Source organism: Dunckerocampus dactyliophorus, chromosome 16 (assembly GCF_027744805.1).
Source record: "Dunckerocampus dactyliophorus isolate RoL2022-P2 chromosome 16, RoL_Ddac_1.1, whole genome shotgun sequence".
In the NCBI taxonomy this organism is placed as follows: Eukaryota; Metazoa; Chordata; class Actinopteri; order Syngnathiformes; family Syngnathidae; genus Dunckerocampus; species Dunckerocampus dactyliophorus.
The window spans coordinates 5,008,182-5,149,273 of NC_072834.1; the positions used below are offsets into that span (position 1 = coordinate 5,008,182).

At 40.5% G+C, this 141,092-nt stretch overlaps 11 protein-coding genes, 1 long non-coding RNA gene and 1 other non-coding gene across 24 annotated transcripts in view; 8 read left to right on the plus strand and 5 right to left on the minus strand.

The window, feature by feature from the left end:
* The window catches only part of LOC129169564 (protein sprouty homolog 3), a 14,769-nt gene extending 7,990 nt beyond the window's left edge, over positions 1-6,779 (minus strand). Inside the window, exon 1 of the mRNA XM_054756095.1 lies at positions 6,251-6,779. The gene's annotated coding sequence lies outside the window, so the exon portion shown is untranslated. The remainder of the gene's footprint in view (positions 1-6,250) is intronic.
* A 2,732-nt stretch (positions 6,780-9,511) lies between these two features.
* On the minus strand, positions 9,512-10,524 carry LOC129169531 (homeodomain-interacting protein kinase 2-like). 2 transcript variants are annotated; one of them, XM_054756041.1, is made up of 5 exons: positions 10,478-10,524; positions 10,370-10,414; positions 10,218-10,308; positions 9,885-10,145; positions 9,512-9,808 (listed from the first exon to the last, which is right to left on the minus strand). In XM_054756041.1, the coding sequence occupies exons 3-5, from the start codon at positions 10,292-10,294 to the stop codon at positions 9,604-9,606; spliced, it is 543 nt and encodes a 180-aa protein (XP_054612016.1). In that variant the 5' UTR covers positions 10,295-10,308; positions 10,370-10,414; positions 10,478-10,524; the 3' UTR covers positions 9,512-9,603. The 2 variants fall into 2 exon arrangements, with proteins under 2 accessions (XP_054612016.1, XP_054612015.1); XM_054756040.1 differs by lacking the exons at positions 10,370-10,414; positions 10,478-10,524 and having other exon boundaries at positions 10,218-10,356.
* A 7,288-nt stretch (positions 10,525-17,812) lies between these two features.
* Positions 17,813-35,637, minus strand: pof1b (POF1B actin binding protein). 3 transcript variants are annotated; one of them, XM_054754566.1, is made up of 13 exons: positions 35,121-35,637; positions 31,686-31,781; positions 23,806-24,044; positions 23,700-23,727; positions 23,549-23,623; positions 23,329-23,421; positions 22,962-23,075; positions 20,891-21,043; positions 20,698-20,814; positions 20,478-20,615; positions 20,330-20,400; positions 20,137-20,251; positions 17,813-19,804 (listed from the first exon to the last, which is right to left on the minus strand). In XM_054754566.1, exons 1-13 carry the CDS (start codon positions 35,445-35,447, stop codon positions 19,799-19,801), a joined length of 1,572 nt encoding a protein of 523 aa, XP_054610541.1. In that variant the 5' UTR covers positions 35,448-35,637; the 3' UTR covers positions 17,813-19,798. The 3 variants fall into 3 exon arrangements, with proteins under 3 accessions (XP_054610541.1, XP_054610540.1, XP_054610543.1); XM_054754565.1 differs by having other exon boundaries at positions 20,698-20,817; positions 35,121-35,635; XM_054754568.1 differs by lacking the exon at positions 31,686-31,781 and having other exon boundaries at positions 20,698-20,817; positions 35,121-35,634.
* Positions 35,638-36,140: 503 nt separating this feature from the next.
* On the plus strand, positions 36,141-43,943 carry LOC129168852 (putative monooxygenase p33MONOX). 2 transcript variants are annotated; one of them, XM_054754574.1, is made up of 9 exons: positions 36,141-36,293; positions 36,712-36,894; positions 36,989-37,050; positions 37,258-37,433; positions 38,889-39,003; positions 40,059-40,186; positions 40,260-40,363; positions 40,444-40,625; positions 41,961-43,943. In XM_054754574.1, the coding sequence occupies exons 3-9, from the start codon at positions 37,026-37,028 to the stop codon at positions 42,173-42,175; spliced, it is 945 nt and encodes a 314-aa protein (XP_054610549.1). In that variant the 5' UTR covers positions 36,141-36,293; positions 36,712-36,894; positions 36,989-37,025; the 3' UTR covers positions 42,176-43,943. The 2 variants fall into 2 exon arrangements, with proteins under 2 accessions (XP_054610549.1, XP_054610550.1); XM_054754575.1 differs by having other exon boundaries at positions 41,964-42,179.
* Positions 43,944-44,116: 173 nt separating this feature from the next.
* LOC129168849 (rho GTPase-activating protein 24-like) lies at positions 44,117-49,928 on the minus strand. The gene is made up of 9 exons (XM_054754564.1): positions 48,338-49,928; positions 47,279-47,392; positions 46,860-47,067; positions 46,647-46,779; positions 46,495-46,568; positions 46,275-46,396; positions 45,937-46,171; positions 44,925-45,803; positions 44,117-44,544 (listed from the first exon to the last, which is right to left on the minus strand). Exons 1-9 carry the CDS (start codon positions 48,387-48,389, stop codon positions 44,280-44,282), a joined length of 2,082 nt encoding a protein of 693 aa, XP_054610539.1. The 5' UTR covers positions 48,390-49,928; the 3' UTR covers positions 44,117-44,279.
* A 3,853-nt stretch (positions 49,929-53,781) lies between these two features.
* LOC129168851 (dual specificity protein kinase CLK4-like) lies at positions 53,782-62,452 on the plus strand. Of its 5 annotated transcripts, none has more exons than XM_054754572.1 (13): positions 53,782-53,921; positions 57,637-57,726; positions 57,804-57,886; positions 58,237-58,363; positions 58,448-58,514; positions 58,694-58,807; positions 58,876-59,042; positions 59,125-59,219; positions 59,292-59,421; positions 59,493-59,575; positions 59,701-59,780; positions 60,710-60,800; positions 60,873-62,452. In XM_054754572.1, exons 2-13 carry the CDS (start codon positions 57,693-57,695, stop codon positions 61,026-61,028), a joined length of 1,227 nt encoding a protein of 408 aa, XP_054610547.1. In that variant the 5' UTR covers positions 53,782-53,921; positions 57,637-57,692; the 3' UTR covers positions 61,029-62,452. The 5 variants fall into 5 exon arrangements, with proteins under 5 accessions (XP_054610547.1, XP_054610544.1, XP_054610545.1 ...); XM_054754569.1 differs by having other exon boundaries at positions 53,788-53,921; positions 57,808-57,886; XM_054754570.1 differs by having other exon boundaries at positions 53,788-53,921; positions 57,808-57,886; positions 60,876-62,452.
* LOC129169364 (glucose-dependent insulinotropic receptor) lies at positions 62,202-64,301 on the minus strand. Its single transcript, XM_054755731.1, has 2 exons — positions 63,818-64,301; positions 62,202-63,181 (listed from the first exon to the last, which is right to left on the minus strand). The coding sequence occupies exons 1-2, from the start codon at positions 64,299-64,301 to the stop codon at positions 62,598-62,600; spliced, it is 1,068 nt and encodes a 355-aa protein (XP_054611706.1). The 3' UTR covers positions 62,202-62,597.
* Positions 64,302-66,868: 2,567 nt separating this feature from the next.
* Positions 66,869-68,484, plus strand: LOC129169465 (uncharacterized). The gene is made up of 3 exons (XR_008566434.1): positions 66,869-67,044; positions 67,119-67,238; positions 68,273-68,484. It is a non-coding gene; the product is annotated as an uncharacterized LOC129169465 (long non-coding RNA).
* An 809-nt stretch (positions 68,485-69,293) lies between these two features.
* Positions 69,294-75,756, plus strand: slc25a14 (solute carrier family 25 member 14). 2 transcript variants are annotated; one of them, XM_054756096.1, is made up of 8 exons: positions 69,294-69,561; positions 70,598-70,736; positions 70,816-70,910; positions 71,618-71,703; positions 71,790-71,885; positions 71,969-72,093; positions 72,167-72,380; positions 73,019-75,755. In XM_054756096.1, the coding sequence occupies exons 1-8, from the start codon at positions 69,378-69,380 to the stop codon at positions 73,058-73,060; spliced, it is 981 nt and encodes a 326-aa protein (XP_054612071.1). In that variant the 5' UTR covers positions 69,294-69,377; the 3' UTR covers positions 73,061-75,755. The 2 variants fall into 2 exon arrangements, with proteins under 2 accessions (XP_054612071.1, XP_054612072.1); XM_054756097.1 differs by lacking the exon at positions 69,294-69,561 and adding an exon at positions 69,642-70,464 and having other exon boundaries at positions 73,019-75,756.
* A 1,063-nt stretch (positions 75,757-76,819) lies between these two features.
* Positions 76,820-80,163, plus strand: btg4 (B-cell translocation gene 4). The gene is made up of 4 exons (XM_054755436.1): positions 76,820-77,267; positions 78,051-78,188; positions 79,571-79,856; positions 79,942-80,163. Exons 1-4 carry the CDS (start codon positions 77,095-77,097, stop codon positions 80,161-80,163), a joined length of 819 nt encoding a protein of 272 aa, XP_054611411.1. The 5' UTR covers positions 76,820-77,094.
* Positions 80,164-81,559: 1,396 nt separating this feature from the next.
* On the plus strand, positions 81,560-85,285 carry LOC129169087 (heterogeneous nuclear ribonucleoprotein A/B-like). Its single transcript, XM_054755101.1, has 9 exons — positions 81,560-81,701; positions 82,544-82,725; positions 83,357-83,525; positions 83,594-83,752; positions 83,829-83,960; positions 84,034-84,151; positions 84,238-84,384; positions 84,750-84,834; positions 84,915-85,285. The coding sequence occupies exons 2-8, from the start codon at positions 82,568-82,570 to the stop codon at positions 84,815-84,817; spliced, it is 951 nt and encodes a 316-aa protein (XP_054611076.1). The 5' UTR covers positions 81,560-81,701; positions 82,544-82,567; the 3' UTR covers positions 84,818-84,834; positions 84,915-85,285.
* An 844-nt stretch (positions 85,286-86,129) lies between these two features.
* LOC129169572 (cornifelin homolog B-like) lies at positions 86,130-98,118 on the plus strand. Of its 3 annotated transcripts, none has more exons than XM_054756110.1 (4): positions 86,130-86,731; positions 94,947-95,060; positions 95,160-95,320; positions 97,467-98,118. In XM_054756110.1, exons 1-4 carry the CDS (start codon positions 86,710-86,712, stop codon positions 97,596-97,598), a joined length of 429 nt encoding a protein of 142 aa, XP_054612085.1. In that variant the 5' UTR covers positions 86,130-86,709; the 3' UTR covers positions 97,599-98,118. The 3 variants fall into 3 exon arrangements, with proteins under 3 accessions (XP_054612085.1, XP_054612087.1, XP_054612086.1); XM_054756112.1 differs by lacking the exon at positions 86,130-86,731 and adding an exon at positions 90,275-90,746; XM_054756111.1 differs by lacking the exon at positions 86,130-86,731 and adding an exon at positions 93,371-93,467.
* Positions 87,091-87,163, plus strand: trnav-cac (transfer RNA valine (anticodon CAC)). Its single transcript has one exon. It is a non-coding gene; the product is annotated as a tRNA-Val (tRNA).
* Positions 98,119-141,092: the final 42,974 nt, after the last annotated feature.

The window sequence follows — 141,092 nt, forward strand, 5'->3', positions numbered from 1 at the left end:
CCTTACTAACCACACCTTTTAACCAGAAACTTTTCAATTCACTGCATATTCCATACAATGCTTGTTACGTTTGATTGTACTACAAGCAGCTGCGACTATTCTAGAAAGTTTCAGTTTTAGTTTCAGTTTCTTTCTCATTTAATGACTAACGGTGCATTTGTTTGGGCAAATATGATGATGACAAAAATAGCTCATAAGAGTTTCATTTTTTGGGCAGTATAATGCCATAGCTATTGATGTAAGATCTTAAGTGATTTTTGTTACGATTAGTGATGTCTGACAACAAGACCATGCCGGCTCCGCTACGAGCTGACGAGTTAGCTAACGTCAGTGCTATCTGCGGCACACAACCGCTCGTGGTTTCAACATATCAAGCCCAGTTTTGACTGCGAGGAATAACAGGACGTGACAAAGTATTTCCACGTATTGATGCTGCCAGATGCCTCGATGACGGCAAGTACGGGAGCCCATAGGCAGCAGTTTTATATATACAGTATGTACATCGGTTTTCATCAAGCGATCATCAAGCGATATTAAATTTTTATGCCAATATCGGGCCAATTATATTGGTGGGACGATATTATCGGACATCCCTAGTTATTATCAAGAAAAGCATGGAAATGGCTTCATATCACCTCTTAAATTAAACTCTTATGAGCTATTTTTGTTGTCAACATTACATTTGTCCAAACAAATGCACATTTATTTGTGCCGGGCATTAAAATGAACAAGAAACTGAAGAAAAAAGGTGGTCTAACAATTATTTCCAAGATTATATAATAAGAGCAATTACCAGCGTGCAGACCAAGGCCGAACTGTCGTTTACGTCCTTTAGGAGGCGCTTATATCAGCTCTCTTAAGCAAAGCAGAATTTTTGCAATGATACACAACGAATAACAAATTCCTAGATTTTGCGTTCAGGATCTACATTGAAAAGGTAACGTCTGAACAACTTGTTTCTTGTTTGTCGCAGTCTTGGAGCAGTGTTGTTTTGGGAAGTGATGCTCCGTGTGCCTGCTGGGAAGTTAGTAATCCTCTGGCAACAGCAAATGGTGTGTGTGTGTGTGTGTGTGTGTGTGTGTGTGTGTGTTTGTGTGTATACGCGCCAGGCTAGACCCTCCCTTCTCGTATTACAAGACAAGCCAACAGGTCACATAAGCGTTAATGTGCGCAAGGGAGGGATTCGGCCCGTCCTGACTCCCCAAACTGTCGTTCCCATGGATACAACTCCCATCAGCAGAGACGAGGGTAACGGCTTTATCAGGACTTCCTGTCAGAAAGTTACGTGAGAAAATAACCCTCCAGTGTATAGAAGTGAGTTGGATTTGAAGGGAAGAAAGGAGAAACAGCTTAACAGAGCGCCAGTGTTGGCAATGTGGTAACCTGAGGAAGGACCTTTGTGCTGGGGGAGTATCAGTGTGATGGGACGGGTGGACACACACACACACACACACACACACACACACACACGCACACAGTCCTATTGAGCTTCTCTTCTCTACAGAAACGCTTTTAACAATTTTCACTAGGTATACCTGCACAAATCCAATACATGAGCTGTAGCAAAAATAAATTTCAACATTTCGTAAACTTGCTCACTCAAGGTCGAAATCAGCTCCATCTCTGCCACCCCCCTCCCACCCACCCACCCACCCCTCTTGACTTCCGCTGAGTCTGGACGGTCGATCAGGTTTTTAATGGACGGAGCATCTCTCCTCCTCTCGATGACATCATGCAAGCATCCAAGCTATTTTAAAAGCCGCTGCAGTGACCCCCACAAGTCGGAGTTGCCCTTTCTGTTTTACGCACTTCCTCTCGTGTTGACCCCCAGCCCGTCCCAAAAGACCTCCAGTCATCATGAATAAACAGTACTTTAGAAAGTCCCCTAAAATTCACTGCAGATTCCATTGAATGCTGGCTATGTGTACGTGGACTACGATCAGTTGAGCTTCTTGTAAAGAAGACAGAGCTGTATTTATATACTGTAGTGCATATTAGTTATGTTTGTTGACGGCTAATGATAGGGATTTGGCAAAGTTTAGCAACTTGGCTATCGTTGAACGATAGCTGTCATAACCACACAATGACTCCAAATAGTCGGTCCCTTTTCTGAGACTGTGAATGCGCATGCGCTACGGACATGTGTGCGTTTATGAGACAGCGGTGACTGAAAGCCATGAATGCCGATGATTTTATTCGGGTCGATCGGCAGTTTAACTTGGAATTGTGACAAATTGTTCAATCTGTGCTTTTAAACCACTGTTGGTAATGCATGGTAGCCGTTGGTGGTGGTTTAAAAAAAGTGTAGCTTGGAGCCGAAGAGGGACAGCAGCTGTCATTCCTGCGGGTGGCGCCAATGTCAGCAGTCTATTGTGGATCTGAATTTTTGCAATAATAGACAATCAATAACAAATTTGTGTATAGATTGTGTGTTACAAAGGTAATAGTTTCTATGCCCTGACAAAGTTCAGTGAAAAGTTGATAAGATAAATAACCTTGCACTTTGAGGTAACCAAGGTGGTCACATGACCACCCCGCATTAATTAGAATACGGGTGGTCCTCAGGTTACAGACCTGTTCCGTTCCTAGACTGTGATTTTTTTTTTTTTTTTTACTATAAGTCAGAACTTATACCTAAATTGACTCCTAAGTTACTCACACTGTACACAGAACACATTAAGGACCTATAAATACATTAACAAGATTCAATACAATAATGAAATAAAACAGTAATAAAAAGAAAACAAGTCCTCACGTTTATCCCCATGGTTATCTCGCAGGTCTTTATACCTTCTTAAAATGCTGTCTCAGGCTAGTCTGGAAGGATAACCTTCTCGTCTCCTCCCAGCTCTCCTTGTAACAGCGCACGGAAACCACGACCCTCTAGCATTCAGTAGTCTTTATCCTTAATGATGACCGCGACCGTTTGTTGGTACCAAAAAGTGGCCAATATCGGTGGGCCTGTCTTCCCTCGCTCAGCTTTTTATGATGTTCATTTTCACTTCCGTGATGACGGCTTTCCTTTTCTTTGGTGCACTGCCACTTTGGAGACATAATGAAGTGTAGAAATTGGAATAACAGGCTGGTAGTAGCTGGGCTGGCACACACTGTATTCATCCACCCAGCACGCGGCCCACACTGTGTTCTTGTGCTGCGCACCGCACGTATTCTTCCACCGGAGTGTGCTGTACCTATTTCTCCAGAGAGCCTCGTGTTTACAGACCAAAATGAGATGTGGAATTTTCATTTTTGGGACCGCGTTCATAACCACGAAGCATCATAACACAGAAACCGAGGACCACCAGCAGACTCGAGTAGCCACAATTATGAATTCAACTGAACATTGGTTACATTTAAAGAGAATACTTTGAGTTGATGTGATACTAAGAAGACACTATTTTCCATTAAAAACATTGATTAGGCTGCAGAGTGCAATGCCAAACGCTTGTGTCCTTCCTGTAGGTTCCGCTCATGTCAGATGTCTTATGCAAAACCAAAGTTTTGCACGATGCAGAAGAAATAACAAATGATTTGGTTTTCTATGTACGATCTGCATTAAAAGGGTGATGTTTCTGTTTTGGCCTGTTCAACACTTCTTCACAAAGTTTAGTGGAAATGAGTTATTTGTCATGTTGATAGGCCACATTACCTTGCACTTTTTGATAACAAGGCTGGTCACATGACATACTCATAGAATGATTACATGATGTATGCATCTATCAGGCGCTAAGACCCAGAGGCTTTCCTCCCTCTGTGTCCTCCGGGGAGTGCAGCAGCAGGATTGGATGACAATAAACTTGATGAGATACCGGATGTGCTGAATCTGACCCTGACGGAAAGACTGAAATAGACACTGCAGACCAGGGATGGTAGGGGGAGGGGTCACAGGAAGGGGAGGGTCAGCGAATGACTGAGGGATCACGACACTATTAATGATTTTTAAATAGAAATATGCAGCATAGACACTTGAGGGAAAGTTGGAGAAGAAGTTGTTGCAGAACCCTGTCACACCGGAAGTGACAATGGACGGAAATATGGAATCCACTCTTATGGGAAGACACGCATTTGGGAGTGTCTGTGGGAATGTTGTCCCTTTTCGAGGTCGCTGCTATCGCTCCTCTAATCCATCCCAAAGGTTTCTTCATCACAAAACCCATCCAAGCATGCCCTTATGTTCCTTGCTCTGTGCACTGGGAACAGAAAAGGGCCTTTCCCACACTGTTCCCACAAGGACAGAAGCGTGGAATTGTACATTTCGCCGTGAGCCTTGCCTCCATAGAGAATAAAATACGGTTGGGGTCCTCTCCTACTCCCCGAAAACTGATTTTCTTGAGCACATTTTGTGCGACCCCAGTCCATGTTTGTGCGCTCACTGTCGGGGCTAAAAATCAACTGTATTTGACATCCCTGAAGTTAGATTAGCAGGTGGGGAAAGTAGGATTTTCCTTATTTTTCTCAAGCTTCCTCCTATTAACTCTCACACTTGGAAAACCCTTGGTTTAAAACAGATGAAAATGCAACTGATTGATTCATTGATTTCAGAGGTGCGTCCAGATACTTTTGTACAACAATCCGACTTACTAAGTTGTTTTCTACTGCAAATCTTATATTTCCGTAGCGCTGTGGTCGCACAGTGCATTAGCCAGAGCATTAGTGGCGTAAAAAAAACACTTCCCTCTCCATTCATCCCCACCCTCCATCATCCATTCATCCATTTCATCATCCCTCCTCCTCCCCCTCTTCCGCCCCACAGCTACTGTCTCTCAGCCCGTAGCCGCCCATGGCTGGTTAAACCCTGCCACTCCCCCTCTCATGCCCATCACTCCATCCCATCATCATCATCATCATCATCATGCACTCATCCATCGGCCCACCCATCGGGTATCGACGTTCTACATCCGACCTTGAGGACAATCAATTGCAACCCCTGCGTGTCCCCATCACGTTTACACACACACACACACCCATTTACTGTAGATACGTCCCTTACGGGGACCCCATGCTGTTAAAGGTGCCCAAGTGTCAACAAACATTTGTTCATATCAACTGGGTGTATATTTACATCAAAGAAATATTGAAGGAACAACATAAAAAACACACACGCTGACAAAATGCATTACTTTGTATGGTATGTGTGATTTTAAAAATGTGTCTAGTTCAAGCCAAAACAACAGAAAACTAAATTATAGAACGCTCCTTCCTTATCAGGACCCGAGCGAAGGTGGTGCAATGACCTCCTTGGAATTCCTTCGTTTGTTATTATTGTTCATTGTATCCTGACAGATGAATCGCCTTTAGACGGCTTTAACGTACTGGAAAAGTGTGTGTATCCCGGTGAAAATGTACACGTTTTAGGGGTGCAAACCCCCCCACCCCAAGACCCACTCAGTAGCGTCCCCTGGAAAGGTATAAAACATTAGCATCCGCCTCCGGTGAGTCAGACTGACAGTGAAATCTGGCGGGTAAAAATCAATAAAAAAAAATAAAAAAAACTATGCACAGGTTGTCGGCCATTTTGGTTTTCTGATGAGGATTTGGGTCATTTCCAGGGATTGTACATAAACAAACTCCTCCTTGGGTTGATGCCCGATCGCCACCAAAACTGAACAATATGTAGACCAATGGGCTAAAAAACATTTTGAAACATTTTGAGTTTTGAGTCATAGGGTTTCTTTGACTAAAGTGTACATATTTTAGGGGTTCCGGGCACAAACACCCAAAAAACAGCTCCGTAGCACCCCCTGAAAAGTTATAAAATATTAGCTACTGCCACCATTGTACCCAATTGACACAAAATCTGGCAAGTATGAAAATGAGTAAAGTACATATATTGTAAAATGTACAGGTGGTCGGCCATTTTGGAGGATTTTTCAGGCCATTTTCAGGCAATTTTCAGGGGTTGTACTGGAAGAAACTCCACCTACGGAATTCACCCGATCGCCTCCAAAACTGAATGGATGGATGATGATAAATTGCTAAATTTATACTCGTTTAACTGTTGTAAAAGTCCTGTTAGTACCACTTTACAATAAGGGAACCAAGTGTTTATAAGTAGATAATGAAGAATTCTTAAATCTTATAAGGCTTATAGCGACGTGTTACATCTTTATAAAGCATTAACAACGTGGATAATTATATAATAGCTCAAGCGATACCATCATAAACATTGGATTTAAACAAGTCAAAACAACAGAAGCCAAATAATGTTTGCAAGGATGCACATCATTCTTTAGAGTAGTTTAAAGCTTACCTCTGATGGGTGGCAGATCCATGTTGCACTCGTGACTCCTGTCTGTGAATGTCCCTCAAACTAATAGATCTTTTGTAATGTGCTTTTAACGCCTAATTTACTTTACAGGATGCAGTAAGTTCAACAAGTCCTAGTCATAGTTTGTGATGGCTTATTAGGATTGGTGTCAGTCTGTGCATAGAAAGGCTACATAGATGCTCTCTATCAGCAGGATGGGGCCCCTTCCTCCTCCTCCTCCTTCCTCCTCTTCTCAGATCCTGGTGCGTTCTCCTAGGGTCATCTTCCCGCACCTCCCCCCAAAAATCACACAGATTTTGCACATCTCCTCATGCTCCGAGGATGCTGGAAAGCAGGCTGTCAGCGTGACCTCGCTTGTGGAGATGAAAAAAGACATAAGTTGCATTGTGCACCATCAAAACGGGGAACGAGTTAAAAGTGCATCTTGTGTCAGAAGCCCTTTGAAAGTTAGAGACTGTATGCACAAAATGTTATAAAAACATCTCCTTTCCTGTCCTATTGTAACTTCCACTTCTCTTCTCCAGAGATGAATGACTCTGAGGGTTGCATGCTCTCTCTCGCTCGCTCGCTCTCTCTCTCTCTCTCTCTCTCTGTGTGACACTCCTCCTCCTCTTCCTTGCCTCCCTCTCTCCACCCCCACCGGCTCCCCTCACTGAATTTCAGCCAGCTCATGATCAAGATGGAATAAAAGCTTGCAGTGTCATTTGAAAACAAGTTAACAACACTTTTAGAGACCTGCAAGTGCGCTAAAGTTGCACAGTGAGTCATCCACACCAGTAGGGGCCGCCAATCTGACTTCCCCATCCAGGAAGTCTTGACGATCTATCGCAATTCCGGGGTTTATGAGTCTGTTCTTGCACAAATGTCGCTGTGGAGAAATTGCTATTAGTGTCAGTGACGTGCGGTGAAGTTCATGGCCGGTCCGGTGAAGCACTGACTCCTTTGGATTTTTTAAACGTTAATACAGGTTGCTCATTAAGAGGATAAAAAGAAAAAGAAGGCAATAATTCACTCTGGTTAAAAACATGTTCTCGAGTTTTTTGTAGATACTTCCTAGTCCCATTTATTTGTGTTTTTTAATTAAATGAAAAACATTTGTGTTCTTACCTTTTTATCTGCATATGAAGTAGATGCGCCCTATCCTTCTCCAGGAAAAGCTCTGATACTTTATTGTGATTCACAAGAGTACAAAATGTCTCAGTTGAAACTTGCTGGACATATCCCTAAATGATGTGTTTTTGTGGCAAGTGTACATTGCAAGCATGTTTGTAAAGACATTTTAAAGTCCTCTCATGTTGCCCATGAATGTGGTAAACTGGTAAAGCTGTAAATCCAAATCATCCTTTTTGTTTTTAAAATTCATTTCAACGCTTTCCAGTGTCCGCCCAGTAGCTTGTTGTCCTGTCACACCCACACACCCCCTCTAATTGCCACTGATATGTGGGCACACAGATGAGTCGAGACACTGATCCATTAAGTGACCAGGCCGGCTTGATTGGCTCCGGATGAAGCCCTTGAAATAGCAGGATTGGCTGTCAGCCAAGCGGCCATTTCCTGTGTCTGAGAGGAGCTCCAGCCACCGGGGCTCGAATGCATTTCCTGGATTGTGAATAAAAGTTTTATTAATGAGCGGGGAGTGCATCAGCGGGCCATGCCCACTTTCGCTCGCTCGCTCAGACCCGCCCTGTTCACTCAAGACGGGGAGGGTTGGCGGGTGTGAAAACAGATGACAAAGAGACTGTGAGGATATGAGGGTTAGCTCGGGGAAATTCTTTAGGAACAAAGACATTTTAAAAATGGCTGCATCAAAGCCACAACAGAAGAACTGGCATTTGTCAACATGGTGTGTGTGCTTTCACACAGCGACACAGTTTCCCACAGTCGGATAATTAGATGACATCAGTGCCAGCATCTGGTGGGCCGTAGAAAATCACAGTCCGGTCCCGGCATTGCAAAATTCCCTAATATACTTGCATGTCCTGCCTCTGTTACGGCTCTGATACAACCTCAGAAGGTGGAAAATTGCCCAGTCCACCTCGCGCCACCCCGATTCCATGTCATACCTACCTTAAAGGGACTGTACTGTATGCAACTTGTAAGAGAATTAACAGAATTGTTGCAATAATATGCGCTTTCCTGGGTTTTAGTGTAAAAAACTCTATTTTAATGTCTCTGATGTACCAGATTTTCAGGATCTGTGTGAAAGGGGCCAGGGGTTGGGAAACTACAGCCCGTGGGCTACATCCGGCCTGCCAAGCACTTGAATCCAGGCCGCCTGACATTTGTGTTTGATGTTCTTATCTTAGCCATTTGAGAAGATCAAACTTTGTTTTTCGTGCCGAACGGTTTCCCAAGTCTATCAGTGCGTGTGTGAATGTATAAACGAGAGGTATTAACTTAAATTTCTTTGTAGAAAGGCGCTTTTATTAAAGTAAGTATTCATTTGTATTCACTTCCAGTGGAGCTTTGCCACATCCAATATGGCGGCGACGTTGATGTAAGGCTCAGCGCTCGATGCTGCTGGGGAAAAAACGATACTGATGTTGGCCGATATCACATTTTTATGTCAGTATCGGGCCGATAATTATCGGTGGACGATATTATCGGACAACCCTACTTTTTGCATATAAGCCGGCAACATGAATTGCAACGCTACTGTGGTGAGCTTGAGTCACACAAGAAATAGACAATCTGAGGCGACCTTGTGACGATCCAGACAACCACCACCTCACCCACGGTGCCAAACAAAAAAAAAACACATACTGTAAGTCAGCACATGTGAAACACACCGTAACCTACCCACTGTGCCATGTGGGTATAAAATAAACATCTGTTTACAACACGTAGGCCAAACTTAAACCAATCTTTGTGTGTCACAAATCCTGCTGGGTCATTATGGTAATCATAAGGACTATGTGCCAGCATCTCCAGCAAAGTGGGTGGTGATATGCACATTTAGCAGGCATCGGCAACATATGTGACGTAGAGGGACAGAGAAGCTAGCGTTCTACAACCATGTGTTGGACATTTTTATGTTTGTTTTTTTGTTTTTTAACAGTTTCCTCTCATGCTTCACTGCGGGAGATGCATTTTTCCTGTGTTTTAGCTTGATTGCAAAACATGTGTAGGAGGATCTGGGAACCAAAAAAGGAGGGATGTTCACAGTCTTGATGTTCAATGTTTTATAGTTCATAGTTTGTACATGACACATCCTTTATTCATGTACATCCTGGGTGTCTTATTCAGTAAAAACCTGTAAAATTCAATTTAGTTTTTATATTTGATGGTCCACTCATGGTTTTTACTACTGTCTCTTGTTCTCCGCTCCTCAACCCTCATCTGTTGTTGGGATTCAGTTCTGTCCCTCTTCCTGAGGCTTCTTTTTGTCCTCCGTTAGCGATACCCTTGGCTCCTTTTTTACATGTTGGTCTCCTTGCGTTCTTGGAGAGCTTGGACAGAGTGAGGCTGCTCCTACCAGGAGCTTGGGCGGGTTGACTGCAGTCCACCAGAGGCTTCACGTAGAGGTGGTCGGACATGCAACTTTTTGAGGGAAACGGGCATTAGAAGTGACAACCTGGAGTCCTTTCTTGTGTAAAGATGCTGGAATTGAGCCTACCTGTGTTGAGCTTCAGTCTTTAGCTTTTTGTGGAAATTATTCGGTCGTTCAACCACTCCAGCCTTGGTTTTCTTCTTCTGTCTTGACTGGACTCTGTTCTTGATCCTACATGGACCAATTTTTTTGTTAGTCTTCTCTGAGGGAAGGCAGTGCAGGACAGAGTGGGTCATCTTTGAGGTCTTCTGCTGCAAAGCTCCAGACGTCCTGCCGTGAAGTGCTTTGCTCTCACAGACCGCCATTATCCCGCAGCAAAACCTGACGCTGACGACCACAAACATCCAATGATGAGCAAGGTGAAAATACGACACCCTGATGATCAGATTGACAGCTTACTGAGGGCTGACAGCAAAATGAGGCCATAGGTGGCTCATGCTGATGAAGTGATGATCCAGCACCTGACGAGGCGTCATCCGCTGGGATGCATCTAGGTGGAACATTCCCTTCAGCATGTCCACAAACATCTGCATGTCAGCTGAATACACAACCTGTTCCGAAGGGTGCTTGGTGAGACACCACTGGAACTGCTGGAGCTAAAATCACACAAGTCAGAACCTCATGGTGGTTTTCGGAGATGTTTTTGAGTGAAAACATACTTGAAGGAGGTGGTCAAGAGAGCTTAACTTAAGCTTCCTGACTGTCTTGACCACTATTCCAGTCTCTTGCTGGTACTTTTCCATCGTCTGAAGAGAGACAGCATTGAGGTTAGTCTTGATTAGCTAAGGACATTTAACTATAGAATGCATCAGAAATTGTGTATGAATGCTGAAAAAATCAATTTAGGACATAACTCTGCTGCGACCAATCTCTTAACACCATGCAGATATGCCCCATAGAGGCTGTAACGAGCATAGAAGTGACACAGTGAAGGCATAACAAAATCTGGAACTGCTAAGATAAAGCCTATCAACCTGAAACATATTTTTCTTTTATTGTGTTGAGCAACTTTGCAAGAAACTAACAATTTTAGGACTTTGACAGCATAAATGGTGGCGTGTACCTTAATGCTCCAGAGACTGGTTTCATTTTCCCTGTGGAAAAATTGTCCAGTGTTTTTGCCAGAGGCCAGAAGGCTATCTGGAAATGGACCTTGAGTCTCCGTGATGTATCGTATCTGAAGATACAACAACAAAGACTGTATGGAAACCTGTGACTTTAAACCCAAACAATGAATTACTTGATGAAAGAACTGCTGTATTCCGACAAAGTGCATAAAATGTTTTACAGAGTTTGACAAGTGTGCAGGTCCCAATGCCCAATTTAGTTCTCCTATCCAATTCTTTTGACTTTGGACACACCAGCCCAGAAACGCAACATTAAGTTAACATAGGAAGGTAACTGTGGTATTGCTCCAATTTTATAATTTAAGTGGACCTAACTTTCACTGTACTTTACGAGTGTATGTCATTGCTCGGTGCATTTTCAATCATCTCTGGCAATGATAGCTGTTATTTAGGCTTATACTGCAGTCACACTGGCAAATTCCGGTTTAAGATCTGGTTGCTATACGTATCCTGTGCGTTCCATTAAAAAACGAAATTGGAATACATGAACCATGTAGTGTAAACACGAACACACGTTAACCACAGTGACGGATCCCAATTTGAAACCAGTTCAGGATGAACTGTGTCACGTACCATTTCGTAGTTGTTCTTGCCAGGGAATATCAGCGTACCAGTGTACAAGAAAGCAGTCACGCATCCCACAGACCACATATCTATCGCCTCGTTGTACGGCGCCCCCACCAAGATCTCTGGAGACCTGAGAGAGGATCAAGAAGTCAAGGCCACGGAAATCATCTCGCAGCACGACTCCACTTAATCACCGGTACGGACGACTCTGAATGTAAGAGCCCTGTCTGGCGTCTGAGATTTCGTGGGTCAAGCCAAAGTCAATGACTTTGACCCGATAGGGCTGCCGCTGATGGTTGATGAACATGATGTTCTCCAACTTGAGGTCGCCGTGAATCATACATACAGCCTGCAAGTGTTCGAGAGCCCTAGCGAGCTAAGAAAGTGTGAGTTAAACTGGTGTCTGTCTGATGTCCATTTGATGTCATTACTGCTGACCTGCATGGTGAACCTACCTGGTGGACGATGGGTCGGATCTCTTTCACTTGGAGGGGTTTGAAATGCCGCTCCTTCATGAAGTCGAAAAGACTTTTGTCCAGGTATTCGAATTCAAGACAAATATAGCCCATGTCGCAGAATGTGCTGTTCCACTGAACAAGGTGGCGTTTGGAGTTTTCCAACACTTGAATTTTCTGTAGTGCCTCAATCTGCAAATATTTGGAATTGCATTAGTTTGCCTTCATCTCGTCCGTGAGCACACTTGGGTGACATGTTCTACCTCAAACTTTGCCTGCACGGCAAAGTTGCCTTGATTCCTGATCATTTTCAGGGCTACCGTCTTGTTGTTGTCCAGCTTGCGGCATTTGGCCACTTTGCCAAAGGTGCCCTCACCCAGCACAGACAGCACCTTGTAGCAGCTGGACGGCGAGTTAAGCTTGGCTCCTGGGTATAGACAGTCGCCAGCCACACTGGGGGTGTCCATCTTTGTTGGTACGACTCTCTGCCTGCAAACATGGATCACCTCGTTGTGTTAACCATTTCAACGAAAACGTGAATGAAGATCCTGAAGAGTGAAGTGGCATGGTTCTACAGCCAGATAACCTAAGCACAGGTATACCACAAAAATGTATTAAAGTGTAATACCTCTGATGACTCTACTATGCTTTTTGACATCATAGCACCCTGCTTTATATTGTATTTATACTGTGTTGTTGTAAAAGCACATACATTGTGTAAGCGATGTCTGACATCACAGTGACACTTTAAAATTTGTATGTAAATAATCTGTAGCCTGGTCAAATGTTGTAATATAAGCAAGAGATGCAATAAAAATATGTAGCTAATAATAACTCAATATAGTCATATGAAATATCGACACCTCCGAAACCAGATCTTTATGCTCTCCTTGATTCTCAAATCGAAATGGCGATACTTTTGGTACTTTATACATTTGAGGCAATGTATTACATGAACAGGATCACAGTTGAAGGTAACTCATTTTTTGAGATCTTGTCTAAAATATGCATGGTTGGTGGGAACTACTTTTTCTTCCGCCTCGATAGGCGCGTAATGTGTACTGCACTGTGATGTGTAATGCACACTGCTCAGTCAGTCAGTCTCAGTCTGTTGAAACGATGGCCGATCGTAAACGGGGCCACGTGTGAATTATTTCATTTCTTGATCAGTTATTTTAATGGTTTTAATATTTTTTACTCTTTCTTTTTTAGTGTTTAAATTAGGGCAGCAACTAACGATTATTTCAATAACGATTAATCGGCCGATTATTTTTTTTTTATTAATCGATTAATCGGATTTTCAAAAAACACATTTTTAATTTACGCCTGTTTATTCAGAAATGGAATATTTGAACTGACAGAGCAAATAAGTGCACAAACACCAGGATGCCGCTTGAATATTCTGTAAAAATAATCTTAAATAATAAAAAAATAATAAAACATGCAAATGCTTCAGTAAAACAACAAATGTACACAAAAATGCAATCATGATCATTTTTTTAGTCGATTAATCTGAAGCTTGTTGTTTCAATAAATGGAGTAATCGGTTAGGCCATAGATGAACCAAATTAATATGAAGCAAACACCTACAGTTAGTGGTTGGGTCCGCAACGTATCAGAAAAGAGGCAAAAATGCCGTTCGCTGTTTTCCAAAGTCAAATCTGATATGTGTGAATATCTTGTTTTGGCTAAAACACAAAGATAATACGTCTGTTTTATGGATGACTGAGGAAATAAAAAAAATGTCACATTTGAAAGGCCGGAATCAGAGGATATTTACATATTTAAGTCAAAAAACGATCAATCGATTACCAAAATAGTTGTCGATTAACCATCGATTAATCGATTAATTGTTGCAGCTTTTGTATAAATCGAAATTTTCACATATTTAAATGGTTGTGTCCTCTGTTTTTGCTGTTGTTGTATATTAGCTTGGCTATGTTGTAAATAGCCAATAGAGTTTGAAATAAGTAAATAAGTTACTCTGATGTATTGTATTCTTTATACTATGAGCTGTGCTATGATTTGAAATACACTACTTTTTTAAATTTACCAGACGCATGAGGTGCATTTGCAGGAAGTATCGGTGTCAGTATCGCCGATACTAGCCTGAAATTTACTGAATTTTAGGATTGGAAAAGAAAACAGCGGTATCGCACATCACTGCTATATGTATAATGGCTGTTAAGAATTCACATCCATTTTTTATTTTGAAGGGCCACTACAGGAGTAGTTACCAATGACAATTTAATTTAGTAATAATGCGAATAAATCTTCAAATCTTTAAAAAAAAAAAAAAATCGTGCGCAGTTTATGTATTTAATGTAATACTTAGAAGTTGTAAAATTGCTATGGAGCAAGTCGTTTTCAGTGAGGGCCACATCAGTCATGGCTGCCCGCACGGGGCCGGTTGTCACTATAACTACAAATAAGGCATCTTGACTCCTTTCAAATGGGCCAAACTAATCTAATGACGTATGAATTAGACCCTCGACAATGTGAGTTCATCTTTTCCCCACACACGTGATTCTACTTCATGTACTCACACTCCAGAGGGAGCTCCAGTGGGCCGCCTACCCGAGGCGTGGGGCCTGGTTGCTGGGGTAAAAGAGGTCGATAGGGCCTGGCAGGCTGCTATGGAGGTGGAGGCAGGGTCAATATGGTTGAATGGGGCTTTCATTTTGATGTGTAGCGTATTCAAATAAAATCAATAGGAAAACCTTGAATGTAATGAGATTTTATACAAGAGTTGTTACATTATTTAGCTCCCACTGCAAACAACAACCATATAATTAAATGAATACCTTACTGATAGTGTCAATCACACTGCCAAAATACCCCTTTTCTGCCAATATCAGTACAGTACCACCCGATCCATGCCAACGAAGCATATTGATCTGATTAGTGATGGCAGTGGAGAGGAGGCCTCATAATGCGGAGGCATTGATTATGGCTAATAACAACTTTGATGTCTCTCTCTTCCTGCCTCTGAAAAACCCCCGGGCCTCAGAGGAGATTGGGTTTACATAGAAGGGCCGGTGAGTATGCAACCAAAATATTACAACACGGCTGTAAATGAGTTATCATTCGGTATTCAACTTAAAAAAATGGATGAAAGTGAGGCAAAATGGAGTGGTGTCTTAACAGGAGTTCAGAACATCCACACGAGGACTTTCCCCATAGTTAATCGTGGGAATGTAGTCGAATGCCCATCCCTAGTAGTGACCGTACACTGTATCTCACGACTACAATTAAGCTTTATTGTGCAAATTTAACAAACATTAAAAGAACATTTTGTTCAAACCGAGTGTCAATTTGTTTAGATGTTTGTTAGCTAGGTGGCTAATTCCATCTTCATGCAGCAAGAACGTACCTGTGTCTCCACATCGAAAAACATAAATCCCTCGCCACTTCCGTGGATTTTCATAAAAATATTAATACATCATCGCTGGTTTGTGGTTGAATACGGCCTATTATTAGCAAATGTTCAAAATGAGGTATTTTCAAGCATAAAAATGTCTAAATGAACTAAAATACAAATATGAGGCATTCAATACAAATAGAGTCATCCCTCACCACTTTGCACTTTTTTGCGGTGTCGCTCCCTCACAGTTTTTCCAAAATATGGAAATAAATCAATTATGTTCTTTCATGGCTGAATATGGCCTATTATTAGTTTAAGAAAATGCATATTTCCACGGATGGTTCTGATTTTTTTGGCCTGAAGTTGTATGACATCCCCATCAGCAGTGGACTACTGTATATCAACAGTGACTTGACTATCAACAGTGACTTAACTCCAACACTCGTGGGACCAAATGGGGGGGGTAAGTCACTGCTGATATGTCCATTGCTGATGGGGATGTCATACAACGTCATGTGAAAAAATCCAAACTATCCCTTTCAGCAAATGTTGCATATTTTTGGCCTAAATTAGGCATTTTCAAGCATAAACATGTCTATATGAACTGAAATACAAATAAGGCATTCAAAGATGTTGCTATGAAGCATTCTACACTGGTCACTAGGTGTCTGTAATGTTACTGTAATGTTCGGTGAGGCTTGGGTCCTGTCTCTGCATCCTGAGGTCATCGCCACAAAACACCATGCCGCGCCGTGACAGAATCCTACTTTGTAGAAATTCACTTATACAGGTCGGGTCTGGAACCAATTAACTGCGATAAACGAGAGATTACTGTGTAAGGCATTCGTAAGATGCCGTGAAGACGTTATGATGATATGTAGTATCCTACACCGGTCACTAGATGTCAGTAATGTTACATTGATTAGCCACTGCAGGAAGAACAGTACAGAACAGGAACAACAACAATGGACTCTCCCAATGCTAACATGTGTGAGTCTATGTTATGTCTATTATATTGGGTGTAAAGCTGACTATAGGGGCTCTAATGGGTACTAGAAATAGGACATATTTTCTTGCTAACTATAACTGTCGGCTGCTTGTTAATACCTTGCAAAGTTGCAAATACAATCATCATCAGAAGCGTCTCATCAGAGGCTGAATTTTGATTTTTAATTGTTCGCAACGCCCCCCGCCCCCTCCACAGTCACGCCTCATCATTAATTCACAAGGCCTACATACTGTAGAATGCCCCGCATCATCGATTCAGTCAAGAAATGTGTAAGTGAGACGAGGGCAGAGGACGAAGGCAGATGAAGTATTACACACGACTGCGATTGACTTTCACTTTTCAACCAGCTAATCCTTCATGTGTGTCTCTTTTATATTCTGTACGGGACTTTCTGCAAGCAACTTTTGTCTTCAGGAGAAGGGAAAACCAGTGGACAGGCAGCCAACAAGCCCTACAGAGCTGCCATGACCTCATTATTCTGCGCTCCACTCAATGACCCCCGCAGCAAAGGAGTGCAGAGTCGGTGGCGCCCTCTGCTGTTCGCTTTGGCTGCAGCAACCTTGTAAAGGATGCTTTCGGACAGGAGTCCTCAATTATATTTGTCTAAGGGCCACATTTTTTTTCGGCATACACTGTGAAGGCCAGATGGTATTGTTTTTTGTCTCATATTACCTATAGTGCGGCAAACCACGAAAACCCAGAGTATCTCTCGGGTCCAAATTTTAAAATTCAGAAACCCCTCACCTGTCAATAATGGGGAGGTGGGGGATTGAGTTGTGACGTTTCGTCTGAAAATGCCTCCACGGGTTCTATCCTTCGAAACAGTGCATTTACTTCATTACAAAGTAAACACAACGTAAACAGACCATATTTTGTAGCCCAGTCTCTGTCAAGTCAGATTTTCAGTGTCTACTTTGCTTCTGCAGCTGCTTCATTGTGACGCGTATGCCTCGCTGTTGCCCCCTGCAGAGGGGAGGAAGTACTGCAAGAATACGCGTTTTAGTGAGACAGTAGTTACATTGCATGGCAGGCCACATGTGCTATTGGGGGCCTAAGCCAGGGGTGTCCAAAGTGCAGCCCGGGGGCCATTTTTTTTATTGGCCCACAGCACATTGTGGAGATATAATATAACAAGAAAACTAAACTTATACTAAACATTTTACAAGAATAATATTAATCAAAATATTAAAAGAAAAAAGTTGTAATCTAACAAGAAGTCATAATATTATGAGAATAATAGGTTGGATATGAGAATAAAGTCATAGAAGAAAAAACTTAAAAGATTATTTAAAAATAATGTTGACATATTTGGAAAATGTTTAAAAAAAATATGAAATATGAAATATGTCCAACTTCCTAGCATATCTACGTGTGGCCCTCTCTGGAAACAGTTGCTGGCCTAGGCTTTGGGGCACAGAGTTGACATATCATTTTAATGGAGAATATGCAAAGAAAATACAACAGTTGCACACTGAAAGTTATTGATTTTATTCCCAAACTTATCACAGCAGAAACACAGAAGACGGACACACAGTAGCCAAGCTGAAGCTGCCCCAAACCGTTTACAAACACGGGAAAATAAAAGCACAGGTATAGCATCTATTCATAAATTAGCTAGAACCAGTTAAATTAGCTTAGCATACTGGGAAGTAAGCGGCCAGGGACAAGCCAATGACTCAAGCTACTAATTGGACACCTGTTCCCACCAAGCACTACAGTACAGTACGGTATGCAATTTTGTGCATTTTTGTTGATCTGTAACACCTTTTGGCGGCCTTCCATTGGGTGACTAATCATAGGACATGGTACCAAAAAGTGGAACTCGACACACTGCAGTCTGATATTTGAGATGTCCTATATCATCGGCCGATATTGGCATGAACATGAGATATCAGATCATATAGATATCAGCGTGCGAGTGAGACCTCATCAAACAAGTTTCGTCTTTGGAGTGTAAATATGCATTTTGCGGTGACTGTAAAGCGCTAACTATGCAAGGGGTGAGCAAGGCGTCTACCTATAATACTTCTAATATCACTCCCCAGGAAGAAGTCACACAGCTAGCGTACCTGCAGCAAAATAAGAAGAAGCGACCAGCGGTACTGCAACCCCCCCAGCTATAACCAATTCATTTCACTGATTGTATTAGTTCAGAGAGTCAGCTGGGATAGGCTCCAGCATACCCGCCACCCTAGTGAGGATAAGCGGCATAGAAAACGGATGGATGTTAGCCCGGAGTTTCATACTTTGCACTTGACTTTGCTCTTATACGGATGTTTGTGCCACATGGAAATAAGCATCTTTGCAAAGTGCATGGTTGTTGACAGTAGGAGAACATGTTGTAATAGTTGACTATTGGCCATGTTTTTATTTTAGGACTATTTTGTTGGGACAAAATGTTTCAACATTGCATATTGTAGCATTTATCTTATTTTGCACTAACAGTGTTTATTTGTGAAATGCATCCAGTGGCATCACAGCACAGTAAGCATAATGCGTTCGTTCATTACACGACATGTGACATCACGTTCGTTTGCGGGAAGAGCTGCTGCCAATATCGGTAATGAAGTGCTTGACAATATCGGTTTATCGGATATCGGTAAGAAAGCAAGCTAGTTAATAACATTTTACGCAACAAATGTCTTCTTGTTGTAACCAAACGTCCTTTGTTTATCTTGACAAACCTGACCTGAGCAAACTGAACTGCAAGGCTTGGTGGAAAAGTGATTACCGTACATTAGGTGACCATATTTGGGGAACTGTACCGCCTAAAGATGTGCTAGCTCTTACCAACTTGAATTTAGCAGTCAATTCTTCTAAATCTTTATGTTGAATGATGTTCTTCTAGGATTTTGTAAGGCGGTTTCCATGCTACGTGGCCATTTTGGTTGTGAGAGTCCTTACGCTTATGCTTCAACACAACTTGCAACACTAAAAACATCAAACATCATTCTGTGCTTTTAAAAAAAAAATGCTCTTAAAAGCATAAAACCCAGGCCCCACCTGACTCAAGCACCCAATTGGCGTCCATCTGTTAACATCTACAACACCTCTCCCCCACAGTCTATTAAAAAAATACAGTCCTCAAAATAGATTATGTTCTACATTGCGAAGCAAAACTCCCCAGACATTTGTCGGGACGCTTCTCTAAACTTTAAACTGAGCACGCCCATATCACAAATATATATTTAAATATTTACATGCAGGACAACAACGATTCCACCTTGCGTGTGCCCGTGACGGCTCTGTGGAAAATCTAAAAGCATTTTTGCTGATAATGGGTCATGCGGTATTTCTGGAATTAGTATTTTGTGCGTAAAAGTCATGAAAATGTGAGAATCTCATGTTTTTAGATGTTTAGAGCATCGCATCAGGGCAGCCTCGGGACGATAAGAGGAAAGCATGGGTCATCGGGGAGACAGGACGGGTGGTGTCTCGATGTTCTTCTTTTTGTTCCCTCATTCCTGTTGGAGAGAAGCAGACATGTCTTTTATTAAAGTGTGATTTGGGAGATATATGCTGTTAGTTTACGAGCAATGTAATTAAGTGCAGCAAGCATTTTCGAAACACCTTAGCCTTGTGACCTTCATTCTCCTTCTTAAACCACTCTTACCACTGCAATAAACCGTGTAATAACCTCAAGGAACGTTCCCAGCGTTGACTGGACCAATAATCATTTCCTGCAGTAGCACCTCTTGACCACCAAGAGGCGCCACATCCTCTGATAATAGTGTCTCTCAGCTCCACTACTGTGAATAATCAGTAGCATGTGGCTACTACTGCAGGCTCTTCATACCCGTCTGAGAACCTCTCCGCTACTCTCGATGACGATGGTCTTGTCTTCGTTTAGAGACGATGTAGTCTGGTAGTCGTCGCCCAGCAGGCCAAGGATGGGGTACTGGTTCCTGTACCTGCATTAATAAAAGACCACGTCTTAGGTGGGGCTTGCTGATGATGAACTCGCCAGTCGTGCGGTCTTGCAGGCGTACCTCTTAGTGATGATGGTCTTTGTGACGTTCTTGGAGCTGTCGGTCCTGTCCAGCATCAGCCTCCTGATCTCCTGTGGGCGAAACGGGACTGAAAATCAGCCGAGTTGCGTCATCAGAACAAACTGAACGAGCGTGTTGCGTCGCAGACCTCCTCCTGTCTGCTAATGGTGGTCTGTCTCTGCTCCAGCAGGGCGAGCAGCTCCGAGATCTTCAACTGGAGGCTCTTCTCTGACGCCGACGAGGACCTCTCTGTGGTGATCTCTGTCTGCAGCCTTGTAATCTGAGTCTGGCGGAAGGATGGCGGAAATGGTTAGCGACTTAAACGAGAAAGCCGTAGCGGTGTACGACCACAATGTATCCCGACGCACCCGCAGCCGCTCAATCTCTTTGTCCTTTTCCTGTCTCATCGTTCCGAGCTGATCGCTAAACTGACGCGACAATTCTTCAGTCCTGATGTGGAGGCTGGTGCTGTTGGCTTGGCCCGCCTGCTGCGGAAAGGCAAACATTTTTGTGGATATTTTGGTGCACTTCATGTTGGTGGTTTAAACGGGGCAAGGTTACCTTCTGTCGCAGCATCTCGTTTTCCTTCTCCAAAGCCCTGATGCGCACCTCCAATTCTTTGATTGTGAACTCGCGACCAGAGTCGGTGTTTCGGGCGCTCATCAGCTGGCTCTCCAGGGAACGCTGGGTTGCAGTGGTTTGTTTCAGGGACAGCTGGACGCAGGAAGAAGATGAGAGTTTCTACTGACGCTAACACCAGCTGATTCTAGGGACACATGCGGTCGTACCTCGTCGTTCGAATATCGCTCACTCATTCAAAAATGTTTTACCAGGTTATGTTTTTGCTGGCATTTATCTGTTTGTTTGTTTGTTTGTTTGTGTTCAAAGTAACTTGAAAAGTGCTGAATGGATTTGGATAGAATTTTCACGAACTGTCGGAAATGGGATATGGAAGGACTGATTACATTTTGGGCGTGATCCGGATCACCGTATGGATCCAGGAATTTTTTTAAAAGATTCTTTAGCATTGCGACATCGGACCATTTTCGGCATTTGTGCATAAAACTCAACAACAAATGGTCAGAGTACATGGAAAAACAATACAGGACAGGTTTCCAACAAGGTTCTACAAAACATCAAAGCTCGATCCAGGTAATGAAATAATTCCAGATACTATGATCCAGAATATGAAAAAAAATAGGGGACCCTTTGGAATTTTTATCATAGGAAGACAACAAATGAAGCTATAAACATGCAACAAACAGCATCATGTGTAGCCAAGACACTGTGGAATCTGGAGTGTGGAGTTGTTGTATCTTCAAAAGCTGTGGAGCTACATCCAGAAGAAAACAGCCATGACAGAAAAAGTGATTTTTATGAATAACTACTGAACTAATATTGATATCCTTATGAACACAATGGCTAATAGGATGTTTTCATGGTCAAGGAATCGAAATATGGAGATAAAATCAATGTAGGACTAATATTTATGGTGTAAATCACAAAATGGGGGGGAACTATGGCGCTTGGCGGAGGTCTGTGCTCTCCGAGTGCGTTTCTCGTTAATAAATGATCGCTGTTTCGTGGCCCATCATTAGTCAAATATTGACTATAAGTGATATGTAGTATCATGGCCACTAGGCGTCAGTAATGACACACGTTGATGAGACATGACTTTACATCACGTAACTGTCACACTGCATGTAGTCAGCCATGGAATGTCCGACATGATAAGAGTGAAAATAGGTTCTCTTTTGGCTTTCTGGTTTTTCTTTCTTCCCCACTTCGTTTGAAACCGTTTCTGCAGTTGAGAATGAATGAATTTGAGGCTAAACACTTGCTATGCAGCCGTACCCGTCTCATGTGTCCCTGCAGTGATCCCGTAGCCTGCGCTTTAGCAATGTGGTGTAAACAAAGAATAATAGGAGTGTAAAGGTGACTATAGGGGTTTTATTTCATGTCTGCATGGCGCTAATAATTGTTGAAAAAAAAAACATTTAAGAAGCCATAAACAGATTTTCCCATGCTAAATGAACAAAAATACAAATAAGTCATTCAAAAGACATGATATCAAGTAATACAGTATCTGCCACTTGTGTGTGCCTTTACAAAGCAGGGCCTGAAAAGTGATGTGTGTGATGTCAGCTGGCTGAATTGACTGTTAGCTGAGTGCTAGCAGCAGGTTAGCAGTGTGAAGCGTGGCCGACAGCAGCTCCTGTGTGAATGCTGAGTAGGACTCTGCTTAACCATAAACAGTGGCAGTAGAGTAGTATACTACACTGATCTCCAGATGTCTGTAACAAGGCTAATTCTCTATCATTATATCTACTATATTGGGTAATACAAGCGTAAAGGTGACTATAGGGGTGTTATTTCATGTCTACAGGGCTCTAATAATGTTGAAAACCGTATTTAGAAGGTCATAAAAAGGTTTTCTGTGCTCCAACTATGAAAATGTTCCGTTTATTAATATTGAATCCTACTTCGCAGAAATTCACTTATCGCGGTCGGGTCTGGAACCAGTTAGCCACGACAAACGCGGGACGACAGTATACGTACCTAACGTAGCTATCGCCGTCCTGCCTACATACCCCAAAATGGAAACACAAGCCAAATCAACTAGACATTGTACCTGAAGCTGACGGTTGTTTTCACGGACATCCTCGAGGAGGCTGTCGTACTGCCGAGCCTGATCCGCTTTGAAGGCCAGGTCTCTCTCCAGGGACTCCTTCTCGTTCTCCAGACGCTATAACATGAACACGGCAGCTGAAGATGTGTCTATCTACACGTGTCCCATTGTATCAGTCACTGGAATGCACCCCATGATAAAACTACTTCAGCAAATATGTTATTATAATCCGGCCTGAAGCATAAACCTGGTGATATCTGTGTAGCGTTTGACCAATGATGTCATGTTCTAACTTGCCTGTGTATATATGGCATACAGATGTCCCATTATCTGTAGTGGTCCCCTACGCAAGTACCAAACAACGTCTTACCCGCAGGTCTTCAGACATGTGAAGGAGTTCCTCTCTCAGGCTGCTGAAGGTGGACAACAGCAGACGCATGCTCTTATCAGCAGTCAAGCGTGTCTGACACACACATACACACACACAAAACACACACATTGTTGTTTACAATGAGCTGACACACACACACACACACACACACACACACACAGAGCAATTTCAACACAGAACCAGATCTGCTGATTGTTACCTGCAGAAGGTATCGGATTTGCTGTTTGGTCAGTTCAGTGGCTCCTTTGGGGAGAAGAGCTTCTACGTCGTCTACCTAAAGACACATTATTAGCACTATTAGGAAAAAGTCTTATTCGAGTAAATGTGAGTGGAAACATTTGTTCACTCACCTTGCAGTCACTGCTGAGATCCAGTTTCCTGTTGAGCACAATGAACAGAAACTTGTTTACTCCATCCGTTTATGATATCGCAACTCTTACTCCTCAGCGCACTTACTGTCCTCTGATCTTGGACACGTGCTCGGAGATGCAGGAGTGGATGTCACAGTTCTTCCTGTAGACGTCCGCCAGCAGCGCTGCAAAGTAGCGCGTGTCCAATTTGTTTTCCTGGATGTCACTCAGGTCAGTCCTCACTTCCGTCCTGGAGATCTTCTCGATGGCCGGCGGCGGCTTTTGCTGTATGACGTTGACGATCTCCACCTCCTCCACCTCCACTGCCTCGTCTTCCTCTTCTTCCTTCCAGGAACGAGGCAGATGCACAACTTCAAGTGCTGAAGTGTAGTAAATAATACAGTAGTCCCTCGCCACATCACGGTTTGAATTTTGCAGCTTCACTCTATCGCGGTTATTCAAGTATATAAATGTGAGTATATAAATGTAAATGAATGCATTTTTCCCAAATTAAGCATTTTCAATCATAAAAATAGCTAAATGAAGTAATATACAAATATAAGGCATTCAGAAGACAATGAAAGACGCGAAAACACGTAGTACTCTACACTCGTTACTACGCGTCAGTGATGTAACTCTGAAGTTCAGTGAGACATAGAAGCACCAGACTTGACCACCGGAACAACAGGCTTTTATTGCAGCTTTATATGATCTCACATCAGGCAAAGTAATCCCTAATAAAAACACAGGCTACTGTTACGGCTGTATCACACGCCGCACAGTTAAAGTCAACTCTGAATCGCCGACATCACTTCCTGTCCATCCCGCCACTCAATTCCCCTAGGGAACACATTTATAACACACATGATCCCAAGTTTTATTAATGGCTTATTTTCTGTTATTATGTCTACTATATTGGTTAATACGAGTGTAAAGGTAACTATATTTCATGTCTAGAGGGCTTTAATAATGTTACAAACAGTATTTAGAAGGTCGTAAACAGGTTTTCTATGCTCTAAATATGAAAATATCCCATTAACAAATGAGGAACCCTAGAAATTCACTTATGGTCGGGTCTGGAACTAATTAACCACGATAAACGAGGGCAGGGATCACTGTGTTAGCATTACTACTTCGCTATCCGGAGCGTAACAATACAGCCTTCCACTGATCAAGTCAAATGAATTGACTCATTCATACCATCGTGAAACAATGGAGGCATAATAGCGTGCACTACTTGGCTGCAGCCAGCAGAGGTGCTGTTGATAAAGCTCAACTAGTTTGCAATTTACAAAAAACAGCTGTGGGAATTTGATCAATTATTCAGATCAAGGAAATTTAGTCGGAACGCATATTCCTAGTAGCAGGTGTACATTTGAACCGCAAATGCCATCTGGTTCGGTTCTGGTTTGCCATCCAGAACTGTCGTTAAAAAGATGGGCTCTGTGTGGCAGTTGGATGTGCACTTTGGACACCCCTGCATTAGCGGGTCTAAACTGAGCTTTGTTATCTCGGTAAAGCCAGAGTTGTTTGGGTCTCAAGCATCAGTATTGGCATTTCATCGTAAGCCCTTCTGTCAAAGCCGCAATCAAGACAGATTCTCCCAAACGTGGTGCTCGGCAGGCTGTGAAGACATTAGCCGAGTTCCCACCATGTGTGCAAGCGCTGCTTCGCTCCCTCTGCACTGAGCCAACAAAGTCCAAAACACACCCAGCACCTGGTCTTTATCTGCGCACACGTATGTTGCATAACCTGTTATGTGAAGTCATGCCGCGTGCATACTACCTTCACTCTCTACAAACATTCACCTGTCAGGCTCTTTTGTGAGCTGACACTTGTCTGACTTACATCATCATTTTCTCAACTTTCAGTGATTGATACGACAATCAAGAGAAAGTTTGCCTATTTTATTTATTTATTTTACTGTTAAAAACCGGTTAGTCTGATACTGCATGTCTGTGCTTGTTGAGTTCTCTACCGAAAAGTCAGTTTGGGATATTTTTAGCTGGATTAAACTTTCTGGAAACACTAGCTCGGCACTAATAGACCAGATATGCAAGTTTAAACACAGAAGCTAACTTTTTATAAACATGTTTATCTATCCACCTAATTGCAAAACATTTTGTTTACAGTCTTTTACACTTTACACTTTCCCTCTGGCTACCATTTCTTCGTCAGGGGTCGGCAACCTAAGGCACACATGCCACTATGGGCACGAAATGGCGTGACCTGGGAGAGGCCACTGATGTTTGGCCTACCATCTCCATTGCGGTTCATCCAAAAGCTATTTTCCACACTAATCTCATCCAAGCATGCCTTCATGAACAATGCATTGTGCACTTTGAACAGAAAAGGGCCTTCCCCGAACTCTTCCCACAAAGTTGGAAACATAGACTAGTCCAAAATGTCTGATAAGGAAGATTCTGGAAAAATTAGCCTCACCCCTGATTGATTCATTAAGTTACAAAGAAAGTGTGTTGTCCATTTAATGTACAGTGTAACCTCGAAAAATTAACACACTCCATTCTGTGATGCTGTTTGACTTCCAAGTTGTTCAAATTTCAAAACGAGACATGAAGAGCATTTTATTGGTGTTGCTAGAATTACAGTACGTTAGTGAATTATCTGGCAGACTAAATTTATTTGTGTATGTCCTTGGTTAAGGCTGGGAATCTCCGGATACGAGTCACCATACATGGCTCACGATAACGACAAAAACAAAAATAAAAAATACATTTCGTAGTTTATCTTGCAGCATCATTTGCAAACAGTAATACAGCAAAAGCAATAACACTGTTTTCGTGGAACATAAGTGTAGAACAGCATTTTTCGAACCCATTAATCCATCGTAAGGTAAAATGTTGCAATAGTTCGGTATATATTCCGTCACACTCCTACAATCGGCCCTGTATTATTGTTTAAATTGCTAATTTACTCCAATGTTGCAGTAAATTCCATTTCTGGCTCCATGGTTATCATCACACACATCCTCTGTGTCATCACAAAAAGTCAAAGAAAAAGTTTTGGAGTCACAAGATTGGCTGAGGTGTAGTTTGAACTCAGAATTGTAGCACGTTTGGGTCCTTTAGGGGCTCCACTGATGTCATCCCTTCTTAAATAGCCTGTGCGTGGCTGTAACAGTTCGCTCCGCCAGATTCCACAAGTGCCTGAGGGAAGCTCAGAAATTCCCGGCGAGTGTTTGTCACACTGTTTGGACCAAAATCTGCAAGATACCTGCAGCACGTTGGTGTAGGTTGAACTGTACTAAGACATCATCTTTTCAATCTACCGCTCGCCCTGTGAATAATTAACAGGAAGATAAAATGACACACCGCTTTATGACTGCACTTCAATCCAAAAGTCCCAAGTGAAAATCACAATACTTCATCCATCTTGTCAATTAATGTGGGAGAACAAGTGTTAAAAAGCGTGCGAGGGCTCATACGGGTGTGTCTCAGTGCCGCGGGGGGGGGCGGGGGACGCTGCATCTACGACATGCCTGTCATTCCTGCGCAGAAAGTGAGTGAAGGCAGCCCGAAACCGGTGGACGACAAACAGACTATTCCTGTCTTGATAGTGCGACGAAGCACATTGCAAATGTACACTGGTGTGAAAAAGTGTTTGCTCCCTTCCTGATTTCTTATTTTTTTGCATGTTTGTCACACTTACATGTTTCAGATCATCAAACTAATGTATTAGTCAGTGACAACACAACTGAACACAAAATGCAGTTTTTAAGTGAAACTTTTTATTATTAAGGGAGAAAAAATCCAAACCTACATGGCCCTGTGTGAAAAAGTGATTGCCCCCTAAACCTAATAACTGGTTGGGTCACCCTTAGCAGCAACAACTGCAATCAAGCGTTTGCGATAACTTGCAATGAGCCTCTGTGGAGGAATTTTGGCCCACTCATATTTGCAGAATTGTTGTAATTCAGCCACATTGGAGGGTTTTCCAACATGAACCGCCTTTTTAAGGTCATGCGACAGCATCTCAATAGGATTCAGGTCAGGACTCCAAAGTCTTCATTTTGTTTTTCTTCAGCCATTCAGAGGTGGACTTGCTGGTGTGCTTTGGGTCATTGTCCTGCTGCAGAACCCAATTTGGTTTTAGCTTGAGCAGAATCCATGCTTCCATTTATCACAGCAGGTCTTCCAGGTCCTGAAGCAGCAAAACAGCCCCAGACCATCACACTACCACCACCACATTTTACTGTTGGTATGGTGTTCTTTTTCCGAAATGCGATGTTCCTTTTACGCCAGATATAATGGGACACACACCTTCCACAAAGTTTAACTCTTGTCTCGTCAGACCACAGAGTATTTTCCCAAAGGTCTTGGGGATCATCAAGATGTTTTCTGGCAAATAATGCCTCTAAATTCCAACTAGCACAAAAGTCTTACACAAAGAACCAATGTGGTAAACTGACTCGTTGCTCTTGCTTTCTCAACAACACCATCTTAGGTTACACTCTGAGAGCCACTGACACACGCACACACGCACCTTTTCTACTGAGTGTTCTCCTGGAAACATTCCACTGTTTGAACGCTATAAGAAGATGACAGACTTCCACCTGTAATCAAACTGCAGACCTTCTGTGTCGTACCACATTGTGAACCCGCCAGAGATCGAGTTATGCACTCCTTAGAGCAACAGTCAAGCGTGAGGAAGCTCGCATCACACCGTATCACATCACCGTACATCTCAGTATTACATTCCACACTCAACAGCAAACCATAACAAAAGTCCCTGATGTTTTCACCCTACTTACTCAGCATCCTTGCCTCACCACAACAGCCGCAGCCCCGCTAAGCTGTCCTGTCATTAGCTCGCGATACTTCACATTCCCCGCCGCAGTGAGAAAGACACGTCTCGGATGAGCGTGGCTTGTGGCTTGTCGTCTTCCGATAAAACTGCCAAGTCAGCCTCTTCAGCAACAGGATGGGAACGTTTCTGTCCTCGCTGCGGCAAACGCGTCTGCCAGCAGCCATTTAACCTCGACGACAAGCTGACGCCTCTCACTCAGCGTTAGGGTAGTTTTGGTTAGGGCGTTATACCATCGACCTTTGACCTCACAATGCAATGCTGAGACGGCCGTGTTGTGAAGAGTTAATAACAAACAAAATATTGAAATTGTCGACAAACTGCTGGAAAACTCGCAAGTAAATGTATAAAAGTATAAAGTAACACAAGTTACACATTTATATCTTTGGCAAGAATAAAATACACGTTAAATAATGCCGTTCCCCAATTAATTAGTAATTAATCACCAGGTGCTTTGTCCACTTGAATAAAAAAAGGAAGAAACGCCGCAAATAGACTACTTTTTCCCCTCTTAGGAACAATAAACAGTAGTAAATTGTCTTTGCTGTGACTGATAACATGTATCGCGGTAGGCACAGCATCTGTAAAGCTGACATTTACGGTGGAGTTTAAAATGAAATTCCGGAGAAAAGCAGCTAACATTTCAATGCCGACAAAAAATTTGGTATAGTAAAAATACAAAAATGTTAAAAATGTAAATTAGTATATTGCATTCTTATTTGAGTTGTCATTAATTATGGAATAAATGTGTTCTATAATAATTATAAATAAAAAAGAAAAGAAATGTAATAGCATTATTAAAATTAGGGCTTTCTCGAGCCAATATATCAGATATCTGTCCGATATCATTAAAAAAAAAAAAGAACGAGTATCGAATTATATCGGCCTGCATCTAAAATCTCCAATATTGGCGCTGCAATACAAGCAGTCGATTCCAGACTCCGCTCCGCACGTCTATCACGCAGTGGCCGCTTTGGGCCCACGTGATAACTTGTTAGCAAAGTAGCAAGGAGTAGGAGTGATGTCGGCCATGTGACGGTATTTTTCGTTAAAGGTCCCAAAAAGACGTTGCAGCTGATTGCAAATCCTGTCATGCACAGGTTTCCCGTGGTGACACAGAACCGGGGAAGTTTAACACGGACAACCTCATCACGCATTTGAAGCAGCATCGCACAGGAAAGTCCCACGGGACGGCAAGAAGTAATTAGCTAGAACAGAAAAGAGCTATCCCCTCTCGTTGGTGAGTAATGTCGGGTTTAAACAGTTCATTGAACACCTCGAACTTCGCTACGTTATGCCCAGCTGCCACCACATTTATGATAAAACTACACCCCGGATGCATCAGGAATTCAATGGCTCCGTTTTTCTCATACCTACTGTTGCTGACTATTGTTCTCTGTTTGAGTAACATCACTTCATCAAGCCTTTTCTAGCATCCCACACTACAAAATAAGTAATAAAAGTATTTATGATTCGTGACGGCTATCAGATCGGTATTGCTTTTGGACGATATTCAAGGCTGCAATATCAGTATTGTATCGGAAATGAAAAATCTGTATTGGGACACGTCCCTCTCTGATAAACGGCTTATCCCTGATATCCCTGATATCCCCTTTCTTACCTCGTAAATCGGTAAGAAAGTTGCAGTCAAGATTTGCAGACAAAATGTCATTTAATGAAATTCAGATTAGGGAGGAAATACCTGACCGAACAAAATACTGAAGAATTGACTTATTTGCACATGAGGCCAGCCTGATGCTGACAGCTCCTGAACTTCTTCGCTGTGAGTCTCCAACACACTCAAAAGATATCAATCTGGTCATGTGACACGAGTAGTCACACTGGAACACCCTCACAGGTGCTTCCAAGAAAAAGTGTTAACAGCTACACAGTAAATCACTTGGCTTCTGTTTCGACAACACCCGTCTTATACGTGACCATGCAGGTTGAGATTCAGTGGAATGTACCCACCCACCGCAAAAACGTCTGGGAAGTGGCTGGACACGCCTTTAACTCAACACACACACACTCACACCCTTAAATGCTTTATCACACACACACACACACACACACACACATATACTGTGAGTAGTGGGAAGCTTACTTCACAAAATTCACATGCTTCAACCTTGTGGGTGTGTCTGTATACACACACTCCCCCTGCAATGATTGCCTCCTTGTTCCTGTCAGTGTTTCTATTCAAGAATACTCCAACACACACACACACCATGCGATTCCAAAAGCCTCAGAGGAACTGTTAAAAGAGCCCCAACACATTTCACCCGCAAAGGCTCATAATACCGTGCCAGTCAAAAGTTTGGAGACACTTTCTCATGCTATTGAATGGGAAAGTGTGTCCAAAGTCAAAAATTGGGAGCAATACTGAATATATAACAATAAACCTTTGTTCCTGTCACTTCACATGTACAGTATCTGGAAAAATGTCCCTGTAATTTGCTGAACTTAGACCGCAAATTAGCCATCTGTTTCACTTTATACACTTTTTTTGACAATAGCTGATGTACTTTCAACATTATTTTTAAGTTTTTCCAGCACATTTCATGGCTGATAAATGTTATTTATATGCATACTTGAGACTAATAATGCGCTTTTATTGCATTAAATTAAACAGAACTATGACATAAACACTGAAATTGAAGAAACTTTTGTTTAAAATGATCATTTAAAGCATCTCAACAATAATTCAAAAACTTCTTAAACCTCACAATGTTAAATTCAAGCAATTCCAAGCACCCGCAGGGACTCTGAACACACATTGCGAGCATTCAAACATCAGCTTCTAGATGACGCGTTCTTATCTAAGTTTGTGCACTGATGCCTTAATTTGCATTTGCAAGAGAATCTAAAGTCCAAAATACAAATCTAATAAACGGAGAGACTGCAATTATGCTTAAAAAGTTGTTGCGAGAGATTCAAGAGAACGCAACAATGTTTCTTTAAAACTACTGTTTTGTTTGTTGAATTCTTCGCTTTGTGTCAACATAAATGTGCAGTAAGCCAAACAAAGGCAAGGCTTTCGCCGGAAAAAGGACACATATTTGTGCAGGTGCCAGACGTCTGCTTCCCGCCGATTTTAAGCAATTAAAAAGATGGCTTTTTCATGGGGAAGCTAAACTTTGAGTGTATTTGTGTGTGTCTTGCCTCCTCCTCCTCTTCCTCCTCCTCCACACTGGGCTCGGGGCTCTTGGTGGGACTGGAGGACAGGCTGAACCCCGAGGACGAGTTCCTGCTCACGCTCTAAGATGTCAAGACAAAGAGGGAAGAAAGACGCACATTCATAGGAAGCTGCAAAGTCCCCTAAGCCCCCCCACTACTAGTGCACTGAGACATGTTTGTTCTCCTGTTTCAGTGAAAAGTCAGTGTGGTGCATTCAGTTGGGTCGGCCCACGACTCAAAGCCCTCAATGTTTACGGGCTTGTTAAATTAACGGACTGGAACCTTGTTCACCGTCGGCCCATCAAGCGCATGATGAGCGTAAACTGCTATTAAAGTAGACGCCTCCGTCAGTCGCACATTTCACTGACAACCGAGTAAAAACTTCATTTTCTTTGCGTTTGTGTAAGTTATCAGAACGATTCCCGTTCACACAGACCTGCGAAAATAACTGGATACGCTGCAATGCGCACGCCAGGCCACTAGCTAGCAATGCCACTTTGTCAAGAAACCGCATTCTCGAGCAGAACTATCTTTTCAATGAAAACTTTGGTGAAAAGGTGCAGCAGAAGTGTAGTTAACCTACGTTATAAACGAAAACCGCCGAAACGACGCAGTGTTGCACCATTGTTGTTTTCACTGCGACTAGGCCAGTCACCATAATCAATAAATCAATTCACCACACAAACTTGATGCATTGATACACTGACATGTGCATACGTGTTTGTTTTCCTCCTTTCTCTACCAAACAGCCTGGATGACAAGAGGGTTTACTCCGTGCATCTGTCTTAACACCTGAGCGCGTTGGTTCTGTAGCGGAATGAACGAAGTGAGTGAACTCTCCTGGGTGGAGGCGGGGTCGCCGGCGAATACACACACACACACACACACACACACACAATTGAGGAGTAAAGTGGCGTTTACGCTTGCATGCATTTTTCCGTGGCAATGCGTGTCTTTTGTTTTATGTATTTATGGATTTTTTTTAATACAATGGTCAGGCCTGTCACGATAACAAATTTTGCTGGTCGATAATTGTGCTAAAATGTATCGATTTTATAGTAGTTTAGTATTATTATTTATAGTAATTGCGCAGCTAAGTCTGACTGTCTGTAATGTACAGTATATCTCCCCTTCAGTCTATTTAACATATTGATATTTACTTTGCTTGTATCTTTAAATACAAGTTTGTTTGAGACTAAAAAGAACAAAACGTCCACACAGCGTTACATAATGACCCTTCCAGCGCCGAGTGGCAGCACAGCAACAACGTGAAGAATGTTGCTGGCCTCAAACGTCTTTTTGCTACTCTCCTCGCACCGCCACAACTTTAGAGCCTCACCTGGCAGGTTCAGCTCCATCACGTAACAACAGGAAGTACTGTATCTATTCAGCACTGTGCAAAGGTTTGATTTTTAGTGATTGTACAAAAGAGCTGCATTCAGTTTGTAATGCCCAACATCTTAAAAAGAACACAATAAGAACCTGTCTTTCCAGAGAGTTACTATGACAACATTGCTGCCGGCTATTTTTCATTATTTTTCTTTTTTCTTTCAGGCCTACTTCTTCATACACTTGTAAAATACTTGTAATATTGCTGTAATAAAACATATTATTAAATATGTTCATACAATTTAATGAGTGGTCCAAATATATTTACTTTGAATTGATTATAATATATTTTTAAAACTATTGAATTGAACACATTGACTACCTTTTTAAATATTACAAAGACAAGATTTATTAGCTCCGCCTCCTAGCCTCTGACCAAGGAAATGAAATTGGGCCGATCCAACCTGGTGAAAGAATGTGTTGGGGGTTTTTTCCTGTCTTTTAAACTTACAGTAAGGGTGTGCCACCTTGGCAGTCCAGGTGGGGTGTGGCGCTTTCTATCACAACTTCAGTTTCTCAAACAGGAGACCAAATGTCAAAAGGTGAGGGGAATTGTTGGGATGGAAAGCAGCTTTTCAAATTAAAAAAAAAAAAAGAAGAGAGGAATTCTTGCGGTACAAACATTAAAGCGTCAGAAAAGAAGACAAAATGAAAGCGAAAAGTATAGGAAGCTGTGGTTTTGTTTCGAAAGCAAGGCCAAAAGGTTAGTGAGGTCAATCTAGGAGCATGTGCAGGACCTTCAATGTGTCATGATGAGGCGTACGTGTGTGCAAGTAACACTATGTGACTTTTCATTTCACGCCATTGGGTAAAACACATACATCACTGCGAGTGACTTCCACCACGATGACAGATTATTTCTCATGATAGGCCGCCAGAAGTCAAAGCAGCGTGTTAAGAAATGCATGCATTCAGACACCACAACAAAAACACTATCTGGGAGACCTTTTTCGCATGCATGCGTCGCAACACAACACAAAAACAAAAGCTCCAGAAATGTCGACGCATGCAAAGACAGAGCCAAAATGTCCACCACCCGTAATGCAAATGACGGTGCTTTGCACACGGATGACGCATGCGCTCACAATGCAAACACCCACATTTGCAGGAAAGCTAAATTAAGATACGTCATCATGCAGTGTCACAAAACCTTGCGTCATTTCTGTTCCCTTTAAATGCCCGGATGACAGTGGAACCTCCAAAGCCAAACAATGTGGAGTTCAAGCTACATTTCAGTAAAAGCAAGCCTCAAAAGTCAAACACAACTTGCAGGTCAAACCATCATTATGTGTGGTGTCGGCAAATCTTGTGAGACTTCAGTTCGGTGACCATCAAATTGGCGCAATTTGTTTTTTCTTTGTGTGTGTGTGTTTTTTTTAAACACAACCAGTGAGTGTGATGATAACCAAAGAACAGGAAGTGGAACTGACTGCGGCCTAGGAAAGTCTCTGGCAGCTAACTGCAATATAATTAGCATTATACACTACACTATACACTATACATGAATGTATTTTACCAAGTCCTTGATAGTTATTATGCACTATTACACATCTGTCAGGTTGTGAGGAGTTTTACTTTACTTAAGTCTTTTTATTTTTATTTTTTTTACTTTTGAGGTTCCACTGTGCTATTACTGCAGAATTTCATTCCCTTTCCGAGCCTTTTGTGACATTTTGTAATTCAACCTACTGCAGCCATACTTGTAAGTGGAGTTATTTTAACTTCTCACTGGCATTTATAAAATCTGTATTATTCATGCACGTGCAATACCAATGCAAACAACATTTTCATGATGCAGTGCAGCAAACTACAACCACAGTAACACATTTATGGCAGTGTCAATCAAAAACTCAGTGTTATTGTCGTAGTAGAGCCTGCAGGTGTACCTGAAAATGTGCTTTTAAAAGAACATAAACTACCGTCCAGCAAACATTGTGTACACTTGTTTATTACTTTGTTAAAATGTAATAAAACTATTTCTAGGTGTAGTAGGTTGCAACAACAGCACAGGCGTGCTGCAGGTAACCTCACCGTGCTCTGCTGCTGGAACACCAGGTCCGAGTCCAGGCTGCTGACGCTCAAGCGGGGGACCCCCTGCAGGTAGACAGGCGACACCATCTGCTGCATGACGGGCTGCTGCATAAGTACGTAGGACTGCTGCTGCACGGTCGGCTGCACCGGAACCAGGTAGCGAAGCGTGCTGTAGTTGCCGTTGACAGCGGTGTACTGCAGCGGGGAGGCCGAGCGGGCCGTCGTCGTCGTCAACACCGCGCCGCCGCTCACTGGCTCCGGCGAGGGCGAGGCCACGTTCACGGTCCGGTAGGTGGTGGTGGTTTTCTGGCTCGTCTGCACCGACATAGTTGATGAGGTGGAGGCAACTCAAAAAAAGTTGGTAAAAGTTTACGGAAGTTGGCGGTTGTTTTCCAGAGTTGAGCGGAGAGGAGATGTGCGATTCCCCCGATGTTACTTCCTCCTCTGCGGCAGCACAAGAGAGGAAAGTCGGGTTAAAGGAGTCAGACAATTTGCCTTGCATGAAGGGAGGTGCTCTATTTGCTCGGTATGCAAATAGCGTCTCTGCCCTTTGCTGGAGGTGGGCGGATCACAAGGTAATAATCGTGCAAGAAAAAAACGTGTTTTCACAATTGGCTCCAAATGTGATGTCACAAATCTTACTCACTGGTCCCCATGGAAACGTCCATACCTTAGCACATGAATGTGACAGTAGGTCTTTTGTTTTGCATAATTCAAGGGTATGTGCACAAACGCAACACAAAAGCATATATAATTTCTAATAGATGGAACTGACATTTTAGATATTTTCTTTTCTTATAAATGTTTGAGAATGTGCAAGCTACACGTTGGACACTAGATGGAGACAACCATTAGTATTTCATGCAACTATACGCTTGTTTATGTTATATTAAAATGTAATTATTGGGACTGCTAATATAATATATATCGAAAAACAAGTCAATACAATAAAGGTCACTGATGTTGGTTACAAGAAACAACAACAGTCTTTCCGAAACGACTAGTAATCAACTCTCGCGAGATGTTCCAATTCCTCCATCCCGGAAGTCCTTCAATAACAAGTCTTATTAATAATGGCCGCCGAGCGAATATTCAGTCATTCCACAAACTGTCCACTCATCACCGAAGGGGTACGGGTGACTCTATAGCCGACCTGAATCCACTGTAGCCCTGGTAAGAAAATAAATGTACGAGAGATGTCGTTAGGTCGCCAACTGCGTGGCATCTTGTTGTCCTTCTGCAGCGATTTGTTCCGCTATGTCGTTATGCCAGACCGCAGTCAAAACCGCCAGAATAAAGTAAGCTGCGGTTCTTCGTCCTCATAAGTTGTTTTAAAACTCGGTATACGAAACTATGTTACGTATTAATGTCTGTTCTCCAATTCGCCGTAGGTGACATACACTCACACCGTTGTTTTCTTTAAACAATTTGTTGTTGAAGCTAGCCATTCCTTTTTATATGTACAGTATTCGTCCTTGTGTCAACTTCAGGCATTTCACTGTCACATTTTACAAAACCAGATGTTTTTTTTGGGAGGTGGATAATATCTTTTTTAGCTGATGGCTTGTTGGCACATCTGCTTTTCCTGCAGTTGTTTCTCCTTCCTCTGGGTCTGGCTGCCTACCCATAATGTATTGCCAGAGGGCCTTTCTCTTCTCAGCTCACCTCATGTAACCTCAGTGGACTCCCCATCAGTCCTGTCCACAGCACAGAACCACCTCAGGACGGGATGAACCTCTCTACCGCCTGCTCTACACTGCTGCTATAGTCATATGTATGCATATTGCCATCATTTCTGTTTTGGATCCTGCAGATGCGATGTTGAAAATAGATGTAATTATGCTGAATTATGTGACCTGTTCCCTCAGGTGCTGGTAAATCCTCCCTTATAACAGTACAGAAGCCATGTCTGGTTCAGGAGACTTACCAGGTGAGATTTTGTTGGAAAAGCAATATTCATTATAAGCAGCATATAATGCACTGTCTTGACTAAGGAAGTTTTATTTCTGTTGCGCATGTGATGACTTGACACAAGCGCAGCAACCCTAATTATCCTCAAATTTTTATGCATTTTGAGTCCAAAATTAACCCCCATTTTGAAAAATAATTGATAATCAACGATCACGTGTGCCCACAGCCATTGAAGGTTCAGGGATGGGCGGGATGAAGCTCCCCATCGGGATGACGCGGAGGGCGCTAAGCTACGACGACAACCTTGAGGCCCCCATGTCCACGCCCCCCCATGACATCAACATCACCAACCTGTGGAGACGACCGGTCGTGCCGGATAGGAAATTCAACCAGCTGGCTGAGGTCAGACCATCTCCCGCACCACACACTACTATCCTTATCTGAGGTTTATTCTTTCATAACCTCCACTTTTTTGCTTCATAATATTACAACTCAAATATATTACAAATGTTCACGCTAATATTAAAACGACTAGTGTCAGGCAAATAGATTTTCAGATGTGTGGTATCTTTAGTTCCCGCCAAGTAGGATTCCTTCTTTATAAATTGAATATTTTCATAGTTAGAGCATCAAAATTAACTAATTAGAGTGCTCTAGACATGAAATAACACCCCTTTTGTCACTTTTACACTCGTATTACCCAATATAGCAGGCATAATAATACTGTACAAGATAAGACAACTTTGACATAAATAAGATATAACTCACGTTAGCGTTGACAGCGTACTTCCTGCTGTGGCTATTGTCTCATCAATGTAACCTTACCTAGTGACCAGTGTAGAATACTGTTTGTGGTTAAGGAGAGCTTCACGATGCACTTAAATTGCTTTATTAACAAGCAGATATATGCAGTGAATGTTCACACAGGAGCTGCTGTCGGCCACAACTCACGCCAGTCACTGCATTCTCCACACTACTAAGACTTAGCTGAACAGTCAAGTCTTGCTAGCTGACGTTACACACGTCACTTCCCAGGCACACACAAGTCACAGATATCACACTCCATATTACGTCGTCTGAATGCCTTACACTTATATTTTTGTTCATTTAGCCATTTTTATGCCTGAAAAGGCTTAATTTAGGCCAAGAATACATACAGGTTGCTTAATTCTGCATACTTTCTTTACTAATGGTAGGACATATTCAACCACAAAATGGCAATCATTTATGAATTCGTTTTTGAAAAACCACAACCGAGTGAGGGCACAGCGATGTAGCGAGGGATGATTGTATTACTTTATTATTTTAATAGTACAACTTTTTTTTCTCATGGTTTCACAACTTTAATGCCATAAAATTGCAACTTTATTCTTATTTTCAGTCTCTAAATTCTTCATTACATCTTGTAATCCTTCTACTTTATTTTCACAGTAGTTTTTTTTACTCCCCTTTCTAGTTAAATAATAATCTGTGTAGTATGTATATAGGATAGCCCAAAAAATGTTCAGTATATACCCTTTATTATCTGATAACTCAATTGTAAATCAAACCATTCCATTGCTTCGCGTTGTCTGGACCAGAACAGACGTCAGTTTGAGAACAGGCAGTGACAGAACAATAAAATTATGTTTGTAAATTGTATTACTTTCTGAAAATGTAAACAATTATAATAAACGCCTCGTTTACAATTATTTAAAGTGTGTATACATTTTTTTGGAGCACCCGGTATGTGTGTATGTGTATATTTATTACATTTGCAAGTTGTTGGAAATCAGAAAATTGGTCTTTGCATTTCCTTAAACTACATCACTACATTTTAACTTATTACTTGTAAATAATTTTTTTTTTTTTCACCAGGAGGAAGAAGGTGGTGCAGCATGTCAGTCTAACTTTGCTGACAGTGCCCCCCCCAGGTCACAAAGCGTGGTGAAGACCAAGGCTTCCTCCATCATCCTCAACTCTCTCATCACCAGTAAGATAATGACACAAATTTTCAACATATATTTGTAACAACTGTGTATATGTAGACCAGGGGTCGGCAACCTGCGGTTCTGGAGCCGCATGCGGCTCTTCAGCCTCCTTGTTGCGTCTCCCTTCGTCGAGCGCAATGATTTTTTTTTTTTTTTTTAACACCCAAGTACGGCATTTTCGAAAAGAATGTGAAATATCCGACTTGTTGCAAGTCAGTGAATGCTCCCTGACTGCTGATTGGATGAGCAAGGGAGGGGGAGGTGGGCTAGTGTATGCAGTGAGTCTCACTGGAGATGAATAAGGTGAGGGAGTTTTGAGTTGAGTCAGAACCAACTACTCATTAACGAGAGCATAGCAATATATTTTAGAACGAGAAGCGCGCTGTAGCTATATGCTCGGAGACTGTGACACACTAATCACCGGGGTGGTGACACGGGGAGAGGCACATAGCGGGAGCTGACTGATCATTGATTGCTTGTGACTGCTGTGAGGCAAGGCTTTCACTTATACGCCAAATATCAGTCCCTACATTTGTCACTACAGTAGTCGCTTTTGGGAAAATAAGTCACCAAGAGGGTTTGGAAAGCAAGAAATGATTCAGAAAATGAAAGAATGCCTCTCCCTGCAAAGATAAAGGACAGGACAAATAGAATGGATATTGATGACAAATCAGCTCAAGCATAAACGCAAACGATACTCATATGCAGAAATGGGAATGCTGATGAGCTTTTTTATGTTAATGTTGGCTACATTTTGTTTTAATTTTAAACAAATACGGGAACCATTCAAAAAGGCTTACAGATTTCAGTGTTTAAATGACTTCAGAGTAGGCCTACACATGGACCCTGCACTTTTATTTGTTGAATTTTATGTTGTGACAGGTAACATTTTCAGAAGATTAGACCTTTTACAAGTTAATAGGCTGTGCAATGTTTTGTGGCTCAAAGACTATATTTTTTGGACTGGAAGAGGGGGCAAAATGGCTCTGGCTGCTAAAGGTTGCCGACCCCTGATAAAGACGACGTAAGGCATTTCTGTTTATTTTTGTCTTTTCAGAGCAGACTCACGACAGCATGTACAAGTTTGAGCAGAAGGCGGGGTTGACGGATACCAGCTACACGCCTCACAAAGGCCTCAACGCCGAGGAGACGCGTCGCCTCCATCGTATGCCCGAATCCTTCCAGGTAGGACACACGTAGAGCAAAGGGATGTACAGCATAACATAAGTGCTACACAAATTGCAACGCTGCGGTGCAGAAAATGCAGATCCAGAGCATGGAGGCCCGAGAGGAGCGCCAGAACTCCTCTGCCCAGTCCACTCCATCCACCACTCCCCACAGCTCCCCTAAACAGCAGCGCAGGTACACACAAACAAATCAACATGCTGAGCACCATGTGACAGCATCCAAGCTAATGTGTAACTTGCCCGTGTTTCATGCAGGGGCTGGTTCAGCAGCACTAGCTCTGACATCAGCGTCAGCTCCTCCAACAGCAGTGTGGACCTGGGAGGAGGAGATGGGGCAGTGGTGGGAGGGGGGGTGCTGGAACGCTGGGGTGTTTTTGGGCCGCGACCACTCGTGCACAAGTCCACCTCCGATCTGGGCTCTGATCCTTCTAATGCAGGTAAATAAAAGGAGACGTTTTTCACTACATAAAACTGAAAAAAAAAGTGTGTGAAGCCACCTGAATTTGACCACCTGCTCACAGTAAGAAAATGTTCAATATCACGAATAAATACATGGAACAAGCAGGCTGTACCCATGTAAACACTGCGGTGACGTCATGTTGTAGTCCTACATAAACAAAAGAAGAGGCGGGTTAATAAGTGAATGGGCGACCTTCAGACTGGCAGCCATGTTGGATGTATATAAAACCTGCTGATGTTTTTGACAGCAGCAGCCTGCAGAGGAGAACATTTTGGAGTTGTTTTTTTTTATTTTTCACCCCGCGCAAGCCTTGTGCATGACTTTGGGTAGGTAAGAATATACTGTAAGATAAGTACTCTAGTTCATCATGTAGTGATGAATAATTAATCAGATATTTTTAGTTTACCCATAAAATATCTTAACCAAGCCAAATTTATTTGGCACTTTAAAAAAATAAATCAATAACAAAAAAAAACAGCAACCACTAGCCAACAGGAGTAAAAAGTGAAAAGAAAAGATAAAAGGTAAAACACGCTAATAATGACAAAATCAAGCAATGAACAATATGAAAATAATATGAAAATAGTAGTTAAAAACTACTAATACACTGACAGTTACTTGGGGTGTCACGAGACACTCAGTTCTTGAGACGATACATGGGATTGGGTCCACGAGACGAGATTTTACTTTTAAAATTCGTACAATCAAAGTCTAAAATATATATTAGGGCTGTCAAATGATTAAAAGTTTTAATCAGATTAATGAGTTTTTAAATGAAGTAATCATGATTAATCACCATTAGCAACTGTGTGTGTGTGTGTGTGTGTGTGTGTGTGTGTGTGTGTGTGTGTGTGTGTGTGTGTGTGTGTGTGTGTAATCTGATTTTGAAGCTGAAGCTCACAAAGGGTCAAAGAATATTTGCTTCAACTCTTAGTAGTTTTTTTATTATAACTGTTCAATTCAGACTTTATGCCTTTTACGTAATGACAAATGAGTACAAAATAGCATAAAGACGATGGTCACACTGTTTGAGTGGAGATCTGCGTGGTAAATGAAATAGTGTCGAATTGCCGGTCATAAATAAAACACCAATAACTGACAGCTCAATAGTGATGAAACATGGACACCCTGCAAACTGTTAAGTAGAACCGATTTCTGTTTAATAAAGCTATTTATATGGATTATTTTATTATGTTAATTTTGTTGTCTTGAAGTCCTAAATAAATTATTGACCAATTTATTTTCCCATGTATTCATATTACTGTGAAACATGCAACAAATTAAATTCAGTCTTCCTTCTGTCTTTACCTAGCAGGCTTTGCGCTGCAGGCCTACCGCGGCGCCCAGAAGCCGAGCGCCATGGAGGTCATGAAGTCGCAGGGCACACGACTGGCTGACGGCCCCGACGCCCAGAAGGTGGCGCCACCCAAAATGGAGATCCCAACGGTGGAGGGTCGGCGGCAGGGGGCGCGCCCGCACAAGCTCAAGCCGCGGGACATGAATATCCTGACGCCCTCCGGCTTCTAAGCGCTGATGAAGTCTTACGTCTGTCCTGTTACCTGATTGGCCGCTACTCCTTATGAAGTCATCATTCAGTTGAGTTAGTGAATGTGAAAGATGCATGGTCCAAAATCATTATATAACATTTCAATGTGGTCGACATCCCATTAACCTACCTTTGGTTAGTGACATCACATAGTGGCAGCTCTTTGGGATAAAACATCTTAATAGAAAGTCGTGAAAACATTCCATTCAACTCCCATAGTTATGTACTGGCAGCACACTCTAAATTAGCCAGCTCATTGACCTCCAGTTTGTTCATATTCAGAAACATTTTTTCCTCCATAAAAAATCATGGAAATGTATTTAATAGTTTCCAAGTTTACTTATTTTGACGAAAGTTTTGGTCAAAACCTGAATCGTACAACTTCAGGCACTTGGCATTAGAAGTTCCATTTTTTGTAAGGCAGTTAACTAACTAGCAGCTGACTGAAGGACCTCCGATTTCTTCATGTATAGAAAGAAATTATCGTCATACAACTTCATGGAAAAATTAACTCTTTCCAAGTTTTGTGTGCTGCGATTGACTGGCGACCAGTCCAGCGTGTACCCGGCCTCTCGTCCGAAGTCAGCTAGGATAGGCTCCAGCATACCCGCGACCCTAGTGAGGATAAGCAACAGAAGATGGATGGATGGATGGAAGGTTTGTGTGACGTATTATCCTGGAAGGTTTGGTGAAATTGTGTGGCAGCGGCACTTTGACATATTTTTCATGAAAATTTTAGTCAAACTAGCGTATTCAGTGTTGGCGGTCACTTGCTAGCCAATGGACCCCTGTTACGATTACTGCTACAAAGTGAGCTATATTAGCTATATTCACCATCATCTTGCACCCAAGCAAAGATTTTGTGACGTCTCCACCTAAAACTCATAATATCCCAGGCCAACTTCTAACATTACCTTACTTTACGTGTAGACATAGCTGATCTAACAAACTTCCTCTTCTTAATTAAAACTTTTCATAAATCCTTTTAAATGGACTGAAAAATAACCTCTTATGATTGCACCTTAGCTTGCTTTCTACCACCAGGGACATGACGTTTTTTGTTTGTCATGCTGCACTGCTAACTAATGACTTATGGAATCGAAATGTAGTATCTTGAAGCAGAAAAAAAAAGCAACTCTATAAAACAAGCTGACTTGCTCGCTTAAATATTCCACATTGTTTTGTTTTATGTCTCCTCTTTATTATTTACATGTTTTAATGACTAGATTTGTATGTGTTTGTGTGCAGTGAAGAGATGATTGCAGCACACTCTTGTTTATTTTTGTACAAGTGGTCAAATATGAAGGGTTTGTTTTGAAGTAGAAACCACTAGGTTTTAAAGGCAGACTTTTTTTTGTTACAAAATAATCCTAAAAACCAATGTAATACGTAATTAGACTCATCCTGTGATGTCAAACTGTTCCTCAGTGGGTTTTATTTGAAAGATTGTGTTTGGTTGGATGTCCAATATGTGAAGCATTGTCTTTATTGCACTTTTTTATTATTTTCATTAAGAGGACCAGTCGCCTTACTGGCAAAATAGGCTTTGGCGTACCTGTTACCCCTCTATGGCATACCTGACACCCTGCTGTGGCGTTTCCTTGTCCTTTAGCACCCATGAATATTAAATGTCTTTCTCTGTGGCTCTAAATGAGACTGAAGTCTCTCAAAATTGTGTCTTCATGAGACTGTAGCTTGATTCGGAAAGTTTCAGTATTGTTTTTGACTGCATTTGAGAATAAATGTGAAATTCTCATTGGAAAAAAAGGCCTTTTGTCTTTCATATTTAGGCATTTCCTGTGGCCGAGCTAATAGAATTTGATTTGTGGGAGTTTGTGTCTGCACTTTGGTTCTGGACAAATTAATTATTGTTTAAGCTGCACTTTCAAAAGAGTTCACAGCTAAAATTTATTTTCAGTGTTTTTATTATGAAAGCGCATTCATGCAAAGTGAACAGAGCAAGGCTTCCTCTTATGTCTTAAGTGTATAAAACAGTAAAACGCGGCTCCTAGGTTGAGGGAAAAGTGGTGGATTTTTCAGAAAGAACAACCCATCAACCACTAATTCCACTTTTCCCCTCCATTCTCACAGGCTCTTCAAGGTGCGTTCTCGCCTTCGCCCCACTCCATCATCATCATCGCATCCCTCCCGTGTTTTCATCTTCCCATACATCTGAAAGAACAACTCCATCTCGGTCTGCAGTGTCGAGTTCCGGCGATCCGCGGCAGCCTTGGCCCGTTCCATGTTGCGGATCTTGACCTCGGCCACGCTCTGGCTGCGCTTCTGTTGCTCCAGACCCTCTCGCAGTACCGCCACCTGCCGCTGGAGGGTGTCATTGCAGCGCTCCAACCTGGGGCAGGGACACAGGCATCATCATGGAGGGTTCTGGTACTTCATAGGTAAGTATTTGTTGCAGTATTGATCAAGAAGTACAGTTCGGTTTTGTTGCATTTCCATTATGAAAAGTTGTTGAACGTACCACAAATCTCATCCGCCCTCCTGCAGTTGACCTGTTTAAAGCGTTTTGGTATGGACTAGGTTTTTGACATGTTAACGCTACCGAATACCGAACCCTTCCTGTTGGGGGTAGATAATACTTCCAAACTGTACCACTTGGTCATTTGTGCCTTTTTACCCGTAGGTCTAAGACTGAGCTAGAACACATTATCAATGCAGGTAAGGATTCTAGTATCCATCTTTTAAAAGAGGCAAGTAAAAGACTTCATTTACCTCTGTATCCTGGCCTGGTACTCAGTCCTCTGCTGGGCCATCTGCTGCCGAAGCTCAGCCAGGAGAGATTGAGCATCGCCGGATTGCGACTGAGGCTCACTCCCCGGAAAGTCTGGAGGAGGACCTGAGGGGAGGAACACCTCTGAGCTCCCAGTGCTGATGGGGCTTAGGATTGAGCCGGATGTTGGGGAGTTTAGGTGGTGTCCTCCGTCGCCCTCGCTTCTGTCGTCGCTATCAAGGTTATTCTGTTCTTGGCAGTTTTCTTCCGCTTGGCTTGAGGGTGGCCTCTTTGACGTCATATCAGGACTAACCTCGGGATCACTGCTCTTGTCCGATGGTAAAATCTCACAGGAAGACCACGATGAGGATTCATCCACCGTCTGCCATGCCTCCTCTGGTTCTTCGCCGGATTCTCCCTCACCATTGTTCTTTAAATGTTCACCAGTGATATCCTCCATCATCTGACTTAAAGATGCTCTGTTCAAATTGTCGTAAACAGATGGAGTGCTGTCTTCCTGCACATCACTGCTGCCTGGGCTGACTACTTCTGAAATGTCAACTCCTTCCACTGTGTCCTGTGTGGCACCAGAACTCCATAGATGACCCACTGTGTCTCCCAGATCTGACCAGGCCTCGATCCGGCCCATGTGGATTGATCTAGGCTGCTTGTTTTGGGCATTGACAGGAGATGATCCACAACTAGAGAGGTGCTGGTGGTAATCAATATTGTTCCCGTCGGGTTGATGCTGCAAGGCCTGACTTGAGGAAGGCACAGGGTAGAAGCAGTTCTCCGGATGGGAGGACGTGTAGCGGTGGCCCAGGAATCTCTTGTGGCCTGAGGATACGTTCGCTGTGGCAGTAGCCGCAGTGGAGCTACAGCTACAGGAAGCAAGAAAAGCTTAAGTTAGGCTTGAAGTAGATGACTCGTCTTACCAAGTTCTATCAGATATGGAGGACTGATGACTGGAAAGGAGCAGATTCAGTACTGTGGAAGACGGTTCACAGAGAGTACCTGGTAATGCGTTCATCCAGAGCATTCTGTCCTGACTCTCTGCATCGCTCTGCAATAAGCGGCAGAGACATCTGACGAAGGCAGGGCGGCTGGTGTAAATGAGGTTGTCTCAGAGCACTTGGTGATGCATGAAAACCGCCAACAGGATGTGCAGGAACTGGTGCAGAGACTCTAGAGAACAGAGACTCATGCTCTCGGATCAGCTCTAACATCAGTACCTGGACCAGTGCTGCACCTGCAACACATTTTTTGATATTTTTGACATTCTGTGCCAAAACCACACCAAGTGAGATCCAGAATTCATAACATAAAGCATCTTGATACAGCATATACTATACCTCCCATGATGCTTTGTAGATCCTCAGCCTTGGCTCGTAGAATGTTAGGTCCAAACACTGTGGCCAAGTTCTGGCAGCTCATCTTGTTCCCTTTTGAGTGACTCTGGACTTCATTAAGAAACCTTTTGCACAAGAAAAACAAGTGGAAAGATTACCTCAGGACCGCCTCCTCCTGTGCAATATAGTTTGTGTTCCTGTGAGACATATGGAAAGTTCTCACTGGCAGATGAACTTCAGAAGATTAAAATTGGCCACTGGCAGCTCCTGAAGAAGATTCCTTAATTCCTCTAAACCCTGAAACAGCAAAAAAAGGTTTTGTAGTATTTCATGCAGCCTTTTTGCATTAAAGATTTCAACGTAGTGGCGCATCACCTCTACGGGGTCATTGGAAAGCTTTGTGCCGCAGAGCAGGAAGTCCTGATAGTGACTGTAAGGAATCAAAGGCTCTGGAAGCTGTCGCAGGTAGAGTTTCAGCAGTGATGCCACTGTGTGGACGTCTGTGTTACTGCAGGCATAAAACCGTCAAATTCTCTGTCGGAAAATATTAACAGAGGGGAGGCATGCAGGAAGATGGGGTAACCGCACCTGTCGAACGAGGGCCTCTCCCCGGCATCATACGCCTCCTGCAGCTCTCTCACCAGACTGGCCCGTCCTGGCTGGCGAAACAAGCCAACCTCCTGTAGGCCTCGCTCGCGTATGAAGGTCACACATTGCTCCACCACCAGGGGAACCGAGCGGATCCCGTAACGTCGCTCATACAGCACCGTCTCCTCCAGGCGCTGACCAAAAACACCTGCAGAGGAGACAGTCCAAATGTCCAGACAGATGTAGTTGGATGCAACAGAAAGACTTGTTTACTGATATGTGGCAAAACTGGATGGACCATCAAAAGGCGGGACAATTCCAAAGAAAGTTGCTTAGCAATGTGTAAAGCACATGAAGTACAAATTCAAGGTTGAAACAAACCAAACAAGCCTACAAAAGGGCTCATTTGTCTCATGTACCTGTGAAAGGGATCCAGACTCCCTTGTTGAGGCTTTTCAGCCACTCGTCCCCCTGGCCGGCGCTGTTGGACAAGAAGAAATACGAGCCTGGACTGGCCAACACGTCTCTGTTCCCTAAAGACACAAACACAGCTCTGCTTTTAATTGCTTTTGGGGTGAATGTCCAAGTTCTTTCACCAAGATGGCTAAATCCAGTGGTCTCTTTTTTCCAGACTAGGCAATGACAGTCTTGAGGCAGAGGCTTCTTAATGATTAGAGCAAAGGAGGAAATCATATTACGTTAATGTAAGACAAGATCACAAGAGGACAAGGCTCCAACTATATCAATTATTGTCAAGAGTCCATAGATAATACTTGCAGCTTAGACCTCAGCACGCTGTTCTTGCAGTGAATATTTCAAATACTATGCCGTAACCTGAGGTTTCTAGCCCCATTCACTTAAAAAATGTTGCAAAATCTAGTTTTTCTTTCACTCAACAAAACATACAGTCAAACCTCGTTTTTTTGTACACCCCATGATTTGTTTTTCGCCAAAGATTTTCGCTATAATTTTGCCTCTGTTTTTGTGCTCACTGTATGTGAATTTTCTATTGCCAAAATAACCCCCCCACGGGGCCCAAAAAAAAAGTGCCACCACTTTGATAAAAAAGGTGAGAAACACTGTTAAATTTGCTGTCATCAGGATGTCGAGGAAGTCCTCATCAACAATAAGTTCCATCCATTTGTCATTTAGAATTGTTTCACATTGTCTTCTGCATGTAAAACTACAATTATTCTTTGTAAAGTTCATGTTTTGTTACAATTTTTGGGTGTCTGGAACAGATTAATTGCATTCACATGATTTCCCACGGGGGGAATTTTTTATTTTTTTTTTCGTCGAACCTTTTGGAATGTAAACCGAGGTTCCACCCTCTTCAAAGTCAAATCAAGCATGTGGTTCGACACGTAACGGTCACCTCAGAACCTTGAAAACCTTGAGTCAGTATTTTCCCCCAAGGACGAAACACACATAGATGGTCTAGTGGGGGTAACGAGTAATATGTTGATAGTGTGTGTCACCTTTGAAGCCTGCTCTGTCATGTTTCCAGGATTTGAAGCAACTGAGTCCCATGCTGCTGCACTCCCTCTCTCTCTCTCTCTCTCTCTCTTTCTCTTTCTTGCTCTGTCGCTCGCTCTCCGGTTGCTCCGGTGATGATGATCGTAAATGATGAAGTACGATTTACAGTTGTTGTCGCTTTTTTGAAGAATAGTTTGCATAGAAGCTATGTAGAAGAACTCTGACAGACTGGGAGAACTAACTTAATGTCCTGATCAGGGAAAAATCAGTTCAAGGAAGTTTATGGAGGGGATATCCTTAAGACATCCAGAGAAGCGTCTCAAGGATCTTCAGAGACAGTTAGTGGTAGAAGTCCAAATTTGTCAGAGAATCGTGAACCCGGATGAACAAGGTTCAAGTTGATGCGTCAGTTAGCATTCGTGGCTAAAGCCATGTAGCCCTTTGTGGTGTGTCCCACTCATCATCCCACACTAGCCGCCGTCCATTCGCAACAATAAATCAGTCTGATTGGCTGACTCAGCTTTGGCCAATGATCGCAAGAGATGAGAAACGGGCAGGTTTGAAGATTTTTGGTCAAAAGTTCCTGGAAAAGATTTAGTGGTTCACATAGATGAGTTTTGCGGTGGTGGGATCAATTCCAACTTGAATGCGAATGCACTCTTCACAGTTGTGACTAGTCCAGCATGTAGTCCACCTTTGGCCTGAAGTCAACTGGGATAGACAACAATCCGGGCTGTGACACTGGATGGATGGAAAAGAGCTCAAGGATGGAGCGACGATAGCAGGAGGATGTTCAACCTCAGGTCCTGGTTCCTTTTGAATGTTAAGGATGGGTGACCAAGGTTCTCAAGACATGATTCTGGTCATTTTAGAACCTTAAAACCTGTTTCTGGTCTTCCATCATTGAAGGAGAACCTGGAGGCTTTTCCAGCATTTTGCTGAACAATTTTCCGTGTTCGGGAGTTACCTGTGGTTGAAAGGTGAAGTCAGATTTTTGGCTACTTGGAGACGCTGATATCGAAATCCTCTGATATTTGACTGGTGTATGGTCCTTGACGAGCAGCCAAATTTGGACTATAGTCCTGCAGTTTGTCCAAATTCAAATGTTCCTAGAAAAGCTTTTAAAGGAAACTCCAGACTCCTCAAAGTGTCTTTACCCAAAAGAAGCTGCTTCCTCCTGATAAAACCTCCTCTCCTTTAGTCTTTGGTTTAAAAAAGAGGCTTCTACATTTAAGCCATGCCCACCGTGGACAACAAAAGCTGTTCCTTTGGTCTCTGGGTGCTTTGGACCGACTTTGCGCCTGTATAATCCCATTTTTGTGTGTCTCTTCTGGGTACTTCAAGTGGAAGGAATCACTGGCTGAGACACAAAAGCAGCATTAGTCAATCTGTCTGTCTTGCAAGTTCCGTCTCCCAACACGCATAAAAACAACATTCTAAAGGAGTCATCCGCTGCCTCATTCTGGACGTCCTTCTCCATCCGAGAACATCTGGATTTCCTCTTCCCTCTCCTCCATCCCGCCCCCCTCCCTTTCTCCGCCGGTTGTCCCTGTCTTTGTCCCCCGTCCAGCTTGTCCTTTTCCCTTGTTGCCACTCTCCTCCCTCTCCCTCTCTCTTTCCCTCTCTCTCTCTACATTTCCCAGCACTATATGTGCCCCTGTGTTGCCCCCCTCCCCATTTACCTCATCAATAACAGTGCTGTGTGTGTGTGTGCGTGCGTGTGTGTGTGTGTGTGCCTGTGCATTAGGAAAATTGGTTCTCTGCGACGCAGCGCTCCTTTTTACTCAAGTAATCACAGCAGAGAGAGAGAGAGAGAGATGTAGAGATAGATGGAGAGAGAGCGAGAGAGATGATCTGGCTCTGAATCTGCTGCTGCTGCTGCTGAGATATGGTCGGTTGCAACACACACGCACACACTCGGTGTCACCATGATTCAAGCGGACATTAAGTGAGACAGGCTGGCTGTTCCTGTCAACTTTTGAACTCCATGTAAAAAGCTTCCGTTCAATATTTGTCATTCCTTGGTGCCTTACCGGCCTCATGTACAAAACAGAAGACTGGACAAAATACGGCATTGTGAAATCCTAATCTCAATACTGTATTTACACCTGTCAGGGTCCCTACATTTTCATCCCATTGCATTTATTGTTGCCAAAACGTGCATCACTGCATTCCTTAAACGCTAAAGTGTTGCAAGAGTCTCTGCAATGCAAAATAGTTCTTTGGAATGGTTACCAAAAAACATGTTCTTCCAAGTGACTACATTTGGCCGTTTCAGTCCAAAAGGCACTAGAACCATGTGAGCAACTAAATCTAATAAAAATAATCATCATGAAAAAAGTACCACAATTGATAATAAAGGCACGCTGTAATAATTGCATCTGCCCGATTGACTGATCGACTCTCAGACTTTTAATCCCAGCCCAAAGCTTTAACGGCTGTCTGTCGATACAAGTGACGCCGCACGCCATGCTCTCCAGTACCAAGTGTGTGTGTGTTTGTGTGTAACAAGCTCTCCGATAAATGAAATAGTAAATAAAAGTACCGCCTCGTTCCTTTGGAATGAATCATGCGCGGAGAAAATAGAGTTAATCAGAAGCGACAATGCTGCTTGTGTCAGCAACGACTGAAGGCAGTGAGCAGGCTAATTGTTCCATTTTTTTAATTTTTGATGTTTTAGGTTTGTTGCAGGATTTAGTTTTCCTCAGATTTTAACTAATGAAAACTATGAAGTGGAGTCATTGGCGGCGTCATGAATTAGTTCCAGAAGGTCTGCCTCTTAACAGAAAGGGATGCTAACTGAATCAACTTTTCCCATAACAAATAATGTACAGCCAATGAATCCATTCCAGAAAGCCAAAAATTTTAACACAAAACAGGTTTTTATAGTTTTACAATTATAGTTTTACATGCATTTAAATACAGTATATATAAATAAAGAATGAAAGGGATAAATAAAGATTTAATGTTATTTTTACCTTCATTACCTCCGCCAACCGCAGCCCAATTGGAATTGTCGAAAATGGGATCTGGAAGAAGTGATTACATTTTGCAGGTGATCCGGATCACGTCTGGATTCAGGAATTTTTTAAATAATTCTTTAAGAAAGGACCATTTTCAACATTTGTGTATGTAACGCCACAAAAAATACTCAGAGCACTTGGAAAAAAATACAGGGCAGGTTTCCAACCGGTTCTACAAAATATAAAACACTGATCCAAAAAATGTAGGATTATTATTCTAGTGTGAATCACAATGGCGGGACAATGCCGCTTGGCGGAGGTCTGCGTTCTCCGAGTGCTTTTCTAGTTGAAGAAGCTGGGATTCTTTTTCTTTTTCTTTTTCTTTTTTTTTTTTTTTTTTTAAAAGAAAGATGTGAATCCTGATGTGACTGTTCACAAAGACACAATGTGGAGGTAAAGACACCACCGTCCAGTTCCGCCATGAGTTATTTCTTTAATTCAATAGTGATTCTTACCTCAATAACCCAGAGTGGAGCCACAGCAAGTTTCAAGTACCAGGGAAAAAAACTTTTGTATTGAATTACATTCAATAAATAACTAACAAAACAGGAAGATGCTGACCGTGTTGACATCGCATCTTTGGTAACGCTCACATCAAGAGTCACGTCGTCAGTGAAGGTAAAAGTAACCTTAAATGTTCATTTATCCCTTTCATTTGTCATTTTTATGCATTTAGAATTGTTTGATGCATGTAAAACTATAATTGTGAAACTATAAAAATGTGTTTTATGTTAACATTTTTGAGCGTCACCCTCTGATGACATCATAGGCAACGTAACTTCGAGTTCCGGTTGCCATTTAATTTAGCTAGCTAATAGGATGCCAACAAGGAAAGACGTTTTGTGATTTAAAAAAAATTAAGAACACAGTTGGTGGACTCACGCATGTGTATTAATGACATGGCATATTGTATGCTAACCGGAGAATGCACGCAAAATTGTGCTATAAATTTTTGGACGTTAACCGAAAACACGCTAACCGGGGCAGTCGCTAACAGAGGTCCCACTGTACATGACATGTGCAAAACTACTGTAATTGGGACAAACCAGAAATGATTACTACTACTATAAAACTAACCTGAAAGACAAGTAACTAATCTACAGCACTTCCTATACATGTTTTTTTTTTAACATGTAATTGTAGGCTACCGGTACTTATATACAGTACATTTGAGAGAAGCATGCTGGCAGACAGTCAGTGTCATTTTTCACAATTTCAACTATGTCCTGATGATAAAAGTGAGGGTATATTCGTGTTTTTATGTCAAGTATAGACATACGGAAACCCCGAGGTTAACGATGGCAGTAAACATTTGATCAGTTAGTTTTATTGACTACTCTTGACCAATCAGAGCACAGTGGGTGGATGCTTACTACTGTATCTAACTACTGTATCTTTATAGATCTTTATAGACAATATTCAAAGCAATTGTGTAAATCGTGTTCTTAATACCGACTCGGGTTACTACAGGCTGGATTTCATATGTCAACTTGTTCCCTAAATGTGTTATGTAAGTCACAAGTCACAAGTTCCATATCTAATAACAAACGGCTCCTGCCCGTTAAGCAGCTGGTGGAAATTGTTGCAGTGTCTCGCCGACTCCCACGTCCACTGTGGGATTTCGTGCCACCAATGGTGTAGTAATGTTAATTTTAGCTTGGCTTTTTAGATGTTGCTTGCTTACAGTAAAGCTAAAGGCAGGTGTCTGCTCGAAGGAAAACCATTCTAAATGTGAGCCCTGCTGCACACCACAACTTGTCTTGTTGAGCGCCACCTTTTACGACAACCCAACGTACAGATTTAGAAAGACCTTTAAAGACAGAGAATCTCCACTTAGTTTAATACTGCCACTATTGTGACAAAGAACAATAGAGCTCGAAGAGAGAAACACCACCTTGTCAGATTTACTTGTAGTGTGTTTAATAGTGTGACTACTAACACATTAACAATGGATTTAGAAAGGAGCCCTGATGAACACCACCAACAACTACAGTAAGAAGGTTTGTTTCGTTCGATTATGGAATGGACAAATGACCAATTTATTCGGCTTTTGACTTTTTAGAGGAGGGCTCAAGCAAAGTGTTTCCAAGATACCCATAAGGCACAGGGAGGTGTGATGTATCTTTTATATAACATACCCATTAACTGCTAATAAAAACATCCAAATTAGAACCGGTACTCTATGTTGTTTTTGTTTTGTTTTTTTCAGCAGGACGAAAGAGGAGACCCGTGCTGGGTCACGATCTGTGTCGGGGCGGCAGCATTTCACCCCACACCTCGTGTCCCATTTCACTGCAGCTGGCTGAGACTTTTACTACCAGCTAGATAGTCGCTGGGAATGTCCACGTCTTGGCTTTTCTGAAGGACATCATGTTTTATTGCACCAGGCAAGCCAATTTTGTCCCCGCTTTTTTGGCAGCCAGGCAGTGAAGCATTCAGCGCTTACGTTCCACCCTTGTGGGGAGGGCCAGGAGGAGGACCGTATGTTACTAAACCGGCAGGAGACCAAAGCGCATCGAACCTGGGGAGAGACGGAACGCAAATCGCAGCACCGTTCAATAAGGCAAGTGTAAAAATCTAATTTTAAATCTAATACCAACGAATTTGGTGGAAACCCAAGATAAAACAATAGCTTTTGAATAATAGTTCATTTGCGACTTGTTTAACTGCTGGACGATTTCAATATTCTCACAAAATATGACCAAATTTGCTCACTTCACACTTGTTTTTGCCTCATTAATGAGTTGAGTATTTATAATCAACCCTTGCTGACTTGAGGATACATGGAAAATACCGTTTTAAAATAATACCAAAAATTACATGTCTTAAATTTAAATAAATATATATACTGTAATTTTCATTAAAAAAAGGGAATATAATCAAATAAAATATTAGATTTATATTTAAAATTTAATGAAGATTTTTTATGATTTATTATTTTATTTTTATTTAAATCCATTCAAGAAACAGAGAAGCCTTTTTGTGACATTTAACATACAATGAAACTATTTGGGTGACTGATGATGGGGGGGGGGGGGGGGGTTTGGGGGATAATCACACAATGAACCCAATAAAATCTTTCGGACAAACCTGGAATATGTGTTGCAAATTCTGAGTCGATACCCCGAGTAGGCATTTTGTTGTTTTTGTATGGTAATAAAATATAAACAATATACAAAATAGATGAAAATCTAATGAATGGCAACTTTCCATCTTCACAAAATACTCCAGCCCAGTCTTCCATAAAGAATTCCAGGCTACCGAGAAGTGAATCCTGAGGGACACCATCCAAATACTTTGTGTTTAATTGTTAGCCACAGCAGTTAAACTGAAAAGGATTATAGTAAAATAAAGAAGCCAGTTCAGTAGTGGATAGCAGCAGCTTGGCAGCGTGCTACTCACCACACTCGACACCCTCTGGCAGCGCTTTGGGAGGCTCTTAAGTGAGTGACAACAATTTGCATGTCGACAACTACACTGTGAGTCTTCCTCACTGTTGATTGACATTCGTCACAGGCCGCTGACCTTATGGACACTTTTTGTGTCTTTGGGGAGTCTGTTAATGACTGCTCATCATACTGTATTTGATTTGAACGGATTTCCTTACAAGAAATACATGAATTGAATTTTTGAGGGCAACTCAAAGCTTTCGCAGTTTATTTAGTGTATTTATCTAATTGATACTACATTGGTAGCGATCAGATCATCATTCCCCAAGTAGCTGCAACCCTAGTAAAGCGCAAGAGGTGATGAAAAGGTGAGTAAGAAGTAACACCCAGGGTGAGAGGGGCCCCCGCTGTCAGTGGCATGTCTGTTATTTGTGGAGGCGGCACCTTGCCCTTGAATGCGGCACTGACGCTTGTGACGTGCGTGTCCACATCGAGTCCCGCATAGCGTCACATCGGCCGAGGAAAACCGTAATTGTGCGGTTACAAGGTTGTCAAGATGTCAGTCAACTCGACTAAAGGTCGTTCGGCTTTTTTAAATAGTGGCTATTTTTGGAGAAGCGAAGCATACTGCTTAGAGGCGACAGGACAGCTGAAGAAAATTATTAAGCCTCTGATAGTCACCTGGGGTATTTGACCGCACTCTCTCTCCCAGTACTCTCCTAACTTACCGACAGTACTGCGTGTGGTGTTTTTTACTCAGTGTTAGTCACCTGGGGTGTCCGCTCGTAATTAACGACGGGACAATTAAAAGTGCTCGTAATTAACTTATTTGTTTTGCTTCTCCCAGCCTACTTTTCATCTTAATACTAGCAGGGTGTCACGTGTGTGATGTGGCGCAGTGGTGGCTCAATTGTCGTGGGAGTCAGCGGTTACTAGGCCTCCATTCTGGGGTGTCCAGTTAACCCAGGTGACTCGCTACATGACGAACTGCCCCTGGGCCGCCGTGAGGCATAGAGCGCCAAGTCAGCCCGAGGCAGGAGAAAAAAAAAAAAAAAGATCGTTGTCGCAGTGATCGACACCATGCAGTAGAATAACAGAGTAAAGTGGCAGAAATCACCTGCTCATCTGTCAGTCGCTGTTGGTGTAATGCAGTGGTGTCCAAAGTGCGGCTCAGGGGCCATTTTTACGGCCCAAAGCTATTTTTTTATTGGCCAGCGGCACATTCTAAAACATATTCAACAGAAGCAAAACTTTAACGTGCTCATGACACCAAAAAACCTAGAAAAAACAATAACAAAATGAAAGTACTCACTTCATAAAACATTTTTGTCATACTGCTCTCAGATAAATAAACAACTATGAAATAGGTGTGAAATTAAGTGGTGATTTTGCTACGTTTTATGAACCGACGCCATCTTGGTTGCGACGTCACTGCCAGACTATGTTCAGACAATGTGATTCAAACACGTGCAGCCATGAACTCACAGCAACGCCAAGAAAGTGACGCATTCACAACAATAACACAATGATAACATTCACTGATATTGTGTTGTGATAACGGTGATATAACACACACAAAAAATGTCCAATTTTGCTAAAGGAATGTATTTTGTCCATTGTTATTTTTTGTTGGATTTTTGATGTTTGATTCACGGTGTAAAAATCAAAAGTGGTACCATCCTGACAGCCTGCGTCAGCTTGCATAAACCAGGAAGTAGCCTGTTAACTAACAAACAGTCAAACAAACAACCACAAATGTGGTGCTCCACGATTTTTTTGTTATTGCTGTAACTGTCTATGTTAGTTTTTTTGCCGTTCCAGTCGCTATAGAACGGTTCACCCCCTCCCAGGATGAAACACGGCACGGTCCTGTCATGAAGTACAAGTAGCCTGCTAACTAACAAATACGCGGAAAAATGGACACAATTTTTTACACTTCCGTTTTTTTTTTTTAGGTTCACCCTGTTCACCCTGGTCCCAGAATCAAAATGTTGCCTTACGTCATCCTCCGTTTACCAGAAAGTAGCCTGCTAAGTTTCAATTCAGTTTCGTGCTTTTTTAAAAATTGTTATTGTTGTCTGCAGTTTCAATCCAAATGGTACAGTCTTATTGTCTTACATTGGCCGCTGTTAAAAACGAATGTACTGAAAATCACTTGTAAAGGGTTCACCTTTGGAGATGGTGTAGTCTACTTATAGTTTTAAAATGTTTGCAAAAGACATTCAAGTGTTTGAAGAGTGAAGGAGTATAAATCCATCTTCTTTATCTTAGTTAGCTATTGTTGCCAATGACATGCACAGCTGTGCAAAGGTGTTGGTTCAATGCCATCCTTTTGTTTATTTCAGCTTGTTTTTGCCCCTGTTGCCATGTACCATGACTGCTCCAATGACCTAATTTCCCCATAGAGACCATCATAGTTTCACGTTATCTTCTTGCCTCTCTGGAGGCTATAGCTCGATGGGGGTTAGTAACCAACACGGCCTGCAGGAAGCTGGGGAAAGCCTTGTAGCAACAGAGAGACAGGGTGAGACTATGTATAGCTTTGAAAACAGAGAAGCTGGAATAAGTGGTGCAGGAGGCTGGGAAAACCTTTGGCCCGAGAACTGCACGGGAGCAAACTTTGAATGCCAAGAGGATTCACAGCAGCGTTACGAGCTGCAGACATCCTACGTCCTTGTCCAGCATTGGACGTAGACTTTAACGTATTTTTCCGTAGATAAATGAAGCAGGAGCGCTGATAACGAACATGTAACAGAGTAACATTTCGGATTTTGTAAGGTAAGGGTTAAAGGGGGTTAGAAGTTAGGCTTTGAAGTAGAGTCAAGCGGGTACAATGAGGTATCCGAGGTATTATGCATGATATGCTGACCTGATTTGTCACTTATCCAGGCATAAGCAGCTCTTTTTGGAGGTAAAGTGGGGCTACCCAATCCAGAATCTTCATCATGGGCATGAAGGAGAATTTTGGTTCCTGGTTAGGTATTTCCACATGGATGCTGTGTAGTCATTTTGAGTACCTGCGCAACCAGAAATTAACACTCTGTTCTATCTGGTAGACAGCAATGAAGCCAGAGCAGAAGTCCATACTGAGACAAAGACCGGAAGCACCAACCAGTGCTCCACAGAGACGGACAACTCGGTATGTAGGTTTTATTTAGCGTTTGTGTTTGTAATTGTGCCTGTATGACTGCCGTCTTCACTAGTCAACCCTTACCTAATCCTATAACTGAGACCACTTTTTCTATCTGCCAAATTGCAACCTTGGCAGAACCACATAAAACCAGTGATGAGATACGCGCAACTTACTTTGGGTCAAAAAACAGTAGACCGTGAAAGCGGCACCCCTTTCAAACATGGAAAACAGCACATTGCGCCAATAAATGAGCCCGAAATCATGAGGTTCAAGTCATAGGGTTCGGGTGGTTCTGAATTCCGTGTAAAGGATGGTTGGCGCTTTTCAGGTTTCAAGTTCACTCCCTCCTCTTCCAGCTCCAATCCACCTGCCTCGATGATGATGACGAAGAGGCTCGGAGGAGTCAAGCTGGTCAGAGCCATGACTATGATGAAGAAGAGGGTCACATGGTCTACCACATAGGCCTTGTGATGAAGGAACGCTGTATGTGACTTTTTAGTCTGTGGCTAAATGAACCCAAACTGGGTAACCGGCAGCCCCATCACTATGTTTGTGTTTGTTCCCCAGATGAGGTGATCTCTACACTGGGAGCAGGAGCCTTCGGAAAGGTGGTGAAGTGTATTGATCGAGACAAGTAAGCTACTTTTTTGGAACAATTGGCAATCAAGTGGTTTTACCTCTTTGGTCATCATTTTTGATCCTCCACTGTGCTTTAGTAGCACCTTGAGTTAACTTAGCAAACTGCAAACATGAATTAAATCCACAAGGATTCATTCTTGCAGCATCTAGATTGTTTTTATGTTTGTTCTGCAGGGGTGTGCAGGTAGCAGTGAAGATCGTGCGGAACATCAAAAGCTTCCGTGAGGTAGCAAAGTCTGAGATTGCAGTCCTAGAAGAGATCAACACGTTGGATGATGACAACAGATTGTAAGTGCAGCTTCAGCAGAGAGAATAAGATGTGATTTTTTCTTTGATGTCTTCTTGTTGTTTGCCAGTGCCTGTGTCCGAATGCTGGAGTGGTTCGAGCACCAAGGCCACGTGTGCATGGTGTTCGAACTTCTGGGCCTCAGCACCTATGAGGTCCTTCGCCAAAATGACTTCCTGCCGTACAGCGTGGACCAGATCCGACACATGGCCTTCCAGATCTTCAGAGCCGTCAGCTGTGAGTCAGGAGTGGTTGTCAGAAAATAGGACCCCCAGGAAATAAGTTGATGGTGATTTTTTGGGGGGTGTTTTTATTACAGTCCTGCATCGTAATAAGTTAACCCACACTGATCTAAAACCAGAGAACATCCTGTTTGTCTGCTCTGACTACGATCTGGAGTACAACGATGACAGGGTAAAGGTCCCGCAGTGCCCAGTACAATAGCAGAACCTGAACTGACCATCTTACTGCATTTGTGTACGTCAGAAACGCGACGAAAGGAAGATGAGGTGTCTGGATGTAAAGGTGGTGGATTTCGGAACCGCCACGTTCGACCATGAACGGCATGAACCGCTGGTGTCGACCCGCCACTATCGAGCCCCCGAGGTCATACTGGGTACGCAGATGCGCACGTAACGGTACTATCGCCCATACAGTCCTCTAATACATGTTGTATTTTGTGGTCAGATCTCGGCTGGAATCAGTCGTGTGATGTTTGGAGTTTGGCCTGCGTTCTTATGGAGTACTATCTTGGGCAGACACTCTTCCCGGTACCACATCAGTCTGATTATTCCTGTTGTCAAATTTGTACAATTGCATAACTTGCTTATGTTTTTAGTCCAGAATGTCCCAGGAATACCAGTCATTGTTGCCTCTTTTGTGCTCTCGGTTTCAGACCCATGACAGTAAAGAACATCTTGCCATGATGGAGAAAATCTTGGGACCAATCCCTCCGCACCTGCTGAAACACACCAGGTGACACAGATGTTTTTATTCCTTGGTTTTGGTTAAAAATAGAAAAACATTTCCATGCAAATGACAGCATCATCCGCATAAAGGTTTATCGCTGCTTGAATGTCCTAATTTAAGTAACTTCTGTAAAAATAGAAACTAAAAAGGTCAAATAACAGTTCCCTGGGGGACACCGAGTGAATGGATTTGTGATTCTCTGCGTAAAAAGGGTGCCAATGCAGTTTGTGCAAGTTGTGCTGCTGTATAACTCATGGCTAGGCTTCTTTTGTCTTTTTTACATTTAGATGCCGTGCCTCAAGCTTATTTTTCTTTTTATGTAAGTGAGCTACGACTGTCCATTTACATGCACATGTATCACAATTAGATCCACTAATATTTCCACTTGTCTTTATTGGATCAAATGGAAAAGTGCCTTCAAACGTGAGTCTCAGTGTATCTGTGTGGGAAATTTTGGACCCACACAAAATTTGGCGCCCAGGGTGACTAATTAACATGTAGACCACCCAATGACTGTGTGAACACTGACTGAAAAGACAGCCAATGACTTTTTGTTTTCATTTTTTTTTTAAAGTTCAGTTCAGTGTTTTTTTTTTTGTGATCACCCTTCACACAGAGAGCCGTAGCAACGTCTGCACGCAAGACGTTTCGTCTTTCATTGATTGCATGTGAATGATAATGCAGAAATTTTCAAAATCTTCCACATTGAAAATGTTTAAAAATGTACGTCTTTAACATTATGCATCATCCAAAAGCCTTTCTATGCCGTTTTAAATAAAGGTCCTTAAATGGAAATGTAAGCCTTAGGGTGGGAGGAAGACTGCATGTCGACAAAGGTAGTGGAATTTTAAGAACCCAGTTTTTGTAGGCTCTAAAGGAAAGACAAGTCTGGAGAAAAGAAGTGTACCCATATTTGTGCGTGTTACGGTGTTTAGAAAACAACACTACGTGCACAACGAGCAGCTGGACTTTGACGAGCAGAGCTCCTCCGGTGAATACATCAGGAAACACTGCAAGCCACTCAAGGTACGTGTTAGACTTGGGGCCAGACGTTCGTAATCAGCAACAGGAAGTGAAAGTGTGCGTCTCGTTTCTCAGCAGTACATGCAGAGGAAGAGTGAGGACGAGAGGCAGCTGTTTGACCTGCTCGGCTGCATGCTGGAGTACGACGTGGGCAGGCGCATCACCCTGGAGGAGGCGCTTTGGCACCCCTTCTTCAGCCCCATGAGGACGCAGAAGCAGAAGCGAAGCTAACAGACACACACACACACACACACACACACACACACAGAAATACACTCAACATCTACCTCGACCTGGCGCTTTAAAATATGACTTTCCTGACAGGCATTAATGATGTGGTGATTAGCATTCCTGTCACTTATTTGACATTGGGTCGTCACATTTAGTGCAGGGGTGTCCAAACCTTTTCCACGAGGGCAGCATAGAGACGACAGGAGGATGCTTTGATATCCTTCACCTTTGTGTTCATTAAACACGCTAAAAAAATGCAGTGTACGTCAAAATATGCTGATATTTCAAAAGAAAAAATGAAGAGCCTACATCACAGGCGGGTGATACAACTGTACACGTTTTTGGTATTGAGCCGATATCAAGTAAATACAGGACCAGTATCACAGATACCGATACTTTTCTTTTCAAGATCATTGAATGATTTTGTGTTTTTTGCCTTTGAATTGTTGAGCATGATTATAATCAGAATAAAACACACTTATTTGTGAGCAATTTAACAGTATTTAATACAGCAATATAAGACAATGTAACAATGTCAACACAATAATACCATCATCCCCGCTTATTACATACAATTTTCTGTGAAGTCAATAGTGCAAAATAAGTAAACAAAATCAAAACTACTGTTGGCTCTCATTCAAATCCTTTGGATTTGTGCTCCTATAACCCTCCTAATTCTCTGGGTTTGTAAACACGTGTGACTGCACAGTATGTAGTCGAACAACACAAGAAAAAACACACAGATGTGAAAGTAGACCTGAAAAATATCAATCTCATCACGCTAGTATCCATCCGATACCGATACTACCCTGATATCAGCACTACCGATAAAACCCCTTGATATTTGTGGCCCACAGGATGATGTCCCTGTGCGGCCCTAATCCTGCAATAAAATCTTTCAAGTTTTGTTTAATTGTTTGTAATTTAAAAAAAAAAAAAAAAAAGCAGGGGGGCCACAAATGGTGCACCCTAAATATACTGTATGTGTGAAGCTGAAAAACAAAGTGAGAGAGCAATTTTCGGTTTTCTGTTGTACATTCTTGTGAATAAAATATTAAATATGAATACTGGTGAATAAATGAGTGCTTTTAGGTTTTGCTTTATTAAAATGATTTTTATTTCATTGTTTTAAATGTTTAATTTATTTGATGTCTGCAAATGTTTGGACTTTGATACAATGAAAATACACACACACACACACACACACACACACACGCGCGCGCGCGCACACACACCCAGCAACTGAGGGTGAACTTGCCCCTGCTAATTAGATTATATAGACAGTGCAGCCTGCAGTCGCACCAAAGTCAATATGTATCTAACCCAACCTAGAAAGCTTCCTTATGGTCTGCTTGGTGGAGCTGACTAAGGCTGGGGGGGGGAATGGATGTTTATTTATCAAGAGGCTCAACAAGCGGGGAAGTTTCCATGACTGTAAAAATGACGTGCAAAGGGCAAATCCTTTCCACAAACCACAGCGTTGTCTCAAGTTAAAGTGCCAGTTAGGGCCACGTGTGACAACATCTAAAGTTATCCGATACAAAAGCAGTATCTCCATCCAGTTCCAGCCTATACGGGCGACTGAAGATCCCATCCCTCCATGACGGGTCCCGGAGTCGACCACCTGCCCTTGAAGCACACAAACATGCCCGCTATTTGCGTCCTCACTTCCCTCTGCCAGCAGGCGTAAACTAACGGGTTGATGAGGGAGTTGGACATCCCAAGAAGCCATAGGTGGTTCTCCAGCACCACGATAAGTTCGCAGCTCTCACAAAACAACTGCACGATGCTCACCACGAAAAACGGACACCAGAGGGTGAGGAAGCAGCCCACCAGCATGGCCACCGTCCTCAGGGCCTTGACGTGACTCCAGTATCGGCTCCTGGCCTGCGGGGGTGGGTTCTGGGGAGGATGCCGGCGTCTGCCGCTGCTACTGTTGTTGTTGTTGGTCCGAGAGCCCGCTTGGCTGATTTGGAATATCTGCCTCTGGTGGCTCCAGGCGATCTTCAGGATGTCCATGTAGATGTAGATGAAAACGGAGAGGATGGGGAAGAAGCAGACGCTGAATAGGATGATGATGCCCGCCGGGTATATAACGGAGAAGAAGGCGCACAGGCCGCTGTAGCCGTCTGTCTGGAGCTGGCGCACCATGACTAAGGAAGTGAGGAGTGGAATTATGGGAAAACCACATGTTCATTTGGAATGATACCTTTTAAGAGATTAAAAGGAGACATTCAGTTCATGTACAGCAATCACTTTTCGGCAACCATTTTATTATATCCTCTCAAGGGGGTGTAGAAATGAGTGTACTTGAGAGTAGTCAGTGTACAGCTTGTATCGCAGTAAAGACTTATGGAGAACAAACCAGCCGTCAGTATAGCTGGCAACACAAGTGAGTCCACCTTGTCAATGTTTAGTATGAACACCATTGTTATTTAGCACTGCCTAATCCTCATGGGCCATGATGACATCACTGGAGGAATCAGTCCCTTCCCTTGATCGTCTTTGGGTTGTGCCTATGGGTTGGGAAACGGCCATGCCGGGCCCATTTCTGCTTCACAATGTCACAGTTCATGTTGGAATTCATGTTTCCCCCTCAATGAACCACAGATCCCCCAGTGCCAGCAGCACTCACGCATCCCCAGCTTATCTTGCTACTCACATGCGTTGCCCGCTATTGAGACAATAATGGTGGTGTGTTAAATCTCCATTGCTATCCAAACAGTACACTGACTTCATGCTGTACTGTCGTGAAAATGCTTGCTGTAATGTGAATGTGGTTGTTTTACCTGGCAAGAATCCCATGAGGGCCGAGCAAGCCCACAGAGCCACCAGCGACCCCGCTGCCGTACCCTTTCCAGACAACCTGGAGTATCTCAGCGGCACCTTGATGGCGGCGTACCGGTCCAGCGAGATGAGAAACATGGACAAGATGGACGCAGTGCACGGTGACATCACGAAGGCCATCCGCATCAGGCAGCGGGTCTTTCCGGGAGAAGAAGGAGGACGCGTGACGTTTGCGGCGGGATGGTGGAATGACGTTGATGATGTGATGTTGCTGCCGAGGTCCTCGGTGGCCAGGCCGGTGATGGCCGCGCCCACCAGGGTGTCAGCCAGTGCCAAGTTGAGTACGAAGCACCAGCTCTGGCTGCTCTTCTTGTGCAGGAGCCTGAGGAGAGCCACAGCCACCAGCAGGTTGGTGGAGATGATGAGGCAGGAGGCCACACTCAGGATCAGACCCGTCACACGCGGTCTCACCTCGATCAGAGTCATGCTCCAGGCGCTCAGGTCTGTCTCATGTCCTTTTGACAGCCACCTCAGTGAATGTAGAGGGTTTACTCACTGGCAGCGTTATCAATAGGTCTGTTGTGTCTCCTCCCACACACACACACACACACACACACACACACACCGATCGCCTTGTCGGTCACAACCCTCAGCTTGTAATCGGCTAAGTGAATTTATTAAATCCGTCTTTTTCCACCGGCTCCAGTGTAGTTCAATCATGAAGAAATACAGCTGTCTTGCTGGACTTCTTAGTTCAAGTCTAAGGGTGCTGCCTGCAGGCTGACTTTCTCCTCCCTCACCGTCTAAGGAGAGACATCTGGCGTCATGGACCATTTTCCACTCAGGTTCACACACAAACAGATTAGTTGATGATGCTTTTTCACAGCCTGCACACAAAACATCGCACGGCCCCACACCGCTCACTGAAAGCAGTCAAAGTGGAAGAAAAAAAAAACGTAATTATAATAAATAAATGTACAGAAAAATTGTAAATGAAACATTATGAAAATAATAATATGAATAACCAGTGTTTATGTGACTAGATTATATATTACTTTATTTGTTATACTATAATAATCTATACAGGAGGTATACTTTTTCTTGTAAATTTACAACAAATTACCACTTAATTCTCATATTTTCTCACTATTAAAATCCCAACTTTCATTTTTCATCTTTTGACTTTTTCTTGATACACTTCCTCCAACTTATACTAAATATCTTTCTTTACGTGTAGCCACAAATTTGCTGGCTTTTTGATATTTTACCCTCGTTTGACGTTGTCTTTATAGATTATAAGCTTTATTTTTTTATATTAAAATTTCAATCAAAATGTTTGTATACATTTAAGTATTGAAAAAGGTTCATATTGATTTTGTTTTGTCTTACTTTTTTAACAATTACAGTTTTACTCCTTTTGATAATGCAACTTTTTTTCCTTCTGGAAATTCCCGTTTCTTCTCTTCAAACAAAATGCTTTGGATATATTTCATTGTGCATGTATAGCTTCTTTGTTATACTAAGATCTAATCAAACTTTATTTATGAAGTGTTTTTCATACATTTAAATTTTTGTAAATACAGTAATCCCTCATTTATCATGGTTAATTGATCCAGTATTTTAGTTTAGTCAAAGCATAATAAACATGTTTACAACCTTCTAAATACGTTTTTAACATTATTAGAGGCCTCTAGAAATCAAATAACACCACAACAGTCACCTTTAAACTTGTATTACCCAATAGAGTAGACCTAATAAGAGAAAATAAGCCATTTAAGACATAAATTAGACTTGTGCCTGTGTGTGTGTAGTAATATGTGTTTCCTAGGGGAGGTGAGTGGCGCTCGGACAGGAAGTGATGTCAAGGGGTTCAGAGTTGAGTTTCAGCTTGCCGTGGTTTACGGCTGCAACGGTAGTTTGTGTTTTTATTAGGGATTTTTATTCAAGAATATTGTGCCTGTTGTGAGATAATTCAAACCTGCAATAAAAGCCTGTTGTTCTGGCGATCAAGTCTGGTGTCTCATCGAACATTTGAACAACATTACTGACATCTACTGACCGGGTTAGGATACTACATTCCATTCACAGTGTCTTTGAATATGTTTTCTGAATGCCTTATATTTGTATTTTAGTTCATTTTTATGCTTGAAAATGCTTCATTTAGGAAAAAAAAAAAGTCATAAAATTTTCTTAAATCTGCATATTTTTTGACTAATAATAAGCCGTATTCAACCACAAAATAGCATGGTTTATTATGTTTTTATATATTGTATTTTTTTTGGAAACCGCAAGAAACAGCTTTTTTTTGTTACATATATTAAATGTAGTCTTCAAATATTTTAAGATTGTTTTTCATTTTGCTTTATTCTCTTAAAAATACAGCTTTACTCTTAATATTAGGCTTTTTAAAATAAACTTTTCTTTCTTCTCTTTTAATAATTTTTCCTTGATACATTTTTCTCAAAATTAGACTTATTTTTTAAAAATATTTTACATTTAAAGTAAAAAAAACGTAGTATTCACATATTTTAATATTGTTTTTATTTTGTTTTTTTTAATATAATATGCGACAGCTTTACTCTTAATATTAGGCCTATTTTTCTCCCAAAATTCCAACTTAATTTTCTTAATATTACGCAATTCTTCTCTTCATTTAAAGTTTCTTCTTGTACTATTATGACCTTTTTTTGTCATAGTCACAACTTCATTCTTGCAATGTGACAATCATTTTCTCTTAGCTACTGTATTTTTGTGATTTTTTTTGTTTGTAACGTTGCACTTTTTTCAGAATTAGGACTTTATTCGTATAATAGTACATCTTTCATTCTCAGAAACATGACACTTTGCGTGTTCAAACTAAACTAAAAACAAATCGATCCCGTCTTTATCGTCTTTACTATACTTTTAATGACATCATTTGTGCTTCAGGCGTATAGCCGCACCTTTTTCTGGGCGCCTTCTCACCGGAAAGGGGGTCGTCCCTGCTCCCCCTTCTCTTCTGCCTCGATCCATGACCCAACAAACCAAAATAGCCCTGACTGATTTCACACAATGTCGGAATGTTATTCATCGCTGCTGGACCTTTCGGGACCTTTTGAAAGCGCCGTGTCAGCAGTTTTTGTGCCCAGTGGTGGTTGCACTATGAGGGGTCCTGTTTACACCTGTACCACCTCCTTCCTGGGGACGCCAAGGCCAAGATCCTGAAGATTTTTTTTCCTTGATCAGAAAGGTGATGAATTCATGGGCATGTTTAGGGTTCACGTTGCTTTCCATTGATAGTGTGTGTGTGTGTGTGTGTTACAGGTTAAAGATGCCATTAAAGAGGCGACTGCTGTCCGTGTTGTTGTACTGTGTTCACCGTGTGGCCTCGCTCTTCTGCCTGCACCCAAAGCACAACAAGAACTGCCTCTCTGGGGGAACCCGGTGAGACAACGTTTTTTAGATCTTGCCAAGAATGGGCAACCTGCAGAACCGTGGGCCACATACGGCACGGTGGGAGCATTTGGTGCGGCCCGTCTTACCAGTGTAAAAACTAAATAATATACAAGAGGAAGCCCAAAATATTTAGGCCATAAATGCTCATAATAGGTCATAAGATCAAATAAATAAATAGTAAAAATAAGGACAAAAAATAATTGATATATTATTTTAAAAAAAGTCCAAGTAAATCAATAATCCAGATACATTTAAGAAATATTGTAGTTAAAAAAATAAAACATTAGTAGTGATAATAAATCAAGGAGATTAAAAAAAATGTTAGAAAAATGGTTTAAAAATACTAAATAAAAAAAATGTACAAAATACATAACATATGTAAAAACAAAAACCATGCACCTACAATTAAAAAAATTTAAAACTATTGTTAACTGAATACATTTCATACTGTATCTTAACATTATGTTTTTAAAAAATAGATATTTATATATTTAAATATTCATAATGCATTATATACATTTTTTAAGTGTATTAGAATCATTAGATGTGAAAGCAGGAAATAAAAAAGGTCAAGCAAATAAATAAATAAAAATAAATACAATTAGAAAAATCATGTTTAAAAAAAAAAGGTAAAAAATAAGGTAAAAATTATTTTTCAAAAATGAAAATAAATAATACAAATTATTCTAAGAAATAAGGTAAACAAGTTGTTAAAAAAAATACATTAATAGTAAGAATAAATCAATGAAAATACATTTTTAAAAATAAGTTAACAAATTCATTTAAAAAAAAATACTCAAAATAAATAGTACAAAATGCATGTTTTTTAAAAAGTTGCTAATCACATAACCCAGAAGTGTGTCTAAAACTTTAATGCTTGTTTTAATGACAAATTACAGTTGTTATCCTTAGAATGCTAAAATAATATGGTATTATCAACTTTTTTACCTCCCTTATGTCCATACAGTATTTGCCTATCTGGCACCTACAGCACATCACTTGTTTGCTCTACGTTGCCATAGGAATCTGGTGTCCGTCATCCAGCAGCTTGCCCAGAGGGCCACTCGGCTGATGCGGACCATTCTGTGATCCACCCCTCCGTCACCCATAGCACCCTCAAAGCTACTGGACTACTACTACTACTATTCCACCAAATTGGAACAATTCCATTATGATTATTCTCATTTACTGGCATTATTTGCGTGAATGAAATTAAACTAAGTAATTTATGCTATGCTTTCTTTGTGTAGTACCATCTGTTTTCATTCATAAAATAAAAAGTTCCCGACTATAGAAAGGAAGGCCTGTAGTCAGGAACTTTATTTTGAAACGTGTTCTTTCAGTCGCCTCACAAGTGCCCACACTTCACTTCGTTTTTTCTTACACTAATCCTAATTATTATTTAATCAAATACAACTGTCCGCATATTTTCGCCATCACTACTTTGAGTTTTAATCAATGAGCCGGCTGTTTTCAAGTCGATGGATTTTAATTTGAAGCCTAACCGGAAAAGCCAACCTGACCACATCCGCTGCACTTGACATTAGCTTAAATGGGTACTCGGTAGCTAACAACGGCGGCGAAAAAAAAAAGTTTTCGCTTAGTCGGAGTTAATCCTCAATGCTTTTTAAGCCATGGGAAACCACATATAGTAGCAGTTTGTGGATTATATCGACTCTCTCAGGTATGTTGCTATTTTGTTGTTTGTCTCAGGAAGTAAACTACATACTCTTGAACCAACAGACTAGTAGTAATCCCCCTAAGTGCTAGCTTGCTAGCCGTTAGCCAATATGAGACAGCGGCTTTGAGCAAACTATGACCATCTTGTCTTAAAATTCTAGCCATACAGAAATGTAAATATATATATGTATAGCTAATAGATATCTGAGGACACAATAAACTTATTTTAATTCGCGTTATATTCGCCGCTAACGGACTGTTCGCCCAGCAGCCTATAGATGACTTAAACGTTTAAATTGACAGCCCTCGCAGCCAATAGCAGCAAAGCAACAAATGTGACGACATTTTGCGTCACTTTCCGGCCGCAGTATGCTTCGGATGCTGATGTTGAGGGAGCGTCTCTGATAGCAGCAGGCGTATTATTGTCATCATCACCATCAAAGCTTGATGTTTTCCGACATGTTCTGTCGCCTGATATCGCAGCGCTGCTTGGACCTCTGCCTGGGCGGTCTGCTGCTCTTTTTGGCCAGGCTGCAGCAGGTGGAGGCAGCCGCCGCCGCTGCGGAGATGACCAACTTGAACTGGAAGCCCTTCATCTACGGAGGGATGGCCTCGATTGTCGCAGAATTCGGTAGGTGGTGCACCACTAGGGACATAACCTTTTATATGCATTACTGCAGTGCAATGCAATCTGAAGGTTGTTACATCATTACGTGGTGTCCTATAGTGAGTTTTATGTTTCATTTAAGTGAAATTGGGTTCAGTTGATTGTCTGTGATTGCAAGACTACGAGGCTTTTATCCTCATGTTCACTGGCTTCCACTTAAGCAGAAGAGTTGTTTGTAGCTGCAGCTAACAATTAAAGTGTTATGTATGTCAATAAATGTACAATTCACTTATAATCTACACATTCAAGTGTAAATGCTGCCTCCCCCACCCCCACATTAAACATATCACTGTCAAAAGATGTTCCTACAGCATGTATAATGCTTTGCAGCCCTGTCGCTATCGTGGAATAGTGTTTAGAAGACATTATGTACACAAGACATGACTTACTCTGTTCTGTGGCAACTTTGACGCAGTGGTCATTCTTCCTTGTTTTGTGTACTGGCGGAATAACATTCTTTTTCAAAATGCGTTTATACCGTACTTTCAAGCCAAATGCTTCTTGTAAAGGTGTTCCTTCGAAGAAGTCATCAGTGAAATGATCACTGCAAAGGACAGAACTCGAGGTGGCCGTCCATCTGTCTCTCCTTTTCTGCACTTGCTTCGTCCATTGTTAAACCTTCCTCTTTTGGAAAAGAAAACATACTTACAGTATCACTTGAATACTATTAACATCCAGCAGCAACGCAACATTTTGGCATGTTTATATTTTCATGAAAAATATGCTGAACCAATTGGACGATCCACCTCGAGAAGCATTTGTTTACTCAGCTTTAGCTGAGAGCTGTTACCACGATGTTGTCACTTCCAGAAATGAGGCTGAACTGCGAGAGCTAACTCATCATGGCAGGCGCCACAAACTATAAATGTAATTTTTGAAAATTCACTGTTTGCATTCAAAAATCGAACATTTTAGAACATAATTACAAACAATATATAATGTATTTAAGCTATGAATGAATCATTGACACTTTAATTAACTGTATGCATTCCACTGGTAGGCACTTTCCCCATAGATCTAACAAAGACGCGGCTACAGGTCCAGGGTCAGTCCCAGTACACAGAGGTCCGCTACAGAGGCATGTTTCACGCCCTCTTCAGGATTGGCAAGGAGGAGGGCATCCGGGCGCTCTACTCCGGGTAAATCTCAGCACATGAATGTGTGTGAAACCACCAGCAACCTATATGTGGCCTAAATGTTTCTTTCTTCGCGTGGCAGAATTTCACCTGCGCTTTTGAGACAAGCTTCTTACGGCACAATCAAGATCGGAACCTATAACTCTCTCAAGAGGCTTTTTGTCAGTCATCCAGAAGGTGGGTGACACTCGCCATAGTTCATTGAACATATTTTCCTGCCTTTTTTCCACCATTTTGCTGTTGTGTATGAATGGCACCGACACGAAATGGGGAGATAACAGGTCTGTCTTGTACCAGAGGCGGGACGCCACCTGTGTGAAAGTGTAACCTGCTGTGCCGGGGTCCGGGGAGTGAAGTTTTAACATTTGTCGCTTTCAACAAGTACTGTCTGATTGCAGGACGTCGTGTTGCTGTGTGAAAGCGCACAAAGTTCTGGCAATATCACACTTCATTGGGTTCTGTGAAAAAGGCACTTGTGAATAAATGCTGTATGGACTGCAAAGAGGCTACTACCTACAAAGGAGAAACATTGTCAAGACGAATTTAAACTCTCACTCTGTGTCAAAACGTGTTGCATACGGTGTAAAAGGGTCTGTTGTCTGGTTTTTACAAAGTGTTACCTCCACCTTCATCCTAGTTTTTGCTGTTCCCACCTCCTCCTTTCTTGTCCTCCTACTCCCCTCCATATGTAATGTCCAGTCAGTGTTTATACGCTAGATGATAGCAACAATGCAGTGGATCGATATAGGATCACAAACGGTGAAGTCAGTGAATAAAGTTGTTTGGTTGTGTTTATCCAAAGAGTAGTAGCATATTTTGGAAATGTGTTTTGCGAGTTCATGAATGAATGAATGACTAATTCATATATTTGACTTTCCTGGCAGATGAGACCATGGTCATCAATGTCTTCTGTGGCGTCGTCTCCGGCGTCCTGTCGTCGTCGCTGGCCAACCCCACTGACGTCCTGAAGGCACGATTCTTTGACAAATACACTAAGTAGTCAAAAGTGTCACACCTACAGGACGTTACAAGTTCCAATTGTTTGTTTTGCTCCAGATCCGAATGCAGGCGCAGGGCAGTCTCCTCCAAGGCAGCATGATGTCCAACTTCATCAACATCTACCAGACGGAAGGCACAAGAGGCCTGTGGCGAGTGAGTGTCTTATCAGTGTGTCCATGGTCTTTTTTTGGGGGGGGGCTCTCAACTTAATTGTTTTGTCTCCTCCTCTTCCTCAGGGCGTCATCCCCACAGCGCAGCGAGCTGCCATCGTCGTCGGGGTTGAACTTCCCGTCTATGACATCACAAAGAAGCACCTCCTCAGATCTGGCGCCATGGGAGACACCATTTTGACACATTTTATGTAAGCTCATTGTCTATAGTTGGCTTTTATTATCAGTTTTACTTTCATCTCATTCACTTCTGCATGTACGCAGTTCAAGTTTCACATGCGGCCTGGCGGGGGCGCTGGCCTCCAACCCCGTGGACGTGGTCCGCACCCGGATGATGAACCAGCGAGTGCTGTCGGGAGCACCCATGTACAAAGGCACTTTGGACGGAGTGATGCAGACGTGGAGGAACGAAGGATTCTTTGCTCTCTACAAGGGCTTCTGGCCTAACTGGCTGCGATTGGGGCCTTGGAACATCATTGTATCCTTTTTAAAGATGATGTGTTTTGTGTTGTCTACAGAACTTTGTAGCAGGAGTGGCGCATGGGTCAAGGAAGAATCCATTACATTTTGGTGCAGATCTAGATAAAGGTGCAGCTCCAGGAATGTATTTTCACGTTGTTTGCTGTTGTAGTTGACGTGCATTGGAGGCCACGTCGTGCAGCAGCTGTGTCCCAATGCTGGGGCTGCACTCTTTGCATCACATGAGTGAGGCTTATATACTTATACAGTTTCCCTTGCGTGCAAACCATGCAAGGCGATGTGTTACGTTTTGTTGCAGTTTGGTAGTTATTATGCTAAAACAGCAGCGAAAGGACACGAGCACACAAGAGCAAATAAAGTGCAAAAAAATGTGGGGTTCTGTAACTGCTAGGTAGCCTTACTAAGAAATGTTGTTAAGGTACCAGCAATGTTTATTGTGGCAGTAGAAACACAGTGGTTAATGCCGCCATATTGAAATATCTTGACGTTTGAGCAGTTGGTACCCACTTTGTAATACTTGTACATATCAGCACCTCCTACAGGGCTGGTGTGGAACAGTATCACTCGTCCAGTGCTTATATTGGATCTCATTATACCATAGATGTGCTTTGTTTGTTTCCTTTACCCAAACTTTAGTTCTTCATCACCTTTGAGCAACTGAAGAAGCTCCCATTTTAACTGGACCCGAGAAGCAAGACAGCACTGGTCAGTCGGGACTGTGTCGGGCCATGAAGTGCAGTGGTGACGCAGCAGCAGCAGCAGCAGCAGCAGCAGCAGAAGAAGAAGAAGAAGAAGCAGCAGCATCACCGGCACCACACTGTTTTACCAGCAACTCAACACAGCATCGCCTGCTTACAAGCCTCACATTGTTTTCTTTTTGTTTGCTATGTTCTATTTATTTATTGTGACTTATTGTTGTTTTCATACAGTCGTGAGCACTGAGACCAGGCAGCTACTTTGTAGTTTAGAAGCACCGTGGAGTAGGTGAGTGGAACCTTAACCTCAGGCAAAACGTCTTGTTAATCTGCAGAAATCCTGACCACATGGACGCTTAATTCATGGATGAGGAAATAGGGAAGTGCTTCAAATGACAAGCTGACTGTTACAAGGCAGCTCATCAACACTCCACATGAATCCAAAGATGTGATCTTTGAAACAAGGAGGTGCCAAACCGTTACAGTCTTTACATTTTAATAATATTTCCACAGTATTGACCCTATTCGTGCCAGGAGAGGCTTTAAAAAAGAAGAAGCGGGCTGCTGTGATATCATTAACATTGCACAAGCAAGCTCAGAATGCTGAATGTACAGTATATTTACTGATAGAAATCCTCAACTTGTTCGCAGTTTAGTTTTTCATCGTGTTGGATAGTATTACGTACGTGGATTTCATCCTTTGATTAATAGGAGATTCTTAAACTTGCCATACGCATGAACGTCCTTATGATGTGTCCTCCGCTGCTTTATCTAAAGATGGATTCAGTTTCAGAGGCTATTGTTCACTTGCTGACTTTGCATCTCTCCAACAGACCAAACTGAATTCCAGTGATTGCAGTTTATGGGAGATGACAAAAGAAAATGCGACCAAAGCTGCCAATCAGTCAAAGATAACGCTGCTAACGTCCCATCTTGTCTTTCGTGAGATGACCATACATTGGTCCCTTTTGGTGCAACTTTTCGTCTTTGGTGACAGAAAAGACAAGTGTCCAAACATGTCAGTCTCTAGCAGGCGCCCCACTTGTTCCCCTTTTGTGTTGCTGTCCAATGAAAGCATGCACTGGTATTGTTTGGTTGGTCAGGTAAAATTTTAAAACATGTAATAAATTTGCAGGTACGGTTCAGCAGATTTTACCATAGAAATGAATGGAAATAGAAAATAATCCATTCTAGGGTCCAACTGTTGCCATTTTGAAACATTTAACATTCTTTACTGTCTTACAGTGTAAAAAGAAGTTAACCACCGTCCATATTCAAACGTACAAACCGTTAACACTCTTACGTACGCACTTTTATGAACAAATGAGGTTGCAATAAGAGTTATGTTGGTGGTTTTTTTGTTGCATTAATTGTACATGAATTATGTCAAGCGTAAAAAGAAGTTAACCGTTCTTTAAGCCTTTGATGCTTGCTGAGCTGAGCTCCAGTGAGGTGCACTGAGAGCTTGCAAGATGTACAGAAATCTCACACAATATGCCATCTTTGGGGGAACATTTCTACCCAAAATCTACCAAAAAGGAAAATAAGACATCAGTGTTCACATCTTGAAATGCTTTTGTTGCTCTTCATTGGATGGCGACAGTTTGTTGTTTTGCCAGATCAGGAAAACCAAGGCTGTCTAACTACATTTCTTCACTGGTTTTGATGGAGTTAAGTTGTTTTGGAGTGTTTTTTTGCACACCAACTATATCCTGGCAGCACTTTAAAGCTCAGACAAACCAATACTTGCTGTGTTGCTGTTGTGTATTTGTGTGTATTTCCTTGTCGTCACATTGTCTCTCAAGTCTCCACACATTTTTTTGAAGCTTCTATGAGAAGCATTTTGTATGCGGTTCTATTTATTTTGACATTTTCTTGGCTGATGTATTTTTGGCCTCTTTGTCGAGTGAACACAAACGATGGATGCTGCTTTCGGTTTTCCTCTGTGTGTGCGTGTTTATATTTATTGCAGTTTCCTCACTCTGTCACCATTCCTTATTCCCTTCATTGATTTATTTTTTTTTACAATTCTGTTTTTATTTTTGATTGTAGCTAATGTACCTTTTCCCTTGGTCATGTCAAACAAAATCATGAAGTGAAAATCCACTATAGGTCATCAGTGAAATGATTCATGTAAAAGGTCAAAAAGGCAGCAAATAATCAGTGGGAAGTGAGCACATGTTCTCTTGACCTCCAGTGATCAGCTTTCTTTTGTGCTGCTTGTACATCTCAGCTTGTGTTTTATGGTGGAGGTTTGGAATGGAGATTGTTGGGGTTTTTCCTTCCCCTCTTAAAACAGTCACAGAATGGCTTAAATTAAATTGTTGTACACAAAATAATAATTTAAAAAAATACGATGGATCCAGTGATTTTTTTCTGTGTTTATGTCCTGAAAAGGATCAAACAAACTTAATTATGAGTTTAAAAAACATTGAAGGATAGAAAAACGGTTTATTCTGTATGAAATTATTTTAAATATGCTAAATGTGTAGTTTTGTTTATTTTATCATTATTGTATTATATTTAAAAATAACGTAATGTGTTTAAATGTAATGTAAAAAAAAAACATTTAAAAGGTATACTGTATTAACGATAATATTAAAAAGTGCAAAATGATGTTTGTAAATGTATGGTAGCTGTTGGAACAAAGGACCTCCTCTTATTCATGATATTTAAAAAACATGAAAAAGTATATACTGTATTAAAAATATTAAATTACTAAATTATGTATGTTGTTTTATGATTGTAAATATATTTTAAAAATACTTAAAATATGAAAAAGTATATCTGTATAAGTATTTAAAACACTAAATGATATACTGTATTTTAATTTAAAGATATATGTATTTATTATATTTAAGAATATAACAATAGCTTTAAAAATAAAATACTGTTCATCATATTCTTTCATCATTTTGTTGAGAATTTTAAACTTGATTGTATTAATTATATAAAAAATATTTTTAAAGTATCTAATTTTAACAAATATATTAAAATCTATATACACTCTAAATTATTTTAAAAATACTAAATCATGTACATAAATATATTTGTATGTATTTTATTCATAAAACGTATATACTGTATACTAAATTATGTATTTTTATTTGTATTTAATACTGATTATAAGTATACAGTTATATTGGGGGAAAAATAACAAAATAACACCAATAAATGTAAGAAAAATAATACAAAATGTACCGGATGATGATTTTCCTTTTTCATAATTATGTTCATAGTAGTTATTTTTAACGCAAGATTTGATCTCAATGCTGTACTCTAAGATAACTCATTTTTATACAAAAATATATGATGGGTGTTCATTTACATTCCAAACAAAAAAATTGAATTATTTAGACATTTATTATTTAGAAATTACCCCCCCCCCGGCACACACACACACTTTTTTTGCAAATGTTGTACTGAATTGAAAGCGATTTTAGTGCTTCGACAGGCAAAAGTGGCCATATCGTCCAGGTGCTATTGGAAGTCATTCTACAAAATGGCCGGCAGGGGGCTAGTTGCCAGGCTAGTTGCCAGGCTAGCTGCTGGCCAGTGAAAGTCACTTTTTTTCAACAATAAATCATGTTGTGCCACATGCATAAAAAGATGTAAAATTGTTATGAAGGCAGATGCTGTAATGATTGTACTTTTAACCCAAATAAATCCCTTTTTTTGGTTAGTAACCAGTTAGCCCCGCCCACTGCCACCATTATTAAGTCAAGTGGGTTCGGGTGTGTTTGCTGACTTGGTTAAAGTGATGCGTCTTATTAGTGTGATGCATCAACACTTATTTTAAGCACACGCACACTTTAAAAATGAGATATTTATTATTGGTTTAGAACAAGAAAGCTGACTTCTTTATCGAGATCCAGCAGCAAATATGTTTGCTTAACTTTCTGTTTGTTACTTTTACTCGTTTTTTTTTTCATCAGTAGGATCACCCTACGTGTTTTTGTTGTTGTTTTAATTCTTTGTGCAGATGTTTTAGCTGTGAAGTTCACCGACTTGACCGTCATGAAGGAGGAAATCGCCGCCGCTGTGTTTTTCGTGGCCCGCTTGGTTAAACGATACGGCTGCCTGGATAACGACAGCCGAGAACGCTTTGCCGCCGCGCTCACGTCTGCTTTGTTTGAGAGCTACAAAAGCCACTGGCACCCGAACACACCGACCAAAGGGCAAGCCTACAGGTCTGTAGGCCTCCAAAATGTTGCCTTCACTTGCTTTTCTGGTGTGTTGTAAATTGGACAACTATTACAATTAGTGTGTAATTGAGTTGCAGGTCTGTTTTAAACATTTTCTGACTAAATTAAAGGTCAAATATTTTTCTGCAATTAACTTAAAACACAATGTTGCTTTCTTGTGTGGTGGAAATGGCTAAAAATGTGTTTGGAAAAGCTTTTTATGAATGTAGGCAAGCTAATGTTTGTGTTCTGTCAACTAGCCAGCTACTGTTAGTCTTTAAACACAAATATTGTAAATTAGAATAAGCTGAAGGAGTCCGATGAGATTTTTGTGACAATTTCAAACATTTTTTTTTCATTATTGGTTAAAATGGATAACATTTTTTCCTAAAGTCTCTTTTTGAATGTAGGTAAGCGTGTGTGTGTGTAATGCTTTGTAAATACTGTGTAAAGTGTATTTTATTTTTTTCAATGATTGTAAACTGATTAAAGGTAGTCTTGTTTCAAATTGTCTATTTTAAACAATGTTGCTTCCTTGTTTGGCTAAAATGTTTGTCTTAAAATGGTAGGTATGCTAACGCGTTAGTCAGTGAGGCTTGCTTTTTTTCTTGTACACAAAACGGTAAATCCATAAATTGAAGGTAGGTCTCAAATGGCTTATTTTGATTAATTTTCAGTTTTGAAGTGTTGCCTCTTGTTTGGTAAAATAGCTATTTGCTTAGATTTTGAGTGCATTGTGTACTTGTCTCAATGTTCTTGTTTATGAATTAAGTTTTTGTGTTTTCCCAGGTGTCTACGTATGAACCGCGTGCGACTACAAGACCCCGTGTTGCAAGAGGCGTGCGACAGGAGCGCGGTTCGCTACGAGGACCTGGGCCTGCCTCAAGAACTGACCTTGTGGGTTGACCCTGGCGAGGTTTCATGCAGGTCAGAATACTTCTACTTTTTTTTTGGACATTTAATTATTTGTCTTGACAAGGGTGCTGCATTTCTAATATAAAGATCCTCATGACAAGCGCCACCTACTGGCCTAATTTTGAACTGGTCTTGGCATTAGGCTTTTTGGTGACTACAGTGGAACCTCGGTTCATGTGTTTTTCAGTTATGTCAAACATTTACACCGCAATTTTGCCTTTTTGCATGCGTTTTCCAGTTAACGTACAATACGGTGCGTGTTATGCTAATACCCGGAGTCAAACTGTTCATCGCAAAACAGCCTTCCTTGTTAGCATCCATTAGCTAGATAAACAAAATGGCAATCGGAAGTCGCAACGTTGGGTCGCCAGTCTGTCATCGACGGTTGACTCAACGAAAACTCACTCACGCCTTGTGATGTTTTAGTCATCAAAGAGCCATGTTTAGCGAGTCAGCCTTGTTATCCTGCAAAGTTTGGTCAACAAAATAATTTTGTCATATTTGACAAAAGTGTTACATGCATAAAACAATTCTAAATCCATATTGAACAGTAAATGACGAATGAAAGGGATACGTGAGCATTTAAGGTTATTTTCATTGACAGCATTTTGAATTGTTTTGTTTAGGCAGACCTGGAATGAAATGACGCTAACCAAGGTTCCACCGTATCAGGTCCCTACATTTATTTAAATATAGTAACTTTAGTATTTGAGCCTACAACAAGGTCAAAAATTAAATCTCGAATTTTGATGAATTTAGAGAAATTGGGTTGGAAGTGTTTGATGAAACTGTAATTGACCAAAGCCACCACTAGGTAGAGCCGCTAGACTCATTTCGTACTCGGAACATGAACATTTTGGCTTTCCGTTAACCAATTTTTGTAGCATATATTGAGCAACTTTTTGCACTTCCATGACTATGCTACCTAAAACTTTACGTCTACCGTATTGGTAGTTTTACGATGCAACGTCATTAAGTGGAACTTTGTTCAAAACAAATCGGAGATGGAACATGCGGTTTTGTGTTGCAGCTCCAAAGGTGCGACGTATTGTGCGAGTTACGCCCGATTGATTAACATTTGAATTAAAGGTTTTTAATCTTGTAAATCGGGTAGTGCGTAGGACTGGTGTGTCGCACAACTTTGATCTCGCAAAGTTAAGACTTCCCTGAACTTTTTTTTCCTGTTTTGCATTTGTATACGACTCTTTTGCATTTTTTTTTTTTTTTTTTGGTACAACTAAAATGGGAAGTGGTTTTTTTTTGGGGGGGGGGGGTTGGACAACAATTTCCAAGGCACTACTGCCATCAACGGGACTGGCACGGAAGAGCAACAAGCCAGTTGGTGTGGATGACAGTTTATTGGCTGTTGTATACAAGAGTTCCACTGCCGGCAGGTATGGCGAACACAGCGCCCCCTTCTGCATCTCCACGGTGGACGGCTGCGGTCGGCGGGCGGACGGCGAGTTTTCCCGCCGTGTCCATGACGCAGTGGAGCGAGCCAGCTTGGACGTGCCCTCGGGGAGCTCGTCAGATGAGGAGGAAGATGGTGGTGGTGGCGGCGGCGGCGACAGCAGCATGAGCAGCAGCAGCAGCGGCAGCGTCCTGTCTGCTCTGTGCCACCCTGCCAACCCTGAACCCATGACCATCCCCACAGTCAACAACCCCAATAGTGTCTACCGGGTAGGGTCCCAATCCACGGACTTTTGTCTCACGATTTGTTCTGATTTTTTCCCCCCCACACTGCTTTTTTTCTTTTGGTCTTTAGTTCAGCGAGTTTGGTCTCGGCGCCCCTAAGACGTGGCTCACGTACCCCAAGAGGAAGGCCTTCTGCGGGGATGCTTTCCAGCCTCATGCCCCTCCCCAACCTCCCGGAGGTCCTGCACAGCAGATCTCTGGCCAGAAAGGCTTAAAGTCCTACCGGGCCACGTTCACGTTCACTGGCCCCCGTGTGGACAAGTACCACTGGGTCAGCACTTCCCGATCCTAGAACCCACTACAAATCAGACGCAGACTACAGACTTGACAGTCGGGGTGGGGGGGGGTCATCTTTAAAGGATAAGTTTATTACATGCATGATTTAAAGTTTTGCTCTGTTTTAACGTCTTGACATAAGTGTTTTTAAATAATTCTAAATGTTTTTAAACTCGCACCTGTGAATAAAGTAACATTGAACTGTGGCTGAAAAGAAATAAAGAACGCGTCTAATCTCCACATTGTTTTGTTTTGTTGGTTTTTTTTTCCATCATAATGCAAATACAAATCTGTTCCAGGGTCAAACTGTCTGTAGCATACATTCGTATGCTGTGAGGTTGCGGAGTCACGACCGTGTTGTGCTGTCTTGCACGCGTGATTACATCATCTGTTAAGTCTTGTGAACGCTGTCGTCCATGCATACTTGGATTACAACACTGTCCCCATCATAAAACTGCACCGGACAAGCGGTGTCTAGTCATATTTTAAAATTCTTACCTGCTATAAAAGTGTAAAACTAACTTGCTTGTACAGTAAAATGTAAAAATACAGCTTTGCACGGGAGGCAAATCTCCACGTCGAGATGAAACTGAACTGACGCAGCCGGAGTACACGTGTGCTGCTTTGCTTGCGGCATGTTCAGTTCCAGGTCGTGTTCTATAGTTGTCCGTGTGCCATTGTGGGTTTGATGCCAACATGTAACGTTACACGTTACCACAATATATTTTAAATTTGACTTTTTGGTAAATGTTAGTTTGCTTTGAAACATTTTTTTGTTACACCTGGCGCCATGAAAAAATCTATTTTACATACATTTTCTTGTACCCGAGTATAAAAGGAAGGAATTAAATAACTTTCATTGGAAAGCAACCAAAAACCGTTTGAAATGATTGCTAGTAAAAAGGGCAAATTAACTTGGCGTTACATGTTCGTGTATCATAAACAATGTGATGATAGGTGGGCTACACCGTGGTTGTCTTTTAACAATGATTGTTTTGAGATTCAGCGTCTCAGTAGAGGAGCTTGCTATTAATGCTCGCAGACATAAGTCTTCCTAACTGCAGAAAGCCCTTACAGTTTAATGGATTCGCTAAAACTATAAATATTCTACATTTTAGTATTTAGTGAATAGAAATAGTAACCGTATTTGTGTATTTCCCCTATTTACTCTTTAATATATGTATTTATTACGATCACACAGCATTATCGGTACTATTTAGCAGTTACTTTTATCGTTAATACACCGCAAGAATGATTTTATTACAAATGTAATTTGTCTCTGGTTAGCATCTCATTGAAAGTACACGCTACACATACCGGAAGAACATTTGTGTACTTTATTTCGTCACGACTTTTCTCAGCCAATAGCTGGGCGTCTTTATTTACTCCTACGACCTCTCTGTCAAATCGGCTTCGTTTTTGTTCCGACGTGGCCCGGCACGGGTCACATCCGGTCGTATATATGTTGCCACGAGTTAGCGGCGAATTTGGAGTGTCCATTTTGAAGCTGAGATCCGGCGTCTCCCTCTTCTTTTCCCTCCCCCAAATCTTGAAGTAAGGTGATTTTAATGTTATTGGTGGATTTCAATGTACTTTTGCGTATACGAGATTATATATGTTAGGGGGTTTACACACGGGGTTAGCTTTGTTACTCGCTAATGCCATTTCCGGAGTGTTAAATCGACACTATCCGTATGCTAGCTTGCTAGCTAGCCTAGCATTACATTGACGCGCCTGTTATGTATGGCGAATGAATGGTTCGCAATCATTAGCAATAAAAATTGTGCATATTATCACCTTTTAAAATCTCTTTAGATTGTTTTACTTCATTTACCATGCACCTCTACGGAAGTGCGTGCCGTTTTAGTTGTGCGACTGCAAGCCGGGCCTTGCCGTTTTCCTTCCTCGAGCAAAGCGCGGTTCTCTTGAACGCTAGCTAAGCGTGTTAGCATCCAGTTAGCCCCTTATTGTTAGCAAACTATTTAGTAAGTAATGTAAGCTTCTCTGTTTATTACACGCCTGTCAGTTTTAAAACTGCGAAAATAACGTCATCCACGTGCGTCGACCAAATGTGATTGTTTTGATGTAATGTTACCCTGGTTTAAGCGTAAATAATTGGTGTTTGAACAGGAAACTCCGCGGTTTCGGATTGTTCAGATGAAAACAACTTTAAAGTTGCTTAAAGTCTGTTCCATCCCTCAGTGTCGTTTAAATTCAACTGTGGGATTAATATTACTTGAGAATTTTGGTTCTCACAAGATGAAGAGTTTGTGTTATGCTTGCAATTGTGGTTGCATGGCACTATATATTTCTCCTACCTTATTTGAAACATTATATATTGCAGTGCACTTATACTACACACTGTGTATATTGACCCGTGTTTGTTGTCATTTTAGCTTGTGAACAATCCACCCTCCAGAATGTGTGACACTGACAATCTACTGATGGAAACATCGGATCAGAACGGCAACGAGGGTGAGGATGACCAGAACGGAGCAGGAACCGAGCTGATGGCAGAGGACGAGAATGCGGCAGATGGCGGCAAGATCGATGCGAGCAAAGGAGAGGAGGACGCTGGGTGAGTGCTCCGGTGCATTTGACCTATTTTTTATGAATACAGAGTAGCTTGTCTTTGAAACATCTTTAGAGCATCCGATGAAACACAATCTTACACTAAATCAAATTATCGTAGGTGAATGAAATGAAATGAAAATCTAATTGTGGGTTATGTACTATTTTTAAATGCAAAATGGCAATTCTAATGCAGTAATAAACAAACATGAATTGTGGATTATGTGTATTTTAAGGTCATGTATAACATGTAAATATAGAATTTGAAATTGAAACTCGGAACTGGAAATGTACACTAAGAAAAACGACGAATCCCGGAAATTCAAATTTTGTGACTCCTTTATTTTATGTTTTAAATTTTTTTTTAAGTTGACGCCAAAACAAACGCATGAATGCAAACCTTTTCTTTTAATTGTGTATGTAAAAAATGTTTCTGTTCTGTATTTTGTCATCACCCCATCCCATTCTTCAATTAATGCTTTAAATGTGTAGACGAAATTGACTCAGCAGGTTGCATTTTTTTTTTTTTTTTGCTGCGGCTCATTTGCAGGACCCTCAATTTAAAAATAAATAAATAAAAATGCTGCTTTCGATTTGTCTTAATGTACAAGTAGTGACAATATGTCTGGTTGCTGCAGCAAAATGTTTGTGGGCGGTCTGAGCTGGGAGACTAACAAAAAAGACCTCAAGGACTACTTCAGCAAGTTCGGTGAGGTGTCTGACTGCACCATCAAAATCGACTCGGCCAGCGGACGCTCTCGAGGCTTTGGCTTCGTTCTCTTCAAAGATGCCGCCAGCGTGGACAGGGTATGGCCCCCGCTGTGATGCAGCTGTATGTAGTTTGTATTGTGACATACTGACTGTGTGGTCTACAGGTTCTGGAGCAGGAACAGCACAGGCTGGATGGCCGGCAGATCGACCCAAAGAGGGCGTTAGCTATGAAGAAGGAGCCTGTCAAGAAGATCTTCGTCGGTGGCTTGAACCCAGAGGCTGCTGAGGAGAGCATCAGGGAATACTTCGGCACCTTCGGAGAGGTCTGTTGATGAGAAGATTGACAACCAATAAAGATGAGACGATACAGAAGCACAAAACCACGTGGTCTTCTTTCAGATCGAAACAATTGAGCTTCCCCTTGACCCCAAGACGAAAAAGAGGAGGGGATTTATCTTCATCACATACAAGGAGGAGGCCAGTGTGAAGAAGTGCTTGGAGAAGAAGTACCACAACATTGAGGGCGGAAGGGTAAGCACGTGCGTTTTTTAAATTTTGTAACCTTAAGGGTGCAAATGTTTGACAGCAAGTGTGTTTCCTCCAGTGTGAGCTGAAGATCGCTCAGCCTAAGGAGGTGTACCAGCAGCAGCAACAGCAGCAGCAGTATGGAGGACGTGGTGGTGGTGGCGGCTACAGCGGACGAGGAGGCAGAGGCCGTGGAGGTGAGTGGTCTTTTTTTCTTTTGTTTTTTTTAAGCCAACGTCTGAGCTATTAATATATTGTAAACTGTATTCCCACATGTCTGTAGGTCAGAGCCAGGGCTGGAACCAGGGCTATGGAAGCTACTACAACCAAGGCTATGGTAACCAAGGCTATGGCTATGGAGGATACAGTGGCTACAGCAGCTATGACTACCCTTCCGGTTACTATGGATACGGCCCTGGTTATGACTACAGTAAGTCTCTGAAGCATGTAACATATTTTAACATCAATATATAATATATCATTTATTTAATATTTTTGGTAAAGTCACCAATTTAGTTTGTTTTTTTTTAATATATTTATCCACTTCTAAGTCATGTTTTATTTTTAAAATATATTATGCAGAGTAATATCCAGATTTTTTAAAATGTACAGCAGTTTTGTGTTTTCTAAAATAATTATTGTGAAATGTAATAAATCCAAATTCTTAAATGTACAATCCTTACATTTTGTATAAAAAGTGTTATTGTCAGACACTCATTTGTGTTTGTCTATTTTTGACTGTATGTAAAGCTGTAGCGGTGATTGTAGTATAAATAAATCAACGGGTGATTCCAGGTCAGGGCAGTGCCAGCTATGGTAAGGCTCCGAGGAGGGGCCACCAGAGCACCTACAAGCCATACTGATGGTGTGACCATGTGAGGTATGTGCTCACTTTCACGCTCCTTTTTATTGGTATTGTTATGATCAAATTACTTGTGACAAATATTTAACGTTATGCAGGATCCAGTGAAACAGGCGGCCTGATGGACTAAACACACGGGCCCCCCAACACAACCTCTTTTATGACAGAAGACCATTTGTACAGAAAACATCAGAAATGTAACTTTTTTTTTTTTGCCATGTTTTTGGTTTTGTTTTATGCTTTCATTTCTAGGTTTTATTTTCCCTTTTTGGTGTTTTTTTTGTTTGTTTTTTTTCCTTTCCCCTCCAACATTTCCATTGAAAGGAAGTGTAATTTTACTGTACTTTTTGGTACCTGTTTTGATTCTAATGTTATTGTAAGGGTATTTTACATGTCGGCTGCCTTTTACAGGTTGGAAATGTTGGTGTTTAAGGAGATTTTTTGACAAATAAAAAAAACTTTTCAGTAATTTTGTTGCTGTTCTTTCTTGTGGACTGGAATTAGTTTCCATGTGTGGAAGTAAAACTGTCAGTATCCACTTTTAAATGAAACATTTTACTCCTAGAACGCCATCAAACGCTGGTCATTGTAAATATTTACAGTACTGTGGTCCCTCGTCACATCGCGGCTCACCTTTTGTGGATGAGCTGTTTAGCGGATATTTTTACAGCCTATGAAAGCGCATTATGTTTTACATCCTTTCTGTATTAGCGCCATCTATCGGTGCTCTGTCAGTGGCGGAGCTACAGGGTGGCCGTGGCCACCGTTGGTCACTCTCTGGCCACCCCCACAGCTGGGGGACAATTTTGACAAATGCGTCCATGTGTATGTGATGAAGACGCTCGCATCTACTTCCCCGACGGAGCGCCGCGGCAATCTTGTTTACGTATATGCACCACAGGGGAAGAAGATGCGATTGACGTTCACATGAACGCACGGGAGACGGATATAAGGCCGAGTGTTTAGTGAGGTTGAGGTTTTTTTGAGGAGGCATTTTTGTGATGCAAATGTTTTAATCTTTTGAACACATTGTTTTGAGAAGCCAAACTTTTTACTTAATTGTCCGCAGCAACTAAGTGGAACTACGTTCATCACAAATCTGACCAGAACTGGACTCGGGAGACCAAGGGCGGGGTAAGTCGCTGTTATTGGACTACAATGCTGATGGGGATGTTGTACAACTTCATGTCAAAAAATCTGAACTATCACTTTTAACAGGAGTGTAGATCGGCATCCATTTCTGTATTATGCCTTGCAAGGGTTTGGCAGCTATGATGGGGAGCAAAAACTATACATTGAAACACAGCTCAGCTATTAATTGCTCAAATAGATGGTCCAGAAACAGTGTTCGAGCTACAGGGTGGCCGCGGTCACTCTCCCTCTAAGTAGCAGCTGGCCATCTAGACAATTCAGGTATCAATTTCTTGCCACCCCTATATGAGTAATGGTCTTACCTTGGCCACCCCAATGAAACATTTCTGGTGCACTGTCTGTTGTATGCGTTTATTGTATTTACTACTGCTACCATACACATGTTGCAGACGTGTGCAGCGCCACCTGTCTGTGTGTTTACATGCCTGTACAAGCATATTAGGAACGCACTGTACACAATAGCCCGCTAAATATAGAGCCACAAAAGTCAGTATTGGCTAGAACCTGCCCATTGTGCCCTGATTGGCTGTAGACCATTGTCAATCTCCTTTTTGCCGTTGCTAGCAAACTAGATAACTGCGTGCGCTGCTTGCTAACTGCCAATAAACAAGAGAAGCAGCAGCAGCCAACCGGCTAAGTGAGTCTTCGATTGAAGGAGTAGGACAACGAGCAGGACTGCAGGAGCAATGTGTTTGAACAAGGATACCACAATGCTACAGCCCAACGACGCCAGGACGAAGCATGGTCAGAGGGAGTGAATACCGTGAGTCACTTAATTTATTTTGTCCAACCTAGTTGATTGATCAAATTCAAACGAAATTTGAACTTGGGAGTGTTGAAAATGTGAGAACATCTTAATTGCTGTCAGAGAAAAGTGTATAATGTGTATGGTGAGGGGTTTTACAGCCTTAAAATAACTAAACAAAGTTGGCTACTCTGTGGTTTTCGGTTATTGTGGGCTATTTTGGGAACCTCTCCCTCGCGAAAAAAGACGGAACTCTCTAGGTTTGCAATGCTTTGGTTTGCTTTGGTTTGGCCACACGATGGCAGTAGTGAACCTTGGTTGAGCCGTAAAAGTAGTGAACACTTTCAATCGAGCAGGAACTACACGGTCAACTGTGAGTTTCCGTAGTGTAGTGGTTATCACGTTCGCCTCACACGCGAAAGGTCCCCGGTTCGAAACCGGGCGGAAACACCTTATTTTAGAAAATATAAAGAAGTGTTCTTAAAGTTTAGATAGGAATTTCATTAACCATTGGTCATTACAAACGTGTAATATGTATGTGTATACACACTTTATATACTGTATGTGTTGCTATAAATATGTGAGTATGTAAACATGAACACTTGATCTCCTTAAAGGGACAAAGATGAGTCCATAAGATGAAAGCAGCTTGCTGCCATTGTTCAGTACAGATGAGAATAGTTCTGCACACTGCAGCTAGGGACCATTTTCAGCCTACAGCTTGTTCTGTTTGTTGTAATGCGATAGATATGACACTAATTTGCTTTGATGCTATATCGTATATAGTACAAAATACTGACCTCCATTGGATTGCTTTTAGCATCTTTAATGCACACATAAAAGAGACCCACACATCTTATAATATAATATTATAATATTTTAATTTGATTTGAGAATTTTAATTATTGGAGAATTGCCTGCCAGTACAATTACAATTACATTTTCATGCTTCATTTAAAAAAATCATTTAATAGTAACAAATAATAAAAGACACACAAAAAACTCACCGAAACGGTAACCCAAATACTGAGGTTCAGACTGTACTGTGGGTTGCCTGTAGGCCTGCTGTTGTACTGCTCATGTATGTATGTGCATTATGTGTTATCATGGTTGTCCAAAAAAAGAACATATTGTCGACCGTTTTGCTTTAATGACAACAATGCGCTGCATGTGCGCATGTCTCAGCAATAGGAGATAGCCTGGCAGCCTTTAACCTCCTGGACCATGTGCGTGAGCTACCACAAGCGGATGTCAGAAACGGCCCACGTGTCTTCTTACACTCCTCATTTGCATTTTTGTCCTCCTCAATGGATGTCCTCGTCTTTGGTGTCCTCTTCTCTTTGTCCTCCTTGGTCCTCCATCCTGCACGCAGAAGCCTGGCTGCAGTGAGGAAAGGGTCTGCAGGACCTTGCTGCCCCTCCTGGGGTCTGCAAGGTGGTGGAGCATCCTTGGAGGAGGTTCTGTCGGCGCTGGTTGGGACATCCATCAGCTAGCTGCTGAAAAAAGTAATTTGAGATCAGTGAAATGTATAAGGAAGTCATATTTAATGAGTCATAGTGTAGGTGAGTGGTGGCTTACACGAAGAGGACACCAAGCAAATGTTCATTTCTCTCGTCCTCTCTGAACTCCTTTTAACCCTCCCACCCCTCCACCCTCACTCTCTCTCTTTAACACACACGCGCATGCGAGAGGCTAAAAAGGAAGTGTGTGGTCATGGTTCAACCTGCTCCAACGTTAGGTAATGCAACAAGAATTGATAAGCATGCCTCACTGTTGGATCCATTCCAGTAGATATGAAAACCATTGCAGACATTAATGCAATTATTTTAAAAATGTCATTTTTAAACTCATACATACACAATGTGACGCTGCTCTTTTTTGTTATGTCAGGAATGTCCATTTTATGCATAGAAAGCATGTATCTTATATTGTGTTATACTGTTTAATATGATTTAACTTAGTCTATTTTTATTTCGCATGCCCTTATAGTTTTATTATTACTATTTTTTTAGTATTTTACTATTTTTTATTTTTACATCGTTACAAGCCTCTTTTATGTTGCACATAACACTGCAAAAAATTCCTGGTTTGTGTAACCTTGTGTAACGATTCTGATTCTGATGATTTTCAAGCATTCTAAGTTAATTTTCTGATCAAATTCTTAAAATGTAATTTATTAATGATATATTTTATTTGTTAATTATTTTTATTAGTTATTTTTGTTGTTGTATTTGTTTTTTGAAGTAATGTCCCAAAGCAGAACGCTTTATGTTAATTCAAATTCAAACAAAAGAATAAAAAATAAACTATATTCTATACATATTTTTAAAAGTTATAATAAAATATTTGAAAAATAAAACACGACTGTATTCATAAATCTCAGACCTGAATTTTGATGTAACTGAAGTGGGATAAGCTCATGAAGCTGACGCAATACACACTCATGGAGGACGCTCTGAAAGCCTCATTTCACTCAGCCGCTTCTGATGACGACAGAGCCGAAACGAAACCTTTGAGCCCAATTTTTTTTTAGCCAGACAGAAAGTGCAGAAGCGTGTGGCGACATGATTGTATGCCTGACCGACATCACCTGGAAAAAAAGGCCCTCGTCGACATGTTGTGAGAAATTCCCCATTCATTCATTAGGTACCTCATTTAGTGACCCAATTATGTTGGCCGGGCCGAGCCCGAAGAAGCCACATGGGATCTCCCCCCAGTAGACCCACCACCTGCGGGGGCAAGTAAAGGGTCCCGTGCAATGCACACTGGGTGGTGGTCGAGGGCGGGCGCCCGGGCAACCTGGTCTTCGGCGGCCAAATCTGGTCCTTGTGACATGGAACGGCACCCTGGGAGGGAAGGAGCCCGAGATTGTGTGAGAGGTTGACAAATTCTGACAAGACATAGTCGGACTCAACTCGACCCACAGTTTGGGTTCAGGAACCAAACGTCTCGAGAGGGGTTGGACCTTTTTAGACTGTGGAGCTGCCGCAGGGGAGAGGCGGCGAACTGGTGTGAGCTTATTAATACCCCCCTGACTCAGTGCCTCCGTGTTGGAGTCTTCTCCGGTGAACCAGAGGGTTACTTCCCTACGCCTTTGGGTAGGGCAACAGGTCCTGACTGTCCTCCACACATTCATCGGGGTCTCGGCAGGACCCAAAGATGGCAAAAAACGCCACTTTTCTGACGGGTCAATTTTTGGTCGTTTTGTCAGGTCCGCGGCTGAGACAAAATCACGTTTTTTCAAGTTGCTGAAACGCAACTTTTCTAGTCCGAGAGGTGGGCCAAACCCACCACACATTCATCGGGGTCCCGGCAGGACCCAAAGATGGCAAAAAACGCCACTTTTCCGACAGGTCGATTTTCGCCTGTTTTTTCAGTGTCGCAAAATCACGTTTTTTCAAGTCGCTGAAACTGCACTTTTCTGGTCCGGGAGGCGGACACGTCTTCCTCATGAAAGCTCCTCATCCTCATTGATCCTCATCGTGTAGGTGGGATTGAGGTGGTCCACATCTGGAGTCAAGGTCAGCAGCACACCATCCCTCCCACAAACGGTGTCGACAATGTACTGCTTCCTCTTCCTAAGACGGCGGACGGCGGTCCGGAATCTCTTCGCAGTCATCGGGAAGTCGTTCTCCATGACTTCCCCAAACTCCTCCCACGTCTGAGTTTTAGCCGCGTTATACTGTCATTGTGAGATAAAAAGTCCAAATGATCAAAGACAAAGCCTTCGCCACGGGGCTTTTTATTTTGGCATTTCGACGTTTTAGCATTCAGTGACGGAAACGGGCTTCCATCGCACAAAATACAATCAAATAAAATAAAACGCAATAATACATTCAAATACATTTTTTTAGTGACTTTTTTTTTAGTCTTCTGTATTTCAGGTGAAAGGTCAGTGTGACGTCGTTGGATGAACTCTGTCACCGCCATCGCTGATCCGATTGGACTTTTTGTTTACTTTCATGGACTCGACAAAGTTGTCCACTCGCCGTCCACGACCAGACAGGTTTCTGGATTTTGATCTGGGTGGAAGGTAAGCACTCCGTGGACTTCCTAGTAGATAAGTCCCTGACAGAAACATGAGCAAATGAGCAAAAAAAGCATGTTTGTTCACGTAAGTCCCAATGGAGACTCCGCACTTCACTATAATGTGGCACAACCATGTGATTTCTACCTGCCAATCAGATCAATCATGAATGTTCAATTAAATATAATGAAAGAAGGTATACTGTATCATCATTGTATATAATTACCCCCAAAATAAATAGGAAAAACTGAAGTAAATATAAAGTCTGAGATTTTACTACAAAAAACGTCTTCTGGGGCTAAAATATTATTTTTATTTCTAGACATTTAATAAAACAGAAGAAAAATATGTAATACTTATGTGTCATTATAAGTGGAACAAAAAGTGGGGGGAAATTACCGAGTCCAAAAAAGTATTGATATGCACTACATTTATTTTTTGGAGTTAAAATGACAATTAGTGAAACAACACAAAAGAAATAGCACCTACTACATTACACCACATACCACTGGTGTCACACTCGAGGCCCGGGGGCCCGATGTGGCCCGCAAAAGCCTTGAAATAATGCATGTCTAAAGGACACTTATTTAAATATTATTTTAAAAATATTTGTATATATATTGTAATGTTGTTATTAATATGAATTTTGTCTTTACTTTTGTAAGCTTTATTTGTCAGGATTTTTACTTTTCCAGTATACTATTGTAAAATTATATTTACTGTATATTGTTGTATTTTTATTTTTATTTGTATGCTGTAATTTATTATTTTTTTGTACTTAATATAAATATATTTAAATAAGTAAAAAAATATATATTTAAAACATATTTTTACAATAATTTCATAAACATTTACAGTTACCTTTACAATAAATAATAAAATATTAAAGTAAAAACAAAATTCATGTTATTAACAAAAAGAACTTTAAGATATTTTCTTAATCCAAAAGACAATCCTTCTTGCTAAATGGATTTGTTGTCAGTATTGACAGAAAACCTTATATTTTTTTGCTGTCAGATCCAATTTAAAATGACTATTTTGTATTCGTTCCTCATGAAAAATGAATGTAAGAATGAATTATGAACTCATTTCTACAACAGAATGATAAAACGTGGCCCTCTGAGGAGAACCGTAACTGCCATGTGGCCCACGGTGAAAACGAGTTTTCGCCCCCGCCATGTACCAATACCACACTAACATTTCACGAGAGTTATTTCTCATGATTATATGACTTTTTAAAAAAGTATTTTAACATACAACAATACATTTCTGGGGCGTGTGTTTTCAGTTAGTTACACACTTTATCATCTTTATCATAATTAGTGTAATAATGATTTTTTAAGGCTACTATTTTTTAGTTATATATTAACTATATTGTGAAATGCAATTCAAGAAAATAGCAATATGCCAAATATTATAATAAGGAGTACATATTTTTGAAGGCCACTCGAGTAAAAGAAAATTTTTTTTTAGAAAAATTCAAGAAACACTATGCTGATACAACTTTAATATAAATATGATTACATGTTTTTTTAAAGCTACTCAATTAAAAGAATATATTAAATATGTCTAGCTACATTCATTTTAAAAAACAATAATATGGTCTTATGAAATGATTATAAATAGAATTCTTTAAAATATTAAAATAGTTGTCACTTTCTGGGAGTTATTTTATTTCAGAAGTAGTTAATAACTTGCTTGGCAGAGGTAATGATGGCATGTATTCATAGACCAAACCCTCAAAACACCCATTGTTCACGTGGTTTAACTTGGATGAGGTGTGATGTGTCATCTTGTTGGCATTTGTGTCATGCAATGACGTCATGGCCCTCGCATGAGCAAGGACGTTACATTGACGAGGTTGTCAAGTCGATGTCTTACTGCAGGTGCTGCTTCAAGGCAACAGGGGGCAGCATTCAGCAGGTCTTTATGATGAATTCTTCTTCTTCTTATTATTATTAATTATATATTATATTAAGTGGTGACAAGCTGTGATCTTTATGCTCTTTTGCTGTGCTTTGGTCTGCAGCAACATGGAAATAACCCGTACAATGCAACTAAATGTCTCGCGTAAACGTAATCATTATGAAAGTAAAGGCACGTAAGGTCCAGAAATCAATAAGGAAATGAATTCAATACGAGGCTGAACCTCTGTGCATGAACATGACGTGAAAGGAAGAAGAGAAAATACACGTCTGTCGGTGCTGCGTCGGGGAAAGTCGTACGCCCAAGTCTCCATCAAGGACCGGCGAACAAAGTTGCCGCAACGGCCGAGGAAGACGCATTGTTCTTGGAAGCATAAATGGACTTACAATCTTGAAAAGTCTTGAAGATTAAACACTTTTAATGCACAAGGTCATCATCAAACCTACTTATTTGTTCATCTAACGCGCACACAGCAATCAACAACTTCATGCTGTCACCTTTCTTCTGCGCTGTTACCTGCTGTGGTGTTCGAGCACGTTACGTAAATCTCAGTGTTTTCATTTTTACTCCCGTACCCCCAATCTGCGTACCCCTAGCTATGAGGGAACACGAGAAGACATCAATGTTTGTCACAATACGTCCAATTAAAGCTAAGCGCTAGCTTCCGCTTTAGCTCCCGCTTTAGCTCAACCTGCCCGGCAGGTCCGTCCGGTCGGGTGTCTTAAGGCGCAGCGCGTTAATTTCATGTTATTCCTGCACTGAGGTTGCCTCTGACAGGACGCGGCATTCAGACACGCTCTGGTGAGACGTGACTTTCTTATTTATGTTTTATTGTATGTCTTTGAAGTGTCTTAGCTTTTCATGGTAGATGTCTGTTTGTCAGCTGAAAAAGGCGAGGATTCCAGAAACCATTTAACTGATTTTAACGTAACCTTGTGTCTGTCTGTCTTAGCTTGGTATCTCTCTAGCTGGCTGGCGAGCTCTTGGCAATATCACGTCAACAATTAACTGTTTATTTGTCATAAAACAGTAAAGAGTCATTCTATTCAAAGCAACGCACACGCAAACTGCTTTGTGACTCGCTAATGAGTGGAAAAAAAATGTTTGGCAGCTCGATGGAAGTAATTAATCCAAATGTGGCGTGTCTTTCGGCGTTATTTTTCTTTGTCCAAAGTGAACGCAAAATGTGGGATTTTTTTTTCTTCTTCGAAAACATAAACAATGTGGGTATCCGGCGCGAGCTAGCTGGCGAGCAATAAGTATCTGGTGAGTAAATACAAAAACGAGTACCGACATCCGTGTTAGTTGAACAAACGCCAGCGTTAACACCGGTGATGTGCGGATCAATACTGGGATATCAATACTTCCAATAGCAGCTCTCCGTGCTCTACAGTCCATTGTCACATCAGAATATCGATACTTTCCATGCGTTTGTCATTTGAGGTCTGTTGAAACGATGAGCGATCGTAGACGGAGTTCTTAATCATTGATCATTTGTTTTCATAGTTTTATTATTTTACTTCTTTTCTTTTCTTATGGTTTCAAATACCATTTTCACATATTTTATGTTACTATGTCCTCCTTTTTTTCTGTTGTTGCGTATTAGCTTGGCTATGTTGTAAATCACCCCACTACACCTCAATATACTTCAGGCTTGAAAAGAAATTACTTTAATAAATTATTAAATTACTAATTTATTTAAATTAATTATTAAATTATTTGTATTTAAATAATTATTTAAATTACTAATGTATTTAATTAAAACATTATTTAAATAATAGATGAATTAAATGTCTTCCGATACCAGCGTGAATTTACTCAGTACAGAGTTCCCTCGTTTATCACGGGGGATAGGTTCCCAAAATAGCCCACAATAAGCGAATAAGTGAAGTAGTCAGCTTCATTTTTTTACAATTATTATATGTGTTTTAAGGCTGTAAACCCCTCACCATACGCTTTATGCACTTTTCTCAGACAGACAATAACATTTTCTCGCATTTCTCTCGTTTAAATGCTCTCAAAAAGGTTCAAATCCTCGTTTGACTTTTAATGATCAACACAAGAAATTATGAAGCCACTCCCGCATGTTGCACTTCCACCCAAAATAGCTAGCTAGCTAGCTAGTAGTCTTCTGATGTACAGACCTAGCTACCTCTCGAGCTAACTAGAGCTAGTAAAACTAGCTCGCTAGCTATCTAGCTAGCTCTTATTCTGAATTTAAAAGGTACATATTTCGTATACTCTTGTTCTACTGATGATATCGTATTCGTCCTTGGTCAGGAGTCAAAATGACGTCCAAAATGGTGATCACGCAGCCTGAGCCCATCATGGTCCATCAGGACTCAAGCGAGTGGGGGAGTGAAATATGTGACTGTTGTAACGACGTCCCCATGTGTGAGTGTCTTTTTGTTTGCTACAAGGTTGTCGCCATCATCATTTTTGCTGTAACCAATATGTGGGTTTTGGTTTTTTGCATTTTTGTTTGTTTTAAAGGTTGTTTCGCCTTCTGGTGCTTCCCCTGCTTTGCCTGCATAACCACTAAAAAATATGGTCAGTGTCTCTGTCTCCCCCTGGTGGACATGTCCATGGGAGCACTTGTCCCGCCTGTCGCCATGTCCATGAGGGTGTCCATGAGACATCGCTACGGCATCAGAGTAAGTACACGAGAGCTGTAGTACTACAATACTACTATACATGTTTTAGGTAACCCGACTTGCCGCGTACGTGCAAAAACAAGCTATCTTTTAGCTAGTAAGACTTAAGAAAAACAACTAAACGAGAAACAAAATGTACGAAAAGTTACGTTTTTATCTCTATACACACAAAAATATCGATGGACAACAGAAAAATGTGAATAGCCTGTCTGGCTAGCAAGTTAGCTATTTTCTAGCCCTTTTCACACACTGTCTACAACAAGGCAGCGTCTCCACAAATACAGCAATCATAGAATAAAAACTGCTGAGGTTAACTAGAAATGGCGGAAGAGACGCAAGTTCGCAGGCTAGTGCTATGCATCGGGCCCTGCGGGGCCTCTACTGTTAAAAACCTTTTTATTGGGCCGCTGCACATGGCAGAAATATAATTAATATTATAAGACAAGAATCTTAACCATTTGAATTAAGTTGCAAATTGAAGTCCTTTTAAAATAAAAGGACTTGAGTTGAAATTTTACAAGAAAAAACCCAATTGTGTCAGTACAGTCGGAATTTTATGACGAAAAAAATGACACATTTCTACAAGACTAAAACTGGTATGTAGTGACAAAAAGGGCAGCATTTATGAAAATATAGCCTGTATTAATAAAATAAGTAAATCACAGGAATAAGCTTGAAATTTGACGAGAAAAGAAGTTGTCATTTTACAAAGAAAAGTCCTATTTGCGAGAATAAAGTTGTAATTTTAGGAGAGAAAAAGTGGTGCTACTACAAGACTAAAGTGTTAATCACAAAAATCTTGACCTTTTAGAATAAAGTCTGAGATTTATGAGGAAAAAAGAGGACTTAAGTTGAACTTTAGAGAAAAAAAAGTTGTAATTTTATGAGAAAAAAAATCCCAATTGAGAGGATAAAGCCCTAATTTTACAAGAGGAAAAGCTCGCAAAAGACTAAAGTCACAATGTTATGACAAAAATGTATGATAATATAGCAAAAATCGAATGTTTTTTTAAGAAAAAACTCAACTTTGTCAATAAAGTTGGAATTTCATGATAAAACAACACATTTATACAAGACTAAAGTTATGACTATAATAAGTTGAGAAAAAGAGCAAAATGTAATGAAAATATAGCATGTATTAATAAATAAAATAAGTAATCATAAATAGTCATTTTACAAAAGCAAGCACAATAATTGCGAGAATAAAGTCATAACCTTTGGAGAAAAATATTATAAGACAAAAATCTTAACAATTACAATAAAGTTGGAAATTTGATGAGAAAAAAAAATACTTATGTGGAAATTTTACGAGAAAAAATCTCAAGCCCTAATTTTCCAAGAGAAAAACTAATAAAATCCTGAAGTCACAATGTCATGGCAAAAAGCATAAGATAGCAAAAAATAAAACAGAAAAGTCATAGCTATCACAATAAAGTTGACATTTTATGAGAAAAAAGTCGTACTACTTCAGACTAAAGGGTCTCGACAACAAAGGCATAAGTCTTCTGCATGTCCTTCATGCATGCTAAGCTATTTGACAATGCATCGAGGAAAAGGCTTCTTGAGACGTCATCTGTACTTCTGTGAAGAAAGTGTCGAACGTTTCGCTCCTCATCCGAAGAGCTTCGTCAGCGAACTAACAAGTGCTGGTAGCCTAGGCCTTAAATACAGTAAGAGTGGGCGGAATTGGTGTGCCAACCCCCTCCTCCTATGGTTCCTTACACTAAGACTGGGCGGAGTAATCCTGCCATTAGCACCTCCGAACAAGGGGAAGTGTAGCTCCCTGTAGTTGGGTATGAACGACTCTGATACTGGCTCGTTAGCATCTATTGTTCTGGCTTGGCCCTGGCTCTACCTCATTTGCAAGACTAAGAGCTGTGGGTTTTGGTCTCAGTAACCTGCTGAACACAGGGTCCAAATTAAACCTCAAAAGGCTAGGCTACCAGCACTTGTTAGTTCGCTGATGAAGGTCTTCGGATGAGGAGCGAAACGTTCGACACTTTCTTCACAGAAGTACAGATGACGTCTCAAGAAGCCTTTCCCTCGATGGACAACTCCTGTACGACTGAGAGCCTACACAGACGTATTTGACAATGTACGTACACGGTCAAGTGCATCAATCGTTGACTTGATCTTCTGTCCGCAGGGAACCATGTGCAACGACTGCGTGTGCACCACCTTCTGTAGGCCCTGCATCTGGTGCCAGATGGCCCGAGAGATGAAGGAACGAGACATCCCGATTGTTCTGGTTAACACGTATAAGAAATCGTTCGCATAAGACGTCTTTGGCATCATTGTCATCTTTTCACAGACGTACCCGTCCAAAAATACAACTGCATAAAAGATACAAAAATATGTAAAACGTAGCCACTGCCTTTTAATAGACCTTAGCTTGATTTTTATAACTGCACTATTTATTGAAGTTAGCTAATCTTCAGACGTGACCACCGCCATTGGACTACACTACCGTAACAGCTCACTGCCGCCCTCATGTGGAAACAAACGGTACTACAGGACAAGATGGTTTGTTCTTATCTTATACATTGTGTCCTTTGGCATATGCTCCCTTTTATAAATCATTACTTTTAAGAGAAGTCTTCACTGGAATCGTCATGATGCATCTTTTAAGGTCTTGTAAATTTTGTAAACTCGTTTTCTATTTGTTATTATAGTTTGTTCACTTTTAACCAAATCATCTTTTTACAACTCATAAAAGTTTCCTGACTGATAATCATTTTTTAAAATATATATATTTGTATCAATAAATCTGTAGCAATGATTTACATTTTTTGTGTAATTCAGAAAATAAAAATACAATAAAACTCAGGGATGTTTCGTTGGTACATTGTTACTTTGCTGCTAACATAATATTTCTTAAATACACTACTTGGCACTATTTGTCTTTTCATTCACGTCTAAATTGACTGTTATTCGTTTTTACAGCCCCCAAATAATAATTGGTCTTGCTGCTTTCCAATGAAGAACATGCATCTCCACATTTTTACATGACATTAATTGTAGTGTGTCGTTTCAAATCAGCATGCTGGAAAATACACTCAGCGCAGTTTGATGCTGAGCAACGCAAGTCCACTAGAGGGCGTGGCGCTCTACTCATTGAAAGCTTTGCAGAGGTCATGGGGGGTCACGAGGGAGGACGACATCAGCGACGTGCTGTATGACATGTCACCTCGCTAACCTCACACCAAACAGAGGCTAAACAGAAAAAAACACCAAATATACAATAAATTACATCAAAGCTGACATAACTATTTTTTTTTTTTAAAAAAGGTCAGGGTGGGGTCAGACATGGGTTGAAAAAAACCAAAACAAAGCAAAAAAGACGTCAGCGTTGTTTAACATTCCCGCTAATTTGATAACAATCTTATTAGGTCCTTTCCATGACATACTGGTTGTTTGTACAGCCTCACGTAAACAACACAAAAATAACCCACGATAAAGACGGAATTTTAACTTGAATTAAAACAGGAAAAATCAGTAAATGTGAGTTGAAATTTTACGGAAAAACCGTTGCACCCCGACCAAACGGGAAAAGGCGTAATTTAATGTGATTATATCTTATAGTACAGATTAAAAAGCACATACAAGAATACATTCAATAATCACAGCATTACGAGATAGAAGGCGTTACAATACTGGAGTTGCAAAATGACCACAAAAGTCAGTCAGAATGACTCAAATAAAAGTTTAAATAAATTAACTGCGTATAAAGTTGCAGCGTTACAAGAATATAGTTGCAAAAAGTCAGAATAACTAAAATAATTTGGGGTTTTTTAAAAGTCATAATTGCGGAAACTAAAGTCGCAATTTCCTGAGAAAAAATTCACATTTCTGTGACACAAAAGTTAATCAAAAGTTTAAAAAAATAATCAAAATATTAAGAGAAATCTTTGTATTAACATAATTTTTATTTTTTAAAGCCGTAATATAAGAGAAGTATAGCGTGGTAATTTAAAGCGACATTGCACAAATGATAAAAGTTGTAGTAGTTAGGCTGGTCCAATCAGAGTTGGCGTTGCTGAATGGTGCCCTGGTGTCCACTATCGATTGGCTGGTGGTTCATATTTGAATGGGATTATGATGACAGTTATGGTGAGCAAGAATTGATGTGGGTGACTTTTATGGGGTGACAGTGAAGGGGCGTGTCCGGGCGTCAGGAATGTTAATTGGGCGCTGCCCTCTTTGTTGTGCTGCTGGTACAGGCTGGCTTCTGTTGTACCCCCCCAAAGATTTAACATCTGTCACTTTAACCTCGCACACACACCTCACCAGCACACACACACTTCAACACACGCATGTACGCAAGTTATCCCCTCCCAGTCTTGCTCGTGTCATTTCCTCCATGTTGCTTCATCGGGTGGTTGCTCCCCTCTTGTAAAAAAAATGACAACATTATTCGTGCAATTTGGGCTGTTTCTCGTAACGCCGTGACCATATTCTCAAAATGAATTTTATAACAATATTCATCGTAAAAATGACGAACATTTTCTTGTAACATTACAAGTATATTCTTTGGATCTCATAATATGACAACTTTATTCTCATAAATTGACCATTTTTTTTCAATATTTTTTCATAATAAGGAATGTCGTTATATAAGGACTATATTCTGTTAAAATTACAACTTTATCGTTGTAATTGAGACTTTTTTCCTTTGATAAAATGCAATATTTTAGAAAAAATTTTGACGTATTCTTATAGTCTGACTTTATTCTCATAAAATTCCAGCTTTCTTGCTGAAATGACATTATTTTACTTTTCAGTTCTGTTTTCTCATAATATTACAACTTTATTCTCATAAAATGACAACAAATTTTCTTGCAATGAAAAAATATGTTTTTGTAATAAGGAATATGATAACATAACCACTGTAGTCTATTAAAATGACAACTTTATCATCGTTATTACATCTTTTTTTCCCTTATTAAAGCACCAATATCCTTGAAAAGCTGACATTTTTCTCCCAAGTGAAATATTCGGATGGCTGTGTGACTTTCTTCTGGACCTTGACCATATTTCCTTGATTTTTTTTCTTATTTTTATTTTTATTTTTTTTAATATTCTGACTTGAGTCTATTGAAATGGCTACTCTTTTCTCATAGCATTACACGTTTATTCTGGTAATATTCCGATTTTATTATTGTCACATAAAATTAACATTGAAGCAAAATTCTGATTTTGCTCTCCTCATCCAATTCCACTTTTTTTGTGTAAAATTATGACTATGTTTTCATAAGACTTCAACTTTATTATCGTAATAAAGGCTAGATTGGAAGGCTTTACATTGAAAACAATGTAAACCACTAGAATTTCTGAGATTTTTTGTTGTTGTTGTTGCTTGTTGCTAGGCAGAATTCATGAGACAACAAAGACAAATTAGCGTATGACAGTCATGCTAACCGTTTTTCAAGGTTGTCACATTTAACAATTGATTCCCTGCTCTGTAAGAGAAATCATCATCTGCTGGATTTGATGGGGCTCTGCATCACTTGCCCCAAATGCAAAGCCACTGCCTTAAAGTAGCATGGAAAAACAAGAGGTTTCGCTGTACCTGCAGTGACGACATGAGATGGGCCTCAAAGGTCAGCAGATGGATTTGAACCTGGGAACCATTAAGCCCACCTGAGTGACACGCACACCCCCACGCCCCCCGCCGAGTGTGCCCTGAGGCTTTGCCATGACAGATAGAGACGTTGTCTATCTGCCATAATTTCCTGGGGGAAGTGTTCCTTTAAAAAAAAAAAAAGACAAGATTGGAGTTGGCGGGGGAGTCGACTGATAACGGGGCTCAGATTAAGATGAGGTGATGGTACGCCGGGCGGCCGGTGGCAGGGTGGGTAGTTGATGTGTGGGGGTGTGGTCAGGCATAGTCCGACACACGCTATCAGACGATGGGCCTCAGAGCAAACAAACAAGTCTGACCTCTCAAAACAACCGCAGCAGGGAGCAGCTGATAGCTAGAGACGGTTAGCTGTGCGTGTGTGCGTGTGTGTGTGTGTGTGTGTGTGTGTGCGTGTGCGTGTGTGTGCGTGTGAGGGAGGCTGAGGGCAAAGGGGCACGCAGAATTATCGGATCTCCGATGATCTTACTGTCTGTTTAAATAAAAACTAGAACGTCACTCAGTATAGCGCACATGTCCATCATACAATACAATCATAATATCTGCACGGTTATCTGGATATGCGCCAAAAGGTGCATACGCATCCCGTTAACAAACAAAGAAGCAAATATCATTCTAACCAAACAAAGATATTGATGACGCAGCATCAGGAGCAACTGGGGGTTCAGTATCTCACCAAACAACACTTTCATATGATCATGGGAGGGCGGAGAATTGAACCTGCAACCTTCAGACTGGGAAACAGATACTCTACCACCTGAGCCACGCCGCCACTGATACACATGCTAAAGCAGAATCTGCCTTTTTTTGTCAATATTATGATATTCTTTGAAAGAATATCCAGTTGCAACTTTTTTGTCTTCTAAAAGAACTACAGTATATAACTACTGTATATATTCTTTGTAAAAATATGACTCTACTTGAAATTTAAAAAAATATTACTTAGAAAACGATGACATCTTCCAGCATATATTTTTATACCATATTTTATGCAATATTCGTATGCAATGAAGACATTTTTCTAGTAACGTTGCAACTTTATTCACGGAATATTTGTACATTTTTTGTTTTTTTTATTTTATGACATTGCGGTTACATTTTTGTTAAATTAAGACATTTTCTTGCAGCATCATAGCGCTAATCGTGTAATATTTGGACTATATTTTTGTGAAATGAAGACTTTTTTTCTCATAATATTACATTTTTATTCTCGGATTATTCCAACATATTTCTTATCAAATGATTTTTTTTCTCTAAACATTACAAACGTATTCTGGGAAAGACTTTTTTCTTGACTATATTTTTGTAAAATTATGACTTTTCTTCACATTAAAATAAAAACCTTAAAAAAGACTTTACTTCTACTAAAATGTTATTCTTATTAAAAATGTGACTTTTTTTTCCAGGCCTTCTTTAGCGTAATATTACAACTCGGTAAAAGTTTTTCTTAAAAAAAAATGACAATGATATTCTTGGAATATTCAGACCTACTTCCGGTATCCAAATAACAATATAATAATAATAATAATAACAATATACAGTGTATAACAATAACAACACCCAATAACAAAGACTTATCCCTCATAATATTACCAACCTTTTACTCGCAATACTTTTTTTCTTGTAACATAACAACTATATTCTCAGAAAATTATGTATTTTTCCTCCAAAAGGATCATTTTAGCTCATCTTCCGTAAATGCCGGGACATTGTTTAACATGACAACTTTACTCTGGTTAAAGAAAATGTGGTTTTAGTTATATTTTGGCTTCTTAAACGTCTGTTAGTGCGCGTCCAAAAAGTGAAGGATGGGTGGGGCAGCACCTGAGGAGGGTTCAGCTTAGGGAGGGAGGGTCAACAAATTCTTTGATTAGTGAACCTTGTCATTGTGATAGGACAGAGCACCCGGATGCATCACGCCCACAAAACCATAATAACGACATTTTTTGTGGTGTGCTGTGGTTCAGTTATTGGGTTTAACTGCAGAAAATTTTTTGCAGTACTTATTTATTAAAAAAATCTATCTTTACGGTAATCGTTTAACAAAATAATACCAACTACGTAACATGTTTTACCTAATAGTTCTACATTTGAATTTCTTTTATGGAATTTGCAATTCATTTAACAAGGCTTGCTGTGTTTCTGCGTCGGCTAGGGGGCAGCACTCGGGCTTTCCTGAGCATTGAGAGTCTTGAGGCGCGTTGTTAGCGTTGATATACGGCCGCCGCAAACAACCTCTAAGTGCATCTCAAGGTTCACTGGAAGGGTGAATAAGATCTATAACTCTTGTGTGGAGTTTTTCTTCAAGTGTCCAACAGCAAGCGCTCACGTTCGCTCTTTTGGGATTTGGAAAAGTTTGTCTTATATCGAGGGGAAAAAAAAGAGCGAATAATCTGTTCACACGGTCATCTGCTGTAGAGTTTTATTTATTCATCTCACAGGATTTGCTAAAAAATATCAGTTAGATATCCTAAAAAAACACAGGAGGGATATTTGTACGTTTAAATGTGCAATACAAGCATACTGATAAATAATGCACCTTTACATCCGAAAAGTGAGCATAACATTGGCAGACAATCGAGAATGAATGTGTGTTATGTTAAGAACGAAGCCTCAGGAATTACCTTCCACTGTCCAGACCATTTGTGTGTGTGTGTGTACAAATGTGTGTGTGAGTGTACGTGTGTGTTTGGTGGCACTTACTGCATGGATCGTCGCTGCTGCCATTCACTCTCATATGATAGCATCACTGCAAAAAATAGCCTATATCGTACATCATTTAAAAAATAAATAAATTCTACATAGATTATTAAGTGCATAGAAAAAATTCTTGCAAGAATAAAGGCTGAATTTTTCAAGAATAAATTATTTTTATTGGAATAAAGTTGTGGTATCTGAAAAAAACAACCATGAAAATCAAACTTTTTTCTTAGAATTGTTTTTGTAATTTTATGACTTTTTTTAAATATCGGCCTTTTTTCATTCAAATATAACCCAAATCGTTTTCCTTGAAAAATAATTTGTAACAGTTTTTCTCCTAATATTAGAAAAAAAACCCTGAATAAACAAAACGTTTTCTTGTAATATTAAGTCTTAAACATTTTCTTAAAATAATATTGCTACAAAAATATACTGTAACTTAAAAAACCCTTTTTCTTGCATCCCAACTGTTTCTTTCAGAATATTAGACTTTCTCTAAAAAAAACCAATAAAATTTCTGAATAACATTTTTTTTCTTGCAATTCATAATTGTAATGAATTATTTTCTAAACCAAAATTGGGCTTTTTTTTCCACATTTTTTTTTCTAAGATAATTTTTTCTCATAATATACTTTTCCTCATTCCTCATTCTGTGTCATAGTCGTCCAACTTTACTTCTTAAAAAAAAAGTATTCTTGTAGTACTATTACTTTTCTTTTACAATTTAAATGGAATAAATGGTGTGTTATTTTCTGTGGCCATAATACTCTGACACAAGCTACATATTACAAAATATTTGCGTTACTTCACACTGATGGCTGCATTTAAACGTCATTGTCATATCAAGCACAATAGCTAAAAACAGATCTCCAATGACACAAAAAACGCCCGTCTTGTTTGTGTTACTTATCTTATTGCATGAAATGTAGCGTATGTGGTAATGGTTTGGTTTAATCCTTGCTGACCCACAGCGCCACTAACTACCCTGACCTGCGCACCCCCCCTTAAATGCCCCCCCAAACCGCTAAAAGCTAGACTCCTTGTCACCATGGTGATTGGTAGACTAAACAGCCAGCAATATTCACCAGAAGCACATCCCATTGGATGATGACAAACATTGAGAACATACAAAAGCAAAATTCAGGACTCCACCTTCACCCCGCGGGGCGGGCCCCCTTCAGCCCTTTGCCACTTTGGGTGCACCATCACGCACATTGGCTGAAGACTATATTCTTAACATTCTTCAGGCCGTAAACAAAACGGGTCAGAGAGATGCATCACCCCTCCCCTCCCCGCCACCCCCCAGCAGATTCGGAAGGCTGGGAATGTTTACACGGTCCTGTCGCCCTCTGAGGCCTCATCCATACACGAGACAAACGTTCTCCGTGTTCGGCATCTCAAGTCAAGGGAACTGATGGAGCTTCCGATAAAACTGCCCCAGAACTGTTCATCTTAATGTGTACTTTTTTACCACTTGAATTAAAAAAAAAACGTTACTACTTACCCGAACACTTAGCCAAATGTAGACAAGGCTAGCAGGCTACCTTGTTAACAACAACTAGCATAACAGGCAATTTGTGTTATTACCTCTTTTCTATTGTCATTATTATTATTATTATTTTTCTTATCTCTGCCAAGATTTTGATTATTGTGGAGTTGCCATAATTAAAACCTTTAGAGACATTTTTAGCAATCTCACGTTTGAGCATTTTAAGCTAACAGTGTATTTAGAATGATTGTTGACCAATGTTGGGCAGCTTACTTTGAAAATGCAATAAACAATGTTGAAATTGCAATATTATTATTAATTTTAATGCTACTTATTCATTATTTTTGATATGATTTTAGGGCTGCACAGTGGCCTACTGGCTAGCATGTTGGCTACACAGTTAGGAGATCGGGAAGTGTGGGAGTTTGAATCGCCGTTGGGCAACTCTGTGTGGAGTTCGCCCGAAGTCAGCTGGGATAGGCTCCAGCATACCCGTGACCCTAGTGAAGATAAGTGGCATAGAAGAAGGATGGATATATGATTTTGTAACAGCTTTATAAAACAAACCTAAGTCGGAGTGATGAGAGTAATATATGCCGACTGAGTTGCTGGAATCAATTTATAAGTCGCAAAAGAGGCGAAAGAAGCGTTTTTTTACCTTCTTGATGCTATCATTGGTAAATGAACGCGGCTCTTGAAGGCGCCAGTTTGATCCGACTTGATGTAAACTCAACATGAACACAGTTGAAGGAATTAGGCAAACAGGAAGTTGCAAAATTTCCAAAACTTGGAGCCAAATTACATTTTTTATTGTTATTCTTATGATAACGGTTAAACAAATGCTTGTCAAGAAGAGGAAGTCCATTAAAAGAAGCACCACTTGTTTCTGTTTATTTCTTTTCCTCTCTTGTTTGGCAAAGACCGACGCGCTCGCTGACTTTTCCTCCTTCTGCTCTTTCTAAAACATGGGAGCCCCGAATGACTTATCGGGATTTAGTAGTAAATGGCTGGTATGTTGCCAGAGGGGGACTCTCTGTAGCCCCCCTCGCTGGCCATTAGGGCTCCCCCCATGGAGAGCAGCAAGATAAGGATGGAATAGAAAATGTAGAGGAAAGAAGAGAAAGACTACCCTATCTTTCTTTCTTTTTTTGGGCTCCTTTGAGCTTGATTAGCCGGCCAGCTTTAAGAGGCTTGTTATCAAGCTCGGAGACGATGGAAGTTCATCGGCCGCACGACTTGACTGATGGCGCCTTTTTCTTTGTGTGTGAGTGTGTGTGTGTGTGTGTGCGTGTAGGAAATGGCGTATATCTCTTTGACTGATGTGGAGTCACGTTAGAATGCGGTCAGAACGTTCGCATCGGCGGACCACAGGGACTCCAACATGTCTGCCGGCGGCTTCTCATGACTTATTCTCATGTCCACTCATGTGGCGTACGTACACCGACATTTTGGAACCCAAAAAAACAGGTTTTGACAAAAGCGTGAAGTCACAGAAGGTGCAGGCAGCCACAAACATTAGCTTCAGCCGTTAGCTGGCATTCAAAATTACCTCCCTCAAATTTGCAATTTCCGAAAACGTCCCAAAAATCGTACGCATCACAAGTATGATGTCATCGCAGGTGAAGTGGCCGAAGTTATTCTAATTGTAAGGCAGAAATATGAGTTTTAGCCCTTAGCTTAAATGCTAAAGAGGACAGCTAAAATGTCAAATTACTGTGCCTGAAACACTCCAAAATTGTTATCAACTGTACGAAAACATATCGGTTGAGTACCACAAGTATCTAATTTTAAGACAAAAAAATAAGCATTAGCTTGAATGCTACACACACTAATAAGCACACTAAAAAATTGGAAATTAAACATTTTTGGGAAGCCCCAATATCAAAAATATAAGCCAGAATAGGTGAAAGTTTCTCAAGTCATTCTCATTCTCAAAGATACATTTTAGCCTGTAGCTTAAAGGACAAAAAGTGCACCAATAATCACAAACCCCCTTTAAAATCTTCTTATTATCTAAAGTGTGAATGCATAAGGTTGAAGTTTCCAAAGTAATTCACATTTAGAGACAGAAAGGGTCAAGAATGTTAGCTTGAAAGCTACACATTGGAATAAGGACCACGAAAATGGGGAATTAAATACCCCTCAATATCGGAAATTTGGGCACCCAATATCAAAAGTATGAGGTCACAACAGGTGAAGGTCTCCTTCAAATAAATATGTTTTAGCTGATAAAACATATGTGCGTTTGCCAAAGTACAGTATTTCACATTTCGAGAAAAAAAGACACATTTTAGCCGTTAGCTTGTACGGTACACAAACTAATAAGCACTTCGAAAAGGGGAAATTACTCAAGATGCTTGATATTGGCTTTCTTACCCATATCCAACACAGTCATCCCTCACCACATTGCGGTTTGAATTTTGCAGCTTCACTCTATCCCGGTTTTTCAAACATATACAGTATTAAGTAATAAGTCATGCTTTTCGTGGTTGAATACGGCACTATGATTAGTCAAAAAATATCCATATTGAAGCATGTTACCATATTTTCTGCCTAAATCAAGCATAAAAATTGCTAAATGAAGTAAAATACAAATACAAGGAATTAAGAAACTTGGAAATAATTCCATACAGCTGACACCCTGAGCTAGCACGGTTGTTGCGGTGTCGAGCATGATGTCATCACACGTGCATTATCATTTTCATTATTGGCAGAAAAATCAATACCAATATGATAATATCGGTCGTCCGATATCATCAGCCATTCCTAGAATTTACCTCAAAATCCAAATTTTGGGAACCCCCACAATAAAAAGTATGAAGTACACAACTGGTGGAAGCAGACACATTTTAAGGCATCAATATTAGCTTCAGCCATTAGCTTACATTAAAAATGGGAAATTACCGTCTTTCAAAACCGCAATTTTCTATGAAGCCATAGCAGGTGACGTTAACTGGCAGTGGCAAAACATAGCTTCGTCTTTTTGTATGATTTCCTAATCTCTTTCAAGACGTCAAGGCCAGCACATCCTTAAATTGTCGTAGTGTTGGTAAAAGGTCATAACGTGGTCACCTGTGGAGGATGTAAAGCTCACCTCATCACTCTCGCTCATCTTTTTTCCCACGACTTTGTTGCCTCCTGCTCTCTAACACACTTGTCATCTCTCCGTCGCCAATCACCTCCTCCAACGCTCGTCTCATTCAACTCCAAATACTTTTCCCACATCCAGCTGGGACTCCCGATGTCACGAAACAAGGAAAATGCCACCCTTACCTCGCTCTTTCACTGGAAATGTCTACATTTAACATAGTTGTTTTTTGTCAGAGTTATGAATTGTCATAGCACTAAATCACATTTTTTTGGTTAGATGCTGCGCAGAGATTTAAAAGTTAAAGGTCAAGCTGCCGAGCAAAGTTATTCAGAAGCAATATTATTTTTTATGACCTTATTTTCAATATATGCTGCATGAAAAGTATGTTACATTATAAACATTATTACATGTTTTTATTATTTTAAATATTATTTTATGATATTATTATATTGTCATTATTATATTGTTTTCTGAAAATATCTTGATGGGCCGCACGGTGGCCTAGTGGTTAGCATGTTGGCCACATAGTTGGCCACATGGTTTGCATGTTCTCCCCGTGCGTGAGTGGGTTTTCTCCGGGTACTTCGGTTTCCTCCCACATTCACAAAAAACATGCATGCTAGGTTAATTGGCGACTCTAAATTGTCCTTGGGTATGAATGTGAACGTGAATGATTGTTTGTCTATATGGACTGGCTGGCGACCAGTCCAGGGCCGCCTCTCGCCTGAAGTCAGCTGGGATAGGCTCCAGCATACCCCTAGTGAGGATAAGCAGCATGGAAGATGGATGGATGAAAGTTTGGGGATTTTTCAGGATAAATAAATAAATAAATATATACACATACAATATATAATATTTATATAAATATAAATATAAAAAAAATGAAAAAATGAATGAATAAACAAAGTGGTGCCTTGGTTCTTGTACACTCTGGTTTTAGTGGTATTTGTATTTGTATTATTTAGTGGGATTTGTGTTATTGGTTTTCATACACTGTCTTGGTTATCGTACAGTCAAACATTGCACCTCACAAACTAGTGCGTTTGCCTGCGTATCATTCTGCGGCATGGAGTGCCCAAACAAAGAATTCCATGCCTTGGTGACTCAGTCTTCTCATGTTATTGATACACTGCATAAGTCCGACTGTGGTCGCAACATGTCTTTATTGCAAAACATGCCTGTCAGCCTGCTCTCATCTCACACCTGGAAGTCAATGTTCCCCAGCTTCGTTGCCCCTCAATGATGTGATCACCGGGTGACTCTGTAGTTCTGTGCTAACTAAAACAGTTACACCCGGAAACTCTGCTTTTAAAAAAAAAAAAATTAAGTACAGCTGCAAAATAACGCATCACGAGGCCAAAGAAAGTTGCAATTGCCAGCACTTTGATCAGGAACGTGAGAAACACTATTGAATTCAAGGAAGAAGAAAGGAAGAAGAAAGGTGGTGTCCATGTTATTAAATTTATATAAAAATTTAATTAAAAAAAGAAGAAGAAAAGAATATATATATATATATATATATAATATTAATTTTGGCCGCACGGTGGCCTAGTGGTTGGCATGTTGGCCACACAGTCAGGAGATCGGGAAGATCTGGGTTCAAATCTCAGACATACTATATACTTCTTAAAAATAAAAGTTTAAATAAAAAAAGTAAAATAATCGGCCAACATGAAAAATATTTATATATAAAAAAAATCAATAAACGTGAGCATTAATTTATTTATAAACTGATAATACGTCATCCAATGGGAGCGTTTGGATCTTTGTCCAGCTGATTATAACCCATTACCCAAGAGCAATCAAATCAAAACAGTGAGTTGCAACAGGACATGCCTCATAAGTAGCGGATGATCCCTTTAGGGTGTTGTCTCCTGCCGCTGTCCTTGTAAAAGCAGTTTGAAACTGTAACTCTAATTTTAAACCTTAACATTATTTTGAAAACCTAACCCGAGGCAATGTTGTGAAGCCCTCCAGGGTGTTTTTTGCAGAGCGCAGAGACATTTTTCTTCTCTGCTTCACCTTGCGCGCAAAAGTAAATGTTTAAGCGAGCTGCGATAAACAGTCCTAAATCATCACTCACTGAGAGTCGTGAGCACGCACCTTATGGGGAAGCAGAGGAATTCTGGGAAATAAAAGTTGTTCCTTAGCTGTGTGCGAGACTTTTCAAATCATATTGTTTGACAATCTTTGAAGTCACAATAAAGCTCTTCTGTTGGATCTCATCAGATTGTACAGGTGAACCTAATGAAGTAGCTGGACAGTGTCCACCATTTTTAATCAAACTCCATGTGTGGGAAACGCTATCCTGTCAGATGCATAATGAAAACAAATTCTTTGACAAGGGGATCCAAACAGCGAGCGTGCTTACTATTCATCAAAAACTTCCCTCCTCTTGTCTTCTGGAAAGGCAAACAAATCATTAATGCAATCACTTCCCAGCAGCCTCTGTAACCTCATTGAGGTCTTATTTTGTTTCCACTAACAAGTCAGCTAATGATCATTTTTAAAATGACAGAGACGTTTTCTCTTATGGACGTAATGATTCTATAATTACATAACAGGGTAGAGTAAGGTTTAGGAGCTAGGGTAGGGTTTGAGTTGGGTTACGGTTGGCGGTAGGGTAAGGGTTTGAACTAGGGTTAGGATTAGGATTGGAGTTAGGGTTTGTGTTTGATTTTGGGTTAGAGTTTGAGGTAGGGTAGGGTTTGACTTAGAGTTAAGGTTCAGGGTTTGATTTCAAGTTTGAGTTGAGTTCGAGTTTGAGTTAGGCTTTAGGCTTAAGGTTTGACTTAAATTGAGGTTTTGGGTTAACATTTGACTTTAGGTTAGGGTTGGGTTAAAGTTGGAGATAGGTTTCAATTTAGGGTTAGGGTTTGACTTAGGGCTGGGTGTGACTTAGGGTTAGTTTCTACTCAGGGTTGACTTAGGGTTACGGCTCTAGATAGGGTTCGGGTTAGAATTGACGGTAGGCTTCAACTTAGTGTTTGGGTTTGATTTAGGGCTAGGATCTAAGGGCCTGTCCACACAAGAACGTTTTCAGGTTAAAACGGTTAAGTATTTTAGAATTTCAGCCTTTACATCCACACAACAACGGCTTACTGGGTGTCCTGAAACTGTATTTTTTAAAAACGGCTTCCACAGTGAGAAAATCTGACAACACCTCCTTGTCTTTGCCATGTGTACAATCAAAACACTACTTACTTAGAATGAAGATATCACCACCCTGTCGCGTCACGTGACCAGAAGTGGGTTGCGTACTGTTGTAGAAGGCTTGGTAAGGTTTTGGTGAAAGCAAGTCAGTGTGTTGCAAGTCTTTAATCTCAAATCTCAAATCAAGTCTCAAGTACAGATGTGCAAGTCCAATTCAAGTCTCAAGTCAGGGACAAGACAGGTCGAGTCAAATCTGTAGTCAAAGGCTTGAAATTTTTGACTTGCAAGTCATAATCACTGTTTATTGTCTCCCAAATAAAATGTCATTTTAACAACGTAATGCAATTTGAATAGTTTTATTTATGAAATAAGACCAGTGTGACAAGACTTAGTCACAGAAAGAGTGCTGACATAGCATTCAGGATTCAGTCAGTGCACAGACATGTAATCCACACATTCGATGTTTGCTCTCAGACTGGCTGGACGTTAATAGATGCATTCAGTGAGGCAGATTCAAAGGGAAAATATGTTGTCTTGCTGGAAATTCCATAGTAACGATCACATTTGTTGAATCCTTTGAATGGGGACACATTTTACTGAACACAGTCCCTGAAAATCTCAAGTAGTTTCAAGTCATCAGACTAAAGTCCAAGTCACATCCCGAGTCACTGATGTCCAAGTCGAGTTACAAGTCTTTGACGATATTGTCAAGTCGCATCCAAAGTCATCAAAATTGTGACTCAAGTCCAAGTCACGTGACTCGAGTCCACACCTCTGGGTTTTGAGGTTAAAGTTGTGTTAGGGGTAAGGGTTGTAATAAAATATGTTGATAGTGTTTAAGATGCTTCATACCAGGTTTGAACTGACTGGTATTTGAAGGAGTGTCAAATCCAAAGTTGTTTTTTTACAAAGGTAACAATAAAAACTCATGTTCACCCCATGGACAGACTGGTTGGTATGGTAGGTGGAGTTTGTTCTGGCCAGAGCATTCTAATGGTAGTGATAACAGAATGATAACGACCATTTAATGCACTGATAGCAGCAGTGGGTGATGAAATAGCATCCTCCACTAAGGCTGGAAGTAGAACACAACATAACTAAACTTTCAAGCAGCAGCTGAGTCGACTTCATCAAGAAACCAATAGTATTATATTATATATGATATTTAATGTATTTGCATATTTCATTACCAACAAGACTACTTTCAAATGGCATGAAAAGTGATGTATTCCACAAAAAATGGCCGGCATATGCTTAAAACCTTTAAAAATGCAATATTTTGCCATGATATCACAGCAATTACTTAAAAGGGTTTAGGGTACACAGTTGTAAGTTCAAATTTGAAATGCCCCTAAACATCGTACAATTTGGAAATGTAAAAAAAAGTGATTCAAACAAATACAAATGTTAAAAAATGGGGAAAATATGTTTCTAAAGTATCTGCTCAAACTGTCATCATGTAAGAATTCAGCAAACCTGGCAAAACCTCAGGTTTGCTTTTTCTTGAGCTTTTTGGGGCTTGATGCGACATGGCTACTCAGTACAACATGGCCAAACACTGAAAAGAATGCCACTTAATGTTGTACGGGATTTAAAAAAAAAAAAACAGCATCAAGCGTAACGTCACATAAGATTACATTAAAGCTGGCGAGACCTCACTTGGTATTTTGCTTTTTGGGATACCTTTCCACAAAATACATGTATTATAGGAGAACCCACTGGTTCTTACAGCTACCAGCTAACAAGCAGATATGATAGCAACCGTAAAGCTAAAAAAAATGTGACTAGTTTGGCACCAAATGGGAAAGTGGTAGCTGGCTTTCCTGACATGGCTGCTCAGTACAACATGGCTAAGTCCGCAATAGCGAAATATCGAAATGAAGAGACAACATCAAGGCTAGTCACAACGTGAGGTGAAATTATCAATTAGAGCGGCTAACTTCTTTTTACACTTGCGTGGCAGTTAAGACGCTCAAATGTGTCTTAAAACATTGCCTGTGCGGTTAATAAAGCTTTGTTGCTAGAACAGATTATTTCTAGTTCTGTTATTTTAAAATGTTGCAAAATTAAAATTATTTGCCCACAAACTGATTTAGTTCCACCTTCAAGTTTCTAGTGTGTTTTTAAATTCATACTGTACCTCTTTGATTTCATGACTTTTTGTTTTGTTTTGCAGAATTGAAGAAAAGTTTCAAAATTAACGTCCCAGTGGACGCCATGTGGCAACAAGTGGACTAATGCACACTTTCATTTTATTTGGCAGCGTTATTAAACCCCCCCACGGCCCCACTCCCAACCCTGGCAGTCAGCAGTATCTCTTTGCTCCGAGGAAGCTGCCGGGCTTGGCTGGAGCCAGAGTTCTGCCTCATCCATCATCCTTATCAAGGGAGGGTGGGGGAAGCTGGGGGTCTGGCTGGATGGATGGATGGAGAAGATGAAAAAATAGGGGGAAAGTTTGAGAATTGGACCAAAGAAGAGGGTGGAAAATAGAAAAAAAAGACGGATAAACTCCCAAATAAATGTAATGACGTAGGGATGAAAATGTACTATATGGTCGAAGAGGGCGGGGTACGATTTGCGGGGGTGAGGTCAAGCAGTGATAAGCTCTGATACAAACAATAACAACAGGCCCTGAGCAGCCACATCAAAGACCCCCATTTAGATTTGGACTTCAGGTGGGGAGGGTCTAAGTCTGAGTCCAGACCAGTTTGGAACATCTTTTATAACACTTTCAAATAAACAAAACACTGCAGCTTCACAAGACAAGGAAGGAATGTCCCAAGGATTCATGGCTGCTGATGCTCCAGGTCCTGACAATAATATAGAAGACTTCATGATCCATCTTGGTCCATGTTTGGAAGCTGCTCAGATGTTGCACTTTCACTTATTACAACACAACAATATAATGCTGTGTTTTATTTCGTTACGCTTTAATTGAAAGTGCTGGTGAGGGCATTATTATTAGAATTGGTGAGTTATTATAATATAAACATGAAAATATTTAATAAATATTCTATATTGTACACAGTTATATCATTCGTATATTAATTACTAGTATTATAAAATATGCAAAAATTACAATATAACTTAAATGTGATATAATAATATATTGTCTTTAACAAAATAATATTAGGATATGTTTTACTGTAAAATTTGAAAATAAAAAAAAAAACAGTTAAAAAAAATGTGCAACTCCCGTCGATGGTTCGAGAAGAAATACAAAAAAATAATATAAAAAAAATACATAAAACGTAACAAACAATATTACTTGTTAAGAGAATGGTGTATTGGAAAATTGTTATTTCATTCATCATGTATTATATTGTAGCATTTTTAAAAGCTATATTTGTAAAATGTATTATTGACATTATTCATATATTGCATGTGTAAGAAACACCTTGAGAACTTTGTACTACTCTATTTTAAAGAAATGTATTCACAGTCCAAACAAAGAAATTATATAGTTTAATATAAAATAATGTATGAATAAATAAAACTAACATAAATAGCAAAAAATAGCAAAAATAATATAGAAATAGAATCAATAATACTAGTCAGGAATCATTTATACCATTTTTAGAAAATAAATAATAAATACATCGGAGAGGCTAACTAGTCAGCTCGGTAGCTTGCTATGCTGCAAAGATACTGTAGCCTCCCCAATGTGATATAAACCAAGGATAACAGGAGTGTAAAAGTGACTATAGGGGTGTTATTTCATGTCTACAGGGCTCTAATAATGGTAAAACCTGCAAAGTCATAAACAGGTTTTCTATGCTCTAACTACGGAAATATGGCATTCATTAATATTGAATCCTACTTCGCGGAACTCACTTAGCGCAGTCGAGTCTGGAACCAATTAACTGCGATAAACACGGGATGACTGTATTATATAACTGTGAAGCCGTGCTCATGCTAACAAAACACGAGCACTACCACGACACTGTAAAAAAACATTGCATCCCACCAACATGAAGTAAAACTTTAGATTTTTTAAAATTGTACTTTATACTCATCTGTTATAACATCATGCCTACAAATGATAATTGTTTGAACCCAGTACTCACACTACATGAAAATTTGACGCACACTAAAACAGCAAGAAATACCGTCATTTTAGTGTGTGTGCTTTCTTAAGAAGCAACTGCGTACAACGCTGAAAAGTTATCTACGATGCTAGCACTAACACAACTCTCTCCCTCTCAAGCAGATGATTTAGTGTTACCATAGTAACAACAGACACTTGTCGTTTGACTACAAACCTCCAAATGATTTTGTCGGATGGTAAAACCTAATCTAAGCTAAATCTTGAAGAATCAACCTGTTTATTCACTTAATTCATGTTTCCTGTGGATGATAAGCGACCACTTTGAGGAACAAAACCCTCGGGCCAAGCAGACATCATCATGGCCAGACTCCATATTGATGATCATAAAAGACACAAAAAAAGTCAAGAGCGATGCATCCATCAAGCTGGAGATGAATGAGCCTAAAACGTAATAATAGGGGTCCTCTAATGGCGTGTAGTTGTATTAGGGCCTACTGTGCAGCACTGTGATAACATTACAGGAAAGCTTCCTTTTGTGTGGAGGCCGTCTGCTCTACACCACCATAACTGATCTTGGCGGGACACACACCGCTCACAATAAGTCAGATTTGACAGAGAGATGCCTGTTAGAAAATATATATTTTAACGTTGCTGCATGAAAGCCATCATGAAGGAACGAAACAGAGTACTCAGGTATTGATGCCAAGCTCTTATATTGAAGTAATAAATAAATAAATAAATAAATAAATAAATAAATAATAACGATATAAAAACAATCATATATAGCAAAAATATTTTTATTACAATATGATTGCAATTTATGAATACAGTATTAACACAATATGTTTTTGACTGAGATAAAGATAAAGATAAAGATACGTAGACTTGCACATACTGTAGATGTTTTCCACACGGCACAATGGAGGGGCGCCAAAATTATCTCTGTTTTTTTCTTCAATGGAACAATGGAGCTTCAGGTTGTGCAGGGGCGTCAAATGGCGGTTGGCTATATGAAGATGTTACAGGGGCATCCCTCATGACCGAAGGCCCTCATCTGTGTGGTAATGACTGGCTTTTTCAACAGGACAACGCTGTACCACCTGCACCACCAATGCCCACCTGACAAAGGACTTCTTCCAGAGGAATAACCTCACTCTTTTGGACCATCCTGTGTGCTCCCCTGATCTAAATCAAATCGGGAACATTTTGGGATGGATGGCAAGGGAAGTTTACAAAAGTGGACATCAGTTCCAAACTGTGGATGCCCTACATGAAGCTACTGTTATAATAATACTATAAGTCTGTAATACTTTCATTCTTTATCTTATCAAGTCAATGCTAATGTCTTAACTTCTTTACTGTATATTGTTTGGAAGAACGTTTCTGCCCATATCCTGTGTAAGGACACTGAAGATGCCAGTAGTTGTGACCTGTCACGTCTTCCATTGGCCAACAACACAAAAACAAATGTCTGTTGTAGTGCCTCGTACAGTAATTGGAAGCGTCTGGCCTCGCATGTCAGCCCGCGGCCTCGCTATAGCTCCTGTCTACACATACACGTACAGATTCCGACCTGTACGCACACTTAAAGTGGAAGCGCAGTATATATCACCACCCCCGCGTCGCAGGTTTGCTTTTACACTGATCTATTGGCTGTGAGAGAGCGTGGGAGAAGGGAGGAGATATTTGCCTGGAGGCTTGATGGCCACGTTAAAACACAAGGTGACGAGACAAACTACGACTTCTGGCAAAGAAATAGTGTTAGTGTACTAAGATCAACTTGGTGTTAATCCTTTTTTATCGCTGAAATCAGGCACTAGTAGGTACTATTACTAGTACCATGCTCAGCCAGGGGGTTCCAAGTGCGCCAAGCTCATACCATATTGTTTTTCATTGGTCAAGCAGATTTGTTTGAGCTCTGGATGCTGTAGTATTACAGTATATTCCACAGTCTCCACTTTGCTCCATTTTCTCGCTGTCCTCGTCTCCTCTTAGATAACAATTAGTCTCGCATGCCAAAACCCTCATGCTCCTCTATTGTTCTTATGAATAACGCTGTTTCCTCACTGCTAATTTAAAGCAAAAAGTGGGCAGCAATAAAATAGACAATCTATCCTAACAACAACCATGAGGGGACGAGGGTCTCCTGTTTCACTTTTTGGCAATGAATTTGATCCAGGAAGAGAATGAGGGTGGCACTAACAAACAACAATAATGGGGGAGAACAACGGTTTCCTTGAAACTGGACCATCAGTCAAACAACAACATGAAGGGAAGTAATAGTCTCCTGTATTTACATTTTACCCAAGAGGGAAGCAAGAAAAATGGAGCGTTGTAACAAAGTGGAGACTGTGGAGCATAACAGTCAAAAGGGTAAGCTAACAATAGCATGTGTGTGTTTATTTTTCGTCAATTCTGGACATGTATCCTCGAATCTTAGTGAGTTTGGTGTGGAAGAACTTGACAAAGAGCCTTACCCATAAGCAAATTTCACATGAGTATCCCAATACCGGGAGTATTAGGCCTTGGCAGCAATCCCAAACATGAGACGTGGTAGTGGTGGTACCGGCGTGAGCTCGCCGATGTGACATGAGTGGAATGGACCATAAATCCCTGGTGGGGGTTGTCCAGAAAAAGAAGGAGAAGAAGAAGAGGAGGAAGGAGCAAGCATGAGTGGCTGCAGCGAGCGTCCAGATGTGGAGCGGTGCTGCTGAGGAGGGAGACAGATTTATGGCCTTCTCTTTAATGAGCTAACATCCTTTTCACTCATAAGAAGCCTTTTTTTGTTACAACTTTGTTTCTTCCACATGTAACAAAAAGCTACTCCTTGGCAACGTTTCCTAGGGAGGAAATCTGATGTAAAATTGGACTCCTTTTTGTGTTGTTTTTTTAAAGAGGAGCAGCTGGTGCCGAAAAAGAGTTTCGGGCGGGAGAGGGAGGTGGAGAAAATAGTTGAACGGCAACATAAACAGCGCAAAATGATCTACGATACCTTACTCGCTTAAGACAGCGCAGTGATTTGCAGTTTTAGTCGATGCAATTGGTGGGAAAAATGCTGAATAAAGGTTGCTGTTGGAGAGGAAGAGGTGGCCACAATGCTATTTTTGTTCATGTTTAGCTTCCTACTAGCTAACTTCCTGATTCTCGCAATTATGATGTAAGACGACTGGGTCGTACCAACTTTTATTTAGCGTGTGATGCCAACAAGTCAAAGTGCCGCCCTGCCAAGTGCCGTGTTGTACTTCATTTAGTTTTTCCATTATTTAGCAGGTACTGATACTATTTTCCTAGTTCAAAGAGAATAACGTAAAGACAACAAGATCGTAATCAGTAGGGCTGGGTATCTCTCGATACGATTTGCAATACATGGTTCACGATAAGGATAATACAGCGGAACCTCAGTTAGTGTCCGCTGCGGTTAGTGTGTTTTTTGGTTAACGTCAAAAATTTACATCACAATTCTTTGGTTAGCCTACAATATGGTTTCATTTAACAATACGGCTGGCATCTTGTCGTGTTGTTAATACACTGCATGAGTTTAACTGTGTTCTTAATGTTTTTTTTCCACAAAACATCTTCTTTGTTAGTATCCTATTAGCTAGCTTACAAAATGGCAACCGGAACTGGAAGTTACATCGCCGGTCTATGATGTCATCAGCGCGTGACTCTCAAAAGTGTTAACCCAAAACATGTTTTTATAGTTTTAGCGTCCTGCTAGGGTTTCATTTCATTTTAGATATACCTTGTTATGCTTTTATGTCTTTCTATATTATTCTGTACACCACTTTAGTCCACTGTGGTTGTGTTTAAAGTGCTTTACAAATAAATCTGGATTGGATTGGATTGGATTGGATTGGATTGGATTGGATTGGATTGGAACTCCCTGACTCACGCAAGATTTCATGTACCAATCTTTATTTCCATCTTGACACATCAATACATTTCTGTAAAGTGAAAAAAAGTAGCACCATATTTGTGTGTTTGTCCACTGTTTGTTAGTCAGCAGGCTACTTGCTGGTTCATTTAGAATGACGTGAGACGACGGGACTGTACCATTTTTGATCCTGTGGTGAAGAGAATACTTGATTTGTGAAAAAGGGTAAATAAATGTAAATGAAACAGCAAAAAGAGAAAACATTTCTCAAGCAAAAGTGAAAAAGATGTGGAGCACTGTAGTTTTTGTTTGCTTGCTTGTTAGTTTCTTAGCTAGCAGGCAACTTCCTGGTTCAAGGAGGATAACATAAGAAAACTGGACTGTACCGTTTTTTTTCCTGTGGTGTAGAGAATACTTGATTTGTGTATAAAATAGCAAATAAAGGAAATAAATTCCTCTAGTAAAAGTAGAAATAAAAACATGAAGCTTTGAGGGTTTTGTCTCCTGTTTGTTAGTTAGCATGCTACTTCCTGGTTCGAGGAGAATCTGGAGGGAACACTTCCATTGTAAATAAAACGGTGAAAAGATGACCTGCATTATCCAAGCAAAAGTGAAAAAATGTGCGGCAGGTAACTTTTCTTTGCTCGTTTGATAGTTAGCAAGCTACTTCCTGGTTCACGGAGTAGACGAGACTTTAGGAAAAGATAGACGGGATTCTAGAATTGTGCAATCCTGCCACACCAAACGGGGATCAAAACCAGTCTAGCTGAGGTAATGATACATATTATATTTATCCACGCTGCTAATCCAGATGGGTTATCCCTCTAAATCCCTCACTATTAAAACAATCCACTGGGCCCCGTCGTATAAAAGCAACTTTTTTGAGCAGGTCGAAGCCGTGGGCGGTCATTTATGAGCTGTTAACATGAATGAAAGAAGGTTTTAAAAGCAGAGTAGGTAACAGAGGATTTGTGTCGAGGGCCACAAGCCACAGTTTGTGCCGGGTCCCCCCTGAAGGGCGGCGGCAGTGGGGTCACCCCACTTCAACAACTACTTCGACAAACCCCCCACCCCACTTGTTAGAGGCAGCTTTTGCACCTCCAGGACCCTCTGAGGATGGAAACATTTCATGAATGGGCACCAGGGGTGGGGGGGGGCTGCAGCGGTTGGGGGAACCTTGAGGTGGTGCCTGAGAGCGACAGGAGTTGAAATTGAATTTCCGCGGTGGTGATGTAATCCGCCCGTCAGGGTCAAACCCAAATGTTATTATCTTCATTTGGGCTTCATTTATCGCAGGTAAGGGGCGGCCTGATGACAAGGTTCCCACCTTATCCCAGCTGCTCCGAGCTGCCAGCTGATTTAGGACGGCTCCCCGCCTCGGTATGTAAACCATGTGCAGCAGGAATGCATAAGCAAAGCCGTAAAAATAGGATTGGGCCCGAGACGTGAAAGACAGATTATGCCGTAAAATAACGCACCCCATTCCCTGTCTCTGAGGTTATTTTTGGGAGGAGGGAGGGGGTGCTGCTTCTATTGGTTCTCACAAGGAGAGGGAAGCCCCGTGTTTTGGTTTGTTGATGTGATGTCAAGTAGCTGCCGCCCCACAGCCCCCACCCCCCGCCCCCCCTTTTGAGGCAGGTGTGTGTTTAAAAACATGAGAATGGATTACAAGCGTAGGAACAGTGTGATCCTCCTCACAAATAAATGACGATAATGTACGACTCTCACGAGGGAGCTCCGTGTCAGCAGTCTCACGCTCGTGTTCTTGCAAGCTCACGCAACATTTCTCAAACAGCAGTGCAGGCGAAGCCACCCCCCCCACAAACACACACATTTCACGTGTAATGTTAGATGTTTAGTGATGCACTGGCGTTCATACTGAGAGAGTATGTATTGCTTTTATATGACCTATGGCTAGCCTGAATACTTCATACGTCACTATAACATTATTTACTGTATTTAGTATTTTAATGCACTATGTTTTTTAGCAAATCATTTGTTTCTATTTTTTTCAACTACTCTTTTTTGCTTCTCTATATTGTGTATTGTGCTTTCATAACTATTGATGAAAATGTAACTATATAATATTATTTTTTTAATTTTTTAATATTATTATTATTTTTTTTTTTAGCAAATCATTTGTTTCTATTTTTTTCAACTACTCTTTTTTGCTTCTCTATATTGTGTATTGTGCTTTAATAACTATTGATGAAAATGTAACTATATAATATTATTTTTTTAATTTTTTAATATTATTTTATATGTTATGCTTAAAATGCTGGTCTGTATCAAGCTTTAATATTTGTTAATGTATAAATATATATATTTTTTACAAACTAAATAGTCTATGTAAGTGGTGCCTTGCAAATACATGATTATTAATGTTAATTAATCTGAATTTTAATTGCTACAATTGATGCTACTGGATTAAAAATATTAATCTGTTTTTTTTTGTTTGTATTTTTTGTTACAACTCTCCAACAGGAAAATGAGTCCTGGCATACAGATAGATTATTTAATTAATTAAAAAAAAAAAACATTTATTATAATAACATTTTATTTGATTTACATTGACTTATTTTATATATATACATTTTATTTAAATCTAAGTTATGGTAGTTTTGGTCATTCCCAGGTTGACATATAAGAAGTCATGATGTGGTGGATGTAGTTTTTGGACTTTATGTCTTTTATGGAATCAAGGAAATGCATTTATCTTGTTTCATTGGCAGTACAAAAAAACATTTATTGCAGTTATAAAGCCTGATGGTTTTGGTTGCATTAAATGAGATTATCAGTCAAATGTAACAAAGACCTACGGTCTTATTCCAAGGTGATTGTGATGAAATGAGATATTCAGGGTGGTGAAGGGGAGGGGTACTACTTGGCTGGACCCTTTAAAAGTTGGAGGAAAAAAAGCCACATCCTCCTGGAATAAATGTCACATCCCCAAGTTTGTAAAAAAAAAAAAAAAAACGAACAAACTAATCGCTGTTTGTAAGGAGTGAGACTCAACACGGGAAGACAGCTGACGAAGACGTCCTTTTGGCAGACAGAAGAGCGGGAAACAAAGGACTGGAATGGATGTGGTGCAAACATGCCAGGAAACGGTGACTTAATCCCACAGCAAACAAAAAGCTAAAACCACAATATGTTTTTAAATGCTTCCAGTGGGGAAATATTTATATTTTACATTTGACGTGGACGTGGGCGGTCGCATGTGGACGACATAGAAGGAGGACGTGTAGTAAACGACATCAAGTTGATGTTGTGATGATGTCATACGGAAATGATAGAAAATGATCAGCATGTTCTTGGAATAATCGCATCAAGATGGAAAACATTGTTAGATGTAAGCCTTTAATCTTCTTTTTTATCATTTCAAGCAGTGTTTGCCAGACTTAGGCTACGGGGGCAAAATGCGCAATTTCGTTATTCTCCCAGGGTAAGACTTTGTGGTTTTATGTACTTTTATTTGGACAGTTATTTTTCAATTTGACATAGGGTTTTACCACGCTGGGCCTAAAATCTCCCCAAAAACCTAAAATCCTTGTAGGGAAAATTTGATTTTTTTCCACTGTGAAAATGTCTAACATGTAATGAACCCTTCTTATAACTTAGAATACAAATATAAAATGTATAATTCAGAAAACTCATGAACAAATTGAGCAAACAACAAAATTACATGTAGTGAAATAGTACTTGGATTTTCACGTTTGGTCATGTGACAGCATGCCATTGTTCAAGGTTGGTATGATAGCATGTATTATACATATGTACGTATCATGTATAATACTTACAGTGGTGTGAAAAAGTGTTTGCCCCGTTCCTCAGTACTTAGTTTTTTGCATGTTTGTCACACAATGTTTCAGATCAACAAACTAATTTAAATATGAGTCAATGACAACACAACTGAACACAAAATGCATTTTTTTTAAATGAAACGTTTTATTATTAAGGGAGAAAACATATCCAAACCTACATGGCCCTGTGTGAACAAGTGATTGCCCCCTGTTAAAACATAACTTAACTGAGATGAATTAAGATCTATCAGTCTGGAAAAGGTTGTGAAGCCATTTCTAAAGCTTTGGGACTCCAGCAAACTAAAGTGAGAGCCATTATCCCCAAACAGCAAAAACATGGAACAGTGGTGATCCAATCAAAATGACCCCAAGAGCGCAGTGGCGACTCATCCAAGAGGTCACAAAAGACCCCACAACAACATCCAAAGAACTGCAGGCCTCACTTGCCTCAGTTAAGGTCAGTGTTCATGACTCCACCATAAGAAGGACACTGGGCAAAAACAGCCTGCATGGAGTTCCAAGACGAAAACCACTGCTGAACAACAAGTACATTAAGGCTTGTCTCAATTTTGCCAGAAAACATTGTGATGATCCCAAAGAACTTTAGCAAAATACTCTGTGATCTGATGGGACAAAAGTTGAACTTTTTGGAAGGTGTGTGTCCCATTACATCTGGTGTAAAAGTAACGCCACATTTCAGAAAAAGCACATCATACCAACAGTAAAATGTGGTGGTGGTAGTGTGATGGTCTGGGGCTGTTTTGCTGCTTCAGGACCTGGAAGACTTGCTGTGATAAATGGAACCATGAATTCTGCTGTCTACCAAAAAATCCTGAAGGAGAATGCCCGGCCATCTGTTCATTATCTCAAGCCGAAACCAACTTGGGTTCTGCAGCCGGACAATCATCCAAAACACACCAGCAAGTCCACCTCTGAATGGCTGAAGAAAAACAAAATGAAGACTTTGGAGTCCTGACCTGAATCCTATTGAGATGCTGTCGCATGACCTTAAAAAGTTGGTTCATGCTGGAAAACCCTCTCAATGTGGCTGAATTACAACACTTCTTCAAAGATGAGTGGGCCAAAATTCCTCCCCAGCGCTGTAAGAGACTCATTGCAAGTTATCCAAACGCTTGATTGCAGTTGTTGCTGCTAAGGGTGACCCAACCAGTTATTAGGTTTAGGGGGCAATCACTTTTTCACACAGGGCCATGTAGGTTTGGATTTTTTCTCCCTTAATAATTAAAAGTTTCATTTAAAAACTGCATTTTGTGTTCAGTTGTGTTGTCATTGACGAATATTTCAATTTGTTAGATGATCTGAAATATTTAAGTGCAAACATGCAAAGAAAAAAAAAATCAGAAAGGGGGTAAACACTTTTCACACCACTGTATATGCATAACATGTCAAATATAAGTATAGCATCAGAAATTGTATTATAGTATAATATATATATATATATATTTTATTTCTGATTTTATTTGTATTTTTTATTTACATTCAAAATCAGAGGTGAATTGAATTTGATTCATATAAATAAAAATAAATGAAAAATGTGTTCGTATTTGGCATGATATAATAAAATGAGTACATAGATAAAATGTAGTTGAATATTTCTATATTATATATATGTATAATATGTAAAATGTGTAAGCACAACATCAGAAAATTTTTATTACACAAGTAAAGGATCATAAATGTACAATTAGATGTTATTTAAGTTAAACTCATACATTTTTAAACATTTCCTATGTAAGCTGTGTAAAATGTAGCTGAATATGTATATGTATAATACAGCATCAGAAAATCTCATATTAATAAAAAGTCATACATTTGTATTAATGTGATTTAAATGAGATTAATACATAAAAAATGTGTATCATATATATATATATATATATATAAATACATATATACAGTACTGTATGTAAAATGTATTTTGATATTTTGTAAAAAAAAAAATGTAAGTAGTTTATTAAATTAGCAAAAAGTAATTTATTTGTAGTTAATCAATCTTTTCAAAATGGTATTCATATGATAATAACACTGTAGTTCACTTTGTAAATAATGCCATATGTTAAGTGGAAACAATGTTCCATAAAAACAATGACGTCATTCACCTGCACGTCATTCCTCAAAGGAATGTCAAACTCCCTCACTTCCCAGCATTTGGCCTCGGTTATTTAAAGTCGGAATAAAAGCGCCGGCTTGTAATTCACTCATCTTGGCGACAGGAAGCACGACTCCTTCTCATGCAAATGAGGCAAAAACCAAATTACGGCTTGTCATGCTGCATAAAGTGACGACCGGCTGGACGCTCCACAGCGGTGTGTGTCCAGACGAGATGAAAGGACGAGATGATGGCGGTGGGGGAATGAATCCTAATTTATTTATGTATTGTTGCCAAGGTAGCGAGGTGGACGCACCTTGCAGAAAGATTTTATGACGAAAAGTCACATGTCACACATGCTGTTTTATTTTGGACGTGTACATGGCGTCTAATGCATGGCAGAGGTCATGTGTTAGAAGCCCTGCCATAAAAAAAGAAGGCCCGAGGGGCAAAGAGGGGAGGAAAGAGAAGAAAGGAGGAGGAGGGCGGCAACAGAGGAGGCGTCTGTTTTTCCTCAGCGGCCGAAACTGCAAAGCGAAGTCGACACGCAAAAGCCGGGGGAATGAGAAAATGGCGCGGCGGGTAGCGGGCTCGCGCCTCCGGCCCCGGCTCCCAGAAAAGACCCTGCAGCCAGCAGCGGTTTTTGGGTCGCTCCCATCAGCTGATCAGCTGGAGCATGTTTGGTTCTAGCGTAGCACCTTCTTCCAGCAAAATCAAGACCAAGAATGGTCTTTTCATCATTCACGGTCGGTATTAGGGCTTCTGGGTTGGGTTAGGGGCAACAAATCAACACAATACTTTTCTAATTGAGTAAATTTTTTTCGTTCTTCCAGCCAATATGTACACGTTAAGTACAGTCGTGGCCACAAATGTTGGCATTTGGCTAACTTTGCTGCTTCAGTTTTAATGTTGCAGTTTCTAAAATGTCAGTATTTAGCATTGACAATATTGACTCGTTGTGAATAATCTTCTAATGAAGCCCTTTCAAGCCTTTCAAGTATATAATAAAAACATGTTGTCACAGCTAGTTTGAGTCACTACTAAAACTTTTATTCATGACTGTAAATAAAATATCACAAATAAAAAAACTACTCTTGTTATTGAACCAAATTGTTTTAAATAACATTGTTTAGAAATATATTCATGTTACGTATTTTATAGTTGTACTAGTTGTTTTAAACAGTCGACCTGCACACATCAAGTCACATGTAAAGGTTATAATGCTGTTTGGTGTCCTTCTGTTATTTCTAGCCAAGTTAACCCAACAATTTATGTTTTTTAGTAATATTCATATCGGTGTATTCGCCTTGTTTTGACTAAAATTGTAGGTTTTAGGGTGCCAGAGATGTTCAAAAATGTCTAATACGTAAATAAGCTGTTAACATGCACACTTTATAAATGAAAACTATCACACACTGAAATGCTGTATTACTTGTAAATAATGGAACTGTCAAGTATTGTTTTCAGTCATTTTTTATCATTATGTATGTTTAAAACTACTTCTGCACCACTTATGTACATAAACAAATATGCCTGTAACATACATTAACAATTGGCTGTCATTTTAGTCATTTTAATTTCATACCTTTACCATATTTCAATTATGTTGAAATTAATATTAGATTGAAATTTGAGATATATATATGTGTGTGTGTGTGTGTGTGTGTAATATATATCTTCTTTCAGTTGACTCAGTACTATATGTAAATAAGTTAAAATGGTGTTTTATTGTATTTTCAACACAGTGAACAAATAAAAATATTTGGTCAAAAAAATCTAGTTTTTTAATACATCATTTTACGATGTTGCTTAAATTTGACGAGGTTGCAAGATGTAACCTTTTAGCTCCTTTTGATAATCCTAACAGTCCATTTATTTTCCACGATATGCGACAGCATACCTGACGGCCTGAGGCGAACATCAAGTCGTCCTCGTTGACAGGCAGTGATGTCATCTCTGTCGGAGGGGACGGTGGAGGGGGACACCGGGGAGTCCACTGGCACCAGCGGGGCTTAGCCCAGATTGACCCCCAGCCTCTCATCTCTCTTTTCCCACATGAAGACGTGACCTGGGCAACCACAAAGCACTCACAATCAGATTTATGTCTGCAGAATTACGCCCAGCTTTTGCGCAGCCGACCAAATCTCAGGTGTAATTTAAAGGAGTCGCTCTTATCTTTACAAGTATTTTAACCTAGAAATCCACGCTAATTTATATCCAACATTATCAGCGTGGCGCACATGCTAGGCTGGGTTTCTTCCCTCACTGAAAAGCGTTTACTTTCCCGGTGAAATCATTTTTGATAGGGATAAACAAAGTGCAGAAAAGAGAGCTGCATACTTTTGTAATGCTAAAAATGTATACTGTAGGCTATGCAACTGAGTTTTCGAAGCAATTCCACTTTTGCTGAGCATCTGATCCGAATACAACTTTAGCTGGTGAAGCGTTATCAATTTTTTAAAAAAATGCTTATACTAGAATCTAAACAACAGTTTTCAAATACTAAAAATCAAAAAACCTTTAATAAAAATAGAATTGGTATAACTTAACGTAAATGTATTTATTTTTAATGTCTATACAACGTTTTTGCTATGCTAGCTTTAAGTATTTTGAGGCAGTTTTTTTCCCAACATGGAGTTAAAGATAAATCTCAGAGCAAATGAAAATTAAAGTTACCACATAGTTGATTTCTTATGGTTTCAACATGGCTGTCAACAATAGCATGTAAATGGCGGCAGCTAATTTATTTAATCAAGTTAACATAACAGGAGCATCATGGCAAGCCATACCTCTCTGTCATGACGGCAAACGGAGGCACCATAGCCTCCCAACACAGTCACACAAAGTCTGACATTATTTTAGAACTTAATTCTGACCTGAACACATCAACAGCAGTGCAATTCTAACACCATTTATGTATCTCCCGCTCCAAACACGTCCCTCGTCTGGCACTTCTTCATTGTTCAGAGATCGTGAGGTGCGTTCAGGGACACCACGAACATGAAAATAAGGTCTTTATTATGCGTGTATGTGTGGTCCAAATAAACAGTAAGACAACGAAAAACAGTAGGTAGGTATTTTTATCACTCACTAACATAACTCTGCATTTAAGTATGCTTGCAGAAAATACATCTACACTCAAGACATGTGATTCTACTTAAACGACGTGGGGTCTTTGAATGCATCTCCCCAAGGCTCACAATAACGCGGTTAACGTGTCATTCAAATATCATGCTGCTGTTAAAGAGACTAGCATTAGGCAAATACATTTTCAGACATGTGCGGTATCTTTTAGCTTGATTTAAATTTTCTGCTCATTTGGAGTTGTCAACACTAGTGTTGTGCGGATCGATACTGAAATATCGATACTTCCGATACCAGCTCCTAATGCTCTAAAATCAATTCTCATATCAAAATATCGATACATTCAATATATCAGTCATTTGAGGTAAGGTTTGTCTGAAATATTTGTCTGTTGAATGATTATTAATAAATGTAATTAATTAATAAATGTCTTGTGTTCTTTATGCTATGACATGACATGCACCACTTTTAAGAATTTACCACATCGAATAGGTGAATTTGCACAAAGTATCAGTATCAGATCGGTATCGCCGATGCCAGCCTGAATTTTACTCAGTATCGAATTGGAAACTAAATCAGTGGTATCGCACCTCACTAGTCAATACATACAAAATATACTGTATATAATACATAATCTTTACTTTCATGAAATACAGCAAAAATTGGCACATTTCAGTAGCAAATGGTGATGAATCATGATGAATTCATTTGAAAACGATTCATTTGATTGCAATTTGTTGTTTTTAATACGTCACCACAAAATAGAAGCACTCATGCTAACTAGAACTGGACGAAAAGAGGATCCAGCTCCTTATGCGAACTCTTTGAAAACTCTTGAAGCGTTTCACGGTTCGACAGTACAGTTTTCAGCCGTTTCTGCATCTCAGATCAAATGACAAAAACAGCCAAGGTGTAACAAGAATGCTATGCTAGCTAATCCAGACTTTCACACGCTGCAATGACATCCTGCGCCTGATACTAGCGTAAAGGTCATCAGCCAACAACGGGGTCTACAGTTACCAAGCATCCAATCAGCGCTCGTGTTTGCCGTGATAAGCATCCAATCTGAGTCGGAAAGCTTGTCGGCTGGGACACAGAGCTGCTGCAACGAGGCTATTTTTGGGAACCTTTCGAGATAAAAGTGAAACTGGAACGCGGACAGGAATCTCACTCCGTTGCCCTTAAAACAAATGGTAGCCATCTTTGATTTGAATGTAACAAATGATCGGATATCATAGGATCTTTTCACATGAAAATGACAAAGTACACATTCAATTATATTCAGTTTTGATGTATGTGAATTATGCGACTCTATTGTACACAGTAAGTACAAGTGAAAAAATTAGGACACCCATCGGAAATACATGAAATTTCTCCACAATCAAGAAAAAGGGTCTTTGCAGGGGCACGGGCAGGTCTTATAGTAACAACTAATTGGCTGTAATTTGTTGACCATTTGTCTAACGATGATAAAACTTCAAGCATATCTGTATTACGTCTATGCTAGCATGCGTTCCAAAGCATTTTGAGCACAACGCGTAGGGGGTGCCACAGAATCGCTTTAAACGGCACTGTGGTGTGCCATTTTTAGCGGTCAATGTAAAAAGACGGAACACTAATTGTCATCTTTAAGAACTCAAATCCCAGTTTTTTGCTTTTTCTATATGCCAATGTTACTTAAACAAACGGACATTTTACCAGTTTTCAGGCGCTAGCCCTTAGTGTAATGCTAATAACATCTACGCTGCTACACACTACATATGTTCCGAGTCTAGCCTAAAACGGCAATAAAATGGATTCGGGTGCAGTTAACCAACATTTTCTAAGAATAAACAACTATTGCAAGAAATAACAATGTTGCAAGTTAATCCAAGAGCCTTCCATCACAACAAATGTCCGCACTGTTTAACCTGGGTGGTCACGGTGGGCAAACAAGGTCCTCAAACTGGTGTTTTGCGATACCCCAAAGCACCGTCCAGGTAGAACTAATGGCCGCCTGACTGCACATCTGCGACCCATTCGCCGCCTTAATGAGCGGGCAAAGCGACATGTAGAGAGCGTATGAATGAACAAGCAAGGGACTTTAACTAGCTGCCTCCGCCATTAGGGGCCATTATGCTCGCGAGCACAATGACCTCAAGAGTGTTACTACACGAGAGGCGTCTCACGGCTCCGGCATTTCTTCCTGATTGGATAAATAACGTTGCGGAAAAGCAGCATCCGACTTCTAAACATCTGCACAGGCAACGACCTCTTGCTTTACGTATCAATTGCTGTAGAAGTCAGTAACACAGACCACATGTAATTATTTAAAACATTTGACAGAATACTTTAATTTATTCCATACGATAGCTAGAAAAAGTATGAGGATAACACTGTAGAGTGTCTTTAATGCAAAAAAGTTGCATAGTTTTAAATGGTGTCTGTGTGTGCCTACACAAATTGCTAAATGTGACCAAATACAAAGCAAAAAATGTATATGATATTTTAAGAAATTAATTGTGCCACAATTGCAACTTTTCACATATAAAAAAAATTTACAGAACGTTACGTGTCTATTTATTAAAAAATTGCAACATGCTCTCAGACAAGAAAAGCAAACTTACACGACACGACACGACGTTATCGGACACAAAAAGTACAAAGTTTTACAAAAAATTAGCAGATGATTTCAGAATTGAAGCGTGTGTTCAAGCGACTATCCTTCCATTTTCTATACCGCTTATCCCCATTAGAGTCGCGAGGGTATTTTGGAGCCTATCCCAGCTGGCTTCGGGCGAGAGGCGGGGTACACCCTGGAATGGTTGCCAGCCAATCGCAGGGCGCATATCGACAATCAACCATTCACACTCACATTCATACCTTTGGACAATTTAGAGTCTCCAGTTAACCTAACATGCATGTTTTTGGAATGTGGGAGGAAACCGGAGTACCCGGAGAAAACAACATGCAAACTCCTCACAGAGATGCCCAGGCGGAGACTCAAACCCAGGTCTTCTCAGTCTCCCGACTGTATGGCCAACATGCTAACCATTCGGCCATCGTGCGGCCCAATCTCCCGATCTTTTGGACTTTTTTGTGTATACGACTTTTTAAAAAGGCCCACCTCCTTCTGTTGCAATTTTGGATCAACATTTGCAATACAAATGGCTCTTTTAACCCATCAAAAAGTTCCAGCTACAAGAACACTCCCCTTCTCTCTTTAATTACCATCGTTCGCTCGCTACAAAGGAAGCTACACAAATAGTCAAAGAGGGTTGTGGATGCTCGCCGACAGAGTTTAAGTCTTGTCACATGCTCAACTTTGACGAAGAGCAGGGGTGTCCGTCCGTCCGGGTGTGGCACAGGGGCCATTTTTAGTGTTTGTTATTGGCCTACAAAAAAAACTATAAAATGGGGAAAAATAGACGAAAATGCACAATTTTTTTTTTAAGTATTTGTACAAAATTAAAAAAATATATATAATTTAATTTTATTGAATAAATTGAATTGAATTTTAAGTTTTCCTTATTGTTTTGTATTAGTAAGTATTAGGAAAGGACATTTTGGACTTTTACTATACACTAAGTTAAATGTATGTCCCCTCTGTTGAATTTGATTTCCTGTTCATTGTTTTGCATTAAAGTAGATAAATTCTAAACTCTAGCAACATCTTGATTGCATTTTAAAAGTGTCACGAGGATTATTTTGTGCTTAAATTTTAATTTTATGTGCCAGCAGTGTCAAAGAGGTGGAAAAGAGCTATACAAGTGAAAAAAAATTCACCATTTTGCCGTTTAAATGATTGTAAACCGTTTTCCAGCAAGACATTGCACACGGTCAACTGTCAGGTCAAGGAATAAAAGAAATATCAAGTGAGCATATAAATAATTAGTTTGATAGTTTGTTTGTCTGAAAGGTCGCCGTCCACCTGGCAACTGGAGCTCTTGCAGAATGTCCAAGCCTTCTTCGGCGCTAAAAATGCTTTTAGGGACGTCGGGGTCCCTGAACCGTCTCCACCTGGAGGTTTTGTCAGGGTCAAGCCTTTATGCTCGTGTTTTGACTGTCAGCCTCTCCGCAATCCTCAGGGGTCGTCTGACACAGAGCAGCCACCCTCTGTTAAATCTGCTGCTGTGAAATCATTAGAGAGACCGACCCGCCGGTGGTCCACGGGCCCTGGGCATGGACGACGTGGACGTGTATGTGCTACAAAGCACGTTGTCGATTTGGACAACTACAGTTTGTCACTTTTATTGTAACTCAAACATTATACGCGTTTTTAGTGTGTGTTTATAACTTTCTACTTCAAACTTGTGTAAATATGCCATTTTTTATTTATTTATCATTTGAAACATGAAATAAATCCTGCAACAATGTTTGCTTAGTAGCACAAATAATACAACAAAGACCACTACATAGCACTCACAGCTTGTAAGTCTATGATACATTGATTTAACTGAACACTGTAATGTTTAAACTTAACATCTTATTTCATATCATATTTTTAAGCCTCTTAAAACAACTATCAAAACTTAAAACATGGATTTTTTTACGTGGAATTTTAACCAGTTTACTTCAGTTACTTCAACTTTCCATAGAGTATGTAAAGATGTTCATCTTTAGACAAATAAAATGTATTTTTAAAATAACTCCTTGTACAAATGCATCACATACTGTATTCAGGCTCAAGTATACTGATGCAGACAGTGCTTAAAGTACTAAATTAGGGTTAAAACAACTATTTTTTTATTAGATGTTCCATCTGTTACATTCAGTTGTTTCCGTTTGCCATATACAGCGTGCAAAGATTTATTTTTCTCTGTATTTTAAAATGTTTACTCCAAACTGGTGATGAATTGTGAGAATTCCATATCAGCATTGCTTACAAAATACACTACAGATGTTATAGAATGTTTTTATGGCTGAAGTCCATAATAACCAGTCCAGTTTGCTATTACGTCCAACAACAAACTAACAATTCATGCAACTTTTAAGGCAAAAGCATGATATGTCATGTAGTGCACATGTCTTATGGACGGGCTTATGTTTCAGTCATTAAGAATTCTGTTGATTGTGCAGAATTGTTGATTGTTGAGGTCAAATGGAGTGCACTACGTGGCTGTGACCAGCAGAGGCGCTGTTGAGTCAGTCGCAACTAGTTTGGTGTTTAAAGGACAATATGACAACACTAGATTAACAAAAATAGTGCGCAGTAATAATTAAAAGCAATAATTTAAGACAAGAACAATTAGTTTTCCCCATAACTGATCGAGGGAATTTGGTCGAATGTTTATGCCTGGCATATATTGTTAGTGAAATCTACCAAATCAATTGAGAAAACTACACACAGAGTCATAAAATTAAACATTGAGCAGCGTTTTACATGCCTGCTAATGACGACAAACAAACATAAAAAGCTTTGAGGTGGCGGTTAAGGAGCGCGTTGCATTTTATGTGTCTTTTTACATTCCTCCATCTCCTCACTGTCACCTTCCTGCAGTGCATTCCAGCCGTCCGTCTCTTATCTTTATTGGCTGCGGACGGGCAGAATTACAGCAGCCAGAGGACAGTTCCTTGGAGGATCAGAGAGACCAGAAGACGCAAAGCCCTTATCAATGGCCCAAAGAATGAAATATATATAAAGGAGAGATGATCTGCTGGACGACATCGTTGATAGCGAGAGTGGCCTAGAAGGTGAGAGATAGCTGAGAGTGGAGTGGAGTGGCTGCAGTAAAACTAAATGGTCTGGTAAAGCCTCCAGATGAGCAACAGTCGAGCCTTTAAGTTTCTCTGGAGAGGAATCAATCTTCTGCGGATGACAGGACGTTTGCTTAGAAACCCATCCAAAATGCAAAGAGTTCCTAAAATATTGATCTGACCGGGTGTTAAACGGCAACTGAATTTAGTAAGACATTGTATTTCACGTTCATAACTTAATAAAACTTGACAAACATGACAGAAAGCTCTGGAGAAACTGCAGACAAAAATGCTATATTTTGCATTAGCGTAAGGTGGTTGGGTTTCAAGGGTTGGCAAAAATTATTTCTCAACATTCCTTAGTAAAACATACAGTAAATCTTTTACGAGTAAGCCGAAGAAAAAGCACCAGTTTTCTCGTGACAGCAACTTGTCGTTCAAAATCCTGCTAAAACCGCTTGTGAAAAAAGGCCAAACGCGTTGTAATGCAGCTGTTTTGCGACAGTAATGTTAGGGTTTGCCGTCATTTTTAGTCGGTTTGGTTGAGAGCAGTGGTTCCCAAACTTCTCACAGTCGCATATCCCTTGAGACATCGGACTGGAAGCCATGTACCCCCTACTCCTCCAAACTTAAAAAACATAAACCACACAATGAAACACCTTTGATAAATTATTAATATATTATAGATTATGACATAATGTTAAACAATCATGTATTTGTATGCGTATTGAGTATTTAAGTGGTGACAATCTGTGTTAAGATGTCTTTTGCTGTGCTTTGGTCTGCAACAACGTGGAATAATAATGGAAATAATCCGTACAATGCAACTAATGTTACACGTAAAAGTAATAATGATAAAAATCAAGGCACGTAAGATACAGAAATCAATAAGGAAATGAATTCAATGTGAGGCTTATTACAGAGCCAAATGGACGTATGAGCACATACAGGATGAGATTAAGCACCAAGCAAAAATGTACAGCAGCACAGAGCGAACATGATTAAACCTCACCTCTGTGCATTTACGCACAGCGTTATCGTTTGTCAACAAGAAGGAGGTGAAAAGAAGAATAGAAAATACACGTCTGTCTGTGCGTGAGTCTCAATCTGCGTCACACATGGCGTGTTCAAGGACCGCCGAACAAAGTGGCTGCAACGGCCGAAGAAGACACATTATTCTTGAAAAGATATATTTACTTAGACGTGCAAAACCGGGGGGCTTTCTAACATAGCCAGTGCATCCGGTCAACTGACAAATGACTAATTAGTCACAACACCACGTAAGAAAACCAGCTCTCATTTAGCAATGATTGATTCAAGCATGATTAAACATTTTTTAATGCACGTCGTCATCATCAAACTGACTTATTTGTTCCCCTAACGCACACACAACAATGAACAACTTCATGCTGTCACCTTTCTTTCGCACTGTACTACCTGCTGCGGCTGTTCACATGAGGCACGTAAACATACGTACCTAAACCTCAGTGTTCGGCGCTAATGTAATCAAGACATTTTGGATTTTTATTCACGTACCCCCTACGGCAATCTGCGTACCCCACATTGGGAACCTAGGGTTTGGAGGGTTAGGTAAAAAATACCAGTTTTGGAGTAAGCGCATTACTTTTATAATAAAATCACACTAACATTTACTGCGATAAAAGGCTGAATCCGTAGCAAAACTTGGTATTGTTATTGCACATGTAAACGGTACTAACCGGACTGAAGAAATAAGTAGCTATCAGTGCCTGTACTGTATATGTCTGTGTATAGATATTCATTTGTTCAGTGTGTTATTTTAAATCACTATTGGTAACATACACATCGTATATTCTGTGTATAACATGTCCAGGAGACTTGGTACGTAACGTACTACTGACTTCCTATCAGTATTGGTGATGGTGGCTCCCTGCATGTGTTGCTACAGCAGCACTAGCTAACAGTCAACTTATGTACAATCCCGCCTCAAAACTTGCAACAAGGTGAACACAAGTTCAAATGCAATAGTAAGTCGTCACTGGAATAGTGTGGATTATGTAGACGCGGCTTGGAGAAAGGCCTTCTCCAACAGCCAGCTGGGACGACCCAGCGACAAGCGGAGCAGTGGATGGAGGGGGCCTCACAACATACGGAAGTGCCATTGTAGCGCTAGCCTAACAACCAGGCTAAAGGCTAGACCCTGACTCTGATTTCATTTGTTTTAATAATTATCATTCATCACGGGTGAGTACCTATGCAGTTTATAACTTCATATGCATTTAATAAGTGTGTGAGGCATATTTAGAGCTTATTTAGACCTGGATATTTCCGTTACGCTTCATCTATTGTTACTTCTGCCAGCTGCAAAACACCAGCGGAAGCTTTTGAATCCATTATTTTTTGACTGTTTGAAAGTATTTAAATGATTTCTATGTAACATATACACAGTTTTGGTGCAGATCAAGGAATTAATTTAGCTGCGTTTCGCCATTTGAGTTGCTGTGGCGTAAATGCAAAGGCTAAATTATGCTACAGTGAAATCGCTACCCCAGCCCTGCTGATGGCATCTTGATGGAATTATTACACCACCCTTGTTTGCCTGGTACAACTAAAGGTACATTTGTTTGGACAAATATAAATAAGATAACAAATACAGCTCATAAGAGTTTAATTTAAGAGCTGATATCTGGCAACTTGCGTGGTTTCCTTGATAATAACCAAAATCACTTTCATGAATAGCAATAGCATTGTATTGCCAAAAATGTAACTCTTATTTTTTCTGTCATTGTTATATTTACCTTTTGTTGTATCAGGCCTTAAAATGAAGAAGAAACAAGGGTGGTCTAATAATTTTTTCCATAACTGTGTCTTTTCAGGCCAGGGCGAGCGCTTGCAATTCATGCAATTCTCCACCAAAACGCTAGGGGCAGTGTTTTCCTGAGAGTGAGCAACCACAACTCTCTTTTCTCTGTTTTGCTTTCGGTGTAGTCGTAAACAATGGCGACTGAAGCAGCATCCGTTATATACAGTAGGTGTTCATATTTGTGAATGTTTTTGCTCAGATGCTCCTCAACTTCCTTCTTTCTTTATTTTGTTATGGTGGACTTTTTGGAGCTTCTGCGAGAGGGAAGAACAGGAAATGATGCACAGTCGTCCCTCGCTATACCGTGGTTCGAATATCGTTCCTCACTATATTGCGTTTTTTCAAAAAAGAATTAATTAATAAATGCTTGCTGTTTCGTGGTTGACCATGGCCGATGATTAGTCCAGGAATATTGAAAGACAAGTTCTATGTAGTATTGTGGTCACTAGGTGTCAGTAATATTATGAGACATGACGTTAGATTACATCACCTTTCACACTGCATGGAGGCTGGCTACTGAGCCGGCAGAGGCGAGCCGACATGGCATGTTAGGCTGATCGAGTGAATAAAAAGTTCTCCTCTCATTCCGTGTGGATGTGGTAAGTTTTTGGCTTCTTTGTCTGTCTTCCCCACCCCATTTGAAACACTTTCTTAAGTTTAAAATAAGTCAATTGGAAAGGTAACTAACTAGTTAGCTCGGTAGCTTGCTATGCTAGCGGTAGTGTCGTATATCCCTGCAGTGATCCTGCAGCCTGCGCAATGTGATGTAAACAAAGAATAATAAGGGTGTAAAAGCAACTATTGGCGTGTTATTTCATGTCTGCAGGGCTTTAATCATGCTAAAACCCATATTTAGAAAGTCATAAACAGGTTTTCTATGCTCTAACTACAAAAATGTTCAGTTTTTTAATGTTGAATCCTACTTTGCAAAAATTCACTTATCACGGAAGGGTCTGGAACCAGTTAATCGCGATACGTGAGGGACCAATCACAGTTGTATGGTCCGTGTCTTGGTTGACGTGAAGTTTGAATTTTTTGGCGGTGCTCGTCAAGCTCCCCGGGAGCTTTGAAGGGCGATGGTTATGCTAACAACGTGACGTTGGAGCATAATTCCGTCCACGCAAAATATAATTATTACATTTTGAAAAGTTAAACGCAATATTAGAGATATTTTTTAGCATTTTTTTCCGTTTGCCACTCTCCTAAATGTTTCGCAACTTTATGTCTGGTTGTTCCTGCGTGGCCTGAAAGCCTCCGCCAACGGCGCCACCGATAATCTCGATTAACCCGTCCCACATCCCTTCAGGCATCTGAAAGTTTGCGACATTTGGAAAGGAAACGTTTTTCTCCCATCTGGTCCCGGACCTCCGAGGGAGCACCAGACCGCCGCCATGATGACATGACCCACGCTTCCCAGAACGAAGAGGTAGTAGCCGCCACCGCCGCCATGTCTAATTGGACGTATTGGATTGAATTAGCCTTTGCGTGGCACGGTGGCGACATACTGTAAGAGTCCGTGCCTTCCTTCCCTAACTCGCACGATAAACACTCGGGGCTTGAGCGCCTTTGAATCAAGGCCCCAAATATTTGTTTGGAAAGTCGAGGGTGAGCACTCTGAAGGGGGGGGGAAGCGTCGTCTATTGAAAATTCGACACAATGACACAAGCAATTATGATGGGAATTCATAACAGTGCCAAGATGGCTCCTCTTGGCCTATTTTGGTGAGCAGAGTGGAGTGAGGGGGGAGGACGGCTGCACTCTTCTGGGGTTGAAAGTCCTTCAGCACCTCTGCTGACCGATATCAAACCCAAAAGATCAAGAGAGGTTCTGGTTAAAGATTTTTTTTTGTTGTTGTTGCTGGAGAAAATGATGTAATGGGACAAAGAATAAAAGATGAGAAGATTTTTTTTGTTGTTTTTGGAGTAAAGGGGGAGGGTAGCGTTGTCGAGGGTATGACCAGTGTTGTATTTCATCTCTGCGTAGTGGACGTCTTAATCAACAGTGTCAGGTTTGCTTTCTGGACGGCCTCATGGAGTTCCTCAGCGCTTGACGAGGACGGGAACACGCTGTAGCAACAGGGAGTCGGCCTTTCGCTCCAAAGAAAGCTTTAAAAACGTGTCGAATTTGACGGGAAGCGCGTTAGCATCGTGGGTAACCTGCAAATTTAACTCACGTGATTGATTCTGCTGACGTTTTAACAGTCGTAGCAACAAGTAGAACATGTCGTGTGGAGCTACAGGGCTTCCACTAACTTCATTAGGAGGTGATTATGGGGGGAATTGTGGATATAAAGAAAGCCACCGGGGCAGATGGTGGAAAATAAAACACATTAAAGCACCACAGAGTGATTTATGTACTTTTTTTGCAAGCTTATTTAATTTAGAAGCTTAAGTTCACATTTTGGATGCACTTTGGTCCCTGCTGTCACGCATCCAGCTAAATAAACCTTACAGTAATTACAGCAGCGTTTATAATATTCAAAAAGCAGCAATGTGCTCATTACGAAAAACGGCTTTGGCCTTCACTGTGTTAAATTAATGGTGCATTAAAGTGAAAGCAGCACTCTGGGAGCTTGTTAGTACACTGCAGTCAAACACAGCTGTGCGTTTTATGGAGGGGCGCTTTTATCGGAATATTCACGTTTTGAAAAAATAAGATTTTAATGAAGATTTAATATGGTGTTGTCAAAAAAAAGTAGTAAAACCCACCCAGCATTTATTTGATTGTATGTATGCTCGATAATATTTAGTCTATAGATTAATTTTATGCAGTTGTTTTTAATTATATTACTTTATTGGCTAAGTCTTCAAAGGGATTGATTTTTACTATATATATTTTAAAAAGATATGACTATTTTTAGACGGCTTTTCAGATAAACAGACAAAAAACGTTACAGGCCTTCACATTTAATTACACAAGCTAGACAAAAGACAAATCTGCCTTTTTGCATCGCTAAATGTATTAAATTTGAGCCTAATTGAACATTTTTGAAATTGAGTGTAATGATGCGGGTGTACCTAATGTTGTGTCCTACTTGTGTATAAGCCCCGTTACAATTCATAAAAGCGCGTGTCAGACAGACAATATAAAGAATTTAAGCAAAGTTCCTGCGTTGTTGGCCAAACGACGGAATACATTATAAAAATAGTGACAGATGATTATTTAAAGGATGAAAAAAAACGTGTCTGGGACGCGCCGATCCGCAGCAAAGTGGCGCAGTGTAAACAGTAAAAGCGTCTGCAGCTAAGGAGAGCTGCTTTTATGGAATATACATGTATAACCCCTGCTGGAGGTGATTTATGGCTGTATTTAGATAAGGCTCTGCCCCTAAATGGTTTCAAAATAGCGTCAAGGTCACGCAATGTAATGGGATAATGTTTTTTAGGTGGATGGAGATAAGATGGGAAGCTGGAATTAATGCTTATGTGCTGATAATGTTGTTCCTAGACACATGGATTGCCTCTGTCAGAGTATGCATTACCCCACCTCCCCTATTAATAAGCACTTCAGGCTGAAATAGTGTGTGATTATATCGGAAAATAATACAAAGCAGTTAAATAAAGTACTATACATACATAAATAGCCTGACAATGCATTATAATAATGTAGCCTATATATATAATACAAAAGATAGAGCAATAAGAAAATTAGGCACTGTAGCAGCACTCTGCACACAATAACATATAACATATGTATATGTATAACATACAGTATACTGTATATACAAACAATACAGCAAAAAACATGAGTAAAAATGATGAATACGATACAGTGACATGATAGTATTTCAAAAGATACTTCTAAAGGGTCATTCTTTTAAAATAGGTTTTGTCTTTGAAGAAAAGAAACATTTTAGTCTGGTGTTAAAAGGTATAACTTTTGAATCAAAGGGCAACAAGTCCACTTGATTGATGATTGTGACATTTCACTGTTTCTATTTTACCGCAGTGCATTGAGAACGTTTATTGTTACTTTGGTTATTTTGTCATTTTGTTAAAGAATATATTTTTACAGTTTCGATTAGACATTGCACTAAGAACTGTTTGCTTTGTCACCTATAACATACAATCAGTTTTCTTGAAACAGCTTAGCACATATTGACATACAGTGGTACAGTGGAGCACTTTAGCAAAAGTTGCCTCCACATCCATTTTTCTCTATGTGGCCCTCGGTGGGAACGTTTGAACACCCCTGACCTACAGGGACACCATGAAGGAAGTTTTAAGCAATTATAATCGCCATAGTCACCATTAATTCCAACTAT

Excerpts from the sequence above, each read along its gene's own strand:
- LOC129169531 (XM_054756040.1), bottom strand. The coding sequence starts at position 10,351 with ATGCAGATGTTTGTGGACATGCTGAAGGGAATGTTCCACCTAGATGCA. Across the intron at positions 10,146-10,217 it reads CATTTTGCTGTCAGCCCTCA|CGTCAGGTTTTGCTGCGGGA; the intron begins GTAAGCTGTCAA and ends TGTGGTCGTCAG. Across the intron at positions 9,809-9,884 it reads AAGACTGAAGCTCAACACAG|TTGCATGTCCGACCACCTCT; the intron begins GTAGGCTCAATT and ends TCCCTCAAAAAG.
- pof1b (XM_054754565.1), bottom strand. The coding sequence starts at position 35,447 with ATGTCGGTGCAGACGAGCCAGAAAACCACCACCACCTACCGGACCGTG. Across the intron at positions 23,422-23,548 it reads AAATCCGATACCTTCTGCAG|ACACGCTTGACTGCTGATAA; the intron begins GTAACAATCAGC and ends TGTGTGTGTCAG. Across the intron at positions 20,818-20,890 it reads ACGAGATGCTGCGACAGAAG|CAGGCGGGCCAAGCCAACAG; the intron begins GTAACCTTGCCC and ends GCCTTTCCGCAG.
- LOC129168852 (XM_054754574.1), top strand. The coding sequence starts at position 37,026 with ATGTCTGGTTCAGGAGACTTACCAG. Across the intron at positions 39,004-40,058 it reads CCTCAACTCTCTCATCACCA|AGCAGACTCACGACAGCATG; the intron begins GTAAGATAATGA and ends TTGTCTTTTCAG. Across the intron at positions 40,364-40,443 it reads TCCCCTAAACAGCAGCGCAG|GGGCTGGTTCAGCAGCACTA; the intron begins GTACACACAAAC and ends TGTTTCATGCAG.
- LOC129168849 (XM_054754564.1), bottom strand. The coding sequence starts at position 48,389 with ATGGGACTCAGTTGCTTCAAATCCTGGAAACATGACAGAGCAGGCTTC. Across the intron at positions 46,780-46,859 it reads GAGAGGCCCTCGTTCGACAG|TAACACAGACGTCCACACAG; the intron begins GTGCGGTTACCC and ends TTATGCCTGCAG. Across the intron at positions 46,172-46,274 it reads TCTACAAAGCATCATGGGAG|GTGCAGCACTGGTCCAGGTA; the intron begins GTATAGTATATG and ends AATGTGTTGCAG.
- LOC129168851 (XM_054754569.1), top strand. The coding sequence starts at position 53,842 with ATGTTACTAAACCGGCAGGAGACCAAAGCGCATCGAACCTGGGGAGAG. Across the intron at positions 57,887-58,236 it reads CCACAGAGACGGACAACTCG|CTCCAATCCACCTGCCTCGA; the intron begins GTATGTAGGTTT and ends CTCCTCTTCCAG. Across the intron at positions 60,801-60,872 it reads AACACTGCAAGCCACTCAAG|CAGTACATGCAGAGGAAGAG; the intron begins GTACGTGTTAGA and ends CTCGTTTCTCAG.
- LOC129169364 (XM_054755731.1), bottom strand. The coding sequence starts at position 64,301 with ATGACTCTGATCGAGGTGAGACCGCGTGTGACGGGTCTGATCCTGAGT. Across the intron at positions 63,182-63,817 it reads CCTCATGGGATTCTTGCCAG|TCATGGTGCGCCAGCTCCAG; the intron begins GTAAAACAACCA and ends TCACTTCCTTAG.
- slc25a14 (XM_054756096.1), top strand. The coding sequence starts at position 69,378 with ATGTTTTCCGACATGTTCTGTCGCCTGATATCGCAGCGCTGCTTGGAC. Across the intron at positions 69,562-70,597 it reads CTCGATTGTCGCAGAATTCG|GCACTTTCCCCATAGATCTA; the intron begins GTAGGTGGTGCA and ends TTCCACTGGTAG. Across the intron at positions 72,381-73,018 it reads TGGGGCCTTGGAACATCATT|TTCTTCATCACCTTTGAGCA; the intron begins GTATCCTTTTTA and ends CCCAAACTTTAG.
- btg4 (XM_054755436.1), top strand. The coding sequence starts at position 77,095 with ATGAAGGAGGAAATCGCCGCCGCTGTGTTTTTCGTGGCCCGCTTGGTT. Across the intron at positions 78,189-79,570 it reads CCTGGCGAGGTTTCATGCAG|GTATGGCGAACACAGCGCCC; the intron begins GTCAGAATACTT and ends CACTGCCGGCAG. Across the intron at positions 79,857-79,941 it reads ACCCCAATAGTGTCTACCGG|TTCAGCGAGTTTGGTCTCGG; the intron begins GTAGGGTCCCAA and ends TTTGGTCTTTAG.
- LOC129169087 (XM_054755101.1), top strand. The coding sequence starts at position 82,568 with ATGTGTGACACTGACAATCTACTGATGGAAACATCGGATCAGAACGGC. Across the intron at positions 83,526-83,593 it reads ATGCCGCCAGCGTGGACAGG|GTTCTGGAGCAGGAACAGCA; the intron begins GTATGGCCCCCG and ends TGTGGTCTACAG. Across the intron at positions 84,385-84,749 it reads CGGCCCTGGTTATGACTACA|GTCAGGGCAGTGCCAGCTAT; the intron begins GTAAGTCTCTGA and ends GGGTGATTCCAG.
- LOC129169572 (XM_054756110.1), top strand. The coding sequence starts at position 86,710 with ATGGTCAGAGGGAGTGAATACC. Across the intron at positions 86,732-94,946 it reads GGTCAGAGGGAGTGAATACC|GAGTCAAAATGACGTCCAAA; the intron begins GTGAGTCACTTA and ends GTCCTTGGTCAG. Across the intron at positions 95,321-97,466 it reads GACATCGCTACGGCATCAGA|GGAACCATGTGCAACGACTG; the intron begins GTAAGTACACGA and ends TTCTGTCCGCAG.